This window comes from Notothenia rossii (genome assembly GCF_949606895.1).
Source record: "Notothenia rossii genome assembly, chromosome: 10".
NCBI lineage: Eukaryota > Metazoa > Chordata > Actinopteri > Perciformes > Nototheniidae > Notothenia > Notothenia rossii.
The window spans coordinates 31,254,441-31,398,619 of record NC_136908.1 but is presented as its reverse complement, the minus strand read 5'-3'; the positions used below and the strand labels follow the sequence as shown (position 1 = coordinate 31,398,619).

Here is a 144,179-nt window from a genome sequence, read left to right as displayed (position 1 = left end):
AAAACGAGAAGATGTCTACTACAAAAAGAAATGCCACTTTTTAAAATTAATTAAATTATTATTTTTCATCCAAGAGATGCAGACTTAAAATAACGGTTACGAAAAGATTCCACCTTCCTGTTTCCTTGCGGCTGTTTTTACACCCTCTGTCTTAAAGAAGTAGCCTCATTCAGCCGAGAGTGAGACTAAGGACCAGAGTTCACCCTAGGGCAGGGGTCTGCAACCTTTTTGACCAAAAGAGCCATTTTGCTCCTTTTTCCAAAACATTTTTTTGTCTGAGCCGCAAAACATATTTCATAGCTTGATTGCTAATAAAGTTGTATTTATTGTTATATTAGACAAAAACTACAGTTTTTTTGCATTTATTAGGCTATTTATTACATTATATAAAACTGTTAACCTCTAATAAGAAACAAAGAACTCCTATAAGGAGAATTAAAAAGAATACACAGGCCTACTTTAACAATAAATTAAAACACAGCACTTGGGGAGTCCTCTGCACATTTGAAGGAAAAAAAATATTATTAAAATGGGCCCACTTTGAAATAAATAAAACATATAGCTGCACCCTAAAACTAGTTAAAGGAAGGATAGGTAAGAATGGAGAAACCATCTCGAGTGCGCTAGAATTTGAAAATACACAACTGGAAAAAATGTGCCTCTTCCTTCAGACTTCCTCACAGAGCCCCTCCTCCAACACACACGAACGCGGACATGACCAATGAGGGCACGAGATAAATGTGTGCACAGATGGAAGGCTGACAGGCTGACAGGCTGACAGGCTGACAGGCTGACAGGCTGACAGGCAGGTAGGTCATCCAGTTATTTTAGCCGGGCCGGCTCAGATGATTGGTCGTGCTTTTTACAGAGCTACGGCTTCCAGAGATTAATTTTTGTATGTATTTATTGTCAAAGCATTTAATATATTCATTGCTATCGGGATGTAAAGAGCATTCCATGGAATATAACAAAAAGTGGTTTTCTGAAATAAATGACATACCCCATTGAATTATGACTGAAGATCGTCAGCTGTCTTCCTCTCCGTGTTGTTCCCGTTGTTTCTCGATACGTAAAGGCTGCAGCACCTTTGACAACTTCTCTCTACATATCAAACATACTGGTAAACCAGCATCGTTTGCTGTGAATGCATATAACTCTGTCCACACAGAATCAAATCCTGTGTACCTCCTGTACTTTTCTTTGATTTATCCATAGTTCGCTCATCGAGCCGGGGTCAGGTTATTCACCCGCAGGAAAAGGGCGCTCGCACGGGACCGTAGCAGGATGTGACGCATATTTTAGTTGACCTAATTAAAACCGTTTTGTTTTTTATTTATGCGTCACAGTATCACCTCAAAATACAAGATACGAAACATTTTCAACCATGCAACAAAATATAAATAGTCCTACAAATACTTTTATTTTATTTCCTTCTTATTGTTTTGTCTTAGCTCAAGGGAGCCAGAGCAGAGGGCTTAAAGGGCCGCATGCGGCCCGTGGGCCGCGGGTTGCCGACCCCTGCCCTAGGGGATGGATTGGAATTGGGCCTGAGTTGGCAGCTGCTACTTTGCACTCTGTAATGGTCAATAAGTCCAAATCCACAAGGCTTGGTGCAGTACAGCAGAATTTTTACCTCTGACGTAGTATCTGACGCCGGCCCGGAAACAGCTTCTCCTGGAGATGAGGATCCACTCGAAGATCTTCCCGTTGATTCGACACGGCTTCATGACGATGACTGGAACAGTAGGGTTAAGGAAAGGCTTGGCACAGGTATACGTCTGATCTTATCTGCAGTCATGCTCCATTAGAAAATGTTTAACCCTCAGTGAAAAGGATACATCCATGGACAACAGGAAGTGCAAACTTGTGAAGCTGTGGAGAAGTGGTTACGATTATTGTCAATCATTAAATGAGTACAAAAACATTGAGTGAGAAAGTGAAGTGGTACCTCAGGCTGCGCAGCCAGTTCTCTCAGGAGGTTCCCGTTCCACACAAACCTCTGATCTGCCTGAGAAACACAACATCGTCATCAATTAACTGCAAGAATGTATAGTAACACTTATAATTACTAAGAATTGTGAATAATATGAAAATAAACAAATGTATTGCCACGTTCACATATATATTTGAAAAAAGTATACATAAAAGAATCCTCTACATTATGACCTGCTGCAATGTTTGTAAACAAAAACAAATGTTGTATTATTGACATATCGCTAGAAAAGACAAAAAACACTAAAAGTATGAGTAGTGAAGTGAGACAAATGTACAATATTTTTGAAAGCAAAATGAACATAACAGTTTCAAGTCAAATTAAAGAAAAGAAATAACATTTCTGGAAATACATTACATGTCATTTTTTTTACAATGAATGTTTCAATGCATGGCATGCACACAAATACTGAGTACCGTCATTTTCGCAGCAGCTAAATTGAATGATGTGTACATATATAAGCCGCACTGGACTATAAGCCGCAGGTGTTTTAATGTTTAATTACCATATGTAAGGGTCCGTGCACAGAGGGGATTGTCGGGAAAGAGATGGCTGTTTGAGGAAGCTCCCATTTATTAAAATTTCAACAAACAAGTTGCATATTTGCATAACGTATTCAAGTGTTACCATTTAGTGCAATAGTAGCTACAGAACATGTACTGTGCTGTGTAAACTGTACTGTATCACATAGCGTTTCAGACACACAAACTTTTCAACTTTCAAACTTAAACGGTGCGCTCCCAGCGCACGTACCGGCAGTGATCTACAGCAGTGGTTTTCAACCAGTGGTACGGGACAAACTGTCTCGCTCTCGTGATGTCTGTCTGTCTTGCTCTCGTTCTGTCTCTCGTACCACTCTCGGTTCCACTTTTACTTTTGCGCGCTACCTGTCTCATTCTTTTCCGGCCTCCAGCTTTTCCTGCTGGAGCCCGCCGCTTAAAGGTGGGGGTCCGCGGACCGGCCAGAGAGCCCATAGAGTTAAAGGTGGTGGACTGTAACCTGTAAAATCCATAGATTTAGGAGGTCCCTAGTGGCCGTTAGCTGTAAAGATCCATAGATTAGCCGCACCGTTATATAAGCCGCAGGGTCGAAAAATGGGAAAAAAGGCGCGGCTTATAGTCCGAAAATTACGGTAATAACATTAAGACAATAGTTTATATTAACGGGGCCCTTTAAAGGTGGGGTAAGTAAGTTTCAGAAACCGGCTCGAGTGCACTAACATTTTAAAGTACACAGCCAAAAAGAATCCGCCCCTTCCTTCAGACTTCCTTACAGAGCACCTCCTCCGCGAGAGCAGGCTGCAGTAACGTTACATATCAGGCAAAGCTAAACACATCTAGGTTAGCAATACTACACAGCCAAAGCAACTCCGATATTGACTCTGGTTTGACTTCTCCTAGTTTCCACTTTCTTTTTGTTCTTAATTTGCTTACATTTTTTCTTTTGCGACCAGTAGACGATGTTGAACCTAACTCTACCATGGTGAAAGTGTCCGCCTGTTGCTGGTGAGTAATTGAAGTACTGCTGCAATGCACGCCCAATGACGGAACGCCCAATGAGGGCACCAGATACATACACGAGATGGAAGGCTGACAGACAGGGCGGCAATCCGTTTAGCCGGGCCGGCTAAATGGATTGCCGCCCTGTCTTGGTTGTAGTTTTTACAGTATCACGGCTTCCACAGATGACATTTTTTTATGGATTTTTTGTCAAAGCACTTAAGATATTCATTGCTACCGGGATGTTAAGAGCATTCCATGGAATATAACAAAAAGTGTATCTCAAGCCGGTTTCTGAAACTTACTTACCCCACCTTTAAGGTTCAAGGTTCAAGGTTTTTATTTTGTCATACGAACATAGCTACAGTGTAGTTATGATGATGAAAATCTTCAGGTTTCAGGTTCATCTTGATTGGTTAGCTGGCCGGCTCTGTTGGGATTGCTCAACCACTTATGGCGCATTTCCAGTCCACTACAGCGCGGAGCGCGGGTTAAGCGTGGCGTGCCCGGCCCATTTTTGGTTGCGTCTCCAGGTAGTTCCGGCTAGCGGGTATTGTTTCACAGTTTTTATGGCTCTCACAAAATTGAGGTTCTTTCCGGGCCAACAACCGGGCTGAGTATGCTAAACTAGTGAGAGAATCGCTCTCAACAAAAAATGAACATATTTGACCGTGACTTAATTGTAATACACGTTTCAAAAATGATGCCGAAGTAACAACATACTGCCCCAGCTACTAAACTGTAATGGAAACGCAGCATAAAGTGAGCCTGGCCTAACAAGACCTAACGAGGCCTAGCCATACCGTACTAAGCCGAGCGAGAAAAGAGTTTCAAGCAGGGAGGGAACCATTTACTTGCACACGAACCTATAGAACACACTACAGCGAAGAAAACACCCCAAAAAGCATAAAAGGGCCTCTTTAACTGGAGTCCATCATGTTAATGCCATTGAGGTGAGTGATCATGTAAAGTCAGTAATAGAAAGTAACTAAAGTACATCTACTCAAGTATTATACTAGGTCTTCTTTTTGAAATATCAGTCTTTGTGACTTATTTACATAAATATAGTGGTGCCTTCTGTGAGGCTGTGTGTTGTGTGTCTCACCCTCTCCAGCAGACTCATTTCCTGGAAGTCGGGGCTGGTGTTGGAGAGCCTCTGCAGTGTGTGTGTCAGGTCGTAGTCTGTGCAGAAGTAGAAGCCGTCTGTAGTCAGCACATTATTAATCATGGACAGGAAGGTCTTGTTCTCCTGAGACTGGAGGAGGAAAGGAAACATACTTTTAGTTTTCAGGAAAACTGCACACTTGTGTGTTTTTAGTGCTGCCGTGTGACACAGGGATGCACCCACCCAACAGTTTCTCCCCCAACATCTCTAGCCAAGGCCAAGACCAGCTTTCTCTTTACGCACAATCAAATCTGTAAACGTCAATGCATTGGACTACCTTCGCCAGTTAACATGAAGCCTAGGACTGCTTTTGCACAGTAACCAGATTACTTACAGATAAAACATCAAGTTGAAAGTAGCTACTGTTGAGGGATAAACCTGTTAAGTGTGGGTGCCATTAGAGCAGGGGTGTCAAGCTCAAATACAGAGTGGGCCAAAATAAAAATAAATGGGTACTAGTCGAGGGCCGGACTGGTTCAATGTTTATTGAAAAACTTGTGGAAATGAAATGATTGCACATATTAAACCTGGTGAATGCAACTGATTATTTAATGTTTAATGTTTTTATTGGTAATCAGTTGCATTCATTTATGCTGAGTAATTTCTTATGATTACATTTTTCCACAGCCCAACAGCTTCAAAAAAACTATTTCCCTCAAAGAAAAAACCAAACATGCCCTGTTGTCGTGAGAGAAAGAATGCAGAAGGAATCATCCATGTAAACTCAGCTTGCTGCTCTGTGATGCTATCAGATACTTGGCATCTCATCCTGGGTGCAAGTGCATCAATGTTTGGGCTCAGGCTCTGAGCGGAGGAAACCCTCAGGATGGAGTGAAGGTGTGCGTGCAATATACCGGCGGGCCAGATCTAATAGTAATTAGAAATTAGAGAATGCAATTCCTGAAAAAATTGCTAGTGGGAATGCTTTATGCTAAAAATGTGACGCTAAACTGCTATGCTGAAATGTAATGTGTAAGAAGAAAGTGAATAATTTAGATTGAAATGATACATGAACACTGGGGGCTTGAATGTGTGATGAGAGAAGAAAAGAAAGTAAAAAGGCTTGGAAAAGCAGCAGAATATTTGAAATGCAAACTTTTGAACTAACTTGATGGCGAATGATCTGTCGCCATGGCAACGACAGTTGATGACATCCCATAATACGCTTAGATGCGTTGATGCCTTCGTTACCAAACCTGTGAAGTTTTGGGGCGTTTGGAGCATTTTCACTGAAGTTATGAGAAAACCGTGTTTTATTACATTACTCTCTCTCTTCTCTTGATCGCTCTCTCTCTTCTCTCTCTCTTCGGCATATGATGACACCCCATAATGGACGTAGAGCTGTTGAGGGCAGGACCATTAACCTTTATCTGAAGTCTGCTGCTCTGAGCATGTCAGTTGGAGTGATGACATCATCGTGTTCCATTACACAGGTGTTTATATTTGAGCTAACGAGGTGTGCAGAGATCACAGGTTTCCATTGTTCTGAATGAGAGATGAACCTCTTACATGTGAACGTTTTGTGGAAGAACCGTAACAGATATCTGTGAAATTTCAAAACGTGAAGCATGTCAAGGAAGTTGAGTATCTGAAGTGTAATTTTTGTGTACTTTTGGGTTAATAATGTGGCCTTTTTGGCAGTTTAACTAAAGGTGTGCGGCTGCTGCCGTGAGGAAATATCTGCCTGAAATTACAATGGGCTTTAATGGAGGCATGTTGAAGGTTTTTGTCACTTCATGCCCTCAAGAGGCATTTTGTTCAATTATTTGTCATTTTTCAAGCTACGAGACGTTTTCCTACGTTTGTCATGATAACTTATGTCTCAGGAATCTAGGGTTTGGGAATTATGGCTTTTTAAAAAAAATATATGAAGGCAAATTTCAAGATTTTCTACCCTCAGTGACATCACGCACTCTAGTTAATGTTAAAATCTGAAGAAAAGCTCTATAACAAGGTCTGAACAATGTTTAATATCTCTAAAAGTAAGGATCAGATTTAAAAGTTGTTTTACACGAATAATGTCAGAAAGATGTGTAACATTTTAAAGTTGGAATGAGGTTTCTGAGTGAAAGTATGAATGAACAGTTCGTAGTTGAAGTCGCATGAAAATTTGTTGAAGTCTGAAGAATTTCTCCATTGACTTCAATGTTAAAAATTTGATGAATTATGGGATGTATCTCTGGAATGATGTAATTTATGAATGAGAAAAGTAATAGCCATCGATTCCCGACCGAGTTGAACGTTTTGATGTTCGAACGGAGTTTCTGTGATGTTCAATGCGGGAGGAGAAGAGGGCCAAAATAAGTCGGCGGAATAATAATAATAAACTTTACGTCCGTAGAATAACAGTTAGTTGGAATGCTGTTAACAGCATTCCCACTAAATTATCCTGCGGGCCGAAATGAAATCCGCGACGGGCCTGATTTGCATCAGTCAGCATCAGAGCTGACTTTTATTCTTTTCCAGCTTTGTGCATCTCTGCCTGGCTAATAGGATGGGGCAGCTAAGCCAGTTAGCATGTCTAACTCCCTCCACCTACTTTCTTACATTCCTCTCACCAGAGCAGCTCTTATACAGTGATTGCGCTTTAAACTAGTTTGTACTTGCTTCTCTAATCTACTACCACCAACAGTCCAGTGTTTGCCATTATAAGCTCTACACTGCATACAGAGTTTTATCGGGATAGCTAGAAAGCTTTCAATAAACCAAGATTAGAAGCAGCAGCAGATTAATAATGCACTGACATGCGATAGCACAGTGTGATTCCAGACAGCAAAGAATAACTGATCCTGTAACACAAGGTCTTACAAAGAGAGTCTGGAAGAGTCCAGTCCACAATCAAACAGTACCTGTGACAGTGTGCATGTCATACTATCGTAGGATATTGTAAGATCATTTAAGTTCCATTATGACTGCCAGTGGTCCCAAAATAAAGCAATTTCAAAATATGTCAGAAGAGTGTCAAAAGACCAACATATAGGCATTGGTATTGGCTTTTAGATTCAGAGAAAGCTACATTGGGATTTGAATGTGTAGAACATGTATTATTTAGCAATGCTCATAAAATAGCTGAAAATAATGTCCTCTATATTGAGGGCTCAGTTTGAACTATTTTAGTAAAATCTGATCATATGCATACATATAAAACTTTTCCCAACACCACAACCAACATTAGTCTGAAGTGAATCTGTGTCTAATGTATCTCAGGTGTCTCTTCTAAAGAGTGGTTGTCAGATGCTGAGTGATTCCTGCTGACCTGGATCTCTGAGAGATGCAGCACTGTCTTCTTGTAGGAGATCACATCAAAGTCCACAGCCTTCCACACGGAGTGGCCCAGCAGGCTGCCCACATTCCTCTTCCTGGTGATGACGATCAGGTACATCCCTGGGGGGGGGGGGGGGGGGGGGTCACTGGTTAGCTGTTCAGGCTTCAGAAGAAACACAAACGCTGCATCTGTGTGGTACCTACCTGCTACCAGACGGATGGTTCCCATGATGCCACATATAGGCCTGGTGACCGCAGAGGGGGGGACATCTTTCTTGCCTGTGAAAGCAGCACAATGGGGAGAACGTTAGATATAGACTAGGGATGTAACGATACCAAAAACTCACGGTACGATAATATCGCGATAACAAGTCCACGGTACGGTATTTATCGCGATATTGAATAATAAAGGGGGAAAAAAAATCATAATTTTTTTTTTTTCAATAACACATTTTTTTATTCGGAAAATGTTTCTTTATTACATAATAAATCTGATTTTTACAGCCTTTTTGTAGGATAGCAGTATTTTAAAGTGTCAAAAACAAAGTGATAGTAACAGACTGGAACAAGAAAACCAGTGTTTTTGTACCTACTGGTACTACCCAACAAAGTAAGCATTTTCTTTATGCCACTGCATCTCACAAAAAAACAAGGACATTTAATAATCAGACCCTGCAATAAAATAAATCAAGTTTCACTTTAGTTTTTCAAGTAACTCAACTCAAACTCACTAGTCACTCACTCAGCATCATCAGACAGGTTTTTAGGAATATGAGAATGTCCACATTTCCAGGTATTTATAAGCTGGGGTGTTTGGGCATTTACAATATCCCCTGATCTGGAAACAACTCTCTCGCTTGGTACTGATGTTGCTGGGACACCAGTGGTCGCGTTAACCGAATATTTTAATGACGGAAAAATCTGAAAGCAGTCGGTCATTTTGACAGATTAGAACAAACTCGGAACAGCGCCAACGTTTCCCCGCAGCGAGGCTCTGGTGTTATGCCGTGTTATGCATGCCCTCCAAAAGGAAATGATATAGTTCCCAAACCGTACTTTGCCGTACAGATCAATACATGTCTGGGAGGTTTTGCTTCACGCTGTGCGCGTCCCGCGAGGTGCATGCACACACGGCATAACACCGCCCCCCCCGTTGACAGTTCACGAGCATGCTCTATCGTGAACTGTTCATACCCGACGGGTAATAAGGGATTATGACGGATATTTTACGATCCTGTCTGTCAAAATGACGGACAGCGAAAAAGTCTAACGCCAGGCTTATTGACATGGCGAGATATAACTATATGGTTGATACTTGTCAATGTCTCTAGGTGTGTAAATGTAGCCCTGTAAATACGATGTCCTTTTGTGTTATCTATTGTTTTATTTTCATGTTGTAACCTACTCGCTGCCATGTTGGACAGGTCTCTCTTGAAAAAGAGATCGATGATCTCAATGGGACCACCTGGTTAAATAAAGGTTTAAAAAAAAAAAAGTATTTAAAATCTTTTTTTTTTTTTTTTTTAATTATTATTTTTTTTAAATCGCGGTAGATTTTGTCAGTCTCACGACGGTATTAGGAAATGTATTTACCGCGATACCGCGATATTCGGTATATCGTTACATCCCTAATATAGACACTTTGCTTTACATTTATATTCTTAGAAGGGGAACTGTTTGGAGTTTCCCGTCTCCTGTAGTTTGTTATATAGGATCTCAAATGTTATGCGTTGTCCACAACTCCAAGATATGAATTTGACAGTCATAGAGGAGTAAATAAACCAGAAAAGATTCAAGCTTAAGAACCTGTAAATAGAGATGTTTTCAATTGCTTTTTCTTAAAGAATTACTCAAAGCGATTTATTGATTATCCAAATAGTTATTTGAAGAGTAAACAAAGAATCAATTAATCTCTATTGAGGAGAATTCTGTTGATGATCATTCCGCTTTGTTGTTACCTTCTTTGTTCTTAAAGCTGTCCCAAATGATTTCTAGCTGTAAGGTCAATTGTTCTGATGTATTGTGAGAAAAGAAGCAATGGCATGTCTAGCAAACACATGTGGACAGAGAGACAACAAAGCTCAACAGCCTCAAATTGAAAAGGTGGTGAGAGCTCTAAATCTCTCTGCTTGTGTTTCAACCACAGCTGAAAGCGTGTTGTGTTTGTAGTGACAGTGAAGCACGATCATTAAACTTCTTACCTGTGAGGGTCATCTCATTGGAGACCCTGTCAATGGCCAGTACAGCATCAGCCCCCTCATCACAGGCCTCGATGTAGAACTTCTCTGGGGTCGTGTGCCTGGGAGAGAAGGGCAGACAGTTCAGGTTTGACCCAATGGTTGATAGTACAGCTTTCGGTTCAACAGCATCACAACGTGCTAAAGACAAAAGCTTTAGGATGATAAAGTTCTCCTGCTTCAAAACAAATGCCACCTGCTAATGTGGCCAACGATGAAAGACGCATTACTCTTCTGGATCGCAAAATATCAAATGAAAGCCCAATTAGTAAGTCTTAGGAAATGTCTAAACAGAACAGGATAGCATTGTCAATTCTAACGTTTAGATGTTTTAAACTCAAGTCCCGAAGGAACCTGGTAGTCTTTACCTATTTCCAACATTATACAAATACACTCGCTCCTAGTTTTCCTATTTCCTTCCTTTACATTTGTCATGATACATTTGTATGCTATAATGGCCATTTCCACAGCAGTAATTCCATTAGACTGATGTCACAGCAGGATTTGGAAAAACTTGTCCATGCTTTTATCTTCAGTAGACTGGACTACTGTAATGGTGTCTTCACAGGTCTCACTAAAAAATCCATTAGAAAGCTGTAGCTAATTCAGAACACCGTTGCTCGAGTCCTCACTAACACTAAGAAAGTGGATCACATCACTCCAGTTCTGAAGTCTTTACACTGGCTTCCTGTGTGTCAAACAATATATTTCAAAATACTGCTGCAGGTTTATAAAGCACTAAATGGTTTAGGCCCAAAATACATTTCTGACCTCCTGCTAAATTATGAACCATCCAGATCTCTCAGGTCTTCAGGGACTGGTCAGCTTTCTGTCCCCAGAGTCAGAACTAAACATGGTAAAGCAGCGTACAGTTATTATGCTCCAAATATCTGGAACAAACTCCCAGAAACCTGCAGGTCCGCTGCAACTCTTACTACTTTTAAATCCAGGCTGAAGACTTTTCTTTTTGTCGCTGCTTTTAATTGAACTATTCACATCTTAAAAACTGCACTGTAACTTTTATCCATGTATTTTTTCTTTTAATGTTTATTTTATTATCTTTTCTTTTTAATGACTTATTTTAAATGCCATTTTCTTAATGTCTTTCATATTTTGTAAAGCACTTTGAATTCCCTTGTGTTGAAAGGTGCTATATAAATAAACTTGCCTTGCTTTGCCTTGCCTAGTACATCAGAGGCAGGTTATGCTAAAAAAGAGTTTCTCTTTTAATAAAAAATAGTGTTTGCATGTATTATTCCCTGTTGCTTCACTGCCTTTGTAATTGCTTTCAAGCTACTGCCAATGACACTCAACACAAAGTAAAACATCAGGACGGTGGTGGTGTTTATTTTGCAACGCTAAAAGAACTGCAAAGTGGAGTTGAATTCATTTGTTAAAAACAGTAATTGTATATAAAAGACAGTAGCATATTGGTGAGTATGACAATGGAGTAATGCTGTGGAAATGTATATTATGATAGGACATTAGTACAGCTATTTCCAGCTTTATTAAACACTAGCCTTTGTTTATAAAGGGCACACCCCTGACTATTTCAAGCTCCTACAAGTTGATCATGTGTGGGTTTTCCTGTTATTGGACAGTCAGCATAGACAGACACACAGGAATCACAGAGGGGAATGACATGTTATCATGTAAACCACAGACATGGCAGTGATGCCCAGGTTGAGACACAATCAATCTGTATAGCCAACAAATTACTCCCGAACTATTACTGAAGTGCAATGCAATGACCCTCCACATGCTTCCTCTCCGTGACCTGGGGCCTCATGTATAACGCCGTGCGTAGGATTGACGTGGGAAGGTTGCTTACGTAGTAGAAATCCGAAAAATAGGTCCATACATTTTCTGCCACTTTCCGATTCACCAAACATTGCGTACCGGTGAGGAAAGTGCGTATGACACTTCCTACGCAGGTTTCCCTTTATATATCACTTCTGATGAGAAACTGTAAGAAATGATCGGGAATCCCTCCGGAGTGGAGTCATGACGACTGGATCTGAATTATGTTTTTGCATTTGGTGGTTTGTGTCCCAGCTGTCGATCAGCTGTGCCCAGCATGTCCACTGCAGCCTGTGCATCTCAACCACCCCCCCCCCCCCGCAGCAACTCTATATCCACCAGTTAAAGGAAATACAACTAATGTGTTGTGTTATATTAGCTGTACAATTTACCACATATGGTGCTCAGGGCGCGTTCACACCTGCCTTGTATAGTCCGGTTGAATCGAACCCTGGTGCGTTTAGCTGCTTGGTGCGGTTCATTTGGGTCGGTGTGAACACAATCCGAGACCTCTTAAGTGAACTAAACAACCGGACTCTGGTCCGCTAAAATAGGTGGTCTCGGAGCGCTTGCTTGTGAACTCTGGAGCGGTTCATTGCTGGTGTGAACGCGATTCGCACCAAAACATAGGAAGCGTAGTATTTACGTGTCACAAGAACGCGGATATCTTCAAAAATATTTAGCGAAAGATTCTTTCAAGACATCCGCGGTTGTTTAGTTAAAGAATGAAGCAGAATGAAGTGTTGAACAGTGTCGTGTAAAGTAAAAATTATCCGTAAAGTACATAAAAGTAAGAACACCTGTCGTCGGTGAAACGCCCCTCTTTACTGCAGAACGTCTCATGGATAATGAGACATTATCCCGCTTATTACATGGCCACATTCTCAACAAAGTAACGACATGACTCCCAATATTAATTGAAATGCTTTTGTGGATTTAGAAAATGATTTTATTGATTTAAAAAATAGTTGTATGTATTGATTTAAATTGACATGCATCTGCTAAGAAAAATAGTCCGTTGTTACTGTTTGAACTAACGTAGCAACGGCAGGAACTGCTTCGACAGCGTTTTTGAGGAGCTTTTTGATTACAGATTTGAAAACATCGTTGCTTGCTTTAAAAGTAGCACAATTCATTATATCAAACCTTGGAAAGTATCTAGATATCCCTGCCCTAATGCCAAAGTAACTGGCAACTGAATATGTTTCGCCGTCTGATGTCTATGTCTGGACCGCTGCAAGGAGGGTTTCTGCCCGTTACTTCTCCGCTGTTTTCTTGTCAGTTAGAAGTTTAGCCAGTTTGAACAGATTTCTTTGTGCAGATGTGAGCGTCCTTAACAACGGTCAATAAGTGCTTGACAGCGTTCTGTCTGTTCTGCATTAACAAATTGTCACGTGTTCTGAATTGACCAATCAGAATCGAGTATTCAACTAAACCATGTAGTGTTTTTTAACGGACGTTGTCTGATTATATAATCATATGCCGGGCCGCTAGTGTTTGTTGATCTCCAGATTAACAGCAGCATGAGAATAACCTGCCGAAAGTGCCGATGCTCCATGGCTAGGGTGGCCATCCGTCCGGTTTTAGGTCGGACAGTCCGGTTTTCAATGTCTGTGTCCGTCTGCCGGCGCAGCCTTGAGCCGGACGCTCATTTGTCCTCCTTTTGAGGTGATCCCCATTTTATACTTTTAGGGTATAAAAAAAAAATAGACAATTATACAAAGAAATACAAAAAATAAGTTATGTGTAAGTATATATCCCTGTAAGACTTGTGGTCTTACAAATTATTGGCTGAATGTGATGTCAAATAAATATCTTGTATTTCATTGGTTAATAAACGTAAACAATTAGCCATGTGCTTCTTGACGTCACGTTCACGGCATGGCACTGTGGCACAGAGTGACGTTAGCGCTAGCAGACTAGCTCATGAGCCAACTCCGCCTAGTTAGCGGTAGGTTAAACCGCAGAAATGCCGAAACGAAAGACTTCATTTAATCCTGAATGGTCGAAAGAGCATGGATTCCTCACAAAAAGCCGAAAGGACGACTTCCATGCTTTTTGCACGTTGTGTCGTTGCGATGTGGAGGTAAGTAGCAAAGGAAAAGGTGCTGTCGACAGACATGCTAACACAGATAAGCACAAAAGCAACGATCAAAGCGCAGGTGCCTCTTCACTTTTATCGTTTTTCCATGAAGCTTCATCGCCTCAAGATGACAAAATCTCCGCAGCAGAACTTTGTAAAGTTTATCATGCCGTCAAGCATCACCAGTCATACAGGAGTGTAGACTGTGGAATAAAAGTTGATCGCACAATCTACAACGACTCATCAATAGCAAAAGGGATGACCAGTGGAAAAACAAAAGCCAAAGCTTTGTGCGAAAATATCCTAGCACCCTACTCTGTCCAGACGCATGTGGATTACATAAAAGAAAATGAACTGCATTATTCAGTGGCAAGTGATGCATCAAACAAAGGTACGATCAAGTGTTTCCCCATTGTACTGAGATATTTTCACTTTGAGGAGGGCGTGCAACATGCACTGTTGGATTTTTACAGTGATAGCAACGAAAAGTCGGAAGCTATAACAAATCAGCTGCTATCTAAACTGGAGATGTCTGGACTAGATGTGAAAAAAATGTCAGCATATGCAGCAGACAACGCCAGCGTTAACTATGGAAAACACAACAGTGTTTATCAGAAACTGAAACAGGCTCAAAAAGACGTGCTCGCTGCAAACTGTTTAGCCCATATTCTGCACAATGCAACAAGATATGCAGCAAGCAACTTGGATATTGACATTGAAAATGTTGTGCTTAAGGTGTATAGCCATTTTAGCATCTCAGCTAGCAGAACGGCGCAGTTGAAGGAATTCTGCGAGTTTGTGGAAGTGGAGGAATGCAATCTGCTGCGGCACGTTGTCACGCGATGGTTGTCTCTGCTGCCATCTATTGACAGAATCCTGAAGTGTTGGAGACCCCTGACCAGCTACTTTCAGAGTCTAGGTGAGGAGGAATGCTCCAAGATTTTGTGGAAATGCTTTGGAGAGGATGGCAACGAAGTATCTGAGATGTATTTTCTCTTCCTCAGTCACATTCTGAAAGTGTTTTCAGACTGCATTGAAGCACTCGAGGCCAAATCATTCAGCATAACCTCTGTGTTTAAGGTAATGACTGAACTGAAAGGGAAACTTGAGAGAAGGTTAAAGGACACATTTTTTGGCTTTGCTGTGAACAACAAACTCAAGCAGCTAACCCCTGATCTGGCTAAGAAATATGAGGCTGATTTTCTTGTTTTCTATGAAAGAGCCAAGAAATACGTGAGTGAAAGGTATGACTTCTCTGAGAACAGCTTTCATAGTAAAGTGTCAAAGCTTGGCCTCACAACTGCTGTGTCCTATGGAGAATACAGTGATGCAGTCCAAGCCTGCAGCCTGAAAGACATTGACATGGATGGACTCTATGAGGAATATGGCATGGTGGAAGCTATTCTCAGCTCTTCAGAAATGGAAGGATGCCACAGTGAGGAGCGGTATCTGAAACTGTTTTCCAAAGCAGAAGTCCCACTTGTGAATCTGAGGAAGATCAGCGCCTACATCTTCTCCATCCCATGTAGCAATGCACATACAGAACGTGTGTTCTCAATGATGACCTCAGCATGGAGAAATGAGAAATCGTCTGGATGTGGACAGTGTCAAGGCAGAGCTGCAAATTTGTGTCAACTTCACATTTGAGTGCACAGACATGTACCAGAGACTCCTTACAAACAAAAAACTATTTGAAGCAGCCAGGAAAGGGCAAAAGTATCGTAAATAGACATTCAACTTGTGGTTAGTACACTAGAGTCTTATTGTGTTTTGAGTGTGAAGGATTCAGTGAAGCCAGGATAAAAACTAAAAGATAATCCCAAAGTGTCCTCCTTTTTGGTGTTATGGAAATGGCCACCCTATCCATGGCGGAGGCTCCACTAGAAATTGCCGGGATTTGCATTTTCACCCCCTTAATGTCTGACCAATGGTTGAACAGCATTTCCGAGCACATGACTTGTGTTTAAAGTTTATAGTCCGTTTGAGTTTTGCCCGTGTGAACGCAAACCAAACCTTCTGAAAAATGAAACAATGTAACAAACTGTGGTCTGGTGCGCACCAGAGAGCGGACTATTAGGTGTGAATGCACCCCTTTCCATACCTCCTGTGTTTTACGAGCGACTTATCAAGTCTTGGCAAACGGCATAAAACACGATTAAACATGTATTAAACACATATAAAACCATGCTCGTATCTACAACCTATAGAAATGCAAAACAGCGTCAGTTTAGACGTAATTCTGTCCTCCTGCTTACAGCATCATTTATGAGAAAACCTTTCATAACATTAACACAACATATTCAAGGTGGTTTTAAATAACATATCCAGTGCATGACATTAAGGATTTTGGGAGATGGCCCTGTGGGCCATCTAAGCTAATTTACAGATGGCCCTGAGCCCAATAGAGATTGCCCTGAAAAATGCGTGTGGACGAAATGCCACGAAGGGTTTGTGGGGCCTCCCCCTAGAACATTTAGATTTTTGCAGGTCTTAGATGCTGTCTGGTGCATTCTCTAGACTGAATTATAAGATGAACCAGCACAATATTATATTGTACAATTTCAATTTTATTCTTCATTTCACTTGTTTGTTTGTTCTTGTTTGTGTTTGCTCGCTTGCATGCCCTGCATAGCTATAAGAAATACTTAAGTTGTTGGTCAAGACACTTTCCATCTGATGAAGGCAAATGCCTTCCCAGATGTAAAAAAGTAGAAAACATTACATTCAGTTGTAACTGCCAAAACAAACATTATTTACACTATTATGGCCCCTGTTAAAAATGTTTGTAATGTTATCTACTGTAAGTTGGTCGAACGAATGCCTCCTCATCCGGAAGCTGACCGAGCAGACCCGAGCAGCAGTCGAGAGGAGCCGAGCGCATCCGTGAAGCATACAAAATGGCGACGTCAGAGTTCCCGTTGGCCGGCAAATCTAAATCTCTTCGGTGACAATAATTTCCCTTTAGCACAATACCGCTTCAGTTGCGCCACTTATGTGACAGACAAGAAGAGTATGTGACAGACAAGAATAGTCAATTCTAATGTCTAACACGTAATGTGGAGAAAGAGATGTCCTGTATGGGTTGATTGTGCGTTGATCTGTTGGTAATGCCTCGGGGTTCCGGTGGACATGTAAACAAATGCATAATGCTGCGCTATACTTTTTGGCCTCACCCAGTTGCATAGCGACACTTATTGTTTAGGTGTCTTTTAATAACCAGGTAGTCCTATCATTAGCTAGAACTAGCTAGATCTGATCAATATGGACATAAACGCAAGTGAAGTCTAATCTGACGGGAGAGAGAGATCAGCTGCTGCTAACGAGTCGACATGCAGCATTGCATGATCACATGCAGCGGTGAGCGGACAAAACACACACTTCAGGTTAGAATATCACACGTAGCTATTTTAATTACCTCTCAAACTACCTAAACTAGTTATAGATATGTTTAGTTTTACTGTCGGGTCACTCATTACTGGATCCGCGAGCTGCTGGCATAATAGATTGCCCGATCGGGCAACCAGCAGGTGAGGCTTCATTGCCCGAGCTAAATACTAGATGGCTCCGGGCCATCGGGCAGCCCTTAATGTCGAGCCCTGATATCCGTATTTATTTATTTCTCCCAGTTATGTTTTTGTGTGCACTGAGGAGTCTCAGACAGGCGTTTGTTAAATCATCTAAGATTGGCTTTAATCAATGTTTGAAAATGAATTCTTCATATATGATAAATGAGAGGTAACATTTTATTTATGGTATTATTTCCACATATTTCTCTCCATTTTTCCTTCTGTCCTTCCTTCCCTTCCAACGGTGTCGCAGTTTCTCGTCTCTCCTGTTTTTGTGCTTGCTTAGTGCGTACGCATGGGTTAGAGTTTGCTTGGAGGACCGCACGTTTTCCCTTCAAGTTAGTATTTTATAAATCGCAAAAATTGCGGAGAAACTGCCGTACGCCATTTTTTGAGCGTATATCGCTTTATAAATGAGGCCCCAGGGCACAACTGGAGTATCAAAGCCATGGGAGCTGTGAAATAGAAAGAAACCAACCTATAGATGGAATGTTAAGGACCTAGAGACTGCTGTTAACACCAGGATTAACCTCCAGCCCTCCAACATCACATCCGTCCAGCTGAGATGGTGTGGAGAAGGGAACTGAGAGCAGTTTACAAAGGAAGGATCCTAACAGAGGAAGGTTCATTGGAAGCAAGGTGTTTTTATAAAATGTTGAGTAGAATGAAATCAAAATGTTATACTGTTTTTTGAAAATTGGACGCAGCCTTGATTCCCACTGGATCGGGAAGTATTTCCTTGAACTATATGGTTTTTTTGGGGGGAAACATTACATATTAAACCCACACTAGCCTATGAAAAGTCCAGCAATGATCTCTTTGCAAAGTGGTCTGAGATGCATACCATCTACAGTCCCAGTATCATTCAAGGAAGGCACCTTTTGTGATGGTATCCTGCCTCTTCCTCATTCCCTAAATTCCTGTCTGTTTCTACTGTCAACCAAAAACAGAAAGCCCGAATGAACCAAAAAAAATTGCTTCCCTCTAAAGTACTCATTGTGTTAAGGGACCAGAGGTCACAGTGGCTGCTTGAGTAACACACAGCTTTAAATCCCTGAAGCAACAGAATGTGAGCTGTAGTGCTGCTGACGCAAACACACAAACAGCCCATTGTTGGCCTCCATCATAGACCACAGAAAGCACTAACACTAAGTAGTATTACTGAAACACTGGACATGCCTTGCATGGTTTAGGACATTTACTACAGATCATGTGGACTTTAAATGACTTCCAAATGAAGCGGAAATCTTTTAGTCTTTAGGATGAGTTCTTCTTCATTTCGAAGAAAGTACTGCTTTCCATTCATTTCAGTACGACATCAAAACGTTCAAAGAGACTTCAAACTTTTCACGAGTGAGGCATTACATCATGTCAACATCCTGGATGCATTGTTGTTGATAGAGAATGATTTAACTAGTCTCCTTCCAATCATTCTCCACTTCTGTCCTGGCCGTAGGTGGTGTGTCTCTGTCTGTAAAGGCAGCAGGCATTTGGACTGGAGCTTGGGCAGCGTATTGTATAACAATGAACTGAGCGATGACCTCGATGACCTCCTTCTACAGCAAGGTTGTTAGCATTCTCTTCTTCAGATATTGATAGGACTTAACATGCTATGTGTCGGATCAGGTTAAATTTACTCTCTAACACCTTCTGGAACATGCTTCTCTGCATGAACGTGAGTGGAAAGGTATTTCTGATTGGAACGTTGGATTATGGACTGTGTGGGTAAAGGAGCTGTTGCGGGGGCAGACTGTGAGAGTTGGATGGGCAGACGCTTTGTCTCTGCAAAAGTATTGCCAAGTCTCCAGCCTTAACTTCCAATAGATCTTCAGTGTCTGAAGTCAGTTCAGAGCTCTGCATTGTATCCTGCTCTGGTTCTTTGCTCCAAGAATGACATCACAGATGTGGAAGTAGTGTGTATTGATTTTCAAACACTGCATTGCATCATCATATAATAATAAAATATAGTTATTTCCCTGTTTCTTACCTTACTTTGAAAATGGTCTCATTTAGCACCATAGAAAAGATTAGGAGGAATAGATTGGACATAACTTTCCTTTATTTTAAGCCTACATTTGGGCTCAAGAAACGTATAAAGTCATCATGGGTATTTCATGGCACTTTGAGAAGGATATTAAGCAATGTAGATCCTCATCATCCCAGCAAAAAACGGGTCTTTCTGAAGCAGACAAACTGCAGCACCCAGACCAACACCACCAGACACTTTTATCCCACGGGCTGTGAGAGTGCTGAACACCCGAGCGCTCTCAAGTATCACCAGTCACATAAACCATGTCCATTGTTCACTGTTTATTTGTTTATATTCCTCATATCCACATGATATTGCAGTATACCGTTTTTATTGTACTGTAAAGTATTTCTATTCATTTTAAAATTCAGTTTTATCTTGTTTCCTTGTTTATGTATATATTTGTATTGCTGCACCTTACTTGAACCATCTTGAAATATTCTATTGCATTAGTTAAATTTGTTAAGTACACTGTAGGTTGAATTGTTAGAAAAAGCCTGACATTTTAGATTTTCCTTTCCAAAACTACACTGTAGCTGCTGTGCATATGACAAAGAAAACCTTTGAATCATGTCAAATTGTTATTATTATTCAAGTGTTCATTGTGGAAGGAGGAATGATGGTAAACAGCTAACCTATGTAGGGAACACTTGCAGGAAACACTGGGTAGAGACAGACAGGTTGGACCGGGCAGGACACTGAACAATAAGGTGGCATGTTTGAACAAGGGTGTGTCTGGAAAAGTACAACCAGTCCTGTCAACTTTAGCGGTGTAAAGTAACGACAGAGATTTACTCAAGTACTGTTCTTAAGTACAATTTTGAGGAGTTTTTTTGCTACTTTGTACTTCTACAATTGATAGGTAAATTGTGTAGTTTTACTCCACTACATTTATTGAATAGTTACTTTGCTGAGAAATTCAGAAGCTACCCTGCAGTCTACAAAGTCATTCAAACTAGCTGCACCTTTACCAGCTTTGAGAACACTTTCATAATCAATCATTATAAAACACATCATATATATTATTCTGAAATACATCTGCACAATGACTACTTTTGGAAATTACAGTATATTTTGATTCTAATACTTTTGTACTTTTACTTGAGTAAGATTTTGAATGCACGACTTTGACTCGTAGACCCCGATAGTTCTGCTCAAACGCAAGTGCAACATTCGAGTACTTCTTCCACCTCTGTATATAGGAAATAGCTAACGTTTAATAAAACATGTTTCAGTGTTTGGTTCACAGACAGTTGAATGATGTAATTAGAGAGAGAGAGAAAAAAACCTTACGTTGCAAAGAAATGTGGGTCATAAACATCACACAACCATCACACAACCACCTCAGAATGCAACAGACAATACATTCAGATTAAAAATGAATGAGCAGCCGAAACGCCTTCTGCTGCTAGCTAGGTTAACTAACTTTCTGCCGCCCTGTTAGTTTGCACTGAACAACAACCCTCTCCACTATTTTATGAAAATTAACGAGGAGGGACTATGTCCTTCATAATGAATGAGTGTTGAATGAAGCCTCACCGGTTCCTCTTCGAACCTAACCCTGGGTTCTAACGTTACGATCCGAGCCTGTCAGCGAACTTCAGCCGCCGTGTCATCTGACCTAGCGCTATGGCTGCCTCTGAACCCCAGCTTCGGCTTTACACCAGCCATAAGCTGATCCGCTTTCTTGTCTTTTATCAGACGCAGAAATAAGAATAGACGTTTGAAAAACTATATTACATATACTTACAAATTGTATCTCTCGTAGGCGGTCGCCATCTTCGCTCCGTCTACCTGACCTCAGTGACGACAACAGTGAGAATGGATACTGCGTTGCCAGATAGAATTTGTAGAACCCATAGAGGGCGCATGCTTTAAACGCCCTTTTCCTTTGCAGTCCGAGAAAACCTGGCATCCCCTTAATACCGATGGGTGGTGGGACTTGTAGTTGTTCTGTCATTGAACAAAAATAGCCCTTTTTGAATCTTAATTTGAACTGTAAAAATATAAATCACGCTTAAAAACTGATTAAATAGATGGATCCTGATCTAGAGTTTAAGTAAAGTAATATGTATCCTATGTACACACAAACCTGTATTTAAATGTCCTACTTACACATGTCTTGCTTCTTAGTAACGTTACTCTATCGGATGATATTTACATGTACAGCTATGGATGAGCTTACGTTTTTGCAATTGGCTCCATTTAACGTTAGATGAACCCACAATTTGAAATGACACACAATGTGTACTTCAAGATGTCTTCAAAAATAATCTCAGTCACCCAAAAAAGGAAAACATTTATTTCCATAGTAATGATTGAATAGTACTGACTGTGCTAAAAGTTGTTATTTTACTTTCTCTCTTTTTCGGAATGTATATTTAATTCAGGGTATTTATTAACAGGCATACTCAGGACACCAAATGCACGAGGGTGCTGTGGAGGACCAGTACCCGCCTATATAAACCGAGGCCGGACATTTTTCGGTCTCTCTGTCTGCTCTCTGTTGGATGTGGACGTGGAAGTACAGCTAACCGGATTTTTGCTCAGAACTGTAACGCCTAGGAAACAAGGGTAGGTAAATGTGATTCCATCTGGTTATGCGTGTGTGTGGCTTATGACATAAATATATAAACGTAGTAGTCAGTTGTGCGAGATGCGACCAGCAGCGTGTGCAGAAGTTTTTCCATGCCGAGCACATGGTCACTGTAATGTCCAGGGTTCCCTCTCCTCCCATCTGCAGTGATGGAGCGGGACTGAATGTTCCTTGGTAGAGAAGCTTTCGGCCCTCCACTGTAGCTTGGCTCAAGTCCTTGAACTACAACTAATTGGCGGAATACACTCCCTCCCCTGTCGTTCAACGTTCAGATTGTATGTCTAATCATTTTGTTGTGCACTTCATTTTGACTGTAGTCGTCTGTCCATGGCAGTAGTTTATGTCATCACTATGTTTAGAAAAACAAAGTTAACTGTAATGGAGGGAGAGCTGACTTCAACATTTGTTCTTTAGATCTACAACGAATCCCAGCATGGAGTTCACTACGCAGAACACAATGTGCCCAAGGAACTCAAGGAGAACCAAGTTAAAAGATGGTTGAACAAAGTGAGTGTTAATTTGACCATAGGGATTTGAACAAATTATATAATGTTCCGTAATCCCTATTTTATAGAAGCGTGTTTTGTTGTTTATAATTTTAATATACATGTATTATAAATAAAGTTAAACTGTGTAATTGCTAGCTCCCTCTGCAGGGCGTTAGGCCTCGGTGCAAGACCGCCAACACGTTTCAATGTGACTTCAAACTGCATATAGAGGCTATTTTGAAATCTCAATTTATAGCCTAAGTAAGGTTCAAATGCATGTAAAAGGGGGTTTAGATTTAGCGCAATTTTTTTTAGAAATTATTATTAAATCTCCTTTTGATTACTTGAACTCTTTAAAAAAAAAAAAACAGCCAGATGGGCACATTTGTGTTGTGCAAACGTTTGGGTATCTGTATACTTTTGTAACTTTATAAAGTGTGCATGCCTTTTTAATAGGAGTCTGAGAACTTACATTTTTGATTGAAATGACCCTCCCTGCTGTTTCAGGATCACACTGCCTGAAGATGGATGCTCTGAAAGATCATTTGACCCCCTACCTGGGGGGGGCGGGGGGAAGGGAAAGAGTCTGCAGCCATGAGCACATGGCGAGTGTTGGGTTGGGATGCAGCACAATGGTGTGCAATGAGAACCAAAAGGCTGCAATGATGATCAACTAGACTAGAGTCTCTGATAAATCATGAAGATATCTTCACAGTGCTTCGTTTACAGTTCATATTGGGCATACTCAAAGTGCAAACATTAGAACATGTTCTAATACTTTGCTCTGATCTCATCACCAGGTTTCTCAAGATGTTGGAGACTCTTAGGTAAGTGTGCTATTAAATCATGTTTCCTTTAATCTTCTGCTATGTGGGATGATGATTTCATAGACTAGAGTCTCTGACAAAAGATGAAGATGTCTTCACAGTGCACTGACCACATAACCACACCAGTATGTTGAACCCACGTACTGCTTATCATGTAGACTTCAAAGAATCAGAACAGCTGGTGAAATTCCTCTACTAACCCGTTTGAGGTGTGATTGTAGTAGATGGGCTTAACATCATCAGGTGTGTTCTCTAAACGTCTTGTTGCTTTGCCATGTGCTGGTACTGATGTCCCGTTGCCTTGCAGCTCGTCCACACACTGATGGAAGAAGTTGCTGGGACATATCCACATCGCAACCACAAACCTGGAGGCTGACGCCAAGGCTGGACCTCTACTGAGGGTGAGTGTAATAATGCAGTTTTGTTGCTGGGCTTTATTAGAAAGGGTTAACTCTGGGACTGCACTGGTTCATCATAAATGGACCATGTGATCTTGGCATTGTATGACCTTGGCTTAATGGGACTTGGAAGAGCTTTGGTCTGAGATGGTCTATGATGATTCAGTTTTTTGGTTCAACTGATGCAAAATGAAGTTTACTCGCAGCGCACTGAGACACTCGGACTCTTCAGCTCCTGTTGATGATGTGTGGCAGCCATTGGTTACTGTGATGGAGGGAGACCTGACTGCAACATGTGCTCTATGTTCTTTAGATCTACAACGAGTCCCAGCATGGAGTTCACTACGCAGAACACCAAGTGCCCAAAGAACTCGAGGAGAACAAGTTAATAGATGGTTGAACAAAGTCTGCAGCCATGAGCACATGGTGAGTGTTGGGTTGGGATGCAGCACAATGGTGTGCAATGAGAACCAAAAGGCTGCAATGATGATCAACTAGACTAGAGTCTCTGATAAATCATGAAGATATCTTCACAGTGCTCTGAGTATGCCCAATATGAACTGTAAACAAAGTGCAAACATTAGAACATGTTCTAATAAATTGCTCTGATCTCATCACCAGGTTTCTCAAGATGTTGGAGACTCTCTGAGGTAAGTGTGCTATTAAATCATGTTTCCTTTAATCTTCTGCTATGTGGGATGATGATTTCATAGACTAGAGTCTCTGACAAAAGATGAAGATGTCTTCACAGTGCACTGACCACATAACCACACCAGTATGTTGAACCCACGTACTGCTTATCATGTAGACTTCAAAGAATCGGAACAGCTGGTGAAATTCCTCGACTGACCCGTTTGAGGTGTGATTGTAGTAGATGGGCTTAACATCATCAGGTGTGTTCTCTAAACGTCTTGTTGCTTTGCCATGTGCTGGTACTGATGTCCCGTTGCCTTGCAGCTCGTCCACACACTGATGGAAGAAGTTGCTGGGACATATCCACATCGCAACCACAAACCTGGAGGCTGACTCCAAGGCTGGACCTCTACTGAGGGTGAGTGTAATAATGCAGAATTGCTGCTGGGCTTTATTACAAAATGGTTAAATCTAGGACTGCACTGGCTCATCATAAATGGGCCAGTGCAGTAAATATGACTCTGGCTTAATGGGACTTGGAAGAGCTTTGGTCTGAGATGGTCTATGATGATTCAGTTTTTTGGTTCAACTGATGCAAAATGAAGTTTACTCGCAGCGCACTGAGACACTCGGACTGTTCAGCTCCTGTTGAGAATGTGTGGCAGCCAAACACAGGTCACTAACTGTTTCGCTCCGACAGGTGTGACTGGAGGACGTGCAGACGCATGAAAAGCCGGGTGGAACAGTCCTACTGGGCTCTGCAGGGGCATGGAGTCACTTGGGAGTGAAACTCGGGCTCTCCTGTCCTCCGTCTTGTTGTACAAGGTTATTCATCTAAACCCGGGGTCGCAACCCCTGGCACGCGGCACCGTAACCAGTGGTACAGTAGGAATAAGTGGAATAAGTCTCTACCATCCACAAACACACATGCACAAGCCACACCCCCCCCCTCTCTCTCAAAGGGACATGGATCTCAGCTCACTCTGCATGACCCTAATATCATAACATGTGTGCTCTGGAGAATCACAGAACGGACGATCGTCCTTATTATTATGCCGTTTAAACCAATTATGTAAAGGTGTTTGTTAAATTCGGCATCATGTAAGTTGCGCTGACAGGTCCACACACTGCTTCCCCGAGCGCCAAGCTCCCCCCCCCCCTTGATAATTCTCGATCGTTGGCACGCTGATAACAATTTTTATTTTATTTTTTAATGTCACTTCATATCAAAAAGGTTGCCGACCCCTGATCTAAACTGTTCTCTACATTGACATTAATTTGTATTTGAAGAATTTTCAAATAAATGTTTGACAAAGAATGGAGACTGCCTTTTTCCTGTTATTACAAAATGATGAACTGCAACAAGTGGAAATCTTTTCTGTTTGTCGTGGGCTATGGGCTCAATTTTCAATGGTACAAACTAGTCGCTTTTCGGCGCCTCCCGCTTTTTTAACGCTGCTTTGGGTGACTTGTGTAATTTGTGGAGAACCGAAGAGTTTTCGTTTGGGGGGGGGGGGCTTCCGACTGACGGACAACTTCTCACTTCAAAAACAAGGTGTTCGCGGGGTCTTAAAAAGTATTAAAAGTTGATCGATCAATTTAGTGAAAATTAAGGCTATTAAACAGCATTTTCCAAGGTATTAAGAAGGTTCAAAGCAACGACAACATGAAACACCCTTTAATTTAATGAAACGACATGTCGGGAAACCCCACAAGGCATGCATAGCGCGCCCTAAAATGCTGCTTATTTTAAGTTTCGTTGCCTTGCTCCGCTGTGTGTGTGTGTGGGGGGGAACTAAACGACTACGGTAACGGGTCCCAAGGTGGGTAGACCGGCATACGCAACGCTCTGGGTGTCCCAACGGCTCCGTGTGTGCCCTATATGATCATTTTCTGATGAGGAAATCGCCTGCCTCCCTCTATAAATATTCAAGACTTATAAAAAAAAAAGAGCCAGTCACTAGATATGTATTTTTTGGAAAATAACTCATTTTTCTCATGAAAAAAAAAAAGCGGTTTGATGTATTCAAAATGGCATTTAAAGGGTTAAAATCCTGAAAATGATTACATTTTTTGTATTTTCTATTAAGGCAGAAGTTGCTTTAAAGATTGAACCCAAAAAAGTTGTGAAAAACCTTTTTAATATAGGGGGGGTGTGTGTGAGATTAAAATAAATAAACATTGAATGTGTTGAATAGTAAAGGGGTTTAACGTTAGTGGCAGGTTGTGTGTGAGAGAATAAATAAGACAGCCCAATATTTAAAAAAATTGTTATTCTTTTCCCCCGCATTTTTAGCATATTTCCTAACTTCCCGCAATTTCATCGCATAAAATCACATAAAACCCCGCATGTTTAATCGCATAATCAAGGATTTTAGCCCGCATAATCAAGGATTTTTGCCTGCGTTTTTCTGGAGGGTCTAACTTATACAGTGCTTACCCAGTCTTTACGACCCCACAAAGCGCTCCACATGTCGTCATTCACCCTTTCACACAGCCGTGCTGCTCTAGGAAGCTAAACATTCACACACTATTAGCCATGTCGTCAGAAGACGACATGATTTTATCAACAAACCTCCGCAGTCCGGACCTGCACCGGAGGAGTTATGAGGTATCTAGAGATGTACATTTGTGTTTAAAACATAGACTGGTTTAAAAGCTCAGTTAGCAGGTGAATGACTCTGATGCTCACTGTCCTTAATGCACAATTTAGTAATCACATTACACTCTAAAGGCAGTTAAAATCAAAAAAATATATTTTTTTTATCCATACCTTGTGACATTCTCCTCTCTGTCCTCTGCAAAAAAAACGATCCTCTTCCAGCATCGGTGGTTTGATTGAAAGAGCAGGGACGATGCGGTACACCCGTGACAAGAAGAAGAACTCCACAATGAGAGACACAAGGTTGCAGCCCAGGATGAAGCCACAGACAACTACATTGGAGGCCAGGGTCATGACCTGTCCCACCGCTAGTGGGTCAGGATGTTAGTCACCTGATCAATCTGCCTCATGGTTGCATTCATTCCTTTTGTTAGGATCAAAGACACAGGTTAATGCGCTTCAACTAGAGGATGGTCACTGAGCAGTGGCGTTTTCTCCTGGAGGCCAAGGGAAGCCAGGCTTCCCCTGTTTTTTCGGATTGTAGTTATAATTTTAATAAATAAATAAAAACACTTCGTTTAGTTTCGGAAATTCTTTGTGTGTTGCTGCCGGCCCGTCTCTCCCCCATTCTCATTGAGTATTTTACAAAGAGTGAAACAGCGCCCCTCTAGATGTTATGGTGAAACAGTATATTGCACTCTCTGTTGCGAGAGGAGGCCAGCCGAAATTTGCTTCCCTTGGTGAAAGAAAATGGAGGGATTGACCAATCAGATGAGGCTCACGTCATGCCCCTGCCAACCTGTGATTGGTCAGGGCCATGCCAAGGGAAGCCAGAGGCGGCTGGCTTCCCTTGCCTCACAATCCAATCAAATCGCATCAACTTAGTGGTGCAGTGACGCGTCCCAAAAAGCGGAAGTAAGCTGCGCTCGGTTTCCCTCGACAAAATAGCAATGGGATTTCTCCATAGGATTTTGGAAAATAGCTCAAAATAAGGTCAGTGGAAAACGAACCTGTTAGATAAATGCACGTTTTGTTCAGTCGGATAATATCCACATGTCTACCCTACTTTTATAATTTTCAAATCATAAATCTAATCGATAGAAGATAGATAGCGTCACTGCACCACTCTCACCGCCGTTAGAAAGTAGCAAGCAACTGAAGCAAGTGCAATTATGGAGGGTGGAGATTTGGAGTATTTAATCAAAAATAATTTTACTAGACTTCCGCTGCAGCAGCAACAACAAATAAAATCTGATGACAGGCCAATGCCCAAACTGGAGCTGTGTACAGCGAGGAACAAAGGAGAGAACCGGACGTAAAACGTTAAAGGTCTCCTGATTTAGTTTGTGAATGAATGCTTATTAGAGTTTCGGCTGGAGAGTGCGTGCGGTCAGATAAAAGGCGTGCGTCCTTAGTCCTAAGCTTCCCCTAATTTTTTCGCCACGCTACTGTCACTGAGCAGAAAAAGGCAGACACCTCAGTGATTTAAGTTTTTCTGAAGCATAGCCACTGATATTTGACAAAAATGGAATGCAACAAATGTGCACTGACAGAAAACAAATCCCCTCACCAGCTAGGTGACCTCGGTTGTAGCCTGTGATAACCAGGATGATCACCACCCTATAACAAACCACCTTGTGTGAGTTTTGTGATGCAACATGTTACTAAGACAGCAAAGAGTAGCCACAAGCTCAGAAGCAGCGACAACAAGGACACAGGAGTCAGGACAGAGGGAGTAACAGCACCAATAACTCTGTGTAATAATCATGGTGAGTATTCGGTTTGGTATCAAGTTATGAAATGTAGTTTTTTGAACATTTAGTGGGGCGCCGCCAGGGATTTTGGGCCCCATGAAAATATATCACATTGGGCCCCACCACCAGGCACAGGCCACTTTGTTTATAAATTACCTCGAGGGCCGTACCAAATGGTCTAGCGGTCCGTATACGGCCCGGGGGCCGGAAGTTCCCCACCCCTGCTTCAATATAATAACATTAGTATTAATATCATAAACAAAATGTCGGTGATTAACACGTAGTTTACCTAATACAGACATTACATTACATTGCATTTAGCTGATGCTTTTATCCAAAGCGACTTACAATAAGTGCATTCGACCAGGAAGATACAACCTTGAAGAAAACAGAATCATATAAGTACATCAGGTTTCATAGAGCCAAACATTTCAAGTGCTACTCAACTGGCTTTAGAAAAGCCAGTCCTTTATTAGTATATAAGTGCTTTGTTAGTAATTCAATCGCTCGAAGTGGAGTCTAAAGAGATGAGTTTTCAGTTGTCGCCGGAAGATGTGTAAGCTTTCTGCTGTCCTGATTTCAATGGGGAGCTCATTCCACCATTTTGTAGCCAGGATAGCAAACCCACGTGTTTTTGCTGACGGGAACTTGGGTCCTCCTCGCAGTGCGGGTGCAGCGAGCTGTTTGGCTGATGCAGAGCGGAGTGCACGTGCTGGGGTGTACGGTTTAACCATGTCCTGGATGTAGGAAGGGCCAGATACATTCGCAGCATGGTACGGAAGTACCAGTATCTTGAAGTGGATTCTAGCAGTTACTGGAAGCCAGTGAAGGGAGCGGCGTGGTGTGAGAGAATTTAGGAAGGTTGAAGACCAGACGAGCCGCTGCATTCTGGATGAGCTGCAGAGGTTGGATGGCACATGCAGGTAGACCAGCCAGGAAGGAGTTGCAGTAGTCTAGGCGTGAGATGACGAGAGCCTGGACCAGAACCTGCGCTGATGTCTGGGTCAGCTGGGGACGTATCCTCCTGATGTTGTAAAGCGTGTATCTGCAGCAGCGGGTTGTAGCAGCAATGTTTGCAGTGAAGAACAGTGTGTTATCTAGGTTCACACCCAGATTCCTTGCAGTCTGAGTCGGGGAAACAACAGAGGTGCCGATGTTGATTGTTAGGTCAAGAGTGGGACAATCTTTTCCCGGAAGGAAAAGCAGTTCAGTCTTGTCAAGGTTGAGCTTGAGGTGATGAGCAGACATCCACAGAGAGATGTCTGCTAGGCAAACAGAGATGCGTGCGACGACCTGGGTCTCTGAGCGGGGAAAGGACAGAATTAGTTGGGTGTCGTCAGCGTAGCAGTGGTATGAAAAACCATGCGGGCTAATGACAGACCCGAGCGAGTTTGTGTACAAGGAGAAGAGGAGGGGACCAAGAACAGAGCCCTGAGGGACCCCTGTAGTTAATTGACAAGGGTCGGACTCGGACCCTCTCCAAGTTACCCTGTAGGTGCGGTCTTTGAGGTATGAGGTGAGGAGGGAAAGTGCAGTGCCTGAAACTCCAAGTTCTTGGAGAGTGCGAAGGAGGATCTGATGATTCACCGTGTCGAATGCAGCAGACAGGTCCAGAAGGATGATGACAGAGGAGAGGGAGGCTGCTTTAGCAGTGTGCAGTTCGTCAGAGACAGCAAAGAGAGCAGTTTCTGTTGAGTGACCTGCCTTGAAACCAGACTGGTGCGGATCCAGAAGGTTGTTCTGATGGAGATAACAGGAGAGTTGTTTAAAGACAGCGCGTTCAAGTGTTTTAGACAGGAACGGGAGGAGAGAGACAGGCCTGTAGTTTATAACATCAGACGGGTTGAGAGTGGGTTTCTTTAGGAGAGGGTTTACTCTTGCCTCCTTGAGACTGTTTGGAAAGTGACCAGAAGTTAGAGAAGTGTTGATGAAATGGGTGAGAAACGGTAGAATATCAGGAGCTATAGTCTAAAGGAGGTTTGAGGGGATAGGGTCCAGAGGACAGGTGGTAGGACGGGCAGAGGTAATGAGGGTAAGAACCTCACTTGGAGAGAGAGGGGAGAAGGAGGTCAGTGTGTGGGTGAAGGGAGGGTCTGGTGACCCAGCGGTGAGTAAAGGTGAGTCAGAAAAAGAAGAGCGAATATCATTAACCTTTTTTTCAAAGTGATTAACAAAGTCGCTTGACAGAAGGGAGGAGGGGGGAGGGGCTTTGGGGGGGTCCAAGAGGGTGGAGAAGATAGAAAATAGTTTTTGGGGATTGGAATAGGAAGATTGGATCTTATCTTGAAAGAAAGTGCTTTTTGCCTGAGAGATCGAAGCAGAGAAAGAGGAGAGGAGAGCCTGATAGGTTAGGAGGTCGTCATGGTGTTTGGATTTCCACCATTTCCGCTCTGCTGCCCGAAGGATGGTTCTATTAGCATGCAGTGCGTCATTTAGCCAGGGAGCAGGAGGGGACTGACGAGCCGGCCGAGATGTGAGAGGACAGAGAGAATCCAGAGAGGATGAGAGAGTAGAGAGGAGAGTTTCTGCAGCAGAGTTTGGAGGCAGGAGTTGGAACGAATCAGAGGAAGGGAGGGCTGAGAGCACCGATGAGGCAAAGGTAGAGGGGGAGAGGGGGAGAGGGGGAGAGGGAACGAAGGTTGCGGCGGACAGGTGCAGAATTAGAAGAGATTAGGTTGTTATGTTTGGAAAGGGGTAGAGAGAATGAAATAAAGAAGTGATCGGATGTGTGAAGCGGGTTTACAGAGAGGTTAGAAGTAGTGCAGTTCCTTGAGAATATGAGATCAAGGACATTGCCAGCGTTATGAGTTGGTGGGGATGGAGACAGTGAGAAAGCAAAGGTGGTTAACAGAGATGTTAGTTCAGATATCTTCCCTGTCTGAAGGTTGAAGTCTCCGAGAAGTACAGTGGGAGGGCCAGTTTCAGGGATGTGTGAGAGGAGATTATCTAATTCCTCCAAGAAGTCCCCCAAGGCGCCTGGTGGACGGTAGAGAACAACAATGGTTAATTGTATAGGATAGGTTACTGTGACGGCATGGAATTCAAAGGTGGAAGGAGTGAAGTTAGGTAGCTTGAAGAGGGAAAAGCTCCAGTTGGGAGAGAGCAGGAGACCAGTGCCACCTCCTCTGCCAGAGGGTCTGGGTGTATGGGAGAAGGAATATGCTGTAGAGAGAGCTGCTGGGGTGGATGTGTTGGATGGAGTAATCCAGGTCTCCGTGAGAGCAAGGAAATCCAGAGACTGCAGGGTAGCGTAGCCAGAGATGAAGTCAGCCTTAGGAACAGCTGACTGGCAGTTCCACAGGCCCCCTGAAACGAGATGTTGGATCTCAGTGGAGCATGTGGGATAGACAAGAGCAGGCCGGTTAAATCGATTAGGAGATACACGGGGCCAGTGATAATTGCGAGAGGACACATGAACAGGAATGGAGAAAATACACATGATTATAGCATGAGGGGCTAGAGAACCAAAGAGAATTGAATAAAACAAAAGAAAAGAAAACACCAGCGATAATTAGCTCAATCAAAGTAGGATTTGCCTCGTCTTTGCCTCCCTCGTGACTCCCACAGGACTCCAATGTCTTTGTCAGTCTTACTCCAACCGGACTCCAATGTCTTTGTCAGTCTTACTCCAACAGGACTCCAATGTCTTTGTCAGTCTTCGTCTGGCTGAAGCTGATGCTCCAGGAAAGAGCCACCTACACTCTAAGAAAAATCCGTAAAATGATGGCCAATGTGGTGTAAAATTTTACTGTTTAAGTACTGTAATCGACTTTTACATTACTTTTGCCGTTGAAAACAGCGTTGCCAGGTCTGCTTATTATAAGTTTCCCCCAAGATTTTATTTGAAAATAGCAGGTCTACAAGCTCACAACGCGTCGCGTCGCGGCACGTTGTGATCTGCTATTTTCTAATAGTTGCTGTATAGGTTTAAAGTGCTCATGTGGCCCACTTCACTTCTTTTGGGCTTATTTTCTCTAGACCTTGTGGCTTGTTTGTGTCCCTCACAGAATCTGGCAACACTGGTTGCGCATTGCATTGTGGGTGCTTTTGCACGGTAAAAAATATCTGTGGCCGCCATTACAGGAATCCCGCACTGAAAGTGAACCTGAAAGTCTGCTCGGTAGGTTGGTTCATTGTGTTTAATTTGGGAATGGAACCTCATTTCTTAATCAAAAAGGACATTTATGGTAAACATAACATTTGTGTTAAAGTTAAATATTTGTTTTATTACGTGTACGTCTGGCAGGTAACTCTCTTCTAACTGGCCCCAGTTAGAATATAGTCCTTAAGCAGTATCCCCCCGTGCAAAAGTTGGCCAGTTCATTGAATTGATAGGTAAAGTTTGTATTTATGGTTAGTTTATTTTCGCAGGTTTGTGTGTTGTTGTTTTATTAGTATCTTTCCAACCTGGCTAACGTTAGCTTCCATTGGCACAGTGTTTTCCCCCCAAACACCGCGGTCAATACAGCTATAATAATATCATATCGACTAATATATATTCGATAGGCTTTGTTGACATTTGAAGGTGTGTGTGTTATGTTGTGGTTACATTTGGATTAAAAGTAGTATTGTAAAAGGCAGCGGGCTAATGTTAGCTTCCATTGGCACAATGTTTTCCCCCCAAACACTGCGGTCAATACAGCTATAATAGTATCATATCGACTAATATATATTCGATAGGCTTCGTTGACATTTGAAGGTGTGTGTGTTATGTTGTGGTTACATTTGGATTAAAAGTAGTATTGCAAAAGGCCGCGGGCTAACGTTAGCTTCCCGTTAGCTTCCATTGGTACAGTGTTTTCCCCCCAAACACTGCGGTCAATACAGCTATAATAGTATCATATCGACTAATATATATTCGATAGGCTTCGTTGACATTTGAAGGTGTGTGTGTGTTATGTTGTGGTTACATTTGGATTAAAAGTAGTATTGCAAAAGGCCGCGGGCTAACGTTAGCTTCCCGTTAGCTTCCATTGGTACAGTGTTTTACGCCCAAACACTGCGGTCAATACAGCTATAATAGTATCATATCGACTAATATATATTCGATAGGCTTCGTTGACATTTGAAGGTGTGTGTGTTATGTTGTGGTTACATCTGGATTAAAAGTAGTATTGCAAAAGGACGCGGGCTAACGTTAGCTTCCCGTTAGCTTCCATTGGCACAGTGTTTTCCCCCCAAACACTGCGGTCAATACAGCTGCCAAAATCTGGACAAACTTAATGATTATTATCCACTTTCTTCTTACCAGAGAGGTGCGAGGTTGCTCATTCCTCTTAAACACATGCCAACATGGAGCTTGTGAAAGATGTGGTTAAGAAAGCCATACCATCGCTCAGTAGTGATAAGATGGATGCACTCATGGCTAGACTGGTGGAATTAGGAGTTCAATGTGAAGATGACCTGATCCTTGTGGATGCCCCGGACATTCAGGACACTCTGCCACTCATTCAGTGCAGAAGACTCGTTAAGGCTTTCCAAGGAGGTAAGTTTTTTTATTTGTAACCCTAATCTGCACAGTACTGAGGGGTGGACAACACTGACAAAATCAAATATCACCATTATGTATTTATGACTATGTAATGTTAACAGTTGGGTAAGTTCAGTTCATTCTTTAAAATCAGGAAAACACAACAGGTATCACAATATGATACCCAAAATCCTATTCAATAATCTCATATGATATATCAATATATTGCCCAACCCTGTATACTGTCTGTACAAATTCACAGACCCTTAAGGGTCCATTTGTACCCCTGGTGGTCTCCAACGGACATTGAAAACCAGTGTATTAATTAATTAGTAGCATTGGTGATGTGGTTAATTTATGGGGTATGTCATCCATAGATTCACAAGCTGCACCACAGTTCAGAAGCCCTGGCCCTGGCCCTACATCTACACCTCTGCCACAGAGTGATGATCTGTCCCCAACACCACCTGAAGCACCACCTGCCCATACCCCATCTGCCCACTCCCCATCCTGTGAGCCATATTCCATACCATGGCACAAAATGCCCTCAAAGCTCATGGATGTGTTGGGTGAAAAGAAATGGGTAAAGTCGAAAGAAAGACTACAGATGGTTCGGATCATTGTTGATGATTACCTCCATAAACACCCTGGAAGACCTGGTAGATCCAAGCTGATGGAAATCGCCAAGAACATTGTAGGACAATATCCTCTGTCTTTCAAACAGACAGAGCCCTTTGGAAATATGCCGTTTGCAAAAGATGGTTGTGGTCCTCTCTTTACCCAGCTAGAAAACAGAGTTGAAAATATTAAGAGAACATCAACCCCAGGAAAGAGGCGAGCAGAGGGTGGAGAGGGTGAAGTTCAGCGGAAGAAAAAGTCAAGAAATTCCGATCGTTATGGATGTGTGGAGTGGGATGTTGCTGTAAAGGGAACTGAGAGTAGAGCAGAACTGCTGTCAAAACGAAATGAATTGAAAAGTGCCTTCAAAACCCATGATCCTCAGGTAGGGCTCCAACCATCCATTATGTTCTTGTGTATGTATGGATTACTTTTTGATTGAGTAATTGAGAGGCTAATATTTGAGTTTGATTTATTTTTGGTATATCAATTCAAATTGGTTTTGTATAACTAACAAAAAATAACTGATCTACAAGTTCACAATGGGACTCGTTGTGCGCTTGTATATCAGCTATTTTCACCCGAAATTGATTTATCTGTATTTATATTGATCATTTGTTTTATTATTGATTGAATTTATTAGTTTGATTAACTGTTGCCTCATATCTTTAGGAGTCATCTGTTTCGAAAACTGATGGCTGAAACATATCCCATCCAGCGTGAAACCATCAACGACGGAACCAATGTAAAGGTCCTAAAGGAAGAGTGGCCATTTCTTTTTGAAGCTGCTCACCTGTTTGATCATGCATCTAGACTCCTTGGCTTTTCGTTACAAAACAAGCTGGCACAGGAGCTTTCCAAAAAAGAACCGGGCATCAACAACTTCCTTGACACCAAAGGGATGAAGATGGGTGAAGGTCCAGTACAGCTGATCTGTGGCATTGTGAGATACTTCAAGGAAAACCCTGATCACCTTTTCTGCAAAAATGAGGTACATTTTATGGATTTTAAACCCCACTTTGCGCTGCTGATAATATCGAAATTGGTAAACCATCTCTCCTGGAAACGAAGATAAAAGGAAATCAGTAAAATCCTTGATTTATTTTCCCGACCAGGAGAAAATCCCTCATATAATTATACACTTCCATCCCGGCAGAGCTCCTCTGTCTTGGAGGACCAAATGCTGTCCCCTAATAGAACAAGGTCTTGTAAGGACAGACTTTCCCCCCCTGACCGAAAAGGATTCTGATCCTAACATTAATCGATTATGTTTGTGTAAACAATATTTTTTTATAACTACTATTAACATTATTGTCTATGGTTGCCTCTGATACAGACGCTGGCAGATGGTCTATTTGCCTGCCTGACTGTGTGTTTGCGTACATTGGAAACATAAAATCAACACATTCATATGTGTATCTTTGTTGTTTTATTTTTCGAAAACAGTACTCCGCAGATGCTGAACTCAGCCTCCCCTGTACCCCATGCATCCTAATCAGAGGTTTGTAGTTGAATCATTTTTGCATCCCAGCAAGCTTGGAGATATGTTCTCCATTTGTTCTTAGGTTTACTGATGAGACGATTTGTTGTGATGAAAAGGTATAGAGTTGGTTGATTTTGTTTTGTAAATGGTGCTCAGAACTATGTTGATTAGGGCCAAAATCTTTAAATTTAAGTACACTTGTATGTAAAGTCTGACAAACTAAATGCAGAATACCTTTTCAAAGTATTTGTTGCTTGTTCTTACCATAACCTGTGTTTGGGCTGAGTATGGAAGATTTGGCACGTGTGTACGTTATTATTTTTTTTAATTACTAATACATATTGTTTTTGTGATCTATGTTTAAGGTGACCATCTATTCCAGATTGCTGTTGATCAGGAAGTTGTGAATGACCACATCACCTCCCCCATTGTGGCCCTGAGCTATGCTTTCTGCTTGTTTTATGTCTGCAACATTGAATATCCAAAGGAGATGTCTCTTACCCTGGAATTCATGCAAAGGTAAGCAGCTCATTGTTTTGAAATGTATAAGCTGGGGTATTCAAATTCTGAGACTGAGGGCTTCCCACCAGACAAAGCATGTAAAAAGGTATCCACTCATCGTCCCTTAGATTACTAGCATAGTTGTGCTCAATTCCAGGATGCTTATGGGATCATGATTATTAAATATAATATATATTATATGTTTTGATCCCATTGACACTCTACAATCGAGCCAAGATATTCATTGCTCTTTGACAGGGGTCTTCAATGTTGTTCAGTCCAAGGACCCCTTAGCTGAGAGAGATGAACCAGGGACCCAAATACTGCCTAAAATTGTATTGCAGATTCAACTTTTTCATAGAGTTCATAGACCTGTTTGACAGCACTATCACCAGTGTTGTGTAAAGTTTGTTTGCTTACACATGATCTTTTCTATTGTTTGTTTCATGTTAATGTGTATTATCAAACATATAATCACTTAAACCCTCAATACTTAATAAATGTTCCTATAACACAGGCAGCACATTTTGCAGCTTCCTGTTGAAGGCCCATGCTCTTTCATATAACTTCAGACTACACCAAGTACATAGAAAAGGTCTGTCCTAAGGCATTTGGCATTTATTAGGCTCTGACACTGGGTGATTGGGAAAACATGTACAATATTCCTAACAACTATCTCTGAGCTATCTCTTTAACCAAAGACACACATTTAGGCTATTCTATGTGAGCTGCTTTTGTGACTAATATAACAAAATCCATACCAGGATTCATGCCCCAATGTTAATACTTGTTGTGTAACGTGTACATTTGCACCGAGTGTCACAGTTACCACTCCACTCAACGTTTGACGCCTGTGCTCTTGTTGCAGATGAGCTTAGTGGTTGTGTCACACTTAAGATTGACTGAAATCTGACAAGTAGACTGCGATATTGAAAGTAGCAAATTTAGATGCAGTTTTAATGCAGTGGTTGTATGTGTGAAATCAAAATTGAGCAACTATGTTATCTATTTTGTGACTAAAATGTATATAGACTGTGTACAATCATAATCGATGCAAATAAATCAACCCTCTTTACCTTGGTTGCCTGTAAAGCTGCTGCAATGAAATCTGTACCTCCGTCTTTGTGCACTGGATCACAACTCGCCTATCGTGATTATGTGAATTGGTCTGCATTATGAGAATACAAACAAACATGATCCACCTATAGTATGTAGCCAATAACCAAAACCATTGTGGATTTAGTAACTCCTCCTGTCAAATGTTCACCTGTGCATTTAACAAACTATAACACCGCACACTGTCACCTCTAAATTGTATATGTATGTTTAACAAACACACAACTCCACGATAAATGTAGCAAATACCAAGACATTTTACATATAAAATATAGAGGCTGCTACAGTAGGCTGCTGTAGGCTATGTCACAGTGGTGATTATGACAGGAAAAGTCACTAAATACACTATATAGCCTAGTTTGTCAGCACAAAATAATAGTTTTGTTAATTCATATTGTAAAGGTGCATAATGTTTGTATTCTCAAATGCAAACCTATTACCACCACCGAGGAGTGGTGATCCAGAACGGGTTCAGAGGGACCAGAAAGAGGTCCCACTGTCATTGAAACAATCTTCCCGGACAGCACTGTTTACAACAGACTCGCCGGCCATTTTTGACGGCTCATGTAAATTATATATTTTTTTGTCACAAAATAGACCATTACTCATTGTTCATTAATTTTAGACATACATTTCAGATTAAAAGTTTGTTATCAATCGTCACAACTTCTTTCAGCACTCGTGACTACTAGCGACTACTACTAGCTGTGCTACTCATGCACTGAGTTAACGGTGCCCTGAGATCGTTCATTGCACGTACAGTATATCCACACAAGTCACAGGTGCACGGGTTATGCTGAGATTTCCAGTATAGTATGTTGGTGATGAGCAGACTTTAACAGCACGTTGTCTGAGTTGCTCAGCTTACAGGAGCAAAGTGTTATTGTAGTAGTAGTATTTTGCAACATTAGCTGTAGATGGAAACACACACACGGGCATGGTGGAGAAAACAAATGTATGCTATTTTAGACGGCTCCACTCCTGTAGAGCCACACTACAAGTAGTATCTCAGCTTTGTCTGCATGTTACTCTTTAGTTCAGTTTCATTCATTTAGTTGCATGTGCAGCTAAACATATTTCTGTTTCCTTAGAGTTTTCTTTGGAATGAATCCTGACCGAGGGTCCAAGGCTGAGATGAAGGGGAAGAAACAGCATCACATTCCTCCAAAACTGTCGAAGCTCGTGACTGAGCTGAAGGAATTTGACTGGCACATGTGAGCTTTCCTCAAAGCTCAAAACCGAACTTTTTGGACTGGACTTTTGGACTAAACATACCAACACACACACACTTAAAAAAAAAAAAAGTTTACTTTTTTTTAATTTGTCACTGCATGTTCTCCTACAGGTTGGGGCAGCGCCTGTCAGCGGGGAATGTTGAGTGGGAGGTGTAGGACGGAGTTGCTACATCCTCTTGGAGGGGGCTCCTCCTTCCTCACTGACAGGTGAGCCAGTAGGGTGCAACAGCAGTGGCAAACATTGGGAGGAATTTATAACTACTAATTTGATCTTGAGGCGCACATGTACACACAGCCCGACCTCTAACATCATGGTGTTAAGAAAAAGGTTATTGTTGCTGTTATTTTACATACTTGAATGTATGTTCATGTTAGGGTTTTACAATTGTATGGAAATGTCTTAAAAAAAAAACATTTGTATGGCACTCAGGTAGCGAGGGGTAAAATTATTGCCCACCACCACAGATTCTTTGGGTTCAAATCCCCCATGTTCGGGGGGAGGGAAGTTGGGAGGGTGATATTTGTCACTGCATGTTCTCCTACAGGTTGGGGCAGTGCCTGTCAGCGGGGAATGTTGAGTGGGAGGTGTAGGACGGAGTCGCTACATCCTCCTGGAGGGGGCTCCTCCTTCCTCACTGACAGGTGAGCCAGTAGGGTGCAACAGCAGTGGGAGAAAAGTTCAGTTTTTTCATTTCATCATTAAATGCACTTTATACATTAGCAAAAAGGAAATAAATGCACTTGTATGGAAAAAATGGTATACATTTTGTTCAATTTCTATATATTGTGCTTTATTCAGTTTGCTTGAAAGTGTAATGATTGTTATTTATTTAGTATTAGGATATATATATATTTTTTATCCCAAGATTTAAAAAAAAAGATATTGGGATTAACGGAAGTGTCTGTAAATAGTACATACTAAGGACTGTTAAAATACGGAATTGTCCGTATTAGGATTAACAGAAGTGTCCGTAAATATTACGGACAAAGTCTTGTTAATCTACAGAAATATCCGTTATAAGGTTGACAGAAGTGTCCGTATATGGTACAGACAAAGTCTTGTTAATCTACAGAAATATCCGTTAAAGGGTTGACGGAAGTGTCTGTAGAATAACGGACAATGTCCTGGCAGCAAATTACCAGCACTTTGTCCGTTTTTCAACGGATTTTTTTTTTACAGTGTAAGATGGACACCTGATTGCTGAGTTCTCACAGCTATGGGGGCATGCCCCTCTAATTAGTTAACTATTTTCAGCTGATGGGCGACAGCAGAGTGTTCCTGCCTATTGTAAGGCAGGGTTAAGGCGCGTGACCCACTGAGACCTGTCTTACAGGTTGAGTTGAGCAGATCTGAGATTTAAAATCTCTCAGAAATCGCCGTTTTAGCTACAATAACTACAGAACAATTATACAGAGTAGAATAAATGAAACAGAGAAGTCTCGACTCACTCAACGCTTCAAACTGTCCATCATCCAAATAGACTAAAAGCAGTTTTTTGTTTTATATAGATCATTGGCTATGTGGGAAAATACTGTGTTTGAAATGTATAATTAAAATTAGATGTTAGCTTTTTGTTTTGATAGATATATATATATATATATATATATTTATATATATATATATATATATATATATATATATATATTTTCTTGCAACTGTATATATATATATATATATATATATATATATATATATATATACAGATATATATACAGTTGCAAGAAAAAGTATGTGAACCCTTTGGAATTACCTGGATTTCTGCATAAGTTGGTCATAAAATGGAGGAAGCCACTGCTGTCCAGAAAAACATTGCTGCACGTTTGAAGTTTGCAAAAGAGCACCTGGATGTTCCACAGCACTACTGGCAAAATATTCTGTGGACAGATGAAACCAAAGTTGAGTTGTTTGGAAGGAACACACAACGCTATGTGTGGAGAAAAAAAGGCACAGCACACCAATATCAAAACCTCATCCCAACTGTGAAGTATGGTGGAGGGAGCTTCATGGTTTGGGGCTGCTTTGCTGCCTCAGGGCCTGGACAGATTGCCATCATCGACGGAAAAATGAATTCTCAAGTTTATCAAGACATTTTGCTGGAGAACTTAAGACCATCTGTCCACCAATTGAAACTCAACAGAAGATGGGTGATGCAACAGGACAACGACCCAAAGCACAGAAGTAAATCAACAACAGAATGGCTTCAACAGAAGAAGATATACGCCTTCTGGAGTGGGCCAGTCAGAGTCCTGACCTCAACCCAATTGAAACATAAAAACATATAATTGTTTGTGTGGTTTGAGCTTAAGCAGACTGTGTTTGTCTATTTTTTTACGACTTAGATGAAGATCAGAACACATTTTATGACAAATTTATGCAGAAATCCAGGTAGTTCCAAAGGGTTCAAAAGGGTTTTTCTTGCAACTGTATATATATATATATAGATAGATATATATATACCTATATATATATATAGATATATATATATATCTATATATATATATTGACCTTATTTCGAGCTATTTTCCAAAATCCTATGGAGAATTTGCATTGGTTTTTCGCGAAGGAACCGGAAGAAGTTTACTTCCGGGTTTTACGACGCGTCACTGCGGTTCTCTATTGTCAAAGCATTTAATATATTCATTGCTATCGGGATGTTAAGAGCATTCCATGGAATATAACAAAAAGTGTTTCTGAAGTGAATTACCTACCCTACCTTTAAATGTCAGCTAAAAGAGCAGTGAAATGAAAAAACTCTGAATTTTCTTTAAAGATATTAACAGTAGTCTACTTAATGTCAGCTTAGTAAAAACAAAACATTAGCTAACAGAATAATTTCCACCACTCATGGACCATACCTTTGCTTGTGAAAAACTGGATGACATACTGTCGCTCTTTAGTCCCTCTCTCTTGTCTTTCTCTCCTTTATCTTCTTTTCTTAGAGCCTGACTTTTTGAGTCGTTGAGACATCGTACAACACAAGTGTCGGCTAAGTACTAGCATCCCTCCTCACATGTTTTCACTCTCTGCAAGTGCCGGTGCCGCACCGCGTTTGGAGGCAGGACCAAACCATTACATGTAAATAGAAGGGGGTGTACAGAGGCTTTGGATAATTAACTTTTGGAAGAAAATAAGTTAAATTAATCCTAAGTTTAGTGAGTACTTTATTAATATAACGTTCTATTAATGTTAATTATTGAGGATTGATGAAAGGTTACTTAAAAAAATGTGTCTTAATGTTCTAAACATTTTTGGGCCCCCGTCAGTTACGGGCCCTTAGAATCGTCCTAACTTTTCACCCCCTTACGGCGCCCCAGTTAGCCATCCATCCCAGATCTCTTCAATCCTTTGCTTATAAGAGAACACCAACATGAGCACAATGCTACATACTGTCACTGAGATGTTCTGAATGAAAAGAGACGCATGTGCAACTGAAATTTGAAACAAACAAAAACAGTTTTAGACTCTCACAACATTGATGATATATTCTCTGCAAAAAGAATGCTAGCCTTGACAGATATAAACAGAGTGTAGCTATCAAATCAGGGACTGATTTACACTTGAGATACCGTGTGAATGCAATTTGCCACCTGGGGAGACAACCAGCAGACTTCTGGGCCCAAGATTGAAATCCGCTGACATATATCACCATACTATTTGTTTTTTGTAAATCGATCGAGAGGGGTGTTCATATAACGTATTTTGGCGTGTAGAACATAAATCTCGATTATTTGCTATTCTTCTGGGAAAAAGAGAATAAGTTGGGGGGCTTTTATTTTGAAGTCAGGGCTTTTATGTTCCTGTCTGAAGTGAGACTTACAGCAAAATGAAACTTAATTCAGTGTATCAGTAGGCTTGTTTGAGACGCGTTGCGGCTCGCCTCGAAAGTAAACGAGAATAGCCGATCGCAGCCGGGGGAGGTCTCAAAAAGCTCGCCTGAAGTCGGACAGCTCCGAGTCGGCTTCTTCTTCCTCTTCTTCTTCTTCGCCTTCTTCTTCTTCTCTCAGTTTTTTGGCGGATTGCAAACAACTTTAAGGTGCATACCGCCACCTCCGGAGTCGGCTTGACTCGGCTTGCATTTATAAAGAATGCACACATGTGTTTAATCGTTAATGTCAGATATGTACTAAGTAAATACATTTGTTCCTGCTCAAGATTAAATTCAACTTTATTGTTCTTGCACATATTACAGGTACTGAGACAACGAAATGCAGTTTAGCTTCCAACCAGGAGTGCAACAAGCAGTATAGTCAATCAATCAATCAATCAATGTTTATTTATATAGCCCAATATCACAAATGTTACATTTGTCTCAGTGGACTTCACAGTTTGTACAGAATATCAGTATGACAATACGACACCCTCTGTCCTTAGACCCTCACATCGTACAAGGAAAAACTTCCAGAGAAAACCCCAAAGTTTAAAGGGAAAAATGGGAGAAACCTCAGGGAGAGCAACAGAGGAGGGATCCCTCTCCCAGGACGGACAGACGTGCAATAGATGCCGTGTGTAAATTGAAAAGATAATACATTTGCAACATAGGTAGTCCAAATGTTTTGAAATGCATGTGTGTATAATAAGAAGATGAATCCACGAGGATATCCATCCAGGACTTATGATCCAGGACCGCAGCCACGACTCAAGATCCAGGACTCGCAATCCATGACACAGGACCGCAGGATCATCCATGACTCCGGATCCCGGCGTATATAGACACCAAAAAGAAAGAAATTTGGGGAAGCTGGGTTAATCGGAACATGAGAGTACACAGGTATAGACAGAGAGAAGGAAGAAGTAAGATGTCCCCCGACAAACTAAGCCTATATCAGCAAAACTAGGGGCTGAATCTAATCAGCCCTAACTATAAGCTTTATCAAAAAGGAAAGTCTTAAGCGCACTCTTAAAAACGGATAGGGTGTCTGCCGTCCGAACACAAACTGGAAGCTGATTCCACAAAAGTGGAGCTTGATAAGAAAAGGCTCTGGCTCCCATTGTACTTTTAGAGACTCTAGGAACAACCAACAACCCTGCATTCTTGGAACGCAATGCCCTAGTAGGACAATAGGGTATAATGAGTTCTTTAAGGTAAGATGGCGCCTGCCCATTAAGGGCTTTGTAGGCGAGAAGAAGAATTTTAAATTCTATCCTGTGTTCTATAGGGAGCCAGTGTAAGGCAGCCAGAACAGGAGTAATGTGGTCCCTTTTCCTAACTCTGGTTAGTACACGAGCTGCAGCATTTTGAATCAGCTGAAGCGACTTGACTGACTTCTTGGTACACCCTGATAATAAGGAGTTACAATAATCCAGCCTTGAAGTAACAAATGCATGGACTAGTTTCTCTGCATCGTTTTGAGGCAAGATATGCCTGATTTTTGCAATGTTACGTAGATGGAAGTAGGCGGTCCTTGAAATTGATTTTATGTGGGCGTTAAAGGATAAATCCTGATCAAATATAACACCAAGATTCCTTACAGTCTCACTGGAGGCCAAATTAATGCCATCCATAGTTAATATATCTTTAGATAATTTGTTTCGTAGATTCTTCGGGCCAAGTACAATAACTTCAGTTTTGGTCGTGTTTAACATCAAAAAATTTAAGGTCATCCACGTTTTTAAGTCCTTGAGGCAGTCTTGAATTTTATTTAGATGATTAATTTCATCAGGCTTGATTGATAAATATAGTTGAGTATCATCCGCATAACAATGAAAGTTTACAGAATGATTCCTTATAATATTGCCTAACGGAAGCATATATAGGGTGAACAAAATAGGTCCAAGCACTGAGCCCTGTGGCACTCCATGGCTAACTTTGGTTTGCATGGAAGATTCATCGTTGACACGTACAAACTGAGAGCGTTCAGATAGATAAGACCTAAACCAGCCTAAAGCAGTTCCCTGTATGCCAACTAAGTGCTCTAGTCTTTGCAATAGGATATCATGGTCGATAGTATCAAATGCAGCACTAAGATCGAGTAAGACAAGAATAGAGACAAGTCCCTTGTCAGAGGCTATTAGAATGTCATTTGTGACTTTAACCAGAGCTGTCTCTGTGCTATGTTGTGTTCTAAAGCCAGACTGAAAATCTTCAAATAAATCATAGTTTCTTAAGTAATCACACAGCTGTTTTGCGACTGCTTTCTCAAGAATTTTTGAGAGGAACGGAAGATTAGAAATAGGTCTATAGTTGGCTAAAACCTCTGGATCGAGGTTGTGCTTTTTAAGAAGCGGTTTTATCACTGCTACTTTGAATGATTTTGGAACATAGCCTGATAATAAAGACATATTCATAATATTTAATAAAGAAGTGCTAATTAATGGAAAAACTTCTTTTAACAGCTTAGTTGGAATCGGGTCTAAGATACACGTTGATGGTTTAGAAGAGAGAATCATTGAATTTAATTGTTCAAGGTTTATGGCTGAAAAGCATTCTAGTTTACTATCTAGTGTAATATTATTAGAACTTACGTTTCCGGGAGCTGTTGATAACACTATACTGGTCAAAGGCAAGAGGTCATTGATTTTGTTTCTAAGAGTAACAATTTTATCGTTAAAAAAGCACATAAAATCATTACTACTGAGTGCTATGGGAATAGAAGGCTCAGTCGAGCTGTGGCTCTCTGTCAGCCTGGCTACAGTGCTGAAAAGAAATCTTGCATTATTCTTATTCTCATCTATTAATGAAGAGTAGTATGCTGCTCTCGCTTTACGCAGTGCTTTCTTATATTCATTGAGAGTAATATGCCAAATTAAACGAGATTCTTCAAGTTTAGTGGAACGCCATATCCTTTCAAGTTGTCTCGACTTTTGCTTTATTTTGCGGGTTTCGGCATTATGCCATGGAGCTAATCTATGTTGTTTTATTTTCTTCTTTTTCAAAGGAGCAACAGAGTCTAATTTTATTCGCAGCGCATCTGTAGCACTATCAACAACATGATCAATTTGGGGTGGTGTACATTTTGTATAAGTTTCCTCCCCTACATGCAGACATGCTATCGAGTTAAGTATTGGTGGAATCTCTTCCTTAAATTTGGCTATAGCACTAACAGATAGGTTTCTGCTGCAGGAGCTTTTGGCTAATGCTTTGTAGTCTAGTAACAGTACTTCAAAAGTTACTAAGAAATGGTCGGATAAAGCAGGATTATGCGGTTCGACTAATAGTTGCTCAATTTCAATACCATAAATCAGAACAAGGTCAAGAGTGTGATTATAGCAGTGGGTTGGTTTATTTACACTCTGACAGAAACCAACAGAATCTAATATAGAGTTAAATGCAACAGTAAGGCTATTTTTATCATCGTCAACATGAATATTAAAGTCACCTACGATAATTACTTTATCTGTTTTAAGTACCAAAGCTGATAAAAACTCAGAGAATTCTGATAAGAATTCTGAATAAGGACCTGGTGCACGGTACACTGTAACAAATAAGATTGGCTGCAAAGTTTTCCAGGTCGGATGCGTATAGTGAAAAGTAATGTACACAATCTACAGAATAAAATATAGAATGAATTGAATGATGAATAAACAGTGAGGGGTATGAATATACACAGCAGCCTGTGAGCTGTATGAACAGTGTGTATGAATATGCTAAGATATATAAAGTATGAAAACGGCAGTGCAAGTATAGTATAACATATATAGATATTAATTTCATGATGATAAATATTGTGGAACAATTATGAAAAATGTTAACGGAGTGGGCGACGTAAAACCATGTGTAAAACTGACACAAAACAACAACAAACTTTTGCCGAGCCAATTGGAGAGTTTCATCACCAGCACGTGGTAAAAACCACCAATGAGAGCTCAGCTCGAGATACCAGCGAGTCGTTTCCCATCAAGCATATCGCTTCCGCAGCCCGTGGAGAGGAAGTGCGCCGCCGCTCCTCGCTCTCAAGGCTGCGGGCGTCTTTGTCCCGCGAGATTTCAACGTTTCATGTAGGCGAGCTTCCAGAGCAAGTCGAACAAAATGACTAACCATCATGCAACGCACTAGCAAGACGTTGATTGAAATTGCGCAGGTCTCGCTTTTCTCAAACAAGCCTAGTGTTTTCAGTGTGAACTAGTTGAAATGGCTCAAGTCAAAACAAGGGCAAAATCGACTTCTCATTTGAGTAATCTTGTTGGCACTGGGCGAGAGCTGTTGGTGTCTGAACTGCCAACTGTGAGGGATATCCTGAGGTATGGCATCTACTTGAGGGATCAAAGTAAAGATGATAGGAGGAACTACCCAGTGGACCAGCTGGTGGATGATAACTTCCCTGGTCTGATTGGTCAGTGGAGCAAAGTGAATGCTCTTTTCAAACCACCTGTTATAAATGAAAAGGTGACCATCATGTGCAAGCTCAAGGAGGTCTGGAATCAGGCAGTGAAGTGTTCCCTTAGGAAGGGCAAACTTGATGCCAAAGAGAGGTTCAGTATCAAGTTAGACCAATTATTTGATATTTTCACTTGCAAGTGTCAGATTACCAGTTGTGAGAGGGGAGGCTGTGATGGCTGTGTGATCCAAGCCCACATTAACTGTTCCTGCAGCAGAGAGAAAAGGATTCCTTTAAAAGATCTTGCATACATCAAGGGACAGAAAGAGAAGGTTGGAAGTAAAGGACGCCACCAAATGGGGGCCCCTGATCTGCAGGAGCACAAGAGACCCGTGAGGACATTGGAAAGGCAGGGGATGAAAAACATGGCTGAGAAAAGGAGCAAGGAGGGAAATGCTGCAGCAGCAGACAAGGCAGCCAGATTGTTGGCAGATGGTGATGAGGATCTGGAATTGGAGAGTGGTGCTGAAGATGAGTTTGTCCCTGAAGTTGAACTCTTCCCTGAAACTGAACCTGAGCCTGCAGCTTCAACAAAAGGACAGAAAAACTATAATGATATTCCAAATGTTGCGCTTGCCAGTGTAAGGTATGGCATAGGGCTGAGACCAACTGCAGCGATAGCAACTGCAGCTCTGATTGATGCAGGAATCATCACAGAAGACAACACAAGTAAAGTGATTGATAAGAACAAGGTCAAGAGAGCACAGGAAAAGTTGATGAGAGAGCTGGGAGAAGAGTTTGAGGAGAAGTGCAGGGATGGGGGGGATCTCCTGCATCCTCTTTGATGGGCGGATTGACCTGACCAATGTGATGATGGAAGCTGAGGGCAGTGACCGATCTTTTCCTGCAAAGATCAAAGAAGAACACTATAGTGTTGCTGGTGAGCCTGGCAGCAACTATCGGTTCCACTTTACCCCAGAGAAAGCAACTAAAGAGAACTCACATGCTGAGCAGATTGCTAAGGTCCTGTTTGCCTGGCTGAAAGAAAGGGGTTTTGATAAGACGTTATCGGTCATTGGAGGAGACTCAACTAATGTCAACACTGGTGTGAAGCTGGGGTAATGCGAAAGCTGGAGCTGCACCTGGGGAGAAAGCTGGTGTGGTTGGTGTGCAACCTGCCCACTGGTGAACTTCCGCTGCGCCATCTCATTATTGGCCTTGATGGCCCTACTCTGTCAGACAACAAATTATCTGGGCCAATTGGAAAGCTCCTTGATTCCGTTACAGACTTGGATATCAATCCTAACTTCACCTGGATCTTTGTTGGCCCTCCACTGATCAAGCTGCCTGACAAGGTCATTCAAGATCTCTCAACTGATCAACACTATGGCTATAAAATGGGACTTGATCAGCTGGTCAGAAGGTGTGTCAGAACCACCTCTCATCTGCTTGCTAAGCACCTTGGAGGTGAAAAACCCCCACGGAGGTACTCAACTGGCCTTGCCATACTCAAAGCATTGAGAGGGTTGTTAAAATGGTGACCAAAGCTTCTGCTAAGTACTTCTCACAGGAAAAGAGGGATGGAGGGATCAGAGCTCAGGAGACCAGCAGGAGACTGATGTCCAAGAATGAGTCAAAGCAGGACTTGTGCAACCTGGCAAAGTTCAAGAAGTCAGAATATTGCTCTTTGTAATCTTATCCAGTTATATATATATGCAGTTCACCTGTTAATAAATATTTTAAAAGGATTTGGCTTTGTCAATATAAATGATTTCCCTTATATATTTTTACTATCTTATATAGAGGTTCGAAAGGGTAACATTGCCAATTTAGAAATACAAAACGATGTAGGTTAGAGTAATCCTATCCCAAAAATAAGCTCATATTTGAATTCCCCATAAAAAAACACATAATATAGACACCCCTCATGTTAGGATTTCCTTCAGATTCATGTTGGCACCTGAGTATGACCCGCCCTAATACTGCATGCTCACATGTTCAAATGGGTGTGAGATTGTCGCATACCTTTATTCCTGGGATTGCTATCAACCCAGTCTCCAATCAAAGCCCCAAGCAGGAGCATAGACCACTACCAACCCAAACACCGCAGTCAGCAGCAGGTTACGGCCGTATAGCTCAATCAGGAACACAGAAATTGCAAAGTGCCACATGCGTTCTCCCTGTTTAACACGACATAAAATAGTTTCATCATACATTGTTTCGCTAAGACATCTTTGTAGGGTGTCACATCTCGACAACCTTGTCATTCTTTACGTTTTTAAGTCTTATCTATTTCTCCAGGAATCTGTATTTTCAGGGAAAGATTCTTACCCACATTGACAACGCTCCACTGACATAGATGAGAAACTTGGGACCCTTGAGGTAGATTAGAGCTGAACCTTGTGAGGAAAGGCATACAAAATGAATGAGCACACATGATGCTTGCTACAAATATGTTGCACAAGTTCTAGTTGGATTTAAAGTTGAGCTCACCTGGTATATTATCATCTCTTTTGGCTCTGTCATCCCTGATGTCGCCAGACTCAAACTCCACCACAACCCCCCCACACTGAGTCACCTGCTCGCTGGGGCATTTCCTAGTGTAGGATCAAAGGTCAAAAGAACGGTTGCACTCTTGTCCCATTGTTGATACTACAGCGTGTCATTATTGAAGGTCACAGCATCATCATACTCATCATCATCATCATCATCATCTTTATTCAAAGAGACTCTTGGTCCATTATTACAAGACATACAACACTCAAATATAAATTAAAAAAGGCAGTTATACCAATGTTTCCACAGAGGTGACTGGTATCGTACAGCACTGAAACACGGATTTGAAAGTAGCATAACGACAGAGTTATGAGAAACATCCAATCGACAGATGAATTTGTACATCAGATTTCTCAAAAGAGCATGGAACGTTTTGACTCGTGCATTACAGAACATTTCACTTGCACTGCACCACCATGGTTTTCCAAGCAGTAAACGCAAACAGTCATTATATGCAACCTGGAGCTTCCGGAGGCTCGCCTTCTTATACTTGACCCACAAGGGGGCAGTATAGAAAGGAGTGCAATAAGCTCTCAAGAGGTTCACCTTAACCTTATCTGAACACCAAGAGAATTTTCTAGCCAACATGTTGGCTTGTATATATAAGACACGCCGCTGTCTATACATGTCATCATCATCAGCCATTTCATCTGTGATGATGTGTCCCAGATACTTAGTGTTACAGCAAACAGACAGCACCTGTCCTGATAGATAGAATGTTGGAAAACAAAGGTTCTTATCCCCTTTTGCTCTGCAGATCATTACAGCGCTCTTCTTAGCATTGTATTTAAGGTCAAATTTGACTCCGTAATCAGAACAAACATTTAACAACTGTTGAAAACCAGCACTGCTAGGAGAAACAATTGCCAGATCATCAGCATACATAAGATGGTTTACAATCACATTACCAATCACACACCCTGTTTTGCAGACACTTAAATCATCTGATAGATCATTCATATAGATATTAAAAAGGCATGGTGAGAGGAGCCCCCCCCTGGCGGAGTCCATTACCAACACCAAATGGCGCCGAGACTGCATTCCTCCATTTGATCTGCATGCTCTGGTTGGCATACCAATAAGCCAGGATCCTAATTATACTGTTAGGCACACCCCTTTGTATCAATTTTAAAAACAGTTTGTGATGGTTAACTCGGTCAAAAGCCTTAGAGGCATCAATAAAACCAATCAGAACAGTGGAATTCTGTCTTCTATGTTTTTCTACCATTTCCTTCAAGGCATAGATGCATAGCTCAGTACCATGCTTAGCCTTGAAGCCAAACTGGTTATCTGAGGTACATAAATAAGAACATAGTTTATCTAACAAAATTCTTTCCAGGACTTTGCATAACACACTGGCTAGAGCAATTGGTCTATAGTTATCCAAGCTCCCTACCTTGCCCGCTTTGTCCTTAATGACAGGGACCAAAGTAACAGTCAACATGGAGTCTGGCAACACACCATGAGTCATGAGGCCGGTAAAACAAATGGCAAGAAGAACTGCAACCTTCGGGCTTGCCAGTTTAAGGTGCTCTGCAGTGATTCGGTCAGAGCCGCATGCTTTGTTATCAGCTAGCTGTGCAATTGCTCGATAAACCTCTTTAGCTGTGATTCCCACTATGTCACTTTTCGTAACATTACCAACTTTGTAGGGGTCACTTTTAACACAGTTAAGTATAGTAGAGTAATGTTGCCTCCACAACTCAGCTATGTAATCGGCTCCAGATACTCCCTCTATGGTACATGGTAACGATGTACTGGCCCTGTTCAGAGCTCTCACCTCCTTCCAGAAGCCAGTCACATCATTATGAAGGAGCTTTTCAGCCATAGAATCCACTCTCAATGTTTCTGTATGTTTGTTGACATAACGAACTGCATATTTATATGTAGCATTTTTACGCTTTTTGAGGTCCAGGACTCTCTGGGCCTTCCTGCCCGGACCCAGGCCCCAAAAGCATTCTTGGCTTCACCGTATTGATCAGCCACATGTTTATTCCACCCTGGCTTGACGTTGTGTCTCTTCCCAGAGTAGGTATAGCACGGTCTACTGGCCTCCCATACAGCCTCCCACAATACAATCATACATGTTACAGAGGTCTTCACGGTGAGAGCTTTCATTACAACCCACATCAACACACAGAGTTGTCACTTTGGGTAGATATACATCACTCAATAGGACATCAGTTCTCCCATAGTACAATAGCCTATCCTCACTTGTGAGCTTGGACCAATCCACTTTAGTGGTACAGGCATTTGTAACCTCCTGAGACAACTCAGGGAGACTATCATAATCTAGTGACATTATAAAAGGAATGTGATCTGACATTGATGCCTCATACACAATCTCAATTGATCTTACAATGTTATGGGCATTAGCAGTGCGCAATGGTCAAGCCATGAAATTGTATGCCAGGCCTTGCATCACAAAACTGTAGCATATGCTTAGCAAACAAGGTCTGATTTGTCAGCATTCATATCACCCACTACATAAACACTGGTAGAATGATTATCAACAATAAAATAATTTATAAAAGCAAGTCTGTTCAGGTATTCATCTTCATTAAATTTGCTTAAATAAGCATCACTTGATGCTTGGACCAACACCAAGGTTACTATGTTGTTGATTATTCCAAGAATGTGTAAAACGCTTGGGATCACTGTTGTTTTACTTATTAACATGCTAGAAGGCAATTATTTAGAGATCGCCAAACACCAACTTATGATGATATTGTCTTCACAAATTAAATACACTTATTTGTCTTAACCAGCAACTTTATGCAACTGAAGGTAATATACAGTGTCCTTTTGACCTCAGCAAACTGCTTTAACCTCTTCAGCTGGTTTGCAACACACTGTTATTAAGTACTTTTTTTTAAATATAAAAGACATAAATAACGCCTGCCATTTGTCAACACAAATCACATAGTGAACAAATAAGAAAATGAGGAAAAGACGTGTCCAACAAACAGACTTCCCAATAGCATTAGCTTGACTCCTTGCATAGCTCTATAAATGCATTCTCAAACCGGCAGTAATTAAAGCACTCATTGGTCATTCCAGGGTCATCACCTTTGTTCTGATCTTACACTCAATCCTTGCTGTTGTTACTCGATGATGTATCTTGTGCAATGTATCCTACATTGGGATGCTAGTCTTTCGTGAGAGGTGGAATTCAAGCTGTAGTAGTTTGAGGCTTAATAACATCACAGTGTTCAAGTTTACCATTGTATGAGAGTGCCAGAAAAGCAGAACAGGCAGAGGGACAACAAAGGCAGCCAGCATTATTCCAAAGCAGGTGACACCGGGGGGACAATATCACTGTCCACCCACACCACAAAAAGGACAACTGTGTAACTCGCATGGCTCAAAATACACACATGTGCATGGTCAGTGAGCTCACGCATGCAGCCTCGACCACACAAGCCCCGTCCTACTCTCATACACCCACATGCACTGTTGGCATGGAAAGAAAGTTACATAAAGGTAGCATCATGCAACACTACATCAGTCTTGCAGCTAGCAGAGTGTAGGAGCATTATTATAATATAACATAACAAAATATATGTCTTATAAAGAAGGGAATATGACTTACAAGATGATGCATATTGTTCACAGTGAGATGATGATGTAAACAGTACCTAGAAACTCAAAATGGCTGCTAACATAAACTCATGTGGCAGAGATTGTAAGCATTTGCACTAAAAATCAATCTGAGAATCAATAATGTCTTTATCACAAAGCATTTCAAACAGTTATCCATCACTCCGTTTTATCCCCAAAACGCCTACACAGGAGTTGTAAAGTCTGTCTTTAATCAAATATTAACAAAGCCCGATATTCAGCTCTAGACAATGCTATCCTGATTTGAATATTCTTCTCAGGGATATTATCTTACTTTGATTTCATCTAGTTGACAGTGTTTGCATTTCCTTCACCAATATAAAAACAGTTGTGTAAATTAAGAAAACCATTTTTTTATTTAGGTTAGCGAAAAAAATTGAAATTAGAGCTGTGACTGCCAATATGTTATCTTAGCAATAATTCTATGTAATTAGAGACTTGTACTACCCTAATATACAAAAGATTGAAAATGGTATGAAAAAATCACAAACGTTATTAAATAACAATACAGTACATCACACAAATATGTAGTACTGGTAGTCCTGACCGCTAATCAGATAAAACAGCTCGTTTACAATTCTCCGTGAAATGATTCATTTTGGTATGGATTTGGGTTGTTCCTGTTCATCATGTACTTCTTCAAGAAGCCCATGAATCTGTAGAAAGCCACAAGAGGAATGGATACAATAGGAAGGACAGATAGGAGCACACAGATAGCGTAAACCCATTCAGGATAGTGCTGAACGTCAGCAAGGGGGAAGTTCACCTGTTGGGGGAAAGGAGTAAGTCAATGTATTTTCTCAACATCCAGCAGGTCGAACACTACATAATGATGTTGAAAAGAAACCGTTGAAATTTTCTTACATAATCTGGGCTCCAGGCGTTATATGTAGGTCTCTTTTCAGCCTCGACTACAACGTATGCCACAAAAACCACCAGAAGCATCAAAGGGCTGATAAAGCGCCATGTGGCCTGCCAGAAGATGTTGGGCCTCCTACCTGTCATCCATTCAATGTCATCATTAAACCTGAGGGAAAAGGAGTCAAATAACTAAACTATATTTTCATATTGCAAGTATAATAATGCCATGCATTACAACCTCACCTGTTTATTCCATAGATGTATACCACACTGATGATCTCAAAGAAGGCTATGATGAGCAGAGGCATGGATCCCACGTAGTTGTTGAAAATCCCCAGCCAGTAGTTTCCAGAGCCCAGAGTGAAGATGAGAGCCACAGTAAAGGAAGTGAGGCAAATTAGCCCTTTTTAGACACAAAAGACAATATAGGAAATGGATTTAGTTTTATGCTGTTATGATTAATAATGGTGAATGAAGTCATACAAAGGTATTTGTTTAACAGTGAATTGAAAGTGTGTGCATTCCGACAGATAAAGACACTTTTAAATTCGAAGGGCAAAATCATTATTCGTGCTAATATTAAAATGCATTTTTCGCCTCTCATATATGGAGATTTCCTGCCTTTCTTTGTTTTGCATCATATTAAACTCATTATCTTTGGTTTTGGACTGACAAAACAAGACATTTTAGGACATCACCTCAGACTTTGAGTAACGGGAATGGACATTGTTCACTGGTTTATGACATTTTATAGAACCATTGATTTATCTAGAAAATAATCAACAGATGAACTGTTAATGAAAATAATCCCTACTTGCAGTTTTTGTAATTTTATAATACAAACTAGTGATGAGTCATATAAACTCCTCAGATATTTTGGTTTACCTGTGAGCACTTCCTTAGGAATCCAGGCTGGAATAATGTTCAGGTCCAGCAGAGGAGTAAGGACCCCCTCTAGATTCCCGAACATGGAGGACAGGCCTAGGCTGAAGAGCATGATGAAGAAGAGCACCGCCCACACCTGAGAGCCCGGCATGTGTATCACCGCCTCAGTGAACACAATAAAGGCCAGTCCGGTTCCAGACGCACTCTACAGGTAGGATCTGAGACGTTATCTCTTACACAACAACCTCACAAAGGTTAATCAGAAAACGATTACAATTATAATCAAAGTAACAGATGAGTTGTACCTCATCCAGGAACGTCTGTAGGTTGCACGTCTTTAGATTGAGGCTTTCGACCTCTGAGGGATCAGTATTGTTGAAATAGTTAAACCAGTCATCATAGTTTTCCAGAGTTATGTTCTCATCCCCAATGTTGAAGGAATTAGTCAATCTTAGTATGTTCCTAAAATCAAAGGAAATGAAATGAGTTAACACTACTAGTACAAGCATCACATCTTATAATGAAAACTAGTGGGGACATCTTTTCATTAATCAACAGTGAAAATAGATGCTTTTTTTGTACTGATTAATTGATAAATATTATAAGTAAAAACACAAACTTTTACAGCATAATTCCCTTTATGATACATACCAATTTCTGCACTTATTGAAGTTTTCATTAGCTTTAAATCCAAGAATGGCAAAAATTGGAATGGATGCATATATTGACGTGAAACTGTTCACCAATCCAACAATTAGGGCATCTCTCTCACAATCATTCCTGCAAAGATAAAGCAACGTTTCAGTTTTATTTTATAGCATTTTTCTATTGTGTACATTATGCTGTAAAATGAAAAAGTGTTTATAAAGGTCTTACTTCTGAACATTATAACTGGAAAAAGCAATAAGTCCTCCGAAGGCCAAAGACAAAGAGAAAAAGATCTGAGTAGAAGCATCCAACCAGACATCAGGATTCTTAAGAGTTTCCCACTGCAAAGAACATACTAATTGTTAGTTAGACATCCATTTGTATTCATTACTGTCAATCATTCATTCTAAATAAAGCTAATATCAAACTTACATCTGGAGTGAAGAGATATATTAAGCCATCTGTGGCCCCAGGCAGAGTCAGTGATCTGATCAAGAAGATGGTCAAAACCAGATATGGGAAGGTGACTGTGACATAAATAGCCTGTTGAAACAGTTAAATGCTGATCAAATATTTCGTATTCAAATCAAACGGAAATACAGATTTTTGTAACCTCATTTATCATATGCACTCCTTATGTGTGTGGGGTTTTGAAAGTGTGTTCTTACGGCTGGGGAGCTCTTCTGTCACTTGTTTAAGTGATACTAAGACAGTCTTCCGTCCATCACCTTTCATGCAGCCTCTACCCGAGTGCTATATCACATGTTAAATAAGATTACTGATGAGCTTGTTTTGCTGATCCCATTATACCATGATTTGTAACTTGTATGCTTGGTGGATTTGTGCCAGTGATGATTCACTTTGGAGGGACACTGCATGTCGTTGTGTCCCTGAGACACTTCACCCCAAAGTGCTCCTGTGGGGATTCCACAGTACTGAATGTATGTAAGTCGCTTTGGATAAAAGTGTCTAACAAGTGACATGTAATGTAATGTAATCTATTCCAGCATTTCATTTCTATTTGCATAGTCCATTTCCATTTCATATTCATTAAATGTTTACATATAGATCTTTGTACAGAAAGCCAGTGTTACTCTTATAGTTTCAACATTTTGAAATCAATAGTTGGGCTGTAAGATACAACAAATAGATGTAACGTTAAAAATATGCATTACATCTAACAGTACAAATGACCTTTCCAATAGTCTCAATTCCCCGTATGAAGCAGATGTACACGAGGCACCAAGCCGTTGCGAGACACAGTACGAGCCACCACTGAAAGGAGCCGCTGGTCTCGATGTTTGGTGTGATGTTCAGTGTTTCACGATACCAAAAGTAGTTCACCGCCGAGCCCTTCTCACATTCACTTTCATAGCCTGTATCAAAGAGAGTGTTCATTATGAAATAATTGATGGGACTGTCTTTCTTTTACTTGAGTTTTCATTCAACATTTATATTTCAATTATATTATTATGAAAAGATAAGATAAGTAAGAAAATACCAGTATGATTCAAGTTTATTGGGCAGTCCCTCCAAGGAAGTGGGCTTTGAAAGGAGTGGAAAAAGTACCAGAGGATCCAGGCCAGGATCATGTTGTAGAACAGGCCGACTAGGAAGGAGACTGCCAAGGAAGCAACACCTGTATATCCACATTTACACATTCACAAAGAAATGTATGAATGTTACGAAAGGCAGTGATTTCCAGATAATCATGCACACAACTTTAACTTATATTTGTACAGTACATCCCCTTGTTTTGGCTTATTGCTTTCCTGAGTAAATGGTATTGATTGAACGTTCTCACCTAATCCTCCCATGTAAGGGGAGATTGAATTCCACACTCCAATACTTCCCATGCGGAGCCGTTGTCCGATGGCCAGCTCCATGTGCAGCAGAGGAAGTCCCTCAAACACCAACGCAATGGCATAAGGAATCAGAAAGGCCCCTTCAAACAGGGCAAATCAAAGTCATAACAATGGCCATAATGACTGATAAGGGACAATAACACAATACATATGAGATATTCACTAATCAGTTTCAAAATAAACATTGGCAATGCCTTTTATTTTTGAAGGTCATTCGGTTTATAATTACTGGACATTTGACTATCAACAATCTGGGCTTTATCACACCCAGCAATAGCTCTCAACATCAGACATAACTGATTCCCCTAGGTAATCATTTGTCAATCTTGATGATTCAAGTTTATCTTCGAAACTAGATTTCTTCAGAAACCTTAATTGTGTTCTGGAAAAACAAGATAACAACATGAAAATAGAAGCAAAGTCATATTTGCATAATTTCTGAAACCACATCTCATCAAAATAGAGAGTGAGATAGTTATGGTTAAATAATTGTTTTTAAAAGATGTGACTATTGTGAAACATTTCAGTATAACTGTTGTATGGAGTGTGTGTGTCTGATTGTATAGTGAGATTAACATATTGGAAATAAAGGTTGTAGGCTATTTTCTAGTAAGGGAATTAAAATGATAGTAACAGCTTTTAAAACAGTGTAAATAGTTTATTATTGTGTTGAAAGAGCCTTTGGATATATTAATACAACATATTTTTCAAACCAAATGGAAAGTCAAATACTTGCGACCCACTTTACTGTTTTGTTAACATCAAAATGCTCTTACCTCCTCCATAGGTTTGACACAAATACGGAAATCTCCACACATTACCGAGTCCCACAGCAAAACCTATGCAGGTTAGCAAGTATTGAACTTTATTGTCCCATTTTGGTCTTTCAGCGATGTCTTTAGGTTCATCATCCTGCATCTGCTCAGCACTTCCAGGTGTATCCATCACTTGTTTCCGTTTTCAGAATATTGTAAGAGGCAAATCTTCTTTTATCTGACTCGTCCACTCTGTCTGAGGAGAAGGGGAGGATCTAGGGACTTGTTATCTGTTTGTATCAGGAGGCGAAGGGGCGACATGTTCTTTATCAGCCTCGTATTTTGTGTTTGCTTTTAATCCTGTGGGAACAATCTGGTTAGTTTGTTTAATAAAAAGCCCTTGTGTAAAGCGACGTGATCTGATGTTGATTACAATGCTGCAACATTGAAAGTTATACAACGCAGCATAAATAAGGAACCCCGTGAGAAAACTGTGCAAATAAATTATTTTTCATTCATAACGTGATACAGTCTACATTGCATTTCTTATTTTACAGTTGTACAAGGTTTCCATTACTTCAGTCAATGGTTATTATCCCTTACAAAATGTACTGTACAAGTATCTATTGTGGATGCAGTTCCTTATCAAACTTAATTTGAATTATGTTATCTTTCATATTCATACAGATACAATCAGTCACATCCATTATAATTCAATTGAATATTAAAGTAAACTCATAAATCATGTATTTATTTACACATGGTAAATGCATTTAAATAACAATAAGCAGCTGATTTAATTACTATTTACTTCTCAAACACATCACAATAGTGACCCCAGCTGGACAGATTAATGTACTTTCATTACATGGCTCAAAGTCAATTTCCTTCTGGGATAGTACTTCCTCCCATTCTTAAAATCAAATAGTGAATCACATGGTAAACTGTAGCTGTCTAATCAAAGTTAACCCCACAAAAGTATGAACTCACAGCGTTACCCTGGGATAGTAATCTATTATGGGCTTACATTTATGTCATTAGATTTTCTCTTGGACAATTTCTTACAAAATACAAATTGGATTAACTGTTGTGTTTTGTTCGAAAGCTGTTAACATTCATGGTGTTTGCAGGTCAATTTTGACCCATAATTTATTTCAGTCCAAAACTCAACAAAAAAATGACTATCATTCAATATTGTTTTAACTACATCATAACTAACTTATTATGCATTCATAACCTTACAATCCTGTTGTAATTGTATTCTATGCCCCCAAAACACATTACACCACATATTGCACACGTGCATGTGTGTGTTCAGGTTCAAGTGTTAGTGTACATATTCTTTGAGAAAGGTCGAGTTCCCATGGGGAGGGGGGGCAGAGGGATGGGAGACCAGAAAGGCTTCTCAATTCTCAAATTTTTCTAAAGTCAAAGACGAATCTTGATTGGGCCAAATTTGACCCTGATTGACCCGAACACCAAATTATACACTTTTTTTTTAGAGACCTTCAGACTTGGCTAAAATTGACAAAATCAGTTTAGTGTTTATAAGGCTTGATATATCATGAAGCCTTGTTCCGTAGTTATTATATAGTTTTAACTTGAAACGGGTCACGGGAGACGCGAACACAACATAAGGGTTAAAAAGCATATATAATGTTATAACCTCACACAAAGTTATAGGAAGAAGCAGGGCCCACCTGGTCACATGTAAGACCAGAAATACAGTATCTCTATGAGATAGAGCTTCAGGCAAAGTTAATGATGTGGAAGACACTGTAAGGGTCCCATCATTTTCCCTCAAATATTCCCTCCTAACTTATCAGGCTCTCCTCTCCTCTTTCTCTGCTTCGATCTCTCAGGCAAAAAGCACTTTCTTTCAAGATAAGATCCAATCTTCCTATTCCAATCCCAAAAAACTATTTTCTATCTTCTCCACCCTCTTTGACCCCCCCAAAGCCCCTTCCCCCTCCTCCCTTCTGTCAAGCGACTTTGTTAACCACTTTGAAAAAAAGGTTGATGATATTCGCTCTTCTTTTTCTGACTCACCTTTACTCACCGCTGGGTCACCAGACCCACCTTTCACCCACACACTGACCTCCTTCTCCCCTCTCTCTCCAAGTGAGGTTCTTACCCTCATTACCTCTGCCCGTCCTACCACCTGTCCTCTGGACCTTAACCCTTCAAACCTCCTTCAGACTATCGCTCCTGATATTCTACCGTTTCTCACCCATTTCTTTAACACTTATCTAACTTCTGGTCACTTTCCAAACAGTCTCAAGGAGGCAAGAGTAAATGATAAATGGACTGTACTTATATAGCGCTTTATCCAGTCTTTAAGACCCCTCAAAGCGCTTTACATACTACATGTCATTCACCCATTCACACCCATTCCTACAGAGCAGTGCACCTTACTCTAGGACCTAACATTCACACACATTCACACACCGTTGGCCATGCCATCGGGAGCAACTCAGGGTTAAGTATCTTGCCCAAGGATACATCGACATGTTGACTGCATGGGCTGGGATCGAACCCACAACCTTCTGGATCGAACCCACAACCTTCTGGTTGAAAGACGACCACACTCCCTCACAGCCACAGTCGCCCGGGAGTGTAAACCCTCTCCTAAAGAAACCCACTCTCAACCCGTCCGATGTTATAAACTACAGGCCTGTCTCTCTCCTCCCGTTCCTGTCTAAAACACTTGAACGCGCTGTCTTTAAACAACTCTCCTGTTATCTCCATCAGAACAACCTTCTGGATCCGCACCAGTCTGGTTTCAAGGCAGGTCACTCAACAGAAACTGCTCTCCTTGCTGTCTCTGAGGAACTGCACACGGCTAAAGCAGTCTCCCTCTCCTCTGTCATCATCCTTTTGGACCTGTCTGCTGCATTCGACACGTGAATCATCAGATCCTCCTTCGCACTCTCCAAGAACTTGGAGTTTCAGGCACTGCACTTTCCCTCCTCACCTCATACCTCAAAGACCGCACCTACAGGGTTACTTGGAGAGGGTTGGAGTCCGACCCTTGTCAATTAACTACAGGGGTCCCTTACGGCTCTGTTTTCGGTCCCCTCCTCTTCTCCTTGTACACAAACTCGCTCGGATCTGTCATTAGCCTGCATGGTTTTTCATACCACTGCTACGCTGACGACACCCAATTAATTTTTTTTTTCCCCCGCTCAGAGACCCAGGTTGTCGCACGCATCTCTGCTTGTCTAGCGGACATCTCTCAGTGGATGTCTGCTCACCACCTCAAGCTCAACCTTGACAAGACTGAACTGCTTTTCCTTCCGGGAAAAGATTGTCCCACTCTTGACCTAAAAATCAACATCGGCACCTCTGTTGTTTCCCCGACTCAGACTGCATGGAATCTGGGTGTGACCCTAGATAACAAACTGTCCTTCACTGCAAACATCGCTGCTACAACCCGCTGCTGCAGATACACGCTTTACAACATCAGGAGGATACGTCCCCAGCTGACCCAGAAAGCGATGCAGGTTCTGGTCCAGGCTTTTGTCATCTCACACCTAGACTACTGCAACTCCCTCCTGGCTGGTCTACCTGCATGTGCCATCCGACTTCTGCAGCTCATCCAGAATGCAGCTGCTCGTCTGGTCTTCAACCTTCCTAAATTCTCCCACACCACACCGCTCCTCCGCTCCCTTCACTGGCTTCCGGTAACTGCTAGAATCCACTTCAAGACAATGGTACTTGCGTACCATGCTGCGAATGGATCTGGCCCTTCCTACATCCAGGACATGGTTAAACCGTACACCCCAGCACGTGCACTCCGCTCTGCATCAGCCAAACAGCTCGCTGCACCCGCACTGCGAGGGGAACCCAAGTTCCCATCAGCGAAAACACGTGGGTTTGCTATCCTGGCTCCAAAATGGTGGAATGAGCTCCCCATTGAAATCAGGACAGCAGAAAGCTTACAGATCTTCCGGCGCAGACTGAAAACTCATCTCTTTCGACTCCACTTCGAGCGATATAATCATTAACAAAGCATTTATATACTAATAAAGGACTGGCTTATCTAAAACCAGTTGAGTAGCACGTGAAATGTTTTAGCTCTATGAAACCTGATTTACTTCTATGATTCTGTTTTCTTCAAGTTTGTATTTTGTTGGTCGAACGCACTTATTGTAAGTCGCTTTGGATAAAAGCATCTGCTAAATGCAATGTAATGTAATGGTGCATCCATCTTTCTGAAAGCGAACTTGATGAAGGCCACAATATCACAAACGAATGGACTGCGCGATATGATGCTCCCCATTATAATAGCTATAAAAATGTTTTGCTTTTACGAAGATAGTAGTACTTCACTCACTGTTAATGTATGAGATCAATGTTTATAGTGTTTTTAGAATGACAACCTCTTAATGTAAAAGGTGTTCTGAAAGTAAGGCCATGCAAAAAGTCAGATCAAATAAACCAATTAGCCTCTGTGGCGACAAATTGTTATGTAACTTTTTCTTTTAAATTTTACTGCGTTTCATATCACCTAATTCAAAGACAAGATAACAGAGCTTTACTTGATGTTACAGGTAGCTGAAGAAACAGGGAGTTCTGTTCAGAAAAGCTTTGTCTCTTATTTTTGAATTGCATCGATTAAACCGTTATAGCAGTTGATTCATTATTCTGGAGAGAAAATAGTGGACTTTACCACAATATTAGGCTGTGATTTTTTTTGATCTCATCGTTTATTTGAATTAGGTCAGCGATATTATCAATATGTAATTTATTCCTCTTCTTTGTCGTTACACATTTCCAGACAGCAACATTTTAAACCGAGTTGTTTGAAGTACTTCCATTTACTGACGGTGGGGGCGCTGCATAACTACGTAGCCTGCATTAAACAAACAGAAGAAGACGACATGATTTTGGCCCAATCCCAAACCACTCCCTCGACCCTATCCCTCCGTGATGGAGTGAACTCCGTCTGTAGCAAGCGGCAAACTCTGTGGAAGAGCCGGGTTATGGCTAGAAAGGTTCTATTTCGTATATGGCTTCGCCCTCTAAGGCTATCGCTATTGGGTAATCCCCCTGCGCCCCCGCGCAGCACTGAAACACTTGTAGTCCACGCCCACCCGCAAGGTGGGCCCCACCCTCGGGCCTCCTTCCGGTATAAATAGGAAGGTGGCCCGGCAATCTGCTCCCTCTTTTTTTCAGCAAACCAGCACAGTTACTGAAGCACAGCAATTGAGAATCATCATGAGCAACAACTGTGTCCGTAATTGTCCCTCATGTGGCTCTGGGTTCATAATGAGTTATGACCTGCAGAGATAAAAGCAGTATGCGAATCCTGCCGGGGGTCAGAGCACGCGTACGCGGCTCTAAACCAGCAGGTAGCATGCACTGCGCTCGTCTCCCCTCGGGCGACAGGAAGCGGAGAGCGGACACTCTTGCTGCTGTGGCCGAGGAGGACGATTGGCCCGTCCAGGCTTACGAGCCCGCGGACGTGGCCTCATGTCCCTGGGGCAGAGTGCCGGGCAGGAGTCCGAAGCAACTCCTGCCCCACCTCCCTCCACGGTTCACCGTTCGGTTCTCCCCTCCCTCCTCTCCCCCGGACGGAGAGACAGCAAGCGCATTTCGTGGCATCTGCGGGCAGTGGCAAGTACTTCCGGCATCTGCCACGGAGACCGCTACTCCGTGGTATCTGTGGCAAGTATATGCCACAGATGCCACAACTTGCCGTGGCAAGTATATGCCACAACCATGCCACAACTTGCCGTGGCAAGTATATGCCAAAACTTATATATGCCACAACTTGCCGTGGCAAGTATATGCCACAACTTGCCGTGGCAAGTAAATGCCACAAGTTAAGAGTTAAGAGAAGGTTTACGGTAGCTGCCACTCGCCTTCCGTGGCAAATGCTGATATTTAAACCCGTATTTATCGCGTAAAATGTCGCTGTTTTGGCATGACGATCTGTTACTGATGGTCCGATCATATTTTTCAAAAAGATTAAACATTATATGTTCTATAGATTTTACTTGGAGAACGTGGTTTGTTAAAATAAATAAACGTGCTATTTTTATGATAATACTCAAGATATATTATTACTAAGTTGACATTGTTGACATTGTTGACCAGAGGTGGGAAATAGGCTAACTTGTATAGGCTACTCAAGTACTGTACTTGTGATTTAGAAATAGCCTACTTGTGCTTTAGTTTAGTATGTAAATGGTATGTTACGTAGTAGGCTACTTACCCCACTACAATTCAGAGGTAAATTGTGTAATTGTAGCCTACTCCCCTACATTTATTTAATACGATACCTTTAGTTACTTACTACAGATTCTGATTAATGATGATACATATAATCAAGTCTTAAATCAGACTTTATAGTTACTCCTGGAGTAAATTCACAAGATACCCTACTACAGTATACAAAGTCATTAAAACTACCTGCACCTTTACCAGCTTTGAGAACACTTTCATGATCAATCATTATAATGAAAACATGTAATATGCACTTTAAGTATATTGTTATGCTAATCTTTTTTGCGCTTTTACTTGAGTAACATTTTAATGCATGACTTTTACTTGTAACAGAGTATTCCAACATTTAGGTTGGCTACTTCTACTTTTACTTCACACTAGAACCGCCAGGGGTCGCTGTATAGCCTACCTAAAACCACCAACGTGTCAAATGAACGAATGCATTGATTTTCAAGGTACAATGTTATTTTATTTATCATACTAGAACACAATGAGTGTTGCCACTACTCGCCGTGGTATGTGCCTTGGCATTTGTGGCATCTCCCACAGAGGCCACTACTCTGTGGCATCTGTGGCAAGTATATGCCACAGATGCCACAACTTGCCGTGGCAAGTATATGCCACAACTTGCCGTGGCAAGTAAATAAAACAGATGCCACAACTTGCCGTTGCAAGTATATGCCACAACTTGCCGTGGCATTTGCGCATGCTGAACGGGAGTTGCCACAAGATGCCAGAGTCAAGAGAAGTTTTACGGTAGCTGCCACTCGCCTTCCGTGGCAAATGCTGATATTTAAACTCGTATTTATCGTGTAAAATGTCGCTGGACTATCACAGGACTGATGTGCGATCTCTATTTTTCAAAAAGATAATAAATTATCATTTACATTCAATTTTACTTGGAATAGCCTACTTGGTTTGCTAAAATAAACAAACGTGCTCTATCTATGATAGTAGGCTAAACATAGGCCTATATTGTAATAAAAAAAGAAATATTGGCAAGTGAGCGTTGCAACGCAAGCCCTTGGCAATTGTCGCTTCTTGAGGGGAGTTTCCACTGCTTGCTACGATAACCAGGTGTATTGTTACTAGTAAAGACAAATAATTAAAAAATAAATATCTGTATTGACACAGCAACGTGTACAATAGTGTTATTAGACTTGGCTACAGACTTAGGGCAGCTGTAACTGATTGCAGTTGCCACATAGTGAGATGCTAAGATTTATATTTTATAAATGAGGCAAAGGACAGTTATATTTGATTGTACACATGTATAAATGTGTTATTTTAAATCCAGGCATATGTACTTAATTTGTATTATTTTCGTTGTTAATAAACAGATTAATGTCATTGTATCTGTTTTGTTGTTTAATATTTTAATTCTGGTTGAACATTTTTATTTAAATGCTTCAGATTATTCTTATTAGATATTGATATCAGTGAATCTAAACAAACCATGTTATTCCGTTAAGACAATCATGACAGTATATTAAAAATCAAGACACAATGCATGCTTTTTTATCCACCCTTTTATTGCGTTTTGAAACTGGCGAACAATTGATATTGTTCGAGTTCTTGACAGAACGCTGAGTCATGCTCATCCGTCTCCACTTTCCAGCTTTTCAGTGCTTGTAGGCTTTGCGCTTGGTTGTCCTTATCCTTATAGCACAAGTAGGCTATTTCTAAATCACAAGTACAGTAGGCTACTTGAGTATACAAGTTAGCCTATTTCCCACCTCTGGTCAACAATGTTAGATCTTTATGTCAACTTACTAATAATATATCTTGAGTATTATCATAACAATAGCACGTTTATTTATTTTAACAAACCACGTTCTCCAAGTAAAATCTATAGAACATATAATGTTTAATCTTTTTGAAAAATAGAGATCGGACCATCAGTAACAGATCATCAGTCTTGTGTACAGATCAGTCCGATAAAGTCATGCCAAAACAGCGACATTTTACGCGATAAATACGGATTTAAATATCAGCATTTGCCACGGAAGGCGAGTGGCAGCTACCATAAACCTTCTCTTAACTTGTGGCATTTACTTGCCACGGCAAGTTGTGGCATATACTTGCCACGGCAAGTTGTGGCATGGTTGTGGCATATACTTGCCACGGCAAGTTGTGGCATCTGTGGCATATACTTGCCACAGATACCACATCTGTGGCATATACTTGCCACAGATACCACGGAGTAGCGGCCTCTGTGGCAGATGCCGGAAGTACTTGCCACTGCCTGCAGATGCCACGAAATGAGCCAGGCCCTACTGCCCGGACGGGGGAGACAGAGTCGGAGCAGGGTGCCAGCTTGGCGGCCGAACATGCTTTCCCCCTCTCCGTCACCACAGCGCGGCGGCGTCTGTTACGGAGACGGCCAGAAAAGTGCTACTGGACGCTCCAATCAGCCCGGACGGGCTGTTCGGACCCCAGTTCATGAAGACGGCCGCGGAACAGGTGGACGGCATTCGCCAGCATGTACAGCTGGCTCCAGTCGGCTGAGCTGCCACAGCGGCACCAACGCCCGCAGCAGCCGCGGCGTCCACGCCGGCCACAGGAGGCCGCAAGCGGAGAGACGCCCACAGCAACCGCCCCGGCGGCTGCAGGGGCTCCATCCCACGTCTCTGCACCCCCGCCACCCCAGAGACAGGGTCTCCCGGCGGCGAGTCAAATGGGAGTGAGGCTCCCCCGCTCCTGGTCGGCTCCGCGAGAGCCACCGAGGAAGCGGAGCCGGTAATTAAGCCGGCTGCCACTAATCTGTTGATTAAGTAGACAGCAGGGCTCCCTGCAGAAGCCTGCTGGTTTGAACCTATCGGTTAATAAACCTGCAGAGCTCGCGGCATTCCTCTGTCCGAGATACGCCTCCTACACACGGTCATAACCCATGAGCGCCGGTATAACGCCTCATGTGGACAGCACTGCACACACCTCCACTCATCCCCTGAGCGTGTACACGCCTCATGATGACAGCCGGAGTGAAACGCAGCGTGTGGAGGTTTCCTTGCAGCCCTTTCGCCTCACGGGCAGCGGCGGCGAGGGCAATGCCCCGCCTCCCTCCACGGTTCACCGTTTGGTTCTCCCCTCCCTCCTCTCCCCCGGACGGGGGAGACAGAGTCGGAGCAGGGTGCCAGCTTGGCGGCCGAACATGCTTTCCCCCTCTCCGTCACCACAGCGCGGCGGCGTCTGTTACGGAGACGGCCAGAAAAGTGCTACTGGACACTCCAATCAGCCCGGACGGGCTGTTCGGACCCCAGTTCATGAAGACGGCCGCGGAACAGGTGGACGGCATTCACCAGCATGTACAGCTGGCTCCAGTCGGCTGATCTGCCACAGCGGCACCAACGCCCGCAGCAGTCGCGGCGTCCACGCCGGCCACAGGAGGCCGCAAGCGGAGAGACGCCCACAGCAACCGCCCCGGCGGCTGCAGGGGCTCCGTCCCACGTCTCCGCTCCACCGCCACCCCAGAGACAGGGTCTCCCGGCGGCGAGTCAAAGGGGAGTGAGGCTCCCCCGCTCCTGGTCTGCTCCGCGAGAGCCTCCGAGGAAGCGGAGCCGGTAATTAAGCCGGCTGCCACTAATCTGTTGATTAAGTAGACAGCAGGGCTCCCTGCAGAAGCCTGCTGGTTTTAACCTATCGGTTAATAAACCTGCAGAGCTCGCGGCATTCCCCTGTCCGAGATACGCCTCCTACATACGGTCATAATAACCCATGAGCGCCGGTATAACTTCTCATGGGGACAGCACTGCACACACCTCCACTCATCCCCTGAGCGTGTACACGCCTCATGATGACAGCCGGAGTGAAACGCAGCGTGTGGAGGCTTCCTCGCAGCCCTTTCGCCTCACGGGCAGCGGCGGCGAGGGCAATGGCGTGGCTCGTCACCATGAAGACCATTACATCACATCACAGAGAAGCCAGAACGGGGGAATGAGCAGTATTCCAGGCTGAGTGCCCCCAGCGGAAGCGCCCGCAGCGCCACGGCGCCAGGGCTCGCTGCAGAAGCCTGCTGGTTTTAACCTATCGGTTAATTAACTGCAGAGCTCGCTAATTAAGCCGGCTGCCACTAATCTGTTGATTACCAGCAGGGCTCGCTGCAGAAGCCGGCCCGTTTTAACCTCAGTTAATAACCTGCAGAGCTCGCGGCATTCCTCTGTCCGGAATACGCCTCGTACACACGGCCTTAATAAACCCATGAGCGCCGTTATAACGCCTCATGTGGGCAGCACTGCACACACCTCCATCCATCCCCTGAGCGTGTACGCGCCTCATGATGAGAGTCGATTGAAACGCAGCGTGTGGAGGCTTCCTCGCAGCCCTTTCACCTCACAGTGGCGGCGAGGGCAATGGCATCACAGAGAAGCCAGAACGGGGGAATGAGAAGTATTCCAGGCTGAGTGCCCCCAGCGGCAGCGCCCGCAGCGCCACGGCGCCAGGTCTCGCTGCAAGAAGCTTGCTGGTTTTAACCTATCGGTTAATAACCTGCAGAGCTTGCTAATTAAGCCGGCTGCCACTAATCTGTTGATTAAGTAGACAGCAGGGCTCGCTGCAGAAGCCTGCCGGTTTTAACCTCGGTTAATAACCTGCAGAGCTCGCGGCATTCCTCTGTCCGAGATACGCCTCCTACACACGGTCATAATAAACCCATGAGCGCTGTTATAACGCCTCGTGTGGACAGCACTGCACACACCTCCATTCATCCCCTGAGCGTGTACACGCCTCATGATGAGAGCCGGAGTGAAACGCATCGTGTGGAGACTCCCTGGCGTGGCTCGTTGCCATGACGACCACAGAACATCTCGAGCATGTGCGCCCGCTCTTAGAGTGTTTCTCAGAGTGGCAGCGCGCGTGTCTGATGGACAGATGGATGAGCAGGCTGATCAGCAGAGGATACGTCCTGCAGTTCGCCTCTCCCCCACCCCCACAGTTCAATGGGATACAGGAAACACTCCTGTCCTCCCAGAAGCTATGTCTTGCGCTCCAATCCGAGCTGCTGGAACTCCTGTTGAAAGAGGATATTTCCAGGGTTCCTAAAAGGGAGGAAAATCAGGGGTTTTCACTCCCGTTATTTTTCTAATCCCGAAAAAGACTGGGGGAATGAGACATCCTCGATCTGTCAGTATTCCACATGCTGACGATCAAACAGGTGCTGGAATGTTTTCACCAGGACGACTGGTTCACTTCCACCTGAAGGATGCATACTTCCACGTACCCATCATCCCGAAACACAGGAAATTCCTGCGTTTTCCATTCAGGGAATATCAGACCAGACAATCGTCTGCCGTTCGGATATTTCCTGGCTCCTCGCATTTGTGTAGAGAAGGCTGGAGCCACTACACAGAGGAGGGATGAGAGTGTGGTTTTCCTCTGGACGACCTGCTATTTGCTGGCTCACCCCAGGGAGGAAGTCGCTTTACAGACGGTACATCTCGTATCGCATCTGTCAAAACCTGGGTTTCATAATAAATTGGAAGAAGAGCTGTCCTCTTCCCTCTCAGACAATCGTTTATCTGGGAGTGGAGTTAAACTCAGCCAGCATGAGAGCGCGACTCTCGCGGCAGCGAGGGGAAGAACTGACAGCTCACCTCCGGCGTGTCACAACCCACACAGCCCTATCCGTGACGCAGCTGCTCGGCGTTGGCGTCAGCTGGTCACGTGATGATCCCCCTGAGTCTCTTCCAACAGGGGGACACTCCAGAGGTGCTTCATTCGCTGCAGAAGCCTGCTGTTTTAACCTATTGGTTTATAAACTGCAGAACTCGCGGCATTCCTCTGTCCCAGATATGCCTCCTACACACGGTCATAATAACCACGAGCACCGTTATAACGCCTCGTGTGGACAGCATGCACACACCTCTCATCCCCTGGGCGTGTATGCGCCTCATGAGGAGAGACGGAGTGAAAGGCAGCGTGTGGAAACTCCCTCGCAGCCCTTTTGCCTCACGGGCAGCGGCGGCGATGGCGTGGCTCGTCACCATGAAGACCATTACGGCACTTCACAGAGAAGCCTCTCCCCCCAGCAGTTCCATGGGATACAAGAAACACTCCTGTCATCCCAGGAACAGTGTCTTGCGCGGTTTTTACCCCCGCTATTTTTCTAAATCTCCTCTGTCCGGTGCGCGCGCTGTCCTGCTATGTGGCGCGCACGGCGGCCTGGCGCCGTTCTCAGCGCCTGTTCGTGCACTATAGAGAGAGCTCGATCGGGCAACCTCTGTCTGCACAACGGCTGTCACACTGGCTGTGTGAGGCTGTGTCACAGGCATATGTCTCCTCTGGGGTGGAGCCCCCGGAGAACATCAAGGCACACTCCACCAGAGGAATTTCCTCCTCCACGGCTTTGCACGGAGGAATGTCAGTGGAAGATATTTGCACGGCTGCATCTTGGTCTTCCCCCTGTTCATTTATTCATTTTTATTTGAGGGATGTCTCCCATTCCTCTCTGACACACCCTGTACTGGGTGTCCTGTCGGGGTGAGTGACGTCAGGGAGCCAGCTGTGCGCCTCTCTCCTGCCTTTTGGCACGCGGAGAGCGGCCCATTTCCCCTCTTATAGGAGGGATGTTCCTTTTTCCTCTAACACACTTTGTACGGAGTGCCTGGTCAGAGTGAGTGACGTCAGGGATCCAGCTGTGCGCTCTCCTGCCTGTCTGCACGCAGAGAGCTGCTGTTCCCCCTCTATGATCGCTGGGCAAGGTGGGACTTTCGTCTCTACTTTCTCACAGCGGCCGGTATGTATTGTTCCCAGCCTTCACCCCGTCGGGAAGATAGGCATGTTTTGCTATGTTCCAGGTACGGTGATGAGCCATTACGCATGGCACATCAGGCAGGGGGGTGTTATTGAGCAGGTATGTCTGTGCTTCTAGTGCTGGGCGGACCCAGTGGGGCGCAGACTACATCATGCTTCGCCTTTAACCCAATAGCGATAGCCTTAGAGGGCGAAGCCATATACGAAATAGAACTGACGTTACCTACTGTAACCTATGAGTAAATGGCGCAGCCCTCTAAGTGCGGGGCCCCACTGGCTCTACGAATAGCTGAAGAAAAGTTATGTTGTATGGGAGCAGATTGCCGGGCCACCTTCCTATTTATACCGGAAGGAGGCCCGAGGGTGGGGCCCACCTTGCGGGTGGGCGTGGACTACAAGTGTTTCAGTGCTGCGCGGGGGCGCAGGGGGATTACCCAATAGCGATAGCCTTAGAGGGCTGCGCCATTTACTCATAGAAGCTGGGGTTACAGTAGGTAACCTCAGATCCGTCTTGTGTAAAACTCTCGCGAGAGTTTGGCTGAATGTCACGTGGCTGAATGTTTACGTTTGGCAGGCAGCCTTTCAGTTACGATCGTTAACATCAGTGGGCCACAGCAAATGATGATGAGAAGCTAAACTATCTATTAATTATGTCAATTACAGGGAGTGTGATTGTTGAAATAGGGTGTTAGCAGTCTTGTTGGTGTTCAAAGAAGAATGACAACACTGTAGATCACCAACACTATGGTTTATTTTTTATTCACAGGCAAGTCAACGTTGTCGCAGTAAAAGTCCCAAGATAGCTCCTGGTGCAATAAAATGTTCCCTTGCAGTGTTTTACTATTATGTCTGAAGTTTCTCAATGAATATTGCTGCTGCATTAATGTGTATGTTGCATCATGTTACTGCTGTAGATGTGTTTCCGAGCCGCTCCGATTACAACGAGAGTTACAACGAGAACGTGACGTCATGTTTACACTAGACGGATCCTTTCTAGCCATAACCGAAGAGCCGGGTTATTGCTCTACTCTGCTCTTTACTCTGCTTTCCCTGTTTCCTCTGTTCTCCTCTCCTCATCTTCTCCTCATACTCTCCTCCTTTTGCTGTCTCCTCTCCTCTGTTCTCCTCATCTCCTCTCCTCCTCAGACTCTCCTCCTTTTACTGTTACATATTTAGACTGTAATGACAGCTTATGATATACTTTTTATAACTACATCAATCACATGCAATGGATTAAAAACGTTGTTTTACTTACCACCTCTTTACAGCTCCATTCATCTCCAAGCTTCCAACATTCACCTGGCGGTGGTGCCTTGGATGAAAACAACTTTTGAGATTATACAATACAACAACAATAGTTAACATCTATCCACAGCAATAAGCACAATGAGAAGACTAATGGTCTCTTTTATACCAATTTCTATTGGAGTGAAATGAACTGTGCCATGTCACATAGGATTGGAATGGATGATTGGCTGTGTTTTGTGAATATAGAGGAGATGGCAAAAGTAAAACTTTGTTCTTACCTAAAGCATCTATCCTCCTCTTCGTACCCCTGCCTGCTCCTCCCGCATTAGACTCTGGGGACTTAGCTTTTAAAATCTTGTTCAAGCTGTCCACTCTGTAGTTGGATCTCATGACCTCAGCTTTATGACCCACCCGGCCTGAAAAAGGGTGTCTACGATGGCTGGTACTGAGAGGTGTTATGGTCCTCTTCTGCCTTTTGTGTTTGGGGGGCGTGAAGGTGAGAGGAAGACTACTGTCATGTGGGGTGTGTTGCTTTACGTCCTCCAAAAGATCATTTAGTCTTGATATCACTGTACACATGAACGTCTCATCCTGTAGGTGGTATGTGTGCTCAGTAATTTCCCGCAATAAGGTCCCACACTGCTGTCGTTTCCTAGAGTTAGAACGACGTCTCCTCTCGATCTTCCCGCGATCTTCCTGCGTCCCGCCCACCCTGACCTTTTCCGATTACAGCCGAGCCGCTCCGATTACAACGAGAGTTAGAACGAGAACGTGACGTCATATTTACATTAGACGGATTCTTTCTAGCCATAACCGAAGAGCCGGGACGCCAATACGGAAGTGGCACACACTGCAGTTCATATATTGGCCGATAGGGACTGACTGCAGAAAAGAGCAATTTCCATAGACCCCCATGTTAAAATGCCCAACTTTACAGCAGAAAAAAACATGTTTCTACCCATGGATGCAATAAATATTATTATGAATATAGTTAGATTTCACCTTCATGATTATGGATCTGTGAGTGAATTGTTTTTTAACACAACCCTTTTATTTATATTAGGTCTTAACGTTTTTACATAAATTAGGACGTGGTCACATTGAGTGACGGCTCTGTGAAGTGACTGCTGCTGTTAGCTTCTTGTCTCTCTGCTAGCTGCTCCGTGAAGCAACAGGCACTCTGCCTGTTCAGCTCATCCAGGGAACACAACTTCCCCCCGACCGTGTTTGTTTGTTCTTCATGCTCATATATCGGACTATTGTGACCCGCTCTGCGGTTGAAACAGACGGTGCATGAATGCGGTTTTGCGGTAAGTGAAATTTGAGTACTTATTTATGTGTTAATGATTTTAATCAGCTACGTATTTAATGTTAAGGCTTGGGTTAGTGTGTAAGCGAGTGGTAGCTACATCGGTGCTAACGATGCTAATAGTAGCCTGCAAGTTAAAAAGATAGACTATATTTATAAAGGTTAAAACGAAATAGACAAGTGTTAAGCGTTAAGTGGGATAATACTGTTGAACAAACGGCTTCTGTTTGAGGTTGATAAAATAAGGTCATCCTTGTAACTTAGAGAGATATTTTATAATGTAAGTAGGAACTGTATGCATCGCTAAGGTTAATTTAAATTGGCTATGCTCAAGTATGTAGACAAGCTAATGTTGAAGCAGTGTATGTGAAATCAACCTCACAATAAGATGTGTGTATATTACAATTATTAATGTCATATTTCAAGATGATTACTTAGATATTACAATATGGTTGGTTGATCTGGAGTTCATTATTGAGCTTACACGTTAACGTCACAGTCATCTGAAGAACGAACCCAAACCTTGTTGTTTTTATGAATTGCATTACCAAATGGGTATCAAATAAACAGTAAGCATTGGTAACACAACTTCCAAAGTTACAGTAAAATAAAAAGGACCCTGACTCGGACAATACACAATCCAACATGTTCAACAGAAGAGAATCAGTTATATTGTTTGTACACATGGTACTTTACATATATATATCTGTTTGTTTAAGGTGTCCAGGTGATGCAGACAGGCTGGACCAGAGAGTGAGAGACAAAACTGGACTCCTCACAGCAGTGGACTTCAGCACAGGTATAAAAACTCTATTTTTCATACTGTACAAAGAATCAAGAAAGATATTGGTTTAAATGAATGAAGTATTGACTTTAATACACTGATATACATTCCATTAAACAATACTAGATCACCTACGCATCAGTTAAGTTGAGGGGCTTTTCATTACATTACATTGCATTTAGCTGACGCTTTTATCCAAAGCGACTTACAATAAGTGCATTCGACCAGGAAGATACAACCTTGAAGAAAACAGAATCATATACAATGCAATATGATTTTGTCAGCTTTCTAATTTAATGTATTGAAGGCAAAGATATTTAACACAGTGAGAACTGCTACTATTTATCTCTCAATATTGTCTGTAAAAAACGTGGTAAAAGTTATTCTTTCAGTGAGACAACAGAGCAAGCTTCTACAGTTGCACTACATTTTGATAACAGTTCAATATTTAATATTTAATGTTGATTCATACTGTTAATTCATAATCTGATTGTGTTTGTAGCTCGCTGTTGAAATAAATAAAAAAACATTACAATTACAAAATAATTATATCTACAGCCCCTAAACTCACAAACACACCGCTTTCATAAATAACACACTTGTTCTGCAATAATATGTTTTATGTTTCCTGTAATTTTTGTTATGAAAGGACATGCCTGAAAGACACTACATGTTCTACTTCACTGAGGGTCAAGAAGAACATCCAAGAGGAAAATTAAAAGCTGATGCTATGAGATTTTAAGACCAGTACACTAAGAAACTACTTTTGTTGCAAAAACTGTCAGCTGATCGAATGCAGCTATTTCCACATCTACACTCCATCAGCTGATTATTTGTATTTGCCTCGCTTTATGAGCTTCACATCACTTGTGCCTTGTACCGCAGACTTTGCAATGTCACAAATAAATGGGGCCAATCTTCAGTCAGATGTGAATGTGTAATCTAACATTTTCAGTAAGAATAATGGACGAAAGGAGTGCAAATACAAATACAATTTATTGAAATGTGAACCAAAAGTTAATCAAATGTTTTAAATAAAAAGCACATATGGACAGAAGGTGTAAACCTATTAAATGTATAAGTAAACACATTTAGTCAAATAAAGTGACAGACTAGGCCTGTGCAGTTGGTATCAGCTTTGCCTGGGCTCCTCCATCAGGCCTGGTCCTCCTCGCAGAGGAAAGACCCTCAGTCCTCTCCGGGCCAAACCAACAGACAGGACGTCCATCACACGGAGGTTTCTCCCTGAAGTCTCTCCAGCTTTCTGGACACCACGCTGTCTCAATCCGTCCACACTGAATATGAGAGGGGGAAAATGAAAATAATAAATGCTTTAGACCAGGGGTCATCCCCACTACTACTTCCACACTACTATATCAACACTTGATTCCTGTCACATATTTGTTTACCATCTTTACTAGTGTTTTACAAAAGTAGCAATTGAGTCTTCACACTTTGCTTTAATTTGAAATACCACAGATATTCCATTTATTTGTTTTCTAATAAAAATAACATCAAAGCTGTCAAGGTAAGAAACATCTGCCTAGTTGAGGTGATTGACACTGGCAAAGGTGAGTTCAAAATTATAAATTATAGGTAGGCCTGATGATGATAATAATAATAATAATAATAATAATAATAATAATAATAATAATAATAATAATTGTGTGCAGCACTTAATAAAGGTCAAATAAACAGGCCTATAAAATAAATAAAAAACATCAAAATTATAATAACATGAGTAGGCTAATAGAACTAGCCAACTCTTATGCCTATCCAGGTGAGCATGTTCAGTTAACATTTTGTTTAGGTCAAGGTGAAAAGGACATGAGCAGTGTAGGCTCAAAACTAAAGCACAACAATAATACAGAATAATGGCAATCAAAATCAGTAGCCTATATGTAGGTGAGCTGGATTTGTACTTGTTGATGAATTGTGCTGTCTTTGGGATGGGATCAGCAACAGCAATCTCCTCTCCTCACTTCAGAGTGCCTTCTGGAGCCCTGGCATGGAGGGATGACGGAATGAACACAAGAAGCACCATATTCAGTAAATGGCAAGACATGCTGCTGTCTGCTTTTCTCTGTTACATAATTTTACAACATATGTAGCAAATTAAAAAGAGCCTTCACATTTCATATTTATAGCAATTAAAATCAGTAATTTTTAAAATCAGTGTGAACTGTGTGTTTGCTTCTGGCTGATGAGAAGTTCAATGTCTGGTTGCAGTCTAGTGGTAGCCAGTCTCAAGGTCTGATGCAAGTGTTTATCTGTGAGTCTGTTCCTTGTTGTATTCTTGGTTTGCTTCATGCGGGAAAAGGTTTGCTCACAGATGTAGGTGCTGCCAAAAACTGTGGACATCTTCATTGCATGCTGTTTGATGTTTGGGTAGGTTTCCCCTGGGAGCGAAGCATAGAACTCAATGAGACTGTCAGGCTTGAACGCATCTTTAAGGATATCACAATTCTGCAACTCGGCTAGTTCAAACTGAAGAGAGGGATGGGCATCATTTATGGGGCAGCAAAGGGGTTCTGGAACAAACGTATTGCTTTACCGTTGACATGAAGCTCACGGAACCGCACACTGAACTGCCCCTGCAGCATTTCCAGTGCATCCTTGCACTTTTCGACTGGGAACGGGACAGGTGGTTTCTCAGCGCAGTAGCTCCGGGTGGCAGGGAGATGCGTAAAGTCCAGCTTTTCGACCTGTCTCAAAAGCAGCACTAGTTTGACCTCGAACGCTTTGATGTGGGAATACAGGTCACTGATTAGCTTCCCTTTGCCTTGGAGCTGCACGTTAAGGTGGTTCAACATTTCAGTCACATCTGTTAAAAATGCGAGGTCCCATTTCCATTCTGGCTCGGTCAGCTCTCGTACCGTTTCACCTTTAGACTGCAGGAAGGTGTTGATTTCGGGTAGCAGGTCGTAGAAACGGCGCAACACTTTGCCTCGGATTAACCACCGGATTTCTGTGTAGTACAGCACATCCTCGTAGGCAGACTCAAGCTCGGAGAGGAAGGCCTGGAACTGTCTGTGTTTCAGACCATTTTTTCGGATGTAGTTGACACAGTGCACAACCACCTTCATAACAGACGCCCACTTCAAAACTTTGCAGCAAAGGGCTTGCTGGTGAATCAGACAGTGGACTTGTAGTGGGGGGGTGAGACCTCGTTCCTCGAATTCGTTGTTCAAGCGCCCTACTAGCCCCCTTGTCGTGCCAACCATACTAGGTGCGCCATCCGTAGTGATGCTGGCAAATTTACATCAGTCTAGACCCAACTCTTCCATTGTTTTGCACACTTGGACAAAAATATCCTCTCCTGTTGTAGTTCCTTTGAGGCTTTTTAGTGCTGCCAGCTCCTCAGACATTTCAAAGCTTTCGCTAATCCCACGAATAAAAATGAGCAGTTGTGCTGTGTCCTGCACATCATTGCTCTCATCCATGGCCAAAGCAAAAAACTTGAATTGTGACGCTTTCTTGTTCAGCTGCTCATAAACGTTGTCCCCCAATTCTTCTACTCGCCTGGTCATAGTAGTCGCGGAAAGACTCACACCGTTGAATGCCTCTCTCTTGTCGGGACACACCTCCTCGGCCACAGCAAGGATGCATTTTTTAACAAAGTCCCCATCAGTGAAGGGCTTCCCATGGGTAGCTAGTATGTGAGCTACCTTGAAGCTAGCTCGAACAGCAGCGTGGTTTACCTGGGTTTGGCGAATGAATGTTTGTTGTTGTGCTGCCAGTCCGCCTTTCATTCTGCGAATTCTGTCTGCTCCTGCTTGCCCTCGCAAGCTAGATAAGTCACTGTGGCGGGTTTCGTGGTGACGACGAAGATTATATTCCTTGAAAACCGCCACACTCTCTTTACAGATAATGCAAACGGCACGGTCCTTATACTGAACAAAAAAATAGTCGTTGGTCCACTGTTCTTTGAAAATTCTGCACTCTCTATCAACTTTTCGTTTAACGTTAGCCATTTTTGCTGTCCTGAACACTGACAGTTCTCTACGCGTGCGTTGTCTGTCACTCACTTGATCTCCAAGATGTCGGGTGACGACAATTCGGCAAATATAGTGCATTTTATTCTATAACTAAATATAATTTTTTTAACTGAAACAAAATCAACAAAATACCAAACGCAGACATGTTATTATTTTCCAAAAATCCATTTGAAAAAAATAAGCCATGACGACTTTTGGGGATTTGCCTCATAGGGCCGGTTCAAGTAGTGGGGGGCAGAGGGGGTGGGGGCCGGTCAAAGGGGGGTGGCGGGCCGGATCCGGCCCCCGGGCCGTAGTTTGGTGACCCCTGCTTTAGACAATAAGAAACATAAAGTTGACTGTTGAGTTGCTCAGTTTTTTTCGATTGTCAATACTATTACTGTATAACTAATATATCAGGTTAACAGGCACATTAAAATAAAGATTGGTCTTTAAATACATGTTGTCTTTTGAATTGTTTGTCTAAAGTCAAGGATCTAGAACTGGTACTTAGTTTTAATGATACAGTCTGGTTATTATGCTGTTTGGAGGAGGCCTCACAGTTAAGAGCACTAACTAGCTACCATCACATGTACCTTAGCTTGACTTAAATGTATTAAACGTATAATTAAGTGACATCAAAATACAAATAACTAATGTCATGCAAATATATTAACATTTGCTTGATTCCAGTGTTGAATTTAGCACAATTTAGCACAAACGTTAAGGGATTTTAAGATTCTGAAGTATTATGCTAAAAACTCAATAACTTAGATTATTATTTATAGTTTTGCTGCATAGTTTCATGTCCGCTTACCTTAGAAACGTAAAATGCCACGGCAGTGTGCAGATGGGGAGCATGTTAGCTTAGCTTGGTAGCTTCAGCTAGCTCTGGAACTTTCAGCTCAGTGGCAGCAGGGGCCCGCCTTGGCTCCGCCTCTTTGCCATTATTGATAGGCGAAGTCCCGCCCATCTACTTCCGACCCATGGGACCCCGGAAGCGGAAAATTATACACTGAAGTCAATGGAGAGAGAAAAGTCATCTTTCGATCCCGTTTGAATTGTACCACGAATGACACATATGATGTTTGTCAAATTAAAAGAACATTTTGCAAGTCAAAAAAATAAAAATGTGTCGTAAAACTGTGAAGTTACACATTTTTTTGTGTGAAACCGCTCAGTGAACTACAGGTCTCTGGTCTCGCACAATACGCGTCACCATCACAAAGATGGCCGTCACGTTAGCAAATTTCACATGTTTCTTTCAGAATGAGGCGAAAAAGTATAAAACGAGGTGAAAATCACTACAGGCATGTTGAGAGCTGTATATACACGAAAGGGGAGTTAGTCGGTTCTGTAAGAGCCAGCATGCGGGACCGGCTTTACAAGGTTTCGGTGAGTAACACGAGTGCAATGTGTAACGTTAATGTCAGCTAGCTAACATTAGCTAACAAGGTACACTAACGTGTTTTGTTTTAGCAACTAGTTTTCTCCTTAAGAACTTTGTGGTCTCTGTGTATGCTGTGGATAACATTAGTGTTCACAAGAACAAGATACACTCCCGTGTTTTAGTTTTAGTTGCTCTTCAGATTGAAGCGGCCAGTTTTTTATCGACTATATGTGTGATCTCCTTTTACATCTCGTTGTGTCATTTGAGTTTATTTGCTGTGTGTAGATTCAAGCATTTTGGTTATCTTGTCAATTTGTTTGGTTATCTCGGCACAGCTGTGTGTGACTCCCTCTGGTACACTGGTATGTGTTTTCCTAATGTAGAGAGCATTGATTAATTAATAAACTAAACACTGACTCTAGATCCTGACCAAATCCTTTTTTGATCAAATTTTTTTCCAAAATGTATTTTATATTATATAACAGCTGCACATCACAGACCGGAGTCTCTGCTGCTGTGGAACACAAAGGAGGCGATCATCCCCATCCCCAAACACCCTGAATGGCATGGAAATCTCCTCCTCCTGGAAAAATTCTACACCCAGCATATGCTCCCTGTGTTGGCCAGTAGAGAGGAGGACATTTAAATAAACATACTCTTAACACCCTCGGACTCTGCGTTGTGCTTCGTATGTGTGATGGGGTGTTATGCAGAGGGGAGGAAAACAGGACACAGCAGATTGGGATTGTGGTGGAGATGCTGAGCAGTTATTTAATTGTTGCATGTAATTATTAATATACTGCGTGCTTCTTAGTTATTCCATCTTTTGCTTTAACATGGATCTGTATTTAACTCTATATTTACTTGTTATCTACCACACTTCCTTCTACATCATACACCATCATTATACATGATGGTATATATAGGATATATATATTTGTATACATATCTGTAAATTGTATAATTTTATTTTTCGTATTTGGGATTTCTCTTTTGTCCACTCAAATACACTTGGCCCTTTCTCTTTTCCATGTGGAAAATGGCAGCTGCATATTCTGCTTTTCTCATCTGGCTCCCTGTCTGCTCGTCTACAATGAGACAATTATATAATTAATTACTAATAATCATTTAAACCTGTTATTACCAATATTTCACAAATTCTTCATGTAAACTTAAGAGCACAGCTGTATGTTGAGTGTCAGCTTTGCTTGGTTCATCTTACTGGGGGGCAGCTACATGGATGTCGGTGCAGTCCACAATCATTTTGCAGTTGAAGGCAGAATTAATGTATTATTGACTCAGAATGAAGCACAACATCATGTCATACAATACATTGACTTTATTTGTAATTGTGTAAAAAAAATATGAGCATTGATTAGCAAGCAGGACCTGCAGGAACAGAGAATGGAGATGGATGGAGCTGGGAAGAGAGAAGAATAAAGAAAACAGATCAACTTTATTATCAGATATTAAAAATTCAATTTCAAAACAAGTTGCCGCTCCTACAGTTTTCTAGTATGTAAAGATGATTTCACATGACCAATGCAAAATATCACACTCAATACATGTGTGTCACTCAATGCATTGTGCCTCTGATGTATATAAATAATAACCAAATACTATTACGTACAGTGGAAATCAGGTTGCCAGAGCAGGTCAGTCCAGTGTGCATGTTCCTCATGGTCTCAGCAGTTACAGGTGAGGTAAAGAAAATAAAAGAGAAAAAGGTCAGTAACAACACTTTAAAGTAACAACACTGAATAATTATCTATTTTAATAATTTTCTCTCAGTAATCACTCAACTACTGTCTTTCCACACTCACTATCATCACAATGAAACACGTCCAGAAGAATGTCATGCAAAGCTGCCTGCCTGCCTTCCTTCGACCCTCCCTGAACTGCCTGATATTTTAATGTTCAATGTTAACCATTTGTGCAGATAGCATGAAGTAGAAAAGATCGCTGATGCTAATGTGGCGTTAGCCTACCTCCCGCCCCCTTAGCACCTGGGGTAGGGGGCGATAGGCTACTCTTCAAATGTTTCACAAAATACTTACCATCATGACTACGCTTACTGTTTAACATGTTGGTTTACTTCATGTTAAGGCTAATACAAATGACAAGGCTAAGTAATGTAATGTAATGCAAACGAATGTGCTCGCTACTAGCTAGGTAACTAACTTGACTATGTTCCATGCAAAATATGTATATTACCTGATATGTTTGGTCCTGGTCCTTTCACCAGACGGGAAGCGATAGAACGAGCAAGTGGTATGCTCACTTTTGTGATTACAACCTGGTACAAAGCACACAGGCATCTTGTAAAAGTGAATTTATTGGAGCAATCTCTTATATTTATTGGAGGGAATAAAACAGTTATGAGATCTTCTTCTTCTTCTTTGCTTTAATTGCGAGTAGCAACCAGTCTTGGAGCATTATCGCCTATGACATCACTTACGCGACCCAGAATGCGATTTGGGATTTGTAGTCTTTCTAGTTGTGTATTTTTCATAGTCTTATATTTCAACAGTTTTAGGACAAACTGTGATTTTTTTTTACATGGAAATGATTGTTTAAGATTGACAAACATCATATGTGTCATTCGTGGCACAATTCAAACTGGATCAAAAGATAACTTTTCTCTCTCCATTGACTTCAATGTATAATTTTCCGCTTCCGGGGTCCCATGGAGGCTCCCGGAAGGGGAGGGACTTTGCCTCTCTATTTGGAGCAGGCGGGAGTTGAACTCTGACGTCAGTGTCGAGCCGTTAGTGGCCGACTCCGCCTACTAAGGTAGGGTGACCATATTTTGATTTCCAAAAAAGAGGACATGCTGCCCCCAGCCTCGAGATACTTAATGATACTCAACGTTTACTCAAAGATGCCTTATTGTTTTAAAGTATGCCTCCTCTGTATGGATATACAATTATTATTTATATTATTTTACTGTATATAACACAATAATATCTCTCTATAACCAAAGACACACCAAACCAAGGTTACTCAACAATCAACATGCTTTATTATGCCTAGAATTATCTCTGACAAATCTCAAATGCACAAGAATAACTTAAACATCAATCTGTAACAAAATAATAGCTCTCTTTTCAAGTCTTACTAGACAAAAATAAATAACAAAATATATGAAATAGTAGAAAATAGAAAATCCAGCTTTAACAAATAATCTCTTTGTATCTTGTCAATGTAAACAATAAAACAGTAACCTCACAAAGATACTAATGTAATTATTTTAAAAGTGCACTATGCAGTTTTGGATTTTACATTTGCATAATTGCCATTAGTGAACATAACCTAACATAACATTTGATTACCTAAATCAAACCAAACACATTTTGAGGCACCATGAACCAAATATAAGCCTACTTTAAATGTTTGTAAACACAATTCCAGGCCCTGTCATTGTAAACAACCACAGTGAAACGACAACTTTTCACATATTTCTAGCTTCAAACTGTTTTCTAGGGTCCCAATTTAAAATTAAAAGTTTAAAGTTTCTCTCCCACGGCTACATAGCTTTCTCTCTCTGCATAGCTGCATACTTCAATCTTCTTTATCCTGCTTTTCTTCTTCATCCTCCTTGTCTGCCCATCGATATTTAGCTGTGGAGCTGATCTTTCCCAGCAGGTTTCGGTTGCTCAACAAATAAGCATGAAAGTCTTTGCAAGACATGTCTTTCAAATTGTATTGCACAAATAGAATCCCCTTCAGTGACTCAACAGACAGCTGGTTCCTCTCCTTGGTCCACTGGCTCTGCATCAGTGAGAAAACCCTCTCAACATTTGCATTGTGAGAGGAAAGTGCAAAGACAAACTGTGCAATCTTCAGTAGTTCTGAGTAACATGCAATGCTTTTGGTTTCTCAAAATATTTGGTCCACTTCTGGTGCACCTGCATTCCACTGAACTCCTCATCACGGTTGCACCTTTCTGTGAATCTCTTCAGATTGGTGACCTGGTCAAAACACTTGACATAATCAATTACCACCCCCTTCTCTCCTAGGAACTTGATGCAGGCCTCCACATCATTCCACTCTGGTGGCTCACTCAGATCCATCCACGTGAATGTGGAGAACTCTTCCATGGGAGTCATCCACTTCTCCAGATACTCCAGACATGTACTGTACAGGCCTTGCACATCAGCACAGAACTGGTCATATTCCTTACCAAGTCCATCACTACGCTTTTGTGCCAGTAGTCCCTTAACTTTAAGGGACATGAAGTTGTTGCTCTTGCGTTCAAGAAGAATGGTGTGGATGCTGTTCATTATTTTCTTTACCTCCATAATGGAGTTCTTCTCCTTTTCCATGTCTTGAATGTGGGTGTGGAACGCAGACATGAGTGAGTGCATGTGCCAGAGGTAGATCTCACTGAATTCGTTTACAAAAAACTTCTTGATCACTGTGGGTGGTTTTTGCTGAGACAGAAAGAATGTCTTTAAGGCTGGAAACATCTGTATCATCCTCTCAATGCCTGGGAACAATGACAGCCACCTTGTCTTGCTGTGAGAAAGCATCCTTCTGTATTCAATGTCAACAAAATCACAGTACTCCTTCAGGCTCTCAGTGCGCACAGTGTAAATGTGGAAGAACTGGTAGATTTTGAACATGATATTCTCAAGGTCAATATCTATTTTGTCTGCCCCATGATGAACACAATTATTCAATATGTGTGCTGGGCAACCCACACCGATCAGAGTGTTCTTCAGCAGCAACCTCTTCAAATTTGCAAACACATTCTTTCCCCCTTCATCACGTAGGATTCCTCCAAAGTTTGTGTTGCAATTGTCGCCAGTAAATGCAATGCATTTTTCAGACAAATTGTTTTTTGCCAATGTTTCAATGAGATATTGTGCAATGGTTTCTGCTGTCTCATTTGGTGTGTCTTTAAACTCGATTAATTTTGTTTGCATGCCACCCCTCTTCCAGTCAAAGTACTGGATTATGATTGGGAATATTTTCACTGCTCCGTGGTTACTCCCGTCTGTAGAAACACCACAGTACTGGATTTCTTTAAGTGCTTCATGTGCGACATCAATCGAGTGGGGCGCTATAACACCATTGACAATGGCTTCGGTTTTAGTGCGCGCACTACTGAATTTTTTGGCAGTGTCAGAGTCTGGAAATGCTTTTTTTAGCAAGGCACTTGTGCAATCCATAGATCTGTAGCTGTTGTGATGTTTCACAGTGTGAAATGCAAACGCACTCTCCGCTGCATTTACAGCATCCTCTGTTTTGCCTGGTCTAACAAAGAAGTCTGTCAACTTTGCCGACAAACTCTCACCTTGCACAGCTTTCCTATGTTTGTCTGTGTCCATGTGCGCTTTAAGATCGCCTGCACCTTTATTGGACACACACACGTATGTGCAAGCTTTGCACACGGTGCACTCCGCCTCCCATTTGTTCCGACCGGGCCGGTACATTTGGAATTTCTTCTGCAATTCATCTGTAAAAGTACATTTGCGCTTTGGCATTGTGAATGTGAGCGGCGGTCCGCTCTGTCCCCTTCCTCTGTTTGTGTGTCAGCGTAGTTGTAGAGCCGCCCACAAAGCTTCAGACTCAGGGATTACGTCACACACGCAACAGAGTACCGTAGTATTCTGTGCAATTCGCCAGTCAATTTAAGTACATGCAAACGGTCTGCGAAACCCGGACATTTTCATGAATTTATAAACCCCCCCCGGACGACCCGGACAGGGCGTGAAAAGAGGACATGTCCGGGCAAAAGAGGACGTTTGGTCACCCTAACTAAGGGCTTCTCGGCAACTGCAGAATCCTATGGGTGACGTCACGGACCCTACGTCCATTTATAAAAAAAATCCCCATGCTTCAGATACGCCCACCGCCAAGCGTCAGTCAACGCGAGCAACGCGACCAACAACCAATCACATGAATCTCCCGCCCCCGACATACAAAGCAAAAAACATTCCATGCTAGCTATATATACTGTCTATGCCTGCTAGCTTTCCATTCAAAGTTAAAACGAGGTACACTGGATATAAACTCCCCAAACAGGCGAAAACCTACCAGTTTCACCCACTATCTCTGCCACCTCCCTCCATGCCTGGCTCCTCCGGTTTGTATCCCGGTAGATGAACAGAGACTGATCATACAGCACTGGGTGATTCACTACCGCAATGATTATTTTCTCCTCCATTTTATGGAACATGTAGAAATGACCTGCGGTATGGCTCTCGCAGCATACACGCAGTTTGATTGGCGAGCAGTTGTACTGGCAGATTTTCATAAACTGGATTTGATTGGCTGACGCTTCCGTCGAAGCTTCAAAAGTTGAACATGATTCAACTTTGAACATGGTTCAACTTTTGACTACGCTCCCCACAATGCAGTTCGGCGAAGCGTGACGTCACCCCATTCAAAGTGAATGGGCAGAAGCGTTGAAGCTTCAACGCACGCCGCTGTGTGGACGGGCCGTGTGGACGGGCCGTGTGGACGAGCCGTGTGGACAGACCCCATGTTTAAAAAGAAAATCTAAAGTTCGCTATCCTTGGTCACTTTGAAAAACTACAACATTTAATCTCTTGTATTTGTATGTGTAAGTGAATAAAACACAATATTATAATAATCTATGATTACAAAAAATACATTAAAAAGAGCCATTGTGCATAATGACTACTGTTTTTACTTTTGAAACTTGTAGTACATTTTTGCTGATAATACAACTGTACTAGTATTTTAAGACCAATGTATATCTACTTTTACTTAAAGGTAGGGCTGGGCGATATGGTCTCTAAATGATATCGCGATATTTACTGACTATATCGCGATATACGATATATATCGCGATATTCTGAAATGTCCTCTAAAACACATACATTTTTTTTATTTAACCCCTTTATGTTTATGATGATTCTAGTAGTCCCTGCAACATATAGAGAACCGCAGTGACGCGTCGTAAAACCCGGAAGTAAACTTCTTCTGGTTCCTTCTTGAAAAACCAATGCAAATTCTCCATAGGATTTTGGAAAATAGCTCGAAATTAGGTCTGTGGTTGACACACATTTAAGAGAGGGATCACGTTTTGTTCAGCCGGATAATCTCCACATGTCAACCCTACTTTTATAATTTTTGAATCATAAATCTAGTCGCCAAAAGCGAAATGCTAACGTTATGCTATAAACGAACAACAAGCCAGTACAGCAGCAGGGTCGCACAACTTCAACGTCACGCCAACTTAAGATCGTTTCAACTGACTTGCACTGAAACTGCACTTTGAACACTTTAAATATATTAACATTTTAAACTGTATACCCCGGTTATCTAGGCCCGTTTTGTTTAATGTATACCACGTTTATCTAGGCCCTTTTTGTTTTATGTATACATGTCACACTGTGGGAAACGATATTTCGATATTTCTGGATGTATAACACATGTAGAATTTTTGACAATAAAGCTGAATTTGACTTTCGCGTGCTTGCATATTTTAACAAAGCTTTTCATTTTAGCCACACTGAATTTAACTAGAAGTCATGGCTGTGTCAATTACCAGTCTGATATCGTTTTACAAAGATGACAAGAAGAGTGTAGATAGAGGAGAAAACCACTACAAGTCAGGACACGTTACAGTGCAGCCTAGATGAAGGTGTGCTTACCGGTGTTGTCAGGGCTAGCATGAGGGACAAGGTTTATAGTGTCGGTGAGTAGTGATAGCAAGAGTACCGTTAACCTTTTAAGACCGAGTTAATTTATTCACATTAATTCCCATCAACAAATCAATTGTATGTGTCACATGAAATCTTTATTAGGCAAGGCAAGTTTATTTATATAGCACTTTTCAACACAAGGCAATTCAAAGCGCTTTACAAAAAATGAAAGACATTAAGAAAATGGAATTTAAAATCAGTCATTAAAAAGAAAAGCTAATAAAATAAACATTAAAAGAAAAAATACATGGATAAAAGTTACAGTGCAGTCTAAGATATGAATAGTTCAATTAAGAGCAGTGACAAAAAGAAAAGTCTTCAGCCTGGATTTAAAAGTAGTAAGAGTTGCAGCGGACCTGCAGGTTTCTGGGAGTTTGTTCCAGATATTTGGAGCATAATAACTGTACGCTGCTTTTCCATGTTTAGTTCTGACTCTGGGGACAGAAATCTGACCAGTCCCTGAAGACCTGAGAGATCTGGATGGTTCATAATTTAGCAGGAGGTCAGAAATGCATTTTGGTCCTAAACCATTCAGTGCTTTATAAACAGCAGCAGTATTTTGAAATCTATTCCCATTACTCTTTGCTTTCTCCACTGCCTTGAGTGAGATGTGAGCTCTCAGATTATCCAGGATTAGCAGCATGGGATGGTCAGGAGTGCACTTAGTGTGCTTTATCAAGTGATCGAGGAACTCAGGCCAGGTGTCTTCGTTCATCCATCCTGTTCTGGTGGAGGCACCTTTGGCTCCTGGAGGTGCTCCTATCATGAAGTCGTCCTTAAACCTAACTCTGGGGAAGACAAACATGGGAGGTATGGCATTCCCAGCAGCATTCACTGCACACACCACAGTCACCAGTTCTCCTCTCTCAGCTGATGTGATAGAACCAACTTGCTTTTTCCCTTTCTCTGTCACAACCTGAATCAAGTAGAAAGTTTAGAATCAATGGCATGTGCAATCAGTAGGCTACTATTGGTCTAAAGGTACATTTTATTTTGTTGCAGTCCATTCATTTTTTTCTAGTTCACAGGCTCACAACATTACTAATAGCATTAGTTTCAGCATTCTGCCAATAGCTAGCTGGTCATTATCACAAGCCACTCAGTATCAGTCTGCTGCTCTCTAGTAGCTTACCTGCCGTGGCTTTTGTACTGTAAAGACGCCTGTTTCATCCACATTGTAAATCATGTGTGGAGGAAATGTGTGTCTGTTAAAGAAGAGAGGCAAGGGAAGAACCTTATCAGAATCAAAACCAAATCTTACAGGTAAAGCCTCCATAAAACATTTGCAACTAAAGAATTAATTCTGTCACCTGTCCATCACTACAGCCAGATTTGTAAAGAACTCCCCCACTGTAGTCTTATTGAAGGCTGTAGCCCTTCCCAGGGATGTTGCCTCCGGAGTTCGGACAGAGAGATGGCGACGGGCTAGAAAGCTGCCAAACCACTCTACTCCTAAAGAGTGGACAATTCGTTATTATAAGATAAGCTTTGTGGCAAGATCAGTTGGCCTAAGTTGACCTACAGAATCATGTGATCTCTTGCGCACCCTAGCCTACCTGCACATTGTTTCTCCATCCAATTGGCAGGGACAGGGATATGGTTTTTGTCTGCATATTCAAATGCCAGTTCACGGCACTTAACTGGAGCAAGGCCATGGAACTGGTCAGCCAGTTGTTTTAAATGTTGGGCAAGCTCCTCCTCCATCTCATCTGTCAGTAATCTTTTTGCCTCAGCTACTGCACCCCAGGCTACTGATTTAACTCTCCCTTTCTCTATTTTCTTAATGAATCTTTGGAGGGTTGTCTTGTCGATATTTTTTTCCTTTCCTGCTTGTCTTAAGGACTTCTTTCCTTGCATGACCTCTGCAGCTGCACTCTCCATCTCTGTGAGGGGTGTTTGGCCCCAAGCTGTCTTCCTGATGTATCGTCTTGGCATGATGACTTTTCTACAATGTTTATGACATTAAAATTAAAACATATGTATTGTAATATTAGACTAAAATATATATAAGACTAAACTTAACTTGTGCTTCATGTCGGGGTAAAGTGAGTCAGCGTCTCACTTTACCCCACAGCATCTGTCTCACTTTACCCCACAGCCACCATTTTAGAAAAAACAACATCTCTAGGCAATTCAGGCTAATCTTTAACTAGCATCAATCACATGGTTTTATATGTTGGAAGTTCATCAACATGTATGATATAAGTTTTTCAACCTGAATCAATTTGCTTTGATACTACAGTTGATTACGTTCGCAGTAAGAAAATTTACTTTTACATGCAACAAACACATTTTTGTGAAAAAAAATACTTACCACAGAACCAGCACCAACTTCTCCTTCATGACAAGTGGGGGGTGGGAGGGGCTTGAAAACATTATGGTCACATGACCGCAAATTTGTTTCTTTGCCTAGTTACAGCGGGTGTCTCACATTACCCGGTGTCCCACATTACCCCGCTCTCCCCTACTTGCTTTCAAGCAGAACACAGGGGAAAACAAACTTAGCGGGAGTGTTTACGTGTTCGGCGTAATGACGTACAACGGCCTCGACAATTTCTGTAGTCCTATTCAGCCATTCGGTAACAACCATCGTTTTTCAGACACGTAAACTCTTCAAAAATCCCCAGTGGGGTCACTGCTGACGTATTTAATGTCGTAGAACAAAACGTCAATTACCTCTTAAATTTGTGTCAACCACAGACCTTATTTCGAGCTATTTTCCAAAACCCTATGGAAAAAATGCATTGCTTTTTGAGGAAGGAACCGGAAGTGCTAAAAATGCTAATTTACTTCCGGGTTTTATGACGCGTCACTGCGGTTCTCTATACAGTCTATGGTCTGTAGCCACACTCGCAGCTCAACGAGGCTCCCTCCTGTCAGATGGAGGGAGTAAATACAGCGGCAAGCTTTGGGACGGACTCCACTTTCTCCGGCAGAAACAGGAAATGCCATAACTGTATGTAACAACGGTTTCAAATCAGCATCTCTTAGACAAAAAATGTAAATTAATAACTAAAATAAAACTCCAAACATCTTTCATTATGTTTGCTGGAACTACTTGTAAACAGCGTGTTTCCTGACGGACACACACAGCGTGACTCCGGTCAGGTAGAGACCGGTCTCAAGTCAGCACCGCTGCAGACTCGCTGTTTGAGGGCTTGATAGCCCACTCCCCCTCCACACCGCTCCACACTCGTTGGTTTGGAACAGCACTCAATATGGCGGACCCTCCGCGTGAACGCGCAAACGGAGGGGTAGGGTGTAGGGAGCGGTTTGGGAATGGGCCTACATTTTATCAACAAACCTCAAACCCCCAGGAAGTGCACCGGACTCAGATGAAAATATTCGTGGTGGCCAAACGGCGGCACTACACTTCCGTTTGGTAAATCGTTTGATATTTTTTTTTAAACTAAATAAACTACCCAGTATGAACACTTGTATAGCCCTTATTAAAAACATTCGTTCCTCAAGTTGTAATAATGTGCTAATAACGTTATTCTGAGAGTTATTTCCCTCTGCATTATGAACGTGCAACTAACCCACGGACCGCGCCGCCCGGCACGTTCATGTTACGTGTCCCGACCGCGTCTATCGTTTTTCCAACCCAGTTTAGATTTAACCACGCCCACTTCCGCATTACGCAAGGATCGACGTAGCTCTACGCGATAGCGTCATAGACTTCATCTTCGGCGGTCGCGTTAAAGAAGGATATTGAATAGTTGTTTTTTGTCTTTCCAAAGGATTTGTTGACTGAAAGTAAACGATCCTGTAATCAAAGCCATATCGAAGAGTCCTGAGATTGTATTACTGGTGTTTTATCATCTATAAATAGCCTGTGTGTATCCTCAAATGTCGTTTTCAGGACAAACAAAAGACGTTTTAAATATCTTATCAGAATAGCCTGTGTATCCTCAAATGTCGTTTTCAGGACAAACAAAAGACGCTTTAAATATCTTATCAGATCATCTGGTGTAAGTGCAGAATTATCTGACAGCATTATTTAATGATACTATTTTATATATATATATATATATATACACATTTATAAACATATATATATATATATATATATATATATATATATATTTAAGCAATATCTCACAACAGGCCGTGGTATACGCTCATTATATCACAGCTAAGAACCAATCAGATTGCTTGATTTGACTTGTACGTTTTATAAATATATATATATAAACACACACTTATACTGTATGTCTATTACTGTGTACTTCATTTATCTGACAGCATTATTTAATGACACTATTTTATATATATATATATATATATACACACATTTATTCATTTATTAACATATATATATATATATATATATAAACACACTTATATGTACTCACATGTATTTATTCATTTATACACACAGATGTATTCATTAATTTATACACACACTCACATATATACACTTTATATTAATTCATTTGTAAACACACACATACATATATATATATATATGTATATATATATATATATATATATATATATATATATATATATATATACAGTATATATAAACAAAACAACACAATATAATAAAAACAGTTGCAAAAATAACATAATATGGTATGATCAATTCTACCCTTTTGTTTTTGCTCCCATATTTCAATTAAAATATATTTTTCAAAATCAATATTGGTGGGGGCTCTTTTGCAAAGATAATCAATAACACCACCTGACAGTTGTTGCAGATTATACAGCATACTTGTTACTTACACACATGTGCGATGGTCCCAAAAACGCCAAAATCTGCACTGTGAAAAAATATATACATTTATTAGGCACTCTGAATAAGGGTTGACTGTGTAATAATCATGCCTTTTAATTGGTGTATATGTCTCACCAGGTGAAGGCTGGGACAGTGGGAGGGGTGAGGTAGGAACAGGGGACTGCTGAATGCTGAAGTCCCAGGATACAATCCCAAGTTGACTGCATGATCCACTTACTTGTTTGCATCAACTGCAGGAGGTATTAAATGATGAAATTAACATTACCTCAGCACTGCATAAGTGTGGTCGTCAGTCATACGTTTAAAAGGACGGTATTTCGCTTGTCAGATTCAGATTTCGCGGGTGTGCCGCGTGAGGCAGTGATGTAACCATAGGGATGTAACGCCAGGTTGATGCTGTGACGTAACGCCGCGTCGATGCTTGCGTAATGCGGAAGTGGGATCTAAACTGGGTTGGAAAAACGATAGACGCGTTCCGACCAATCAGAGCACACTGTGCTAACAGAGAGGGTGGGGGCTGGAGCTACGAGCTGTTAAAGGCAGAGAGTGAAATTCAGTGAATAAACATAGTTTACAGAGATACTGTTTGAGAAACCAATGTGAGTTGCGTTTATCTTTACCCATGGATGCACAATAAGAACGGACCCATATCGTCTTACTGCCATCCTACGGAGCTGTAATAATAGATATATTGCACATGTTTGCTGTAATTCATTATCATACTTGGGCTGTATGATTAAATCTTGTACCGTAAATGTTGTATTAAATAAAGTTAATATTACCGACGTTAGATTAACATCCCTGTAGCTTCTTATTGCACTAAGAAGCTTATTGCACTATATATATATATACAGTCACAGCCGGCCCGACCCATTAAGAGCCGGCCCGACCCATTAAGCGACATAAGCAGCCACTAGGGGCCCCCTAGCAACAAAAAAAAAAATAATAATAATAATCTCAGTACACCGTCGCCGTGATAAGTATGTTTAATTAATTGTGTTACTATGCCTAGATTGCCTACTCTCAAAGTCATGTATTATATTATTGAGTCAATCATATAATACATCCACCATGCTTTACCTGAAACTCATCATGACACTAGAGAGGACAGCAGAAATGTAATTTCCCGTGTTCAGTGAATGCAACAGAGGCAAGACACTAGACCAGGGGTGTCCGACCAGTCGATCGCGATCGACCGGAGATTCCCAGTTGATCGCGAGATGTGTCTAAAAATATTCTGTTTTATCGTTAATGTCCTATAACATAATCTTCCTGTGCCAGAATAATGCACTTGAACTCATCAAAGCTTTGTGATTGACCGGCGTGACCCCATTTGTCGGGGCGTGGCTGGTGGGCAGTGGGCAGTGCACTCGTTCGCTAACGTTGTCCGTGTCAACAGGAGTGACAGTCCGCAGACACACAAGACCGCAATTATGGCAGAAGCAAAACATATATAATTTTCACTCCGAGTGGGAGGATGATTATTTTTGTATCTATTCCAACAGGGTATATGCAGGAATCCTGAAGTCAAATTTAATACGTTTTAAGACCTTTTTTAAGACCCTTTCCATACATTTTAAGACCTCATCGCAACATTGAGTTCTAACCGGTTACATTGGCAACACACTTTACCTCACATTTACTATATTGATTGTAAGATAGCAAAACTAAACAGAGTGCAGACAGACTACTGGAGCCTCCTTTCCACATGAACTTGAACCTCTCTGTGAAGGTCAGGTTTAATGCAGTATGCTGCTTTTTTGCTTCTGTAGACTCTGTGCTCTTTCATTCCAGTAAAACTCCTCAGAAACCATTAGAAATCAGTATTTGACCAATAAACAAAACAATTGACAAAACTTTGAACTATGAAATATGTTAAACTTTGGTGAGCTTCAGCGGGGTAATGCCATATAGGAGCTCCCTCTCAAATACCCAGGGGTTAAATTGGGCTGGGGCTGTCCGGGCATACTTGCCAACCTCGAGACCTCAGAAATCGGGAGCATTTCCAAAACCACCGCGGGGACGGGGGGTGGGGGAGCTAGTGGATCGCCGGAGCTGTATTAGATTAACATTAACATGCTTATTGTAGTTGTAAGTGCACTGCCTTGCGTGGCACCATCCTTGATGGAGGATATGTGTGGGCTGGACCTGTATTTTACAGGAAAGGAGTGAGCAGAGGGTCGAGTTGTCGATTCTTGTTCTGTTTTCTGTGACTTTATATTCCTCACCCTATCAGACTTTCAGTTGCGCGCGCTGCTAAAGAGACGTGTTACCATGGAAACCAAACAATGGTCTAGCTGTATTAAAGTCAGAGTGGAAACAGTCCTGAGTAAATCTGATTTTGTCAGAAAGAGAGAGGGCAGTGAAATCGGGAGTCTCCTGCGAAAATCGGGAGGGTTGGCAAGTATGTGTCCGGGGCTAAGCCCTGGCACATAGGACGATGCTCTGACGTCATCACCCTCACACATTTGTCATATGTTTACAAAAAAGGATATATATGTTATGACTTTTCTCGTTCTTAATATAGACTATATTTAGGGTCGATATGTGTTGACTTTACTTTAAAATAGCAGATCTCTGTGACCGGATATAGTTTGGCTTAGACCCCAGCCCCACGAGGACGCAACGCAAGCGCAAAAAAGTCTTCCGTTCACACGCATTCGATTCATTAACGGCGTAAAATACTGGAAACGATGTAGTACATATGCCAGGCCGCTGCTGCCGCCCGAAGTACACCAAAAGCAGCGAAGAAGACCCCGGAGCATGGTTGCCATGGTTGCCCTTCTGTTTATTCTCCGTGGTAGACGGCGTGTTCTCCTGCTATATATCTCTCCGGTAGTCCACAGAAGATGAAAAACACCCACCTCACCGCCTCTTCCAAGGAACGAGGGGACCGTGCGGTCAACGGAAAAAAATGTTCCGCCGGTCAACATGTCCATTAAAGTTTAAATCTTCCGTACAAAATTAGAAAAGTGCCGGTCAAGCTTTAAAACAAATTGATAACGACTCTGTTCTCTGTATAATAATATAATAATATTTAATAAAAGGTGCCTGCCTCTCTTTTCCTCCCCCTCTTCGGACATCCCAACAGCAGCAGGAGACGTGGGGAGAGGGAGGCGGGCTATTTCATCCTTATCAGAAAATTATCATATAGGGCTTACACACGGAGCCGTTGGACCCCCCAGAGCATTGCGTATGCCAGTCTACCCACCTTGGGACCCGTCGTTTAGTTCCCCCCCCCCCCACAGAGCGGAGCAAGGCAACGAAACTTAAAATTATAAACAGCATTTTACGGCGCGCTATGCTTGGGGGGTTTCCCGACATGTCGTTTCAGTAAATTAAAGGGTGTTTCATGTTGTCGTTGCTGTGGACCTTCTTAATACTTTGGAAAATGCCGTTTAAGACTTTTAATAGCCTTAATTTTCGCTAAATTGATTTATCAACTTTTAATACTTTTTAAGACCCCGCGGACACCCTGTCCAATTCAAAGTCCATCTGTCTCATCTGCAATGCGAGCGTAGCTTTATCCAAGAAGGGTAATTTAGGAGCGGCATTTCAAAACAGTGCCCAAACGCTACGAGACGGAATTCCCTCCTAATTCTGCCCTACGCTCCCAAAAGATGAGGGACCTGAAAGGACAGCTAAATGCACAGCAGTCCATTTTCACCAGGCCCAACAACAAGAGCAAGGTTGCTACCATAGCATCTTATCGTGTCAGTCACGTTCTTGCGAAACACATGAAGTCTTTCAAAGACGACGAAGTTGTGAAAGAAGCATTCCTGGAGGCTGCTGACGCGCTTTTGGGGGACAGTACAAATAACAGTAGGATTTCAACAGGTTTTTGATATAATAAAAACTCAAGTTAGATACCGTTATTAATCAGCTGTAAGTTTTAGTTTGTTTGAACTTATTCATTATAATTATTGTACACAATGGTATAAGAATGCAAACTTAAATTGATTATAGTCTATTATCAATTCAGGTTAAGAAACTAGTGTTGCTTGTGTAACAGGCCCCACTATGCAGGGCGCGATGACAGATAGTATTCCTGCAAAACAGGAGAAATGATGAACAACAAAATCCTTAGCTGCTCGTTTGGCGGGTCTTGCCAGAATTTATTATTCATTTGGCACACACACAATTGTTAATGTCCATAACCATTAGACACAACCAGTGTTGGGTGTAACGCGTTACAAAAGTAACGGAGTTACAGTAATATATTACTTTTTGCTGTAACGAAGTAATGTAACGCATTACTAATGAAATGTGGGTAATATATTACCCGTTACAATGCTCAGTAACGCAGTTACAACACATTTTAACCCGAAATTAAATGGTGTTTTGTTTTTTAAGAATGTACTAACATAGCGAGACATTCCGACACCGGACAAATTGTGCGGGTAGATTAGTAAACCTGGTGTTTACCCTTCAGGCTTCGCGTCGAGATCTTCGGGGAAGTTGAACGTTATGCAACCATTCAAAAAAGAGAACGTAGCGAAAAATACAAACAACAAATTGTGTCAGGTGCGCGTGACCTGCTCCGCTGCGCGTGCATCATTTCCAAAGTGCTTCCACGACAGTGACACACATCTGATCTGTGGATAATCATTTATACGAAAATGGTTAAACCAACCATCACTAAACGCCAGCAACACTGCATCTACTGCAGACAGTAGCAACAGGTCAGATGCGGACATCACGCTACCCTCCGTTGTGGACACTAGCTTACTCCCGCCTGACTCGCCGGCCCCGGAGCAGCAGTTTTCGTCGCCCAAAACTACGCCGCCCCTCTGCGGCCAGCAGGTGCCAGGTATATCTAAACAACTACCCGCCTGTACAGTGGGGTAAGGCGGTCATTTTGCAGCTTGTGGTATAAAAATAGACAATGGCTAGAATATGCATGTGAAAATAGTACCATATTCTGACATGCCTGTAGAAATGTTGGGTCAAAAATAATGCATACAATAGCACAGATGCCTTCACCACGAATGGCTACAAAAATATCTCATATCCCAAGCTTATTATCAACGAGCTGATGTTGCAGCTGAAATGTTCTCCAGGTCACAAAGTCAACCTCACATAATGATGTGATACCAGTTTTCAAGCACAGTAAATATTCTTTTCCCATCGTATATGATGGGACCAAGCTGATGATGTAGTAGGCTACATGGTTTTAATAATACTTTTGCCTTTCAATGTTTGCCATTTCAAACCATGAGCATGGTTTAAATAATATTTGCCTTGATTTACAATATGTTAACCTTCATTATAGTCCTTGAAAGCGGTCTGTACTGCTGTATTAACAACGTGTCACATGTTAAGAATTTACAATCAGAATCGAGTATTCAACTAAGCCCTGTAATGCAAGTTGTTAGTAGCCTTAATATAAGGGCCTACACAGTTGTTATGCTATACCACATTGCCCTTCACTGGATGCATAATGAGCTGCACTAAAATACATTTTAGCATTTAAAATACCTAGCTATTCTTTTGCGGTTATTTTGGTGAAAGTAACTAAAAAGTAACTAAAGTAGTGTAACTCATTACATTTCAGAGAAAGTAATATTGTAATGTAACTTATTACTTTCGAAAGAGAGTAATAAGTAATATGTAATATATTACATTTTGGAAGTAACTTGCCCAACACTGGACACAACACACACAATTGTTAATGCCCTTTTCTGTCTTCAATATAAACACTTGTCCATATATATAAACACTTGTCCATATATATATATATATATATATATATATATATATATATATATATATTCATGTCTTCAATATATTTGAAATAAACACAATGACTTAAAATAAGAATTTCTCTCTTCAGATATTGATGTTGTAATCAAACCCTTTTAAATACCTTCCCAGGTAAAGCATCAGAATCTAATATGTGCTAGCATTAACATCCCACAAGCATTTATGTATTAACTCTGACCATAGAACACATACAGATAATACAAAACACACACACAAAATACTTAGGATATAAACCCAGAAAATATGTAAGTACAAAATGTACAGGAGCTGTAAACAATTACATGTACTTGCATTCACTTTGATCAAAGAGCTTATGCTACATTAAAATAGCGACCGCCATTACACACAAACACAGCAACCACGAGACAGTCTCCTACGCAGATTTGAAGACTATAAACAACGTCCAAACACCACTTCAAAAACTAGGACATCGTGACACAACACTACCGTGGATATTTATAACACTTGTGACAATATGTATACAAAACTGACCTGCAAAACAAGAGAAATGATGAACAACAAAATCCTTAGCTGCTCGTTTGGCGGGTCTTGCCAGAATGGCAAGCCAACGGCAGCACCGTCTCCACATCAGTCCGTTTACGGCAGGCGCAAATCACAACAAACCCCTTTACGGCAGTGTTACCCTGCCATCTACTGCCCCCTGCTGTCCATTGTTAAACAGGTTTCTAAAATGATATTAAATATAAACATAACATTGTGATCACACACTTTGTATGGGTCACACTTGCATCCTATTTTAAAGGCATTTATTTGTATACTCGACTAAAGTGCAACAAAAAAAGGGCTTGATTCTATTAATTTTGTCTTTTGTATTGCACTGTAGCAGCAGATTCCTGTGTAGCTTCAGATCCGAGTTGTCTTATTAGTAAGCCTAATTTATACTTTTGTAGCAACACTATTTTTATATAATGGCAAAGAAAGGGTTCAGAGTCTTCTTTTTTTTCCTGTGTCATATGCAGTGCTTGAATTGGAATAAAAAAAGGTGCCAGTACTCTAAATCAGCAACTGTTTCAAGTCAATTTATTTAAAGAGCCCAAAAACAAGTATTTGGCCCTAAGTCATATAGTACCCTGCCATCTACTGCCCCCTGCTGTCCATTGTTAAACAGGTTTCTAAAATGATATTAAATATAAACATAATATTGTGATCACACACTTTGTATGGGTCACACACTCCCCGACAAAGAAAAATGGCTCCCGACATTAACCATCAACCTCTTAACTTATGCCACTTCTCTTTGAACTTGAAAACACTTATACACACTCTCACAAGGGCACTTCTTCAAATGTACAGGTGAATACAATATGTATGAGAGTGGGTGTAACAGTCTTTCCTTCTCAATATGCATGTATGTATGGTAGCATTACAGTGTAAGGCAGTGTCTGGTGTGTAGTGTAAGGCAGTGTCTGGTGTGTAGTGTAAGGCAGTGTCTGGTGTGTAGTGCAATGTGGCATAGGAACGGGTTGCTTTCTCCAGAATGGCAGGGCTTGTACAGTATAGAGTCCCGCTGGGTCTGTAGGCCCACATGATCTGAAGGATGGCTGACCAACGAAGTCATATGTCAGCGTTTGAGGAGGTCTCCTTTCCCGTGTGGATTTCCTCACTGGCTCATCCTGAGGTGTCACAGGTCGGTCATAGCCATAGGGTACTTGTACATACTCATGCTCTTCCGGTGCTTCAGAATCCACAGGCAGGTCTTCCTCATCAGTCCGTTCTTCTGGTTGTTCTCTTTCAGGTGTAACAACCTCATGTTGTTCTGTTGTATGATATCTCGATGGCACTCTATATCCATGTGGTTCAGGTACCCTTTTCGGACCGTCTGTGTTTTGCTGAGATCCAGACCTAGGTTCAATATTCTGTGAGTGAAGTCCAGCTTGTGGGGGTACTCTTAGCCAGTATCGTACTCTAGGTGCCTCATCATCAGAGTTTTCTGAGTCACTGCTTTGTGATGTCTCTCTCTGTCGTTGTTTCTCAACATGATGACACTTGCTCTTCCCTCTAGGTGGTATCGGATTTCCTGTTGGTTCAGGCAAGTTTACAGGTAGGTCATTGACAACGTGTAGGAGATTTCGATGGAGGGTACGGATCTTATCACCACCTGTCTCAGGGCACACTTTGTACACAGGAATTTCACCAACTTGTTCTTTGACGACATACAGAGTTTGTTCCCAGTAGGACCTCAATTTTCCAGGTCCACCTCTCTCACTCAGGTTGCGGACGAGGACTCTATCACCAGGTTGGAGCACAACTCCCTTGATGTGACAGTCGTAATACTTCTTGTTTCTTGCACTGGAGTGTTGACTGTTTTCAGATGCAATCCGGTAAGCCTCTTTCATTCTCAGAGCCCATTTCTTAGCATAGCCCTGTGTTGTTTCAGTCTGACCTTTGGCTGACAGACCAAACATTAAATCTACTGGGAGACACGGGTGCCGTCCAAACATGAGGTAGTGGGGTGAGAAGCCTGTTGCCTCATGCCTGGTGCAGTTGTATGCATGTACCACCAGCGATAAGTGGTCTTTCCAGTTGCTCTTTTCTTTTTCTCCCAGGGTCCTCAACATTTGGAGCAGTGTTCTATTGAACCTCTCAGCTGGGTTTCCTTGGGGGTGGTATGGGGTTGTCCTCGAATGAGCAACTCCAGCCAGATGCGTCAGGGTCTTGAACAGGTCATTTTCGAACTCTCTGCCTTGGTCGTGGTATAACCTGGCCGGGTAGCCGAATCTTGGAATGAAGTCATTATAGATTTTTTCAGCAGCTGTTCTGCCAGATTTATTTTTTGTTGCATAGACTTGAGCAAATCTGGTAAAATGGTCAATAACTACTAAAATGTACTCGTAGCCCCCTTTGCTAGTTTCCAGGTGCATATAGTCTATAGCAGGGGTCGGCAACCTTTTTGATATGAAGTGCCATTAAAAAAAAAAAATGTTATCAGCGTGCCAACGATCGAGAATTATCAACGGGGGGGGGGGTGAGGAGCTTGATGCCCGTCAACTATCAGCAGGAGGGCAGGGGAGCCTCGCTGCAGGGAAGCAGTGTGTGGACCTGTCAGCGCAACTTACATGATGCCGAACTTAACAAACACATTTAAATAATTGGTTTAAACGGCATAATAATAAGGACGATCGTCCGTTCTGTGATTCTCCAGAACACACAAGTTATGATATTAGGGTCATGCAGAGTGAGATTAGATCGCTGTCCCTTTAACAGAGAGAGAGAGGGGTGCGGCTTGTGTATGTGTGTTTGTGAATGGTAGAGCGACAGTGAGGGAACGTGTGTATGTTTCTGGAAGTGAAACGGGAAAGCAGAAAAACAGAGGTCTGTGATGTATTTTGTGAAACAGAAGAACAGCTAAATAAATGCAACGTCCTCCCAAGAACAGCTCGCCTTTCTCCAGTCATTTAAGCTAAAGTGGGTTATTGAACCTGAAGCTTGTTGCTTCTGCCCTCCTCGACTACGGTCTGGGATGGCCAGTCCGCCCCTTTGTAGCATATTATTTCGATGAGAGATGAGCAGATCGCCACTGGGCTTTCAACTAAATAAACACAGCCACGCAAAAACTGCGTCATTTGTACAGCTCCTTATGGGTACTGCAATTAGTGAAGTGCTTTCCTCCGTGGTGAAACGATCAGCACTGCACCACGGAGGAAAACGGCAGAAAGTCACCAGGAGATAAAGAGAGCGGAGCTGCGTTGCGTGCATGGCTTCCTTCTGCATGTAACGGGGAGACACGCTCTGGCGGCGGTCTCGCGTTCAGGATCCGAAAATAATTTAAATATTTTGCACACTTATTCCACTTATTCCTAGTGTGCCACTGGTTAGGGTGCCGCGTGCCAATGCTGGCACGCGTGCCAGGGGTTGCCGACCCCTGGTCTATAGACACAAGCTCAAGTGGTGCAGATGAAGTGATGTTGCCCATTGGTGCTCTGACGTGTGTCACAGGTGTCTTTTGTTTGATACAGGGGCACTTTCTGGTTACATAGGTTTCAATGTCCTTTTTCATGAAAGGCCAGTAGAAACGGTCTCGAGCCAGGTGGATGACCCTTTCAGCCCCAACATCTCCCATGTCGTCATGGAGATGCTTTAGTACCAGGGGGTGGTATTGTGATGGTAAGACGAGCTGCTGCCGCTGACTGGCTGTCCGGTACAACAGTTGATTTTCCATGTGCAGTTTTCCCCACTCGTGCATGAGCTTTCTGAGTGTACCACTGGCTGTCTTCCTGTCCTCATTAGTCAATACTGCCTTGGCCTCTTTAAGTTTGATAAGTTCACCGATTGCATGGTCCTTCCTTTGGGCATTGACGAGCTCACTGTGGTCAATGGTAAGAGGTGACACATTCACAGGTAACTTTGAGCATGAAGCCAGGTCCAATGCAGCAACATAAGCAACATCCTCCCTCTTTGCAGACTCACAACTATCCCATGTGGTTTGGATTGTTTCTCTTGTGAGTTCCTCAGTACAATCTCTGACGTAGGTGTCAATGTCAAGAGGGAGACGAGAGAAATTGTCTGCGTCTATGTTCACTCTTCCTGGCCTGTATTTGACATCAAACCTAAAGTCTGCTAGCTCACCTACCTTTCGGTGGCCCACAGCATTCAGCTTGGCTGTACTCATCATGTATGTGAGGGGATTATTGTCGGTGTATACTGTGAAATGGGGTGCATAGAACAGGTAATCCCTAAATTTCACACATATCGCCCACTTAAGAGAAAGAAACTCCAGTTTCCCTGAGTGCATGTTGTAATTCTTCTCAGCGGGAGACAGAGTTCTTGAACCATAGGCGATGACTCTCAATTTTCCATCCTGTCGTTGATACAACACAGCGCCGAGTCCCTGCTGAGAGGCGTCAGTGTGAAGCACAAATGGCAGTTCGAAATCCGGATAGGCCAACACAGTTGGGTGTGAAAGCGTGTCAATCAGCTGTTCAAGGACCCTTTGGTGATCATCAGTCCACAGGACAGGTGTCCTTGAGGGCAGCTGAGCTCCTTTTCCAACCTTATGTTTCCCCTGTGTCACGGTAGAGTTTCCTTTAATTTTTAACAGATCATAAACTGGTTTTGCAATGCTTGAGAAGTTTTTAACATAGGTTCTATAGTAGCTTAAGAAACCCAGTAACTTCCGCACTTCTCCAACTGTGCTTGGCCTCTTCTCTTTCAGGGACATGATGGCATCAATGTCTTTTGGGTCAATCCTGACACCGTCTGCAGAGACCAGCCTCCCAACATACCTGACCTCTTTCTGGAACAGCTCACACTTTGTTGGTCGAAGCTTGACACCATGGGACTGCAAGGCTCTCAGGACTTGACGTACTCCCTCAACATGGATTGTGAAGGAGTCGGAGTAGCAGAGGATGTCATCGAGGTAAGGGATACAGCAGTTGTCACGCAGAGAGTCCAACATTTCCTCCATGCTGCGCTGAAAAGCAGCAGGGGCGTTGGAGAGTCCAAAAGGTATCTTCACCCACTCATACAGCTCCCAAGGGGTGATGAACGCCGTCATGTGTCTGGATCCTTCAGCAATGTAGCCCTGGTGGTAGGCCTTGCCTTGGTCTAAAATGCTGAACCAGCTGTGGCCTTTTAGGGTGTCGATGAGTTCCTGGATACGAGGCAATGGGTGACGGTCTGGTACTGTTTTCTGGTTTAACATTCTATAATCGATGCATAACCTTAGGGACCCATCCTTTTTCCTGACGCAGACTACAGGAGCTGAGTACGGAGATTTGGACTTAACTATCCACCCTTTTACAAGCAGGTCTTGGATGTACTCTTTAACCTCTTTATAAAGGGGCTTGGGCACTGCACTGTATGTGCGCTGAACTGGGATGTTGTCCTTTAAGTTGATGGACATTTGCAGGCTGGGAATGCAGCCTATGTCCCCATCATCTTTAGCAAAGGCTGCCGATTCCTCGTGTAACATCTGTTCCACCTTCATCTGTTGCTCATCACTCAGGTGGCTGACATCAACAGGTGGGTGCCACAGTGCAGAAGTGGGTTTGTCACTGTTAGAGTGTGGTGATGTGCAAGAACTGGCTATATTTGCCTGGCCTTGATTGTCCTTGCTGCTTGGGTTGTCTGTCTCTATCACTCTATCAATGGTTTTGATGTTGCCTAGAACAGTACAGCTGGGCAGAGTCACAGCACTTCTGGAATGGTTTGACACAGGCACCTTTACGAAAGGTCTCTCTGTCTGTTGGATCGCCATTAGTCCTTCTCCAACACTCAGCTGTGCCAGTGGTGTAGCTTCGGGATTGGGTTCGAAAAGCACAAGTCAGTCAGATTCACTAATATCTACTGGTACGCTGCACTTAATATAAGCTACCTGGCCAGGATAAATAGTGACTTCTTTCCTGCCTGTCTTTACTGCAGCATTCTGTTGTTCCTGTTTTTGCTCAGTCTTTATGAAACTCACCATAGCTTATGCCATAGCACTGTCAATCCCCAAAGCACCAGTAAGCAAGTTGACAAGGATAGATATAACTTTGGGTCTACTTTCATGACTCCTAAAGAGTTCCTGGATGACATTAAAACCAACTATTGGTCTGTCTATTTTTATTCGACTCACTAGGAAAGGCACTCGAATAGATAAGTCTGGATCATCGTTTCCCTGCAGGTTTACTACCACTTCAATCCATCCTTCATAAGGTACTGCATCTCCTGTGACAGCCGTCACGTAGAGATCATCCTCCATGAGTTCACTGAGGGGTCTAATATCTTGTCCAGGTAAGTATCTATCTTTCCAAGCACTGTCTATTATGCTCACATTGGCCCCAGTCTAAAAGAGCGGTTATGGCGAAACCGTTCATGCTACATCTCAATAGCGACTTTCGGTCAATTAGCGGAGCTATCTTTTTGATTGGGTGCTGTTCGTTATTTTTCTGCATGTTGATAGGTGTATGACCAGTGCTTTGTGTTGCTGCTGCAACCTCCTGGGGGTGGGACTTGTCCTTTGGGTCGGTCAGTGGTCGTCCCGTTGCCCTGACCGGTGCCCGTTTCCCACCTGCTTCTGTCTTTTCAAGCAGCCTACAGCACGATGACCCTCCTCCCCACAGAAAAAGCAGTGGCTACAGTTTGGTTGAGCCTGAGCTATGCATTGTGGGCACCCATATGGTCTCCTGGTCTTCTTCTCTGGTCTGGTTTTGTCAGAGCAACACTGGTGGGTGGTTTGATGTCGCCCCTCAGACACCTGGGTCGTTGTTGATGGCTGTTTCAGTGTTTCCATTGCCTGTGTTAAAGCCTCAACTTGAGCACTCAATCTCTGGATGACATTATCCTTACTTTTGATTTTAGTCTCTCCCACTCTGCTGAGTATCTCTTCAGGTTCAGCGAGTATGCTGTGTGCTTCAGTTAACTTGCGGTTGGAACTGCGTCCCAGTCTGCGCTTTCTTTCACTTTCTTCCATCGTAGTCTTGATAACCTGCCTTAACAGAGCTTCATCAGACACAGTGGGGTCAGCAAGCAGTGGTTTCAGCTCCCGTCTGACATCCTCATGTCTCTCTCCCATGCCTTGATAGACTGCATTCAAAAACACAACCTGCAGTGTAGATGCATCATACTTAATAAGTGCATTTGCCTGCCTGGAGGTGAACATTATTTTTTGTTTCAGTCCTATCATGCGGTATAAGAATTGCTGTGGAGCTTCATTTTCATGCGGTCTAGCACACATCAATTCCTGGAACAGCTCTGTGCTGCTCTTCTCGCCAAAGTGGGACTGCAGGAAACTCTTCAGTTCGGTGACTGTAAGATCTTCCTTGTTTGTCAGCATGTCTTTAAAGTTTTCACCCTTTACTATGCGTAACACCGCTCTAATGATCTCGTCGTCATTGTGTTGCTCTCTGCAGCCTTCCTCAATCTGTTTACATAAGCTGTTAAAGCTAATGTCTGATGAAGTGTCAGTTATCTGCCCTCCATGAATCTTAAACTCCCTTCTATGCAGAAGGGAAAGATCTTTAAGGGAAATCATGCTCTCTCGGGTGGGATTAGAGAGTCCTTCTGTAAATGTAGGTGGTGAGTAACGGCCCGTCTACACTACAGGCATCGAAAAATGCTTTCAACGCTTCGCCCATTCACTTGAATGGGGTGACGTAGAAGATTTTTAATCTTCGCCGAACTGCATTGTGGGGAGCATGGCATGGCTTTGCAAGCATCACGAGCATCTATCGGCATCAAGAGGCTCGATGCTTGGCATCAGCCAATCAAATCCCGTTTATGCAAATCCCGCCAGTGCAAGCGCAGCCAATCAAACCGCGTGCAGGCTGGGAGAGCCAGACCGCAGTTAATTTCCTCATATTCCAAACGAGATATTACGGTAGCAAATCACCCGGTTCTTTACGACCAGAACTATTTACCGGGATACAAACCGGAGGAACCAGGCATGGAGGGAGGTGGCAGAGACAGTGGGTGAAACTGGTAGGTTTTTCGCCTGTTTGGAGAGTTTATATCCAGTTTACTTCGTTTTAACATTGCTATTGCTTTGTATGTCGGGGGCGGGAGATTCATGTGATTGGTTGTTGGTCGCGTTGGTCGCAAAAAATCGCCAAGCTTCAGACACGCCCAGCTTCAAGATCTTTTGATCCCTGTAGTGTAGACGGGCCGTTAGGTGTATGCTGCTTACTGGGTTGGCTAGAGTGAGGTTGCGGTGTATCTGAACTAGGTGTGGTGACACTGTGTTGAAGTTTGTTTTGCACCTCCTCTAAGCCCCTTAACAGTTTCTTTATGTCTGTGTCATGAATGCCAGTCTCAGTTGGATTGTCTAATGGCTCAAGTTGTTGATTAGCGTTAACAGTAGCAAATAACATCATGGGTGACTTAACAGAAGTATCAATTTCACCCTCTTTTGAACACACTGTACCACTGCTACGGTTTGCAATAATTAAATCAACAGTATCTTGTAGACACAACAACATTGACATTCCCTCATCTTCTAGGTTTAGTAGAGCCATACTGTTCATATTTGCAGCAATACACTCAACACAGCCCTCCTCGTCGTCGCTGTTAAGCTCTGATGAGTCAAGTCCTTCCACTGGATCGAGGTGTGTGGCAACTTCATACGCTTCATCTGCTGTTAGCTGATGAAGTCCTTTCTTGATGGACCAGCTTAGTCTCTTCCTCTCGTTGTTAGCCATCCTGTGTGTTGTGGGCAACTGTGGCAAACAGTTCTGCACTCCTAGGCGTAGATCCCCTTTAATCTGGTCTCTCTACCTCTTGAGTCGTTAACTGGAAGCACCTCCACTCCGGCAACACGTCGTCAGTCCGGTCCTTTAGGTCCAATATCACTGGATCAGTATATGGTCGTCTCAAACGATGCTAATCCCGGACGAGCCCCCACGAATCTGTAACAGGCCCCGCTATGCAGGGCGCGATGACAGATAGTATTCCTGCACAACAGGAGAAATGATGAACAACAAAATCCTTAGCTGCTCGTTTGGCGGGTCTTGCCAGAATTTATTATTCATTTGGCACACACACAATTGTTAATGTCCATAACCATTTGACACAACACACACACAATTGTTAATGCCCTTTTCTGTCTTCAATATAAACACTTGTCCATATATATATATTCATGTCTTCAATATATTTGAAATAAACACCATGACTTAAAATAAGAATTTCTCTCTTCAGATATTGATGTTGTAATCAAACCCTTTTAAATACCTTCCCAGGTAAAGCATCATAATCTAATCTGTGCTAGCATTAACATCCCACAAGCATTTATGTATTAACTCTGACCATAGAACACATACAGATAATACAAAACACACACACAAAATACTTAGGATATAAACCCAGAAAATATGTAAGTACAAAATGTACAGGAGCTTTAAACAATTACATGTACTTGCATTCACTTTGATCAAAGAGCTTATGCTACATTAAAATAGCGACCGCCATTACACACACACGCGCACACAGCAACCACGAGACAGTCTCCTACGCAGATTTGAAGACTATAAACAACGTCCAAACACCACTTCAAAAACTAGGACATCGTGACACAACACTACCGTGGATATTTATAACACTTTATAAACTGACCTGCAAAACAGGAGAAATGATGAACAACAAAATCATTAGCTGCTCGTTTGGCGGGTCTTGCCAGAATGGCAAGCCAACGGCAGCACCGTCTCCACATCAGTCCGTTTACGGCAGGCGCAAATCACAACAAACCCCTTTACGGCAGTGTTACCCTGCCATCTACTGCCCCCTGCTGTCCATTGTTAAACAGGTTTCTAAAATGATATTAAATATAAACATAACATTGTGATCACACACTTTGTATGGGTCACACTTGCATCCTATTTTAAAGGCATTTATTTTTATACTCTACTAAAGTGCAACAAAAAAAGGGTTTGATTCTATTAATTTTGTCTTTTCTATTGCACTGTAGCAGCAGATTCCTGTGTAGCTTCAGATCTGAGTTGTCTTATTAGTCAGCCTAATTTATACTTTTGTAGCAACACTATTTTTATATAATGGCAAAGAAAGGGTTCAGAGTCTTTTCTTTTTTTCCTGTGTCATATGCAGTGCTTGAATTGGAATAAAAAAGGTGCCAGTACTCTAAATCAGCAAGTGTTTAAAGTCAATTTATTTAAAGAGCCCAAAAACAAGTATTTGGCCCTAAGTCTTAGTATATCCTATAATGCTGGTGTGTTTGTCTCTTTACTTATATTTTAGAAAGGCTCACTGTACTTTAACAAAATGACTCAGGGTGCATCTGAGATTAGAGGGGGTGCAGTGGTAAAGTGCTATTTTTATAAGTGGGGAGTGGACCAGTCACCCTCTAGGGGGGTCCGGGGGCATGCTCCCCTGGGAAGATCTTTTTAAAAATATTGAAGTTACAGTAGATGCATCAATCTGGTGCATTTTGAGGGGGAAATAAGGAGACCGTATTTGTTGTCATGCGTCAATCAGGGCCGGACTGGGACAATAAGTCAGGCCGGGAATTATACACCCAGCCAGGCCACTACCTGTTTTTTGTGCCATTTTGCTGGATTTATTTTTCAATATTTACAGCGTTTCTGCCCATAGTGATAGCCCTCTAGTTTAAATCTACTACCCAAAAATAAACATATGGAGATGGGTTACTATTTAAAAAAAATGTGCAAATCTATTTAGGAACCTGTCCATGTGAACATATTTTAAGTGGGGGTGGACCTCAAATCCTCTAAGGGGGTCCGGGGGCATGCTCCCCTGGTAAGATTTTTTTTAAATGTTGGACTTAAAGGTGGGGTAGGTAAGTTTCAGAAACCGGCTCGAGATACACTTTTTGTTATATTCCATGGAATACTCTTAACATCCCGATAGCAATGAATATCTTAAGTGCTTCGACAAAAAATCCATAAAAAAATGTCATCTGTGGAACCCGTAATACTGTAAAAACTACAACCAATCCGTTTAGCCAGGAAAAGGATTGGATTGCCGTCCTGTCTGTCAGCCTTCCATCTTGTGCACGCACAAATGTATCTGGTGCCCTCATTGGGCGTGCCGTCATTGGGCGTGCATTGCAGCAGTACTTCAATAACTCGCCAGCAACAGGCGGCCACTTTCACCATGGCAGAGTTAGGTTCAACATCGTCTACTGGTCGCAAAAGAAAACATTTAACGGAGCAAATTAAGAACAAAAAGAAAGTGGAAACTAGGAGAACTCAAACCTGAGTTGCTTTGGCAGTGTAGTATTGCTAACCTAGATGTGTTTAGCTTTGCCTGATATGTAACGTTACTGCAGCCTGCTCTCGCGGAGGAGGTGCTCTGTAAGGAAGTCTGAAGGAAGGGGCGGATTCTTTTTGGCTGCGTACTTTCAAATTTTAGTGCACTCGAGCCGGTTTCTGAAACTTACCTACCCCACCTTTAAATGCATCAATCTGGTGCCCTTTGAGGGGGAAATAAAGAGACTACACACCCATATGAAACAGAACTGTATACATTTAAATAATCATAAAATCACAAGTACATGGCCATAACCAATAACATACCATATCCAATATGAAAAAACATTGAAACTTGTTTAATTATTTGTTTTTGGTTCATTTATAGTGTGTCTGTGCTCCTGAATCAGCCTATCCTGTCTCCCTCATCTCCCCCCTCCTCCTCTTTGAGGCAGCAGCAAAGACTAGTTTTAGCTCTCAAAAAGTTTATCTTACCTTTTTTCACCGAGTTAACATTTTATTTTTATTATTCATGCATATTTTACCAATCACCACCCCCTCAAAAGGAAATATGTGTTTACATAAATGGTGACCGAACCGTTTGAGACCCACTGAGACAACTTAGACTAAGTTAACTATCTAAATACTCAGAGAGTAATTTACCTCACCTGAGCTGTAGTTATCAGTCTCTCAGTCTGACAGCAAAGGACTCTCCCTCCACCTTGTTGTTGAAACAGCTCCTTATATCCACAGCAAAGGACTCTCCCTCCACCTTGTTGTTGAAACAGCTCCTTATATATATTATAGCTAGCACCAGATGCTAACAACAATACACGTAACCGGTGCGCGCGCTTTCTCGCTTGCTCGCGCCACACATACACTAACACACAACCTCCCGAGCTTGAATGACACACATAGACCAATCGAGGGCATTAGTATGATCTGTATGAAAGTGGCCATGTCGGCAGGCCACATCATGTAGACAGCCAGTCACCCTCTGTGAGGCAGAGTCAGACCCACATTTGCGCAGCGTTGCGTTCACAATACATACGTATAAGTACCAGCATTTCCGGTACTCAGTAAGAAGTGCCGGTACCACATGGGTAAAAATCAGAAGTGCCAGTACTGTGTACCGGTGAGTACCGGCCCAATTCAAGCACTGGTCATATGTGGCAGCACTGTTCAATGTTTCTTGAAAACATTACCCTCTGTGACGTGTGAATAAACTCCAACTCTGTATCAACAACACTGTTGTATAACTTCATTTAAATACTTGTATGTGTGTGGATTAGAAATAGGTAAGATAAATGATCCGCAGTATTTTATGAAGTATTCATCGTACAAAGGTCAGTTTTATACAAGTAGAAGTGTGTATTTATCTGGTAGTAGGCTGTCAGTAATGGCTACGCCTCTCTATTTGGACTGGCAGATCTCGGCAGACTGGCAACTTTAAAAGTAGCTCTCGGTTCAAAAAACGTTGGGCACCCCTGCACTAGACCAACCAGAGAGTTGAATGGAAATAAACATCTGTACCTGTCACCCAATCCTGTGAGCTGTGACAATGCTTAAACTGTCAGTCGGACTCAGTGTTTTTGAAGATGGACATAAGAACATCTTTTCTTAAAAAAGACGACAATTCTCAAGTGGATGCTCACACAACAACCCCAGAACCACCACTTGAGCCAGGTAAATGGTATGTAAATGTCAGTAAACTTCCAAGATATGCGAACATGTAAGCAAAGCATAAATTACAGCTACGTTGAAGTTACTTTGAATCGCGGGGGTAAACTAAACCGTTAGCAAGTAGCTATAGCTAGCCAGATATATTAAATAAACACTTAGTCATACAATCTAAATGTAATGTTTTTTAGCGTTACCTGGTGATTTCAAAGAAAGCTCTCTGGAAAATGTTGACTTACTGTTCGACATGAAGCTAGGAGCTACCTTACAGTACACAGTTGATACTGAGTTCTGTCAGTTAAAGTGTTTCATAGTTAGCTTAGCTAAGCATCAACCTAGCAATGAAATTATGTTATGTGACAGTATTTCTGAGAAAAGGTCAGCTGAAATGGTGGCATGCCACTGCTTTACGTGTCGACAGCATGTTTGAACGTATTTGCAGCAGTAAATGTGGCTGTTTGGCCACTGACGTTGCCATAACCACACCTGAATTTAAATGTGCAACCTCTTTTGGTGAGATATTTTTACATGAAATTATAATTCTTCTGAATGATATTCCTATTGACAGCTAGTTTCTATGTGAACATTATGAGATGGACAGCCAGAGAGAATAAATGAAAAACAGTTGTGAAATACTATATGACAAAACAAGAATACAGTTTAAAAGGGGGGTGATTTGTAAAATATAAGAAAAATAAAATCTGTAAATGTATTTTATTTATTTTTGTTCTGTTTCATATGGATGTTGAGAGATGTATCCATAGATCTCTTAATTTTGCTCTCAAAGTGCACCAGATTGATGCTTTTAACTTCATTATTTAAAAAAAAAACTTCCCGGGGGAGCATGCCCCCGGACCCCCCTAGCGGAGATGAGGACCCCCCCTAGAGGATGTTAGGTCCGCGGTGTTTACATGCTTATTTATACAATATGTGTGCTCATGCTAACATCATAAGACAAAAGTTGGTTCCGTGTTGTGTGTAGTGAGAACGCGCTAGAGTGAGGGGGGCCCCCAAGCCAAAGCTCGCTTAGGGCCCCCAAAAGTCTAGGGCCGGCCCTGTATACAGTGCAATCATTCTTTCATGCTAAATGAAGCTCTGTTGCTTGGATATCACTAGATCCTGTTACAGCGTGATATATATATATATATTCCATTCCTTTACATTTAATATTTAAAATACAAATCAGCAGTAGCGTGGCGTGGGGAAAAATTTAGGGGAAGCCAATTTTTTTGGAGGAGGGGGGGGGTGGTCAATAACGTAACCAGATGAGTGATTTCAGCGCCCGGTAACATTTTACACACATTTGTATCATACAGATGCAGGACTTTTACACGCCTGTTATCTGACTGACAGGTCCGCACGCACTCTCCAGCTGAAACTCTCTCGTCTTATTAATTTAAGCATTTCTTATTAATGTATGCAGTCAAAATCCTCAAGTTTCTGCTTCAAGGAAGCACTCTGTGCAATGGTCTCTTTGTCCCATCCCTGCTCTGTCATTATCCTGTCAAAAGCGATACAGAGCGACCCGCGTCCTTCATGGATGGCCTGTACTGCGCGGCTTTTAAAGTTCCACCTCACAGCAGAACCCCCTGGTACACGCACAGCTCGATCAACTTCAGAAAGTAGTGCTGATCTCTTACATGAACGTGAGAAAAAATTGTGGAAGGCATCGAGATTGGCAAAAAACAGTTTGGCTGCTTGAATGTTGTTTGTGCCTTAGCATAACAGTGGATGAATAGCGCATTGGGGCAGTGTGCTTTCACTAAAGCCTGAACGCCACCGTGCTGTCCGCTCATGCAGACATGAGCTCCGTCATAAGTCTGACAAATCAATTTGTTTGTTGGACTGTAGTTCCCGATGGCTCTCATGACAACTGATGTTACAGCTTTTGCGTCTCTTTCTAAGCCGACATCAAAAAAGCAGAGGAAACGTTCACACACACTGCCTTTTTCATTCACGTATCTGATTATGATAGTGAGTTGGCACTTATTGGAGATGTCTGATGTGTCATCCACTTGTACAGCAATGAAAGGACAAATCTTTATTTCTTTATCGGTCTCATCCTGGATACAACGAGCTATGCTCTCAATGATGTCATTTTGTATGGAGTTTCATCTGCTTTAATTTTTAGTTGCTGCTGTAGCGGAAGTTTAGTGAAGTTATGCTTAATTAAGTATGCCAAATCTCCTCCCTCCATCATGCTTCATTTGCTTGATCATTTCTAACGGCGGTGATGACAGTTACAGTACTACGTAGTAAAACTGATGTCGATGCGATTTGATTGGATTGTGAGGAAAGGGATTTTGCCTCACAATCCAATCAAATCGCCAGCCTCCAGGGGAAGCCGGAGGCGGCCTGCTTCCCTTGGCATGGCCCTGACCAATCACAGATTGGCAGGGGCATGACGTGAGCCTCATCTGATTGGTCAATCCCTCAATTTTTTTTCACCAAGGGAAGCCAGATTTGGCTGGCCTCCTCTCGCAACACTGAATGCAATCTACTGTTTCACCATAACATCTAGAGGGGCGCTGTTTCACTCTTTGTAAAATACTCAATGAGAATGGGAGAGAGACGGAGAGACGGTCCGGCAGGAACACACAGCAAAGGAGAATTACCGAAACAAAACAAAGTGTTTTTATTTATTTATTTAAATTATAACTACAATCAGAAAAAACAGGGGAAGCCTGGCTTCCCTTGGCCTCCGGGAGAAAACGCCACTGCAAATCAGCAAAATAAACACAATTACACTGCGCTAAACAGCCACATCGACAAACAAACGAGAACCTAAATAGTATGTAATTATATCTAAAACCACAATACGTTAATTACCTGTACTCGGTGCGCCATATTGTTTGTTGTCTGTTGTCTGTATACCTCCATGTCTCCTTAAATATCCTTGCGTCAGCGTCTCACGTGTTGGGCGTGCTCTCTTCTGACCATATTCTCCACTGTCCGCGGCCGCAGCTAGACCCTTCTCAGCCACCGTAGTGTCGTGTCAGGTAGGCGTGTCGTGTAGTGTAGTGTCGTGTACTGTCTGCGGCCGCAGCTTGACCATAATGCAAAAGTTTGGCCATTTTATCATCATGCGCCAATGAGCAACTCTCATAGGAATGAATGAGGCCCCGCCTCCCACGCTGTATCCAGTTCTTATTATACATCCATGACAAACCTCCGCAGTCCGGACTTGTACCGGAGCATCGGAGCCGGAGGAGTAATGAGGTATCTAGAGATGTAGTCCAGCTGGCTGCTTGTGTTTCTGTTCCTCGCAGGACATCATATGACCCGCAGATCCTGTGTGAACGCTCTACGTTAGTCAGTGGATGTCCGACAAGAAGCCCAATCATTTATAATACATACAGCTATAGGTTATATACTTTGGTTTAAACTGCATGAATAAAATAGCTAGTGAGCTAAAGTACATTTCGTTCATCCAAAGGCACACTGATAACCTTGTGCTTTTAACAAACTGTATATATAAAGGATTTTGTAGTATCAATCGGCGAGATGCGACCAGCAGCGTGCAGAAGCTCTTCATGCCGAGCACTGTAATGGCGGGATGAGCACATGGTGACAGGGCTCTCGATTAACTTTTTTCACCATCCTCCCGGAACCGTCCCGAAATACAATCTAAGCCGTCCCGAAATTAATGTGGACCGTCCCAAAATTTAAAATATTAGTTTTTCTACATTATCATTAGCTAGAATCATTCAAAGTGAGCTTTAACATAAATAAAAATTACTCTAATATTGAATCCAATCAAGTCCCATCCAATTAACAAAAAAATCTAACACTCTGTCCTGAAGACAGAACCCAGAGTAACCACTAACCAGGATGACAGTCTGTAACACAGTCAGGAGACCTTTACAAACTGCCCCGCCCCCTCGCACACAGACTGGAGAGAGAGATCTCGTCTGGATTAGAAAGCTCGAAAATACATCATAGGCGCATGTTGTAGTCTTATTGCATATTAGAAACGGAGTTGGCGAAACTAAAACTGCCATATAATGTTTATGTAGCAATAATACATATGACATATTTTTTTTAAATGTCTCCAGTACCGATAAAAGGTCAAATAACTTCGGAGCTTAACGTTACCACTGTCTTTAATAATTCCGGCCCGAGGACCGTTTAATACCGGGGCTCGGTACCCACCCCTACATGGGGAGAGGCGCAGCATATTGCTAAGGACTAAATACGATGGAGGGTTCTCATCTCAGCCTTGTTATTACCCATAGGGGATGAAGAGGAGTAAGTAAATAAAGAGGCCGGGGCTCCAGGGTCTGGTTCTGCTGTGCGTTTTTGTGATGTAACGGTAAAACATTTCAGAATTCCTCCACGGGATGCAATTGTCATTGTATATCACTCAACCCGCGAAATACACACACTCAGAGCCATATAATAGATAAATGGCGCTGCACACACTCAGTACATAGCTAGACCCGCGAATTTGCGGGCCAGGAAGTCGCGGGCACTGGCTGACAGCCAGCGGCACAGCTGTAGCTACGTACTGTGTGTGTGTGTGTGTGTATTTTGCGGGTTGCTAAATGATTTGTGCGTTTATGTTGACAAGGAGGTTTAATAACTATGTGCTACACAAAACGTGCAGTCAGTTTCATTTTCATCGCCGTTGATCTCTCGTCCCAAATTCGTCCCAAAATAATTTTTTATCCTCCCCGACACTATTTTTTTGGCCCCGGGACGACGGGACGTCCTTAAGCTCGAGCCCTGCATGGTGAGTGTTGTAGCTCAAAGAGCCGGCTCTTTTAAGGCCCTGACACACCAAGCAGTCACCAGAGGACTCGCCGATGCCGACGCCAGCTGTTGCGTCGCCGTGTTCTCCTGCGTCTTGGCCATGTGTTGCACGGGAACACACCGCAAAGACTTAAGTGCGTGAGTGGCAATAACTCTCCTTACCAGCAGGCGGCGGTAGTGTATATTCGTCATTCAAAAGAGGCAACAACCGGAAGACAGAGAATAACAACGGACTGCGTGATATAAACAAACAACAAATAGCGTGTGCGTTCCATTTTCACTCTCGTCCATCGAAAACATGTTTCGTGCGGCACTGGAGCTAGATTTGGGTTCTGCCCGCTCTGTATTAATGTCATGTGGATTTTCCTGTCATGTTGACAGGTTATCATGTAGGCGTTGATAAAAGCTCATTCTAATGTTGTGTTGTGTGTATGAAGGTACTAAATAAAGTTTTGCATTGCCTATCGTGCTATTTGTGTTTATTCTTTTAATCACACAGCGATACAAAACAATAACAATGTGCCTACATAACTGTCAGTTGCAGCCCTAGCATTAGTATTGGTTATAGTTACAGTTACAACTAGGGATGTCCCGATCACCTTTTTTTGCTCCCGATCCGATTCCGATCATTTGATTTTGACAATTTGCCGATACCGATTTTTCCCGATCCGATCTTTATGCAATGCATTAAGAGAAAAAAAAGAAAAAAAGCATTCAAGTTGTCCCTTAAGTTAATTTTTTTATTTAAATTGGATATTCTATCCAACATGGATATAGCTTCTTTCTTTCACAGCAGCATTGGATCAGTTCAGTTATGCAGCATTGGATCAAAACAAAATAAAGCTTTCAGTACTCGTTAGCTTACTGCTACAATTAGACACTGCGCCCAGCCCACTCTGTTGCCAGATTTGAGAGAAATAAGCAACCAAGTCTATGAAAACAAGTCCCAAAGAAGCAACACATACATGATGTTGTGTAATTTGAAACCAAAACTAAGGCCTCAGGATGACTTTAAGACTTGAACATGGTCATTTTTGTTTTGTAACATTGAATACAACATTTAAAAAAAAAGTATTTAAAAAAAAAAAAAAGATCCCGATTTTTTTTCTCCCGATTCCGATCTTTTGAAAATCACGTGATCGGCTCCGATCCCCGATCAAGTGATCGGATCGGGATATCTCTAGCTACAACATTAAAATACTTCAAGGCAGATTGAGGAGGATAATAGGAGAATGAACAGAGGGGCAGAAACATCCATCTGAATAATAACAACTTTATTTGTATAGCACAGGGGTTGCCAACACGTCGATCGCGAGCTACCAGTAGCTCGCGGAGGTTTTCCGAGTAGCTCACCAGAGGGCGCTAAAGTGCAGTTGACATGTTGAGACATATTTATTTATGTAGTATATTTTGAGAGTAAGAAAGATAGAGAAAAAGAGATGTAAGATGCAGTCATGACAACTGAGGAAAGTCCGTCAAAGAAGAAATCTAAAATATACTACTTTCATGACGAGTGGGAACATGAATTTTTATTTACGAGCATCAAAGACAAGTGTGTGTGTTTAATTTGTGGCTCGAGTGTTGCGGTGGGGAAGAAGGGAAATGTCGAGCGGCACTTCACAAAACTTCACGAAAACTTTTCAAAGGAGTATCCCGCCGGCAGTTGCCTTCGCGTTGAGAAGGTACAACAATTAAAAGCTACGCTACAAAGGCAGCAGTCATTGTTCACGAAGCCTGCCAAGAAAGCTAGCCTAGCTACAGAAGCATCGTTCCGAGTCGCTCAGTATTTGGCAAAGAACAAAAAAGCTTTCACTGATGGCGGTGTTCTTAAGGGAGCGATGTCTGTTATGGCAGAGACTTTGTTCAGAGACCACAAGAGCAAGTCGGAGATAATGTCTGCCATTGACGATGTGCAACTGGGAAACAACACTGTGGCGAGGAGAGTGTCGGCGCTGTCAGTGGATGCCATGGGACAGTTGGAGCGGGACATGGTCAGGTGCAAGTGGTTCTCCATACAGTGCGACGAGTCGGTGGATGCGAGCGACACAGCTCAGCTGTCTGTGTTCATCCGGATGGTGTTTGAGGATTTTACGGCAAAAGAGGAATTTCTGACACTGCTTCCACTCAAAACAACAACAAGAGGTGTGGACGTGTATAATTCTATTAAGAATTATTTCATAAATAAAGGCGTGCAAATGGAGAAGCTTGTATCCATAACAACTGATGGAGCCCCGGCTATGAGAGGTCGCCACAACGGTTTTATCGCAAATTGTAAGTCAGATCCATATTTCCCACGTTTCCTGAGTTACCATTGCATCATTCACCAAGAAGCACTTTGTGCCAAAGTTATGGACTTCAATCACGTCATGAAACCTGTGATACAAATAATAAACTATCCGAGCGAAGGCAAAGCAACACAGGAGCTTCAAAGTTTTTCTTGAGGAACTGTCAGCTGAATATGGAGATCTCCTTCTCCATGCTGAGGTGAGGTGGTTGAGTAGAGGGAAAATCCTACAGCGCTTCCTCTCCTTGCTGAATGAGGTAAAGCTCTTCATGGAAGAGAGGGGGGAGGACACCTCCATCTTATCTGATGCTGGTTGGGTACTTGACCTGGCCTTTTTGACTGATCTGACAGGAAAATTAAACCAGCTTAACCTCCAGCTACAAGGCAATGGCAAAACAGTATGTAAATGGTAAATGGACTGTACTTATATAGCGCTTTATCCAGTCTTTAAGACCCCTCAAAGCGCTTTACATACTACATGTCATTCACCCATTCACACCCATTCATACAGAGCAGTGTACCTTACTCTAGGACCTAACATTCATACACATTCACACACCGTTGGCCATGCCATCGGGAGCAACTCAGGGTTAAGTATCTTGCCCAAGGATACATCGACATGTTGACTGCATGGGCTGGGATCGAACCCACAACCTTCTGGTTGAAAGACGACCGCACTCCCTCGCAGCCACAGTATGTGACATGATTAGTGCTGTAAAGGCCTTTAAAGCAAATCTGTGTCAATATCTCCAGCAAGTAAAGGGAAATAAATTGCATCATTTCCCCTCTGTTCAAAAAGTACTGCAGGAGAATAAAGCTGCTGCTGGCTTTCTTGACTTATCAAAGTACTGTGACTGCTTAACTAAGCTTGGGCAGGAATTTGAGGACAGGTTTCTTGACTTTAAACAGCTTGAGCCCTGTGCAAGTTTCCTTGCTAACCCATTCAACATCGTGGATGTTACTGACATGTCTGAGCAACTGGCCAGCCTTTTCAGTCTCAGTGCTTCAGAGTTGGAGCTGGAGATAATCAATCTCCAGAATGACATTCAGCTGAAAGCACATCAGATGGACAAAGATTTCTGGAAGCTATTGGACCCAGAGAAATTCAAAAACATTCAAACTGCTGCACTGAAACTGTCCTGCTTATTTGGGTCAACATATCGCTGTGAATCAGCATTCTCTGATATGAACTTTATCAAATCCAAATTCAGGACAAGACTTACTGATGAACACCTCAATGACTCAATCAGAGTGAATTTGTCAGGATACACACCCCAGTACAGTGCTCTGGTGGATGCTATGCAGTGCCAGGTGTCACATTAGCTGAGTCAGGAGAAAGACAACAATGCAGTGACAGACTGAATGTTTGAAGACATATGTTTGCTTGATGCAAGTTGAGAAAAGCACAAGCCATATTCCCCTTTTACATGTGAAACAAATTTGTGAAATGCTTGAAATAATTTAAATTATAGAGCTAGAAATGTTGTTATTACAATTAGGAACTTTGCACTCTTATCTGTAAAACTGTTTACTGTAGTTATTGATGTTAAAGCAGAACTCAGTATTGCATGGTGATTATTTGTCTTTTTTTCTCTTCATGAGAAAGTCAAGTTTATTCATGTTAATGTTAATGTTTCTGCTCTTGAGTCACGAATGTGATATGTGCACTGAAATCTATATAAAATAACATGAGTAGCTCTTGGCCACTTTCTTTTTTCAAAAGTAGCTCCCGGTTAGAAAAAGGTTGGAGACCCCTGGTATAGCACCTTTCATACAGGGGATTGCAGTTCAAAGTGCTTTACATCAGTAAGAAATAAGATATAAAATCAGTGTAAAATAAGCAGCAAGAGCAAAGCTTAAAGTGGGATAAAATTAATGCAGATATATATATATATATATATATATATATATATATATATATATATTACATTACATTACATTGCATTTAGCTGACGCTTTTATCCAAAGCGACTTACAATAAGTGCATTCGACCAGGAAGATACAACCTTGAAGAAAACAGAATCATATAAGTAGATCAGGTTTCATAGAGCCAAACATTTCAAGTGCTACTCAACTGGCTTTAGATAAGCCAGCCCTTTATTAGTATATAAGTGCTTTGTTAGTAATTCTATCGCTCGAAGTGGAGTCGAAAGAGAGTTTTCAGTCTGCGCCGGAAGATCCATCCATCCATCCATCTTCTCCCGCTTATCCGTGGTCGGGTCGCGGAGGTAGCAGTTCCAGCAGAGAGCCCCAAACTTTCTTTTCCCTGGCCACATCAACCAGCTCTGACTGGGGGATCCCAAGGCGCTCCCAGGCCAGAGAAGAGATATAATCCCTCCATCTGGTTCTAGGTCTACCCCTTGGTCTCTTCCCAGCTGGACATGCCTGGAACACCTCCCTAGGGAGGCGCCCAGGTGGCATCCTAACTAGGTGCCCGAACCACCTCAACTGGCTCCTTTCGACGCGAAGGAGGAGCGGTTCAACTCCGAGTCCCTCCCGGATGACCGAACTTCTCACCTTATCCCTAAGGGAGACACCAGCCACCCTGCGGAGAAAACCCATCTCGGCCGCTTGTACCCGCGATCTCGTTCTTTCGGTCATGACCCATCCTTCATGACCATAGGTGAGGGTAGGAACGCAAATGGCGCGGTAGTCAGAGAGCTTTGCCTTCTGGCTCAGCTCCCTTTTCGTCACAACGGTGCGGTAAAGAGACTGCAGTACCGCTCCCGCTGCTCCGATTCTCCGACCCATCTCACGCTCCATTGTTCCCTCACTCGAGAACAAGACCCCGAGATACTTGAACTCCTTCACTTGGGGTAAGGACTCATTCCCTATTTGGAGTGGACAGTCCATCGGTTTCCTGCTGAGAACCATGGCCTCAGATTTGGAGGTGCTGATCCTCATCCCAGCCGCTTCACACTCGGTTGCGAACCGATCCAGTGAGTGTTGAAGGTCGCAGACCGATGAAGCCATCAGAACCACATCATCTGCAAAAAGCAGTGGTGCAATCCTTAGTCCACCGAACTGCAGACCCCCTCCCCCACTATTACGCCTCGAAATCCGATCCATGTATATTACAAACAGGATTGGTGACAAAGCGCAGCCCTTGCGGAAGCCAACCCTCACCTGAAATGGGTCCGACTTACTGCCGAGGACAGCTCTCGCTTTGGGAGTACAGAGATTGTATGGCCCTGAGTAGAGACCCCCTCACCCCATACTCCCGCAGCACCTCCCACAGTGACTCCCTGGGAACCTGGTCATACGCCTTCTCCAAGTCTACAAAACACATGTAGACTGGATAAGCGTACTCCCAGGCCCCCTCCAGGATCCTTGCGAGAGTAAAAAGCTGATCCGTCGTTCCACGACCAGGACGGAATCTGCATTGTTCCTCCTCAGTCTGAGGTTCGACAATCGGCCTGACCCTCCTTTCGAGTACCTTAGAGTAAACTTTCCCGGGGAGGCTGAGTAGTGTGATGCCTCTGTAATTGGCACACACCCTCTGATCCCCCTTTTTGAAAAGGGGAACCACCACCCCGGTCTGCCACTCCTTCGGTACTGTTTCCGACTTCCACGCAACGTTGATGAGACGTGTCAACCATGACAGTCCCTCAACACCCAGAGCCTTCAGCATTTCTGGGCGGATCTCATCCACCCCCGGGGCTTTGCCACTGTGAAGTTGTTTGACGACCTCAGTGACCTCCCCCCGGGAGATTGATGTCGATCCCCCGTCATACTCCAGCTCTGCCTCTAACATAGAGGGCGGAGTTGTCGGGTTCAGGAGTTCCTCAAAGTGCTCCTTCCAACGCCCTAACACTCCATCAGTTGAGGTCAACAACGTCCCATCCTTACTGTACACAGCTTGGATGGTTCCCTGCTTCCCCCTCCTGAGGTGTCGGACAGTTTTCCAGAACAACTTTGGTGCCGCCCGAAAGTCTTTTTCCATGTCTTCTCCGAACTTCTCCCACACCCGCTGCTTTGCCTCGGCCACGGCTGAGGCTGCTGCCCTTCGGGCCTGTCGGTACCTTGCAACTGCCTCGGGAGTCCCCCGGGATAACAAATCCCTGAAGGCCTCCTTCTTCAGTCGGACGGCTTCCCTGACCACCGGTGTCCACCAGGAGGTTCGAGGGTTACCGCCCCTTGAGGCACCTAGGACCTTGAGACCACAGCTCCCCGCCGCTGCTTCGGCAATAGAGGCTTTGAACACCGACCACTCTGGTTCAATGTCCCCAACCTCCACAGGAATGCCCGAAAAGCTCCGCCGGAGGTGTGAGTTGAAGGCCTCCTGAACTTGGGCCTCCTCCAGACGTTCCCAGTTCACCCGAACTACACGTTTGGGCTTACCAGGTCTATCCAGAGGCTTCCCCCGCCACTCGACCCAACTCACCACCTCATGGTGATCAGTTGACAACTCCGCCCCTCTCTTTACCCGAGTGTCCAAAATATACGGCCTCAGGTCCGATGATACGATAACGAAATCGATCATGGACCTTCTGCCTAGGGTGCTCTGGTACCACGTACACTTATGAGCATCCTTATGTTCGAACATGGTGTTTTTTATGGCCAATCCATGACTAGCACAGAAGTCCAGTAACAAACCACCACTCCGGTTCAGATCAGGGGGGCCGTTCCTCCCAATCACTCCCCTCCAAGTGTCTCCATCATTGCCCACATGTGCGTTGAAGTCTCCCAGCAAGATTAAAGAGTCCCCTTCAGGAGCCTCATACAGGACTCTTTCCAGGGTCTCCAAGAAGGCCGTATACTCTGAACTGCTGTTAGGTGCATAAGCACACACAACAGTCAAAGTTTTCCCCCCCATAACCCGCAGGCGTAGGGAGGCAACCCTCTCGTCCACTGGGGTAGACTCCAACAACGAAGCACCCAACCGGGGACTTGTGAGTATCCCCACACCCGCCCGATGCATCACACCTTGAGCAACTCCGGAGAAGAATAGAGTCCAACCCCTATACAGAGGTAAGGTTCCAGAGCCGACGCTGTGCGTAGAGGTGAGCCCAACCAGATCCAACTGGTAACGCTCCACCTCCCGCACAAGCTCCGACTCCTTCCCCCCCAGAGAGGTGACGTTCCACGTCCCCAAAGCCAGCTTCTGTCGCCCGGGTCTGGTCCGTCGAGACTCTCTGCCTTCACTGCCCCGGAAGATGTGCAAGCTATCTGCTGTCCTGATTTCAATTGGGAGCTCATTCCACCATTTTGGAGCCAGGATAGCAAACCCACGAGTTTTTGCTGATGGGAACTTGGGTCCCCCTCACAGTGCGGGTGCAGCGAGCTGTTTGGCCGATGCAGAGCGGAGTGCACGTGCTGGGGTGTACGGTTTAACCATGTCCTGGATGTAGGAAGGGCCAGATCCATTTGCAGCATGGTACGCAAGTACCATTGTCTTGAAGTGGATTCTAGCAGTTACCGGAAGCCAGTGAAGGGAGCGGAGGAGCGGCGTGGTGTGGGAGAATTTTGGAAGGTTGAAGACCAGACGAGCAGCTGCATTCTGGATGCAGAGGTCGGATGGCACATGCAGGTAGACCAGCCAGGAGGGAGTTGCAGTAGTCTAGGCTTGAGATGACGAGAGCCTGGACCAGAACCTGCGCTGATTTCTGGGTCAGCTGGGGACGTATCCTCCTGATGTTGTAAAGCGTGTATCTGCAGCAGCGGGTTGTAGCAGCAATGTTTGCAGTGAAGGACAGTTTGTTATCTAGGGTCACACCCAGATTCCTTGCAGTCTGAGTCAGGGAAACAACAGAGGTGCCGATGTTGATTGTTAGGTCAAGAGTGGGACAATCTTTTCCCGGAAGGAAAAGCAGTTCAGTCTTGTCAAGGTTGAGCTTGAGGTGATGAGCAGACATCCACTGAGAGATGTCTGCTAGGCAAGCAGAGATGCGTGCGACGACCTGGGTCTCTGAGCGGGGAAAGGACAGAATTAGTTGGGTGTCGTCAGCGTAGCAGTGGTATGAAAAACCATGCGGGATAATGACAGACCCGAGCGAGTTTGTGTACAAGGAGAAGAGGAGGGGACCAAGAACAGAGCCCTGAGGGACCCCTGTAGTTCATTGACAAGGGTCGGACTTGGACCCTCTCCAAGTTACCCTGTAGGTGCGGTCTTTGAGGTATGAGGTGAGGAGGGAAAGTGCAGTGCCTGAAACTCCAAGTTCTTGGAGAGTGCGAAGGAGGATCTGCTGGTTCACCATGTCGAATGCAGCAGACAGGTCCAGAAGGATGATGACAGAGGAGAGGGATGCTGCTTTAGCAGTGTGCAGTTCCTCAGAGACAGCAAAGAGAGCAGTTTCTGTTGAGTGACCTTCCTTGAAACCAGACTGGTGCGGATCCAGAAGGTTGTTCTGATGGAGATAACAGGAGAGTTGTTTAAAGACAGCGCGTTCAAGTGTTTTAGACAGGAACGGGAGGAGAGAGACAGGCCTGTAGTTTATAACATCAGACGGGTTGAGAGTGGGTTTCTTTAGGAGAGTGTTTACTCTTGCCTCCTTGAGACTGTTTGGAAAGTGACCAGAAGTTAGAGGAGTGTTGATGAAATTGGTGAGAAACGGTAGAATATCAGGAGCGATAGTCTGAAGGAGGTTTGAGGGGATAGGGTCCAGAGGACAGGTGGTAGGACGGGCAGAGGTAACGAGGGTAAGAACCTCACTTGGAGAGAGAGGGGAGAAGGAGGTTAGTGTGTGGGTGAAGGGAGGGTCTGGTGACCCAGCGGTGAGTAAAGGTGAGTCAGAAAAAGAAGAGCGAATATCATCAATCTTCTTTTCAAAGTGGTTAACAAAGTCGCTTGACAGAAGGGAGGAGGGGGGGGCTTTGGGGGGGTCCAAGAGGGTGGAGAAGATAGAAAATAGTTTTTGGGGATTGGAATAGGAAGATTGGATCTTATCTTGAAAGAAAGTGCTTTTTGCCTGAGAGATCGAAGCAGAGAAAGAGGAGAGGAGAGCCTGATAGGTTAGGAGGTCGTCATGGTGTTTGGATTTCCACCATTTCCGCTCTGCTGCCCGAAGGATGGTTCTATTAGCACGCAGTGCGTCATTTAGCCAGGGAGCAGGAGGGGACTGACGAGCCTGCCGAGATGTGAGAGGACAGAGGGAGTCCAGAGAGGATGAGAGAGTAGAGAGGAGAGTTTCTGCAGCAGAGTATGGAGGCAGGAGTTGGAACGAGTCAGAGGAAGGGAGGGCTGAGAGCACCGATGAGGCAAAAGTAGAGGGGGAGAGGGAACGAAGGTTGCGGCGGACAGGTGCAGAATTAGAAGAGATTAGGTTGTTATGTTTGGAAAGGGGTAGAGAGAATGAAATGAAGAAGTGATCGGATGTGTGGAGCGGGTTTACAGAGAGGTTAGCAGTAGTGCAGTTCCTTGAGAATATGAGATCAAGGACATTGCCAGCGTTATGAGTTAGTGGGGATGGAGACAGTGAGAAAGCAAAGGTGGTTAACAGAGATGTTAGTTCGTCTATCTTCCCTGTCTGGAGGTTGAAGTCTATATATATATATATATATATAGTAATCCCAACAGGTCACCTTGTTTATGGTTTGATTCAGTTTTAGTACAGTATAATATAAAATACATGAATGAATGATGAAATGAGCACTTAAAGTGCAGACATACTATAATTATATTGAGATACTTGAGACTAATCCTGCTCCACAACAGTTTGAGAATGAAGAAACCATCACGCATGAAAGGCTACATGTGAATAGAGGGGCAGAAAACCGGCTTGCACATTTACATTTCAACCTTGAACAATGAACAGCGGTAGACAGTATCTCTTTTAGTATCATCATCCTGTGCTTCGCCGGAGGCCTTCGAGTGCTGAGTGTGCTTGGCCTCTCTCCGAGCGGTGGCGGTGTGGTGCAGATGGTGGATTCTGCCAGGGGAGTGCAGGGCTCAGAATCAAAGTGGAAGGACTCCTCGGTGGTGCTGGTCGAGGTTTCACTGCTGGTGCCACCGGGGGTTGATTCTGCAGCCATCGGGCGTTCCTTAATTTTTTTTAAATAAATTCACAGTTAGTTGGATTTAATACCAAGGCTTTTTAAAACTGTTTATAAGCATTCATAACAAAACAATACCCTGAAATGTGTGTGCCATTAGTTTGGGGTGTGGTCAAGTGTGAGAGGCACATTGTAGACACATTGTGATGGCTCTATTCAGATGCTAAAGACATACTTCTAGAAGATTCAGAACACTACAAAATATAATCAAGACATATTTTATCATTTATTATTATAGGTTAAGATAAAAGCGTTATTGATCCTATGGTGAATTTCATAAGCTACCCAGCAGTATATCATGTAATTTAAATTAGCTCCTCCTTTAGCAGCTGCAACATTAAGGTGATGAGAACATCAATAATTATAATATAATAATATATATATTATTCTGTTATTGTTATATTTACCACTGTAACCACCAAATGAATGAAAATAATGTTTTTGTAAATGAAAGAAGCAAGAAACACTTATTTGTACTCAACAAATAAAATAGTTACCGTGATGGTGAGGTTCGAAGTACTCTCCTTCCTTCTTGTGTAGGGCTCTAAAAACTGCCTGGTCAGGATCCACTGCTGTCTGCCAGTCCTTTGTGCTCCACAACTACCTGAAGGGGCAAGTTTCCTGTACCGGGTGTACTGGATTCGCAGAGAATCCCACTTGTTCCTCAGCTCTTTCTCTGAAGCACACAAATAAACGATGTAAGCATTGTGGCTAGTTAGCATGTCCAATTCATATCTATATGCAGTGCCAAACTGCACAGCTTGCAACAGCTAGCAACAGGACAACAACAAAACACAAGGTTGAAATAACAAATTACATTTCACGTTAACGTCACTGTACGCTGGCAAGCAATAAAAAGCCAACAGTATCTTCTAAAGAGCTCAATTGATGAAAAAGATAATCTTACCCGAGAAACCAAGTTGTGTTTCAATCTCTCGCCAGAGTCCGGTTTTCACTACTCGGTTCGAGTACCTTTTCTCTGTGATGTTGTACAGAGCTGGCCTCTCCTGGATCAAGGTGATGAGCAGGTCTTCGTTTCCGTCATTCCAGATCGCCATGATGAGATGAAAATGAATAGCAGTCTGTGTGTGCCTTCTTAAATCGTTTGTTTACGTCCCTCACTTCCGTTTCGCTTCTCATGCACTGATTCGCTAGCTGAACAGCCAATCAGAGTGATTGCTTGGTCCGACTGCCTGACCCGATGCATGGCCGATTCAACATGTTGAATCGGCCATGCATCGGGTCAGGCAGTCCAAATAAGGCGTGTCACGGCCGAGGGTGCGGGACACACCAAATTGAGTTTGGGCGACAAGACACGCTTCGTCTTCCGACTAACGAAAACGGCCGAAATTGGCCTGGTGTGTCAGGGCCTTTAAGTGAACGACGGGAGCCCGCGAACGAGCCGGTTTTTTCTTTTTTTTTGCGGAGGGATCTAGATCGGCATGAAGGCACATTATGCAATGTGCCCATTATCCCGCTTATTACATGGCCACATTCTCAACAAAGTAACGACATGACTCCCAATATGAATTGAAATGCTTTTATGGATTTAGAAAATAATTGTATTGATTTAAAAAATAGTTGTATTTATTTAAATTGACATGCATCCGCTAAGAAAAATTGTCCGTTGTTACTGTTTGAAGTAACGTAGCAACGGCAGGAACTGCTTCGATAGTGTTTTTGAAGAGCTTTTTGATTAAAGATTTGAAAACATCGTTGCTTGCTTTAAAAGTAGCACAATTCATTATGTCAAACCTTGGAAAGTATCTTGATATCTCTGCCCTAATCCCAAAGTAACTGTCAACTGAATATATTTCGCCATTTGATGTCTATGTCTGGACCGCTGCATAAAAAGGAGGTTTTCTGCCCCATTACTTCTCTTCTTATTTCTATAAGAATAAAACACGGAGGAGGGAGATCTCTTTTTCTCCCCCTCTTCTGACAGCCCAGCAGCTGATCTCAAAGCACGCTCCCCTCTCCTGCAGGGGGGCGTGGTCAGCTGCAGCTCACAGAATCAGGGTTATGGCTAGAAAGGATCCGTCTTGTGTAAATATGACGTCACGTTCTCGTTGTAACTTTCGTTGGAGCGGCTCGGAAACACACTTACAGCAGTAACATGCAACATACACATTAATGCAGCAGTAATATTAATAGAGAAACATCAGACATAATAGTAAAACACTGAAAGGGAACATTGTATTGCACCAGGAGCTATCTTGGGACTTTTACTGCGACAACGTTGACTTGCCTGTGAATAAAAAATAAACCATAGTGTTGGTGATCTACAGTGTTGTCATTCTTCTTTGAACAGCAAGACCGCTAACACCCTATTTCAACAATCACACTCCCTGTCATTGACATAATTAATAGATGGTTTAGCTTCTCACCATCATTTGCTGTCGCCCACTGATGTTAACGATCGTAACTGAAAGGCTGCCTGCCAAACGTAAACATTCAGCCACGTGACTTGCAAACTATCGCGAGAGTATTACACTAGACGGATCCTTTCTAGCCATAACCCAGAATCAGCCCCCTGCAAAAACAGCGCTGGAAAGAGCAAATAGAGCGAAATGAGGCATGGCTAAAATGCAGGATCTTTTTGGTATTTAAAAAAAAAAAACTATATTTATATACCTTATATAGGTATGGCCCTACAATATATTGTTCAAATATAGCAGGATAGGTCCACTTTAAGTAATACAAGACAGAATGATGATGATCTCCGCGCTACAGCTGCTCCGTGCATGTATGCAGTGACATCATGTAATATCCAAGGATTAGAGACGGTTGGATGCTGCTGTTTTGAGCACTGCAATATATTTATTTTCACTATGTTATTTATTTATGATTATCCATAGGCTCAGCAAAGATTTGATGTCAGCTGTTGCTGTCTTTTTTCCTATAGCTAATAGTTACTGAAATAGAGCCCTGCTGTTTTGTCAGGGCCTTTTCTTTAAATATAATTTTAAAATGTCGATACAGTAGCCCCCTTTTTTAAATAGTTTAAGTGTTGCTATCTGCTTTGTGTAGCGTGGTTCTACAAGCAAGTCAGTGCATTCATTGGGTGGTATCAGAGAGTTACAAGGGTCTGTCAATGCAATGAAAACATTTGGCCACAGCAAATCATTTATATTAAACATGTAATTTTTACTTTTGAATACTTCAGTACAAAGGAAGTATTGAATAATTTAAGTGATATATGTGTACACATATACAGTACATCATTCATTAGTCAAAACAGGGCTACATTTAATTTAATTAAAAGGTATAATATGTGGTAAACTGAAGACCCGTTTGGGAGCCGAAAGAGCCGGCTCTTCTTGGTCAGCCGAGCCAAATGATCCGGCTCACCAAGAAGAGCCGGAATTCCCATCACTAGAGTGGTTGGGATGCAGCACAATGGTGTGCAATGAGAACCAAAAGGCTGCAATGATGATCAACTAGACTAGAGTCTCTGATAAATCATGAAGATATCTTCACAGTGCTCTGAGTATGCCCAATATGAACTTTAAACAAAGTGCAAACATGAGAACATGTTCTAATACTTTGCTCTGATCTCATCACCAGGTTTCTCAAGATGTTGGAGACTCTTAGGTAAGTGTGCTATTAAATCATGTTTCCTTTCATCTTCTGCTATGTGGGATGATGATTTCATAGACTAGAGTCTCTGACAAAAGATGAAGATGTCTTCACAGTGCACTGACCACATAACCACACCAGTATGTTGAACCCACGTACTGCTTATCATGTAGACTTGTTACTGCTGGACTATCTACACTGAGTTATTCCAAATGACCATGAAGATAAATCTGAAGCGTAAGACATGTGTTTGATTATTAAAGGCAGTTTCTTATGAATGGTGCCTTTTTTGAAGTGCTGTCACACTTAAGAAGCCTCAGGCTGTAATTTGTGCTGCATCATTTCAGTGCAACTTAAACAGTGGCAGGCATTCACTGGAAATCTGAGGTTTGCCTCAGCAAAATTACAAATATTTATATAACTTCTGGCCGTATAATTGTTTTTTATATGTTGAGATAATGAGTGCTTCTGTTTAGTGAACGCATTTCGTAGGGCCTTAAAAAAGTTGTAACTGGTTAAATTCCTCTACTGACAAGTTTGAGGTGTGATTGCAGTAGATGGGCTCAGCGCCATATAGATAGAAGAGTTGCGACAACGGAAATCCAAAATGCTTGATCGTCACGTGGTTCAGGGAGACTCAATAGTTCCCTGGAAGTTCGTGACCGTCCATTTGAATCCCGATTTGAATGCATTAATACCAGGATAGAAATGCAATTTTTTGTAATTAGTGGTCAATAAAGGTTTTGATTTGCAATATTTGTACAACATATCGATATGTTTATGTAGTTACATCAATGTTTGTTTGTTTTTTTTAAGTAATATTTGCTAATATTTGAGGATTAAGATAAAATAAGAAGTACTTTATTGATACCAATTGGGGAAATGTTTACGCTGCAGCAGCAAAAGACAAGGCATTGCACATTAGACAGTTAAAAGACTAGAATTAAACAATCGAAAATGTAAACATCTTAAATAGAAATAAAATAGCATTACAAAAAGTAGAAAAATATACATAGTGTGAACAGCTATCTTACCAGTTAACATATACATGTTAGGCTAACGTTGCCTTGGTTAAAGAGCCTGTTGTTTATTGCTTTGAATTCTTTAAAACCAATATTATCTTCTTAAACCTGTATGGTAGTCAGGAGCATCAGATCCTAATGTTTATTGATATATTTAGAGGGAGGGGATGGGAAAGAAGGTTTCAAAATTCAGATTAGATACATTTCTAGCATTTCTTTAATTCATGGTGGTTTCAGTAATCCCATGGTAATTGAGGACACAAGTTATCTAAAGTACTAATGTAATCTTTATGACTTTCAGAAAGGACAGGAGACCCACAGGTGCCTATCAATGATGGTCAACTGACAGCACAATGAGTCAAAGGACTAGCAGCAGCAGCAGCAGCAGCATGATGATGATGTTAAATGTGTTGTTTTAGGAACATCCATTGTAAACAAATGGAATTCAATAAACATTGAATAGCATGTCATGCAGTTTGTCTGTGCCTTTTCCTCTGTGTTGTCCTGGCATATCGTCTCCCCCGTGGTTTGCTGTGCTGCCTGGGGATGCTCCAAGTGCTCAGAGAAAGGAGTACACATGTAAAGTTTCCCCACTGACACAGAGAGGAGGAAAGAATGGCTGGCTCAAATCAGCAGGAGCAATTTAACTATCACCAAAGACAACAACAGCAACAAAATATGTGAGGTAATCATATTTTTCACAAAACTAAGACCACACCATTGGGAAGCTTAACTTCTGTTTAATCAAAATAAGGAACAGGGAGAGGCTTGCAAAACTCTGGGAGTTGAGACTCAGGTGCAGGGTGAGGGTCTCATTGCAGGTCTTCAGGCTCCATTGAATCCCCCTGGGGTTCTTGTGCTGAGAGAGGGAGACAGGAGAAAGAGTTAGATACATCTAGCAACCTATAGGATGGGAAATTGCTGACCTATTTGAAACTTACCTTGTGTTTTCACTCTCACTTAAGTCCCTCTCCCTTTGCCATCAATCCAAAATCAGCTGAGCTGCAACATAATACAGACAGGTAATAATCAAGAGAATCACAAGGACATTATATGGCTCTGCTAAAAACACTCACCCATAAGTTACGTTTTTGTTTACTGTTAGAAAAATATCACTCGACACCAGGTTGAGAATCAATGATCATGTAACTAATTTATTCTTGCAAGAAGGAGCAGAGTTAAATCACATACAAAGGATATGGGTTAACTCACACACATGAGGTATGTTGCTCAACGGAGCAGCAAAAAACATCAGGCTTATATTATATATATATTATATATTATATTGGGTTGTAAAAACAACCCAAAGAGTGGAGAAAACAGTATTTCTCCAACATATCCCTCCTGTTTATACTACGGAATAACATAGAACTTGGAAAATACAAATGATTATATTGGTTAAAAATTCATATACAAAAGTATCCAAAACGGCTGAGGTAGGTAGATTGTACAGGCACATGTTTTAATGTAATCCGAATGGATGCCATGGCCTAATTCTTTGTCTGTACATCGTCAGTTTCTATCACTCAGACCCGTTACTGTTTCCCTGCTAACGTCCACTCTTTAAATTCTACTGGGTTCTTTTGGTTTCTTTACTGGTTTGAGACAAGTGCCCTTATTGGAATCACCTCCCTTTGTAGCCAGACTTCACCACAGTAGAGGTGAGTTTCTGTCTTTAGGTTTAAACAGCTTCAAAGTCAGATGTATCCAGGATGGTCTCTCCGCCACTCTAACTGCAGTCGGTGTAGACAGGTGTGCTTGGTAGGGACCCTCCCACTTGGGCGAGTGCCAGCTCTTCCTCTTTATTGCTCTGGTGAACACCCACTCTCCTGGTTTCACTGTCTGTGTAGTGTCAGGTACTTCCTGTGCAGAGGGGACAATAACATTTGTGATCTCTTTTCTTCTCATCATTTCTGCCATATACTCTGCTGTGTCTTCACTCATTCCCTCGTCCTCTCTTACAAATGGTTTTAACTCAGGCGGATAATATGGTCTTTTATATAACATTTCAAAAGGTGACAGCCCTCTAGCACTAGGTAAGATGTGCATGCTCAGCATCACTGGTGCTAAGCATCTCTTCCATGTTTTCCCTGTCTCGGCCATCATCTTCTTCAGTTTAGCTTTTACTGTACCATTATTTCTTTCTACAGTATCAACCCCACTGACTATGGATGATAAGAACAACGTCGTTTTATTTGTATTCCAAATACAGCTGTCAAATCCTGAATTATTTTATTTACAAAGTGTGTGCCATTATCACTATACAGTAGATCTTTTCCGGAATTCCAAAACGTGGGATTATGTGATTTGTCAATGCTTTAGCCACTGTCAATGCATCTGGATTCCTAGTTGGAAAAACTTCAATCCATTTTGAGTACATGTCAATGATTGTTAGACAGTATTTCATTCCCTCACATTTATTTAGTTCAATAAAGTCCATGCAAATGTGCTGAAACGGATACTGGGGCTCAGGTATTTTACCTCTCTTTGGTTTGAACTGTCCCTGAGGGTTATACTGTGCACACACAGAACATGCTAAACAATTTTTTTTAGAGTAGTTTGTAAAGCCATAGGCTGTGAATATCTTCTCTATTACTTCCACCATCCCCACTATTGAGCCGTGGTCCAACCCATGGCTCAATATAGCTGCATATCGAAATAAGGTTTTTGGTAATACAAATTTGCCTTCTGTACTTTGTTGGAGATTTGGAGGATGTTTAAAACCAACCTCGTCTCCGCGTGTCGTTTGATAAGCTGGGTGAATTCGTGAAAAGGAAGGGATTAAGAAACACCAGAATACAAGTTAAACAATAATCTTGCTTTAATGATAAACAGTAACAATACAAAATACAAATACAAACACAAAGACAAAGGAAGTACTTCCTGCTCTCTCTCCTGTCCTACCCTCCTGGTCAGCCTGAAGAAAAAGAGGTCGAACCCCTGGAAAACACAGTGTTTCATACTAAAAACACAGGAGGGGGTGTGTGCGGGCTTTCCCCCCCGAGGTCATCTTATTGTCAGAGACCAACACATGGCCTGTCGCACCCAATCAGTGCGACACAGCAGAAGAAACCTGGTTCACATCTTGTAGCCAGCACACACCTCCTTTATGGCCCTTTGTCCCTGAGTCCATCTTCCCCCCTTCAGGTTACCACACACAAGTTAAAAGTATGTTTTAAGATATAGTTGTTATAGTTGGCTAAATATACGTAATACATGTTAATTACTTTCATATCAATAATAACGAGGAACACATTACCTATGCTCTTAAGCAGTATTAGAGATGCTTTTCAAATAGTCAAACTTCACACAGGCCTAATACAGAGAACACACTCATTTGTCCTACGGCCCTTCCATTTGTTTGAGCTATTGTTCACATCTTTACTTCAAATAAAAGGTTTCACATTGTATATTTCCAGCTTCCTTTACACATACTGTTATTATTAATACAAAGTAACCAACCACACATATCTATTGAAAACAAGTCGATTCCCCTGATAATTGACATGCTGAAACTCTTCGGAATGTGTCCCCTCCCCCAACTCTCTCGTCCCTGTCATAAAAAACTGCTTCCATTTCATATAGAGTAATAAAAGATGTTTAAGCTAATTTCTCCACAATGTTTGTAGCCATTTAGTACCCACACATGAAAGAATAAGAACAGAGGTATAGTTGACCAGTAATCATGTAGCACATATATTTACTGCAATGAAAACACACACACATCTGCTCCAAGAATGTGTAACGCACACCCTTCTTTTACGAGGGAAACATTCCAGCGTCTTGGGACTATCTCCAAATAAGGATGTCCCCTGCTCACATCTCTTCTCTAAACACAAGGACTTCACCTCAATATATTGGGGGAGGGAAAAGATACTTTGTCCCTTCTAATTTAACACACATGAATATATATAAGGTGACATTAAAAGGAATATACCAGATTGAACTTTCCTGCCATACCACGTTACTTTAATACTTCAAATATTCCTTCAACTTTCCCACAACCCCTCTTTATTCTGTGTACATAACTTCTTCTTCCAGTATACCTTTTCTTTGTCAGGTGCATTCGCTTGGATGTCTTTTAGTATGTCATGATCAATGTGTTCCATATTTTCAGAAATATATTGGTCATTGTCCTGTCACTGTCTTTGCGCTGCTTTCTTAGCCTCTTCATCTGCCTTTCGGTTCCCTGTGGAAATTGGGTCCGTCCCTGTAGTGTGTGGTGCACACTTACAGACCGCCACTCTCTTAGGGAGTTGTACTGCATCCAAAAGTGATAGGATCAAATCTTTATGTGTAATATTTTTCCATTGTTGTGCAAACACATGTATACATGAATAAGCATAGTTGCTGTCTGTATAAATGTTAACTGTCTTCCCTTTTCCCAGTTTGCATGCCTCTGTTAGTGTGATTAGTTCTGCTGCCTGTGCTGATAAGTGAGACGCCAATGCTGCGCCCTTGAGCAGATTCGTCTGTGTCACTACAGCATAGCCTGTTGCATTAGTTCCATCAAGATTCCTATTACATGAACCGTCAACATACATCGTTATGTCTGCATCTGGGAAGGGAATGTCCGTCAGGTCTGTCCTTGGTAACACTCTGTTCTCAGTTTCTGCGATACAGTCATATGGTTCCCCATCTATCTCTACTGGCAGTAGTGTAGCTGGATTTAAAGAAGTACATCTCTCGATAGTAAGATTTGGTTGTGATAACAACGTAGCCATGCATGCTAAATGTCTAGCTGGTGACATATAGGTTTGTTTATTTTGTAGCAATAGTACGGACACTGCGTGAGTTACTTTTAGAGTCAAGGATCTAAAAAGCACTATTGTTGCAGAAGCCTGTACTGCCATGGAAGCTGCTATTACTGTTTGTAAACAAATGGGCATGGCTCGAGCTATGGTGTCAAACTGTGAGGAGTAAAATGCCACTGGTCTATTTTTCCCCCCATGTAGTTGAGTGAGTACTGACGTCATAAATCCATTCTTACAATCTGCTGTTTGAACAAACGGTTTTGCATAATCTCGTTACATCTATTCCCATTACTTTTAAGGTAACAAATGGTTTCTCTACGTGAGCCAGCATTAATTCTACTGTACCTAATTCTAAAATCTCCACTTCCTCATCGGATGAGCTGATAGACACGTTATCTGAACTTGCTTCTGTGTCACCGTCAAGATCGGAGTCATTTTGTCTTAGGTCATCTTGATTTGGGTTATCTTGTTTTGTAGTTGTTTCTGTTGTTTGACTTTCTACGTTAACCTTTTTCATCTGTTCAGGGTCTATGTTTGTGCGTGATAATACATGACCTGATTTTGCAGATGCACTTGGCTCTAGTCATGCCTTCTCCAACCAGTCCTCCGTTCCCTCCTTTGCCGCCCGTGCTGGGCACTTCTCTTTCCAATGTCCAAATCTGCCACATGTGAAGCAACTTCCCTCCGGGAATTTTCCTCCTCCCTGTCCTCCACCTCGTGCCCCACCTCGCCCTCCACCTCGTCCGTCCCCTCCGCCACGGCCCCGTCCACACCCTCTTTGATCACCTCAAAAAAGTAATTCAAAAGAACATACATCCGAAGTGTAATCATCAGATTCATCCTCTGTTAAAAACACGGCAGTTTGCTTTTGTTTCTTTTTTTTCTTTTGTTTGCCAATTTCATCCCATTCAGTTTAAATGCCCCCCTGAGAAAATCAGTCACATTCCCTGATATATTCATAACTGGCATAATGGGCATTCTGAATGTCTTACCTGACCGTGTGTTGCTGGGTTCCTCCCTCATGCCGGCTGTTCTCTGCGCGGGAGCATGAGGGTCGGTGTGTGGAGGTGGTTGGTAGGGTGGAGCGGGTGGCCAAGGTAGCGGAGTCGGTGGGGGAGTAGAGAGGTGAGACGAGCAGGAGGTCAGGGGTCCGAGGAGATCCCCGGGGTGTTGAGCTTGTGCATGGTTTTCATCTATCCATTGCTCCTGCATCACAGCAGGTCCCACAGGAGGGAGATACGGAGGAGGGGGTTGGCGGCGTCTGCATATCACTTGATCGTCAAGTTTCTCCAGTTTCTCGGAATAGGGGAGATTAGGATACAAGTTATACAAAACCTCATTTTCTGATTTCTTCTTTTCTGATTCTAATTTCTCTTTTTCTGATTTAGCTGTTTCCTCAGCATTTTCCCTTTCTCTCCTTCTCCTCTGTACCTCTCTCTCATGTCCTTCCCTTCTATTCCTTGCTTCGGCTAACCACATCATAGCCCCTAATAAATCCTCTTCTTCCTCCCTTTTTCCATTCCCATTACATTTATTCTCGATGCTATCAATCAATTGTTGGCAGTCCTCTACCACTAACCTCCCTTGGAAGTTGTATTTATTTTGCCACTTTTTAATCTATTCACACTCGTTCTATGCGATCACCTTCATCCATTTAGCATCTCCTGATAAGATGACTATTTCTGTTTCTATCTTCTTCCCACGGGTCTTGCTGCAGCATGAAACCATGATTAGACTTCTATAGTTTTCCCCAAAACTAAGTAAAAATGCCCTATAGCTTACGCATAAACTATAAAACTCACAAGGGTTTTAGCAAAACCCAGAAAACTAAACTGTCCTAGTTTCCCCCAAAACTAGGTAAAATACTCATAGCCGTACCTCGTACTATAAGCTCGCAATAGTTTTAGCAAAACTAAGAAAACTAAAATGTCAACGTTTTCCCCAAAACTCAGAAAATGCCCATAGCCGTACCTCGTACTATAGACTCACCATAGTTGTTAGCAAAACTAAGAAAACCAAACTGTCCTAGTTTTCCCCAAAACTAAGAAAATACCCATAGCCGTACTCAGTCTCCCACTATAAAATAGCCGTACCTTGTATCCTACTATAAAGTCACACAATAGTTTTAGTAAAACTAAGAAAATGTACCCACGAACTATAAGATCCTTTAGTTTTTTAAGAAACTAAAAAAAAACTGGCCTCATAGTTTGAATCACAAACTACTTTAACTTAAGGCCTCTAGTTTGAAACCACAAACCATTTAAAAGTACTTTAGATAAGTTTACCTGTGTCCTTCTAGGACTTTTTTGGTATCCTTCCGCGAACCAGGGGTTTGAAACCAAAACGGTGCCTGTATTGATGTTCTCTCCTGTGTCGGTAGTTCAAGGATCCGTCACTCCTCTCCTCTCCAGCGTAACCTGGCCCCCCTATTTACCAAATTGTTTCTTTGTAAGGGAAACAAGGTAGGGGTCTTTTTCAAAGAGTCTCCCGACTCCCTGTGCACAGTGTCAGGCTCGTTTGCCCGGAGAAAAAAGGAGATCTTGGATCCGGCTCGAAGGACCAATATGTTAGAAAAATATCACTCTACACCAGGTTGAGAATCAATGGTCAGGTAACTAATTTATTCTTGCAAGAAGGAGCAGAGTTAAATCACATACAAAGGATATGGGTTAACTCACACACATGAGGTATGTTGCTCAACGGAGCAGCAAAAAACATCAGGCTTATATAGTCCAAAACACGGAGATAACAACAAAGTCGTAAATCGAGGTGGCGCTAATATCAGCCGCGGGTGTCGGAAAGTTGGGTCATCTGCGATGGGTCATCTGTGACGTCTTCTGGAAAGAGTCACGTACTTCCTTCACGCTTCATAGAAATTAGATATTTAGGAGACAGCAAGTCTGTCTTCTCATAAATATCAACAACCTGAAATGCCCTACCTCCTCCTATCACAAGAAGAGGCAGCTGCAAGGTCATACACAGTTCAGAGCCACACAAGATATCAGTGCAAAAACAACCCAAAGAGTGGAGAAAACAGTATTTCTCCAACATTTACTGTTTGGAAGTCTCAAATATGCACTCTAAATCCATATCAATAGCGATGTATCACACAAATAGCACTCTTCCTTATTATTGTGTAACGTTAACTATAATATACTAGCTTGAACTCCAAAAAAGATATCCTCATTTCACCACCTCCACCCACTACAACTACACGCACCAATGTTATATTTAGCTAATATTTAACTCCCTCCACCCCGGATAAAAGCACGTTAAGAAGCCTCTTCTCTCTAATTCCACAACGTTGGGTTGAAATAACATTAAGAGAACGGATGAATAGGCTGTTCGTGGTTAACGTGTGTTGCTAACTTTATCCGGAATCCTAGCCTAATCTGTTATCTGTAAACGTTCCCTAAATCTACTAATTTAGGGATAATCCACTGACATCCTTTAATACACATGTTAATTTGAGTCAGATGTGCTGATAATATCCGCAATATAAATCTTTAAACGTCTTCTTACCTTTAAAAGTCCAACACGAACGGTCTATTATGCTGCAACTCTACTGCGCTGCTATCCGCAGATAGCCCCGAAAGTCAGCGGCAAGCTAACTTCCGGGGAACTATTGAGAGCTCCACGATCCGCCATTGCGGTAAAAAAACTGGTCCATTGGAGTGAACGGAGATGTCGTCACTTTTCTATCTATATGGCGCTGCATGGGCTTAACATCATCAGGTGTGTTCTCTAAACGTCTCATTGCTTTGCCATGTGCTGGTACTGATGTCCCGTTGCCTTGCAGCTTGTCCACACACTGATGGAAGGAGTTGCTGGGACATATCCACATCTCAACCACAAACCTGTATGCTGACTCCAAGGCTGGACCTCTACTGAGGCTGAGTGTAATAATGCAGTTTTGTTGCTGGGCTTTATTAGAAAGGGTTAAATCTGGGACTGCACTGGTTCATCATAAATGGACCATGTGATCTTGGAATTGTATGACCTTGGCTTAATGGATCTATTGGGATTTGGAAGAGCTTTGGTCTGAGATGGTCTATGATGATTCAGTTTTTTGGTTCAACTGATGCAAACTGAAGTTTACTCACAGCGCACTGAGACACTCGGACTGTTCAGCTCCTGTTGAGAATGTGTGGCAGCCATTGGTACTGTGATGGAGGGAGACCTGACTGCATACCTGCCAACCCTACCGATTTGGGCGGTAGTCTACCGCTTTTGACATGTTTCTACCGCCTACCGACTTAGCTGGCTTTCCCTGACGATTTTCAATCTTCCCAAACTATAACAAATAAAAATGACACTCCATAGACCCTGGACTGGCATTTGAGTCCTGCAGGATTTCCCCGTTAATATAAGTGTCTCGAAAACACATGTTGGCGACTGAAAGACTTCCAGTGTTTGGTCTTTTCCAGAAGCATCCTACAGTGTCTCAACTGAAAGAGGACCACACACTCACACACAAAATATAATACAATTTTGAGATTTGGGGACATTTATCTCCCATTCTTTCACTTTTTCTGACATTTTCAACACCAAACATGTCGTTATATGTCTCTGTTTAGTGAACTACAGCAATCTGAAAGCCTGTACATTATTTATATCACACTTTTTCAGGAGAAAAATGCAGGAAATGACTTTTTTAATGCAGTATTTTCTGATATATCGCGCGACACAAAGATATTTCTCTCTGTGCAAAACCTATGACTCTAATATGCCATCAACATGAAACAAGAATATGAACCTGGCTTTATCCTGACACATCCTTCATCCACACTGTCTCAACTGAAAGAGGACCAGAAACACATTAAAAATATAATGAAATGTGGAGACTTTGGGATATTTATCTCCCATTCTTTTACTTTTCGGGCATTTTACAGACCAGACATGTCGTTGATGTCACTGTTTACCAAACTACCACTTTTTCTGAAAAATGCATACAATTATGCAATATATGTTAAATACATGGTTTATACATGTAATTACTGGGGTTCCATTTCTTCTGATAACCTCATTTGGGCGTGCACATTTGCCGCGCGCAAACCTATAGCCTCTTTTGGATTTGGAAAGGTTGGCATGTATGTGACTGCAACATGTGCTCTTTGTTCTTTAGATCTACAACGAGTCCCAGCATGGAGTTTACTACACCACGTCTGCAACCACACATACCTGGATGCTTACTCCAAGGCTGGAGTTCTACTGAGGGTGAGTGTAATAATGCAGAATTGTTGATGGGCTTTATTACAAAATGGTTAAATCTAGGACTGCACTGGCTCATCATAAATGGGCCAGTGCAGTAAATATGACTCTGGCTTAATGGATCTAATGGGACTTGGAAGAGCTTTGGTCTGAGATGGTCTATGATGATTCAGTTTTTTGGTTCAACTGATGCAAAATGAAGTTTACTCGCAGCGCACCGGGACACTCGGACTGTTCAGCTCCTGTTGAGAATGTGTGGCAGCCAAACACAGGTCACTAACTGTTTCGCTCCGACAGGTGTGACTGAAGGATCTGGATCTGGAGGATGTGCAGACGCATGAAAAGCCGGGTGGAATAGTTATACTGGGCTCTGCAGGGGCATGGAGTCACTTGGGAGTGAAACTCGGGCTCTCCTTTCCTCCGTCTTGTTGTACAAGGCTATTCATCTAAACTGTTCTCTACATTGACATGAATTTGTATTTGAAGAATTTTCAAATAAATGTTTCACAAAGAATGGACACTGCCTTTTTCACACAAATATTTATGAGACAAACTAAGCCCATATGGTGATGGCGAGATGAAGCCTTACGGCCCGTCAATGCTTCTTCCCATTCACTTTGAATGGGGTGACGTCACGCTTTGCCGAACTGCATTGTGGTTCCGTCGCTTCGTTTTGTTCGCGCTGCTCGCTTCAAAAGTTGAGAAAAGTTAGACTTTTGAAGCTTCAACGGAAGCGTCAGCCAATCAAATCATATACCAGCACAAGCTCTAGCCAATCAAACCGTGTGCTTGTGTGTCCGGGGAGGGATATTCATGTGATTGGTTGTTGGTTGAGTTTCAGACACGCCCACCGGCAAGCTTCAACGCACAACGTGGTTTGATTGGCTAGAGCTTGTACTGGCATATGATTTGATTGGCTGACGCTTTCGTCGAAGCTTCAAAAGTTGAACTTTTCTCAACTTTGGAGCGAAGCGACGGAACCACAATGCAGTTCCGGAAAGCGTAACGTCACCCCATTCAAAGTTAATGGGAAGAAGTGTTGAAGCTTCAACGCACGCCACCGTGTGGATGGGCCGCAACGCGGCGCAGACGGACCCGGTGTAATCCCGGGAGAATAACTCTAAACAACGAACATAAAATCATATTTTCATGTTAACAATATTGTTTTTATTCCAGTTTAATTATTGGGATTGAAAAGCCTAAGGAGACTGGTAAACATTGTAAAGAGGGATTTGTATTCCTTAATAATATTTGTAAACTTAACCATGTTGTAGCCTGAGACAGGCTAAACCATACAAAGAATACATTTATCAACCACATTATCACATTTAGCTGTAGCTTTTACAAACAAACAAAAAATACGTATCGACGACCAGTCGTTGAACCAGGGACCCTGCGGGTGAAAGTCAACTGCCTTCCAGGTGAGCCACAGCACACACACTGAATGTATATGAAAACACTGGATCCTATTTATTAATTGATTCATGTTTTTATTCCTACATTTATTTATACTTATGACATGTTCTGACCTCTATATAAGTGAGGGTCTGAGCTCTTTTAATTCCATCGTGTCACCGGGTACAGGAAGGGTAATATCGTTCGTTCTTATTATACATCCATGGGTAATTAATATGAGCGTTGTGATTCAACCGATCTAAAGCACTTTCTGAAGCAGTCACGTGGTATTGAGGGGCAGCAAGGCTTCGTTTATCATCAGTGACGTCACTGGCCCAAAACGATACAAGCGCTTCACAAAAAGCTTCGGGGATTACTCGACACGCTCCGAAGCCTTGGCGCAATACGTAACATCACTAATAGACGCACACCATTACACTACTGAAAACACAACACTCTGAAAAGTACAAGTTATCTTTGTAACATTTGTGTGGAAAGAAAAAATAGTAGTACAAAATCATTAGCATAAAGTAGAGAAGGAAGCATAGTTTTATTTCGAAGTTTGGTGGAACCGGTAGTCCGTGTTCTTTGTTCTCGTAATGAGCTAGGTAACCGTGTCAGTGTACTGTCTCCAAAATCTGGAGAAAAGGAGATATACCAAGTTTGTGGAAAACAGCAGTTGTGCTACCATTCAATAAGCCAGGGAAAGATACAGCTAAGTTAGCTGAGCTAACCCTAGTAACTACAGACCAATAGCTCTTACATCACACCTATGTAAATGGATGGAAAAGGTCATTGTCTGTAGGCTCTCACATGTACTGGAACAGAAAGGGCTGCTGAGTAGTTTTCAGAGCGGATTTTGTAAAGGGCGGTCCACAATAGAGGCACTAGTAAGAGTGAGTAATGATGTGGAAAAAACACTGAAAATGAAAGAGATAATGGCAATTGTGTACTTTGACATTGAAAAGGCGTACGACTCTTTGGAGGGATGGGTTACTGATCAGATTGAGTAGAATGGGTATTGGAGGGAGAATGTACAATTGGGTAAGGGCCATTTTAACAGACAGGACATTTAGAGTAAAGGTTGGAGCAGATATTTCCAATTATTTTTGAAATAAATGGTATTCCCCAAGAGAGTGCAGTCAGTCCAATATTGTTTAACATCATGATTAATGAC

General features: G+C 42.4%; 5 protein-coding genes and 3 long non-coding RNA genes across 11 annotated transcripts; 3 read left to right on the top strand and 5 right to left on the bottom strand.

The window, feature by feature from the left end:
* Positions 1–1,583: 1,583 nt before the first annotated feature.
* LOC307022745 (phosphatidylinositol-3-phosphatase SAC1-A-like) lies at positions 1,584–21,543 on the bottom strand (the record flags this gene model as incomplete). Its single annotated transcript, XM_079655637.1, has 8 exons — positions 21,387–21,543; positions 10,123–10,220; positions 8,126–8,200; positions 7,914–8,041; positions 4,598–4,747; positions 1,949–2,008; positions 1,839–1,872; positions 1,584–1,735 (listed from the first exon to the last, which is right to left on the bottom strand). The coding sequence occupies exons 1-8, from the start codon at positions 21,413–21,415 to the stop codon at positions 1,584–1,586; spliced, it is 726 nt and encodes a 241-aa protein (XP_079511763.1). The 5' UTR covers positions 21,416–21,543.
* Positions 21,544–22,082: 539 nt separating this feature from the next.
* Positions 22,083–25,900, top strand: LOC307022542. Of its 4 annotated transcripts, none has more exons than XR_013803431.1 (10): positions 22,134–22,210; positions 22,380–22,507; positions 22,647–22,739; positions 23,228–23,325; positions 23,521–23,547; positions 23,855–23,948; positions 24,259–24,371; positions 24,567–24,595; positions 24,903–24,996; positions 25,279–25,900. It is a non-coding gene; the product is annotated as an uncharacterized lncRNA (long non-coding RNA). The 4 variants fall into 4 exon arrangements; XR_013803432.1 differs by having other exon boundaries at positions 23,228–23,355; XR_013803433.1 differs by having other exon boundaries at positions 22,167–22,210; positions 22,356–22,507.
* An 8,035-nt stretch (positions 25,901–33,935) lies between these two features.
* LOC307022540 (uncharacterized protein) lies at positions 33,936–39,817 on the top strand. Its single transcript, XM_079655365.1, has 6 exons — positions 33,936–34,419; positions 34,782–35,407; positions 35,695–36,013; positions 36,469–36,523; positions 36,871–37,024; positions 39,214–39,817. The coding sequence occupies exons 2-6, from the start codon at positions 35,397–35,399 to the stop codon at positions 39,338–39,340; spliced, it is 666 nt and encodes a 221-aa protein (XP_079511491.1). The 5' UTR covers positions 33,936–34,419; positions 34,782–35,396; the 3' UTR covers positions 39,341–39,817.
* A 13,071-nt stretch (positions 39,818–52,888) lies between these two features.
* Positions 52,889–59,364, bottom strand: LOC307022541 (sodium-dependent neutral amino acid transporter B(0)AT3-like). The gene is made up of 12 exons (XM_079655366.1): positions 58,826–59,364; positions 57,989–58,129; positions 57,686–57,823; positions 57,379–57,560; positions 56,617–56,727; positions 56,413–56,525; positions 56,188–56,316; positions 55,842–55,998; positions 55,537–55,741; positions 54,895–55,054; positions 54,655–54,817; positions 52,889–54,556 (listed from the first exon to the last, which is right to left on the bottom strand). The coding sequence occupies exons 1-12, from the start codon at positions 58,992–58,994 to the stop codon at positions 54,362–54,364; spliced, it is 1,863 nt and encodes a 620-aa protein (XP_079511492.1). The 5' UTR covers positions 58,995–59,364; the 3' UTR covers positions 52,889–54,361.
* Positions 55,607–140,396, top strand: LOC307022543. The gene is made up of 3 exons (XR_013803434.1): positions 55,607–55,747; positions 130,609–130,635; positions 140,196–140,396. It is a non-coding gene; the product is annotated as an uncharacterized lncRNA (long non-coding RNA).
* Positions 76,101–77,297, bottom strand: LOC307022875. Its single transcript, XR_013803496.1, has 2 exons — positions 77,046–77,297; positions 76,101–76,418 (listed from the first exon to the last, which is right to left on the bottom strand). It is a non-coding gene; the product is annotated as an uncharacterized lncRNA (long non-coding RNA).
* LOC307022848 (uncharacterized protein) lies at positions 81,338–86,335 on the bottom strand. Its single transcript, XM_079655750.1, has 2 exons — positions 82,121–86,335; positions 81,338–81,910 (listed from the first exon to the last, which is right to left on the bottom strand). The coding sequence occupies exon 1, from the start codon at positions 85,977–85,979 to the stop codon at positions 84,333–84,335; it is 1,647 nt and encodes a 548-aa protein (XP_079511876.1). The 5' UTR covers positions 85,980–86,335; the 3' UTR covers positions 81,338–81,910; positions 82,121–84,332.
* On the bottom strand, positions 88,745–92,120 carry LOC307022027 (uncharacterized protein; the record flags this gene model as incomplete). The annotated part of the gene is made up of 5 exons (XM_079654603.1): positions 89,726–92,120; positions 89,480–89,621; positions 89,302–89,374; positions 88,908–89,085; positions 88,745–88,767 (listed from the first exon to the last, which is right to left on the bottom strand). The coding sequence occupies exons 1-5, from the start codon at positions 90,102–90,104 to the stop codon at positions 88,745–88,747; spliced, it is 795 nt and encodes a 264-aa protein (XP_079510729.1). The 5' UTR covers positions 90,105–92,120.
* Positions 140,397–144,179: the final 3,783 nt, after the last annotated feature.

Coding starts and splice junctions, on each gene's coding strand:
- LOC307022848 (XM_079655750.1), bottom strand. CDS start 85,979: ATGCCAAAGCGCAAATGTACTTTTACAGATGAATTGCAGAAGAAATTC.
- LOC307022540 (XM_079655365.1), top strand. Junction 36,014..36,468: donor ACCTTTTCTGCAAAAATGAG/GTACATTTTATG, acceptor TTTCGAAAACAG/TACTCCGCAGATGCTGAACT. Junction 37,025..39,213: donor ACCCTGGAATTCATGCAAAG/GTAAGCAGCTCA, acceptor CTGTTTCCTTAG/AGTTTTCTTTGGAATGAATC.
- LOC307022541 (XM_079655366.1), bottom strand. CDS start 58,994: ATGGATACACCTGGAAGTGCTGAGCAGATGCAGGATGATGAACCTAAA. Junction 58,130..58,825: donor GTGTCAAACCTATGGAGGAG/GTAAGAGCATTT, acceptor CCCTGTTTGAAG/GGGCCTTTCTGATTCCTTAT. Junction 55,742..55,841: donor TACAGACGTTCCTGGATGAG/GTACAACTCATC, acceptor TCCTACCTGTAG/AGTGCGTCTGGAACCGGACT.